At 42.7% G+C, this 144,179-nt stretch overlaps 1 protein-coding gene across 1 annotated transcript; it reads left to right on the top strand.

Annotated features, from left to right (window-relative positions):
• Positions 1-23,969: 23,969 nt before the first annotated feature.
• On the top strand, positions 23,970-142,124 carry LOC126263173 (general transcription factor 3C polypeptide 5). The gene is made up of 8 exons (XM_049960220.1): positions 23,970-24,253; positions 37,559-37,814; positions 37,960-38,132; positions 69,026-69,226; positions 140,837-141,047; positions 141,128-141,345; positions 141,464-141,635; positions 141,720-142,124. Exons 1-8 carry the CDS (start codon positions 24,110-24,112, stop codon positions 141,872-141,874), a joined length of 1,530 nt encoding a protein of 509 aa, XP_049816177.1. The 5' UTR covers positions 23,970-24,109; the 3' UTR covers positions 141,875-142,124.
• The last annotated feature ends 2,055 nt before the right edge of the window (positions 142,125-144,179 follow it).

The raw sequence follows: 144,179 nt of genomic DNA, 5'->3' as shown, positions 1-144,179 counted from the left end.
ATGAGTGCCACCAATTACTCAAATCAGTTGTTAGACTAGTGTAATTTTCAATGAAGACTAGTATGTGACTTAATGTCCTTCACCTTCTGACCTAATTACCAGAAATTACTGCAATATCCGTTTGTCCTGTCTATCCTCATGATCATGGAGCACTATATTTGGTTTTTGCACTAATTCTACGTTGGTGTACTTTACAAGAACGTGGTGTTGACACGACATGCTGTCCACCACCTTGAGCGATGGAGATGTTATTATGGTCCCACTGTTTGGTGTACCTAGTGTACTACCAAAATGATAGCATGGAATATTATTACGATATTTCATTGTCTTGGCTACACTGATTAATACTTCAAGGAAAAGAACTTCAGATTGTCTCACTTGGTGTTGTGCTTCTACAGAAAGATATAGACTTTCAGTGCAGCTGCGTGCAACCTAAAGTGCTACAACCATGACGCAATCCTTCCCATTCCTTTCCTAGTTCTTGTAAAATGGTAAACACTTATACAATGCGTTTAAATTCTTGTAAAATGATAAAGACATATACAGTGAGTGTGCACTTCATTTCATTTGTTAACAAGATCAGTTGTCCTACAAATGCTAAAGACTTATACAGTGTGTGTGCACTTTATTTCATTCCATGAAATGTTATGTAAGAATGCTAAAGACTTATACAGTGCGTGTGCACTTTATTTCACTCCTTGATATGTTTGTTTGTTGTAAAATCATGCCATTGGTTAATATGTTTTGTACTCGTTGTGTATACATTTTGTCATTGCCTGATATGTTCTGTACTCAGTGCATGTGCACTATATTTTATTTCATGTTCTGCACCTGTATGTATGTATATATTCTGTGATTGTAAAGTTAGTTCATTAAGAAAAATTTGTTGCTCATGGCTAGTCCAATTGACTCACCATCGCTGCCAAATTTTTGACCCCCCAGTGGAGGGTTATGTAAGACGTATGCTTTGCCAGCGATGGGCGACTCATGACAGAATCTCTGACCAGAGAGTAGTTTATCGTTAGTTGTTGCTTGTCGCTAGTCTGCGCTTGTCTGCGCGAGTCGACAGTAGTAGTCTGGTGTAGTCTGGTGGAGTCGGCATGTGTCGACTGTGTGCTCTGCTCGCGACTCTGGTCAGGATTTTGGAGGATGAGTATTCTTGTAGAAAGCAAAGAAGCAGCATTGCGCATATTTAATAATGTATGTTAATTGAAATTTAATTTGTTCCAAAAAAAATGCCCCAATAATAATTTTTACAATATAAAGTAACTCTTTTAAAGAAAAGCATTCATTTCAATTTAAAGAATATTTCCAATGCATTATCATTCCTTCCAATAATAAAAAAATATACGCTAGCATTGCACGAAGCTGTGTCAAAAAATATCTATTTAAGAGCAGATATAATTGCAGTTTTTATTGAGGTAAGAATTTTTAATTTTTTTATTCAGAATACAGGGCCGAAGGGCAACGCTGCTGTTCTCATAAAATTTATCAGGTTACTAAACTTTTTTTATTATTTTGGTGTTTAGGAATTTTTCTGTTACGAACTTGGCATTAAATGAGAAAAGAATTTTGTGGGAACATTAAATGTGAATGCATTTCTGCACACAGACCATAAATGGGACCCAATTTTGTTCCGAGGTTACAATATTCAAAATTAATTTAATTATAATTCTGTCTGGAGGTTACACTTGGCTCATTTTCATTTTTTTATTTTTTTGTGGGGAGGTTACAAACTACAGTTTTAAGTGTGGCCTGGATGTAATAGGAGCAGCAACAGCTCACACTCGTGTGAGGTTTGTGGATGTTTTGTAGCGCTATGACCAGCCCTGAGTCAATATGGCTGTCAACTGTGTTAACAGAGAGCTCGGGGGGGGGTTACTGTTAGCGGAAAATAAATCTCATATCTGTGCTGTGCCTGTTGATGCAATTGGGAGGTGGGGTTACACTAGTCATGGCCTGCACCTGAATAGGAGGGGGAAGGATAGATTAGTTGAGCTCCTTGCAGAAAATGTAAGGGGGGCCACATGCACACAAGACAAAATACCTGTGATTTCTGGAGTCAGAGGGAAACATTTTTTAGGTTAAAGTCAGCTTACAGACAGAAAATGTTGAAAAAGATTAAAACGGAAATGAAATTTGTGTGTTTCATCAGAACATTAGAGGATCGAAACATAAGATAGATGAGTGAGCATCTTGTGCACCTAGAACATGGAGTAAATTCTGAAGGTATAGATGTTTTGTGTCTCCATGTAACCACAGGGATGGAGTAGTTAAATTTAAGGGATTACAGATTAGCATCTTATTCATGTAGGAAAAGCAGCAGTTGCTACTTATATAAAAACGTGACAAAGTCAAAAATATCGGAACAAATAGCTTTTGTGTGGATCAGATCCTTGAAACATGTGCTTGTGAGTTGCTACTGCAATATACTTCCATAGTAATTGTAACAATCTACAGATCTCCTCAAGGTAACTTGAGCTATTCATGTAAAATCTAGAGGCGTTATTGAGCTACCTGTCAGACAAAAAGAAGCAGTTAGTGATTTGTGGTAATTTTAATGTAGATTTCTTAATAGATACAGATAGGAAAAATGAGGTAGAATCTTTATTTGGTTGTTTCAATCTAGTATCTGTTGCAAATTTTCAAACTAGTGTGCAGCAGGATAGTAGGTCACTTATCGATAACATTTTCATAGACAGTGCTCAGGCAGAAACAATTAATGTGTACCCCATTGTTAATGGGCTATCTGATCATGATGCACAGTTAATGGAAATAACACATATAGCACCTTAGAGGATTCAGGCGGGTTCATACAAGGCAGGGAGGCTTATTGATGTGAACAGGGTACAGAGTTTTAATAGCAGCATAGAAGAGGTCGAATGGGATGAAGTATATGCAGAAAATGATGGTCATGACAAATTCAGTTTATTCCACCCTCAATTTGTCTCAATATTTGAGAGTTGCTTTCCTGAAACATTATTAAAAAAAGCCATTACAAAGTCAAGTAAGCCATGGATTATTAAGGGAATTAAGATATTGTGTAAGAGGAAGAGAGAAATATATGGACAGGCCAGAATAAGTCAGGATCCGACGTCACTTGCTTACTACAAAAGATACTGTAATATTTTAAGGAAAGTAATTAAGAAGTCTAGAAGCTTATTTGTTCTGACAGAAATTAATAATGTGGATAATAAGATTAAAAGTATATGGAATATTGTCAAACTCGAGACAGGGCAGCCTGATATTGCACAGCATACCATAGCAATAAGGCTAGATGATGATGTTGTGAGTGATAACTCGCAAGTTGCAAGAATTTTTAACAATCACTTTCTGAAAATAGGGTTAAAGGGTTCCGATGAAAAAGCAAAAAATATGTTAAAAATGTCATTCCCCAGGACTTTATGCCTTTAGAAATAGCACCAACAGCCCCTGCTGAAATTAAGGGAATTATAAATATACTGAAAAACAAGAACTCATGTGATGTTGCTGGAGTCTCTAACAGAATTTTGAACTGTTGCTCTAATTTAATAAGTCGAGTCCTTAGTGATATATGTAATGCTTCACTGGTACAGGGAATTTTTCCAGACAGATTGAAATATCCAACTGTCAAACCTCTTCGTAAGAAAGGGGACAAGATTGATTTAAATAATTATAGACCAGTCTCATTGCTGACTTCATTTTCTAAAATATTCGAAAGAGTTATGTTTTCAAGAGCAGTCTCACATTTAAGTGAAAGTAATTTACTCGGCATGTCACAGTCCAGATTCCGGAAGGGTTACTCGACTGAGAATGCTGTCTACACATTTACCCATCAAATAGTAAAAGCCCTAAATAACAAATTGTCGCCAGTTGGTATTTTTGTGATCTTTCCAAGGCATTTGACTGTGTGGATCATGTCACACTGTTAGAAAAATTCAGGTTTTATGGAATTGAAGACGATACACACAGCTGGTTTGAATTATACTTAATGAACAGAAAGAAAAAAGTTGTGCTGAATAACACAAGTAATGTTGGGAGGGTGGGAAATTCTATTGAATGGGGAGTTATCACAAAGGGAGTTCCACAGGGTTCAATTTTGGTTCCTCTCCTGTTCCTTATTCATGTGAATGGCCTATCACTTAACGTTCAGCAAGCAGAACTGGTACTTTTTGCAGATGTCATGAGTGTTATAATAAATCCTATTCCAGAAAAAGCAGCTGATGATATTGTTAGGGAGATATTGTTAAGGAAAATTATTACGTGGTTCTCAGAAAATTGACTCTCCCTTAATTTTGAAGAAACTCACTATATCCAGTTCTGTACACTTAACAGAGTCATACCGAAAATTGCTGTACATATGAACAGGGTTCAGTTAACAGGGTAGATTTCTCCAAATTTTTGGGTCTTCACATTGATAATAACTTGAACTGGAAGAAGCATATTACTGAGCTTCTCAAACAATTAAGTTCAGCATCTTTCGCTCTTCATATAATTGCTAGTCTTGGTAATAAACAGATCAGCCTCCTAACGTACTTTGATTATATCCACTTAATAATGTCTTATGGAATAGTTTTCTGAGGTAAGTCACGACTTGGACATAAAGTGCTGATTGCACAAAAGAGAGCAGTGAGAATAATTAGTGGTGTTCACCCAAGGACGTCCTGTAGGCACCTATTCAAGGAGTTAGGTATTTTAACTGCACCAATAGAGTAGATATATTCACTAATGAAATTCGTTGTAACTAATCAATCTCAATTCGTGAAGAACAGTGATGTTCATACGTGCAACACCTGAGCAAAAAAAATTGCCTTACCTATCTGTTATTGAAGCTGTCAGTTGCTCAAAAAGGAGTACATTATTCAGCAACAAAAATCTTTGATCCTTTGCTCAACAACATAAAGTGTCTGGCAGGTAGCGGAACAAGTTTTAAATCTAGCTTAAAATCATTTCTTTTGGACAACTCCTTCTATTCCATGGACGAGTTTCTGTTTCACAACTGGTAAAAAATTGTCCCTTTAAATGTAGTTGTATGTGTAGAACTAAAAATTTCAGTAATATCAATATTAGCACTATTCATGTGTGTATATACATCTTGTAATCTGACTTGTTCCACGTCATATTGCTAAAATAATCATAAGAATGCTCTACAGAACCTGACATAATTGAACGAAACTGAAACTAAACCATACTGGCACAGCTCTATGACACCATAATCCAGCTGAGACCGGCTCAGCTGTTTATAACAGTGTGGAATACTGGCATACTGGCCCAGACTTGAGATACTGGCGTGACTGTACTACAAGGACATAATCCAACATGGGGTGACCTGGAATACAAAATGCAGATTGAACATGGTGACCAGGCCTTACTGGGACATGCTCTATGACCAAACAGCACATAGTAATAGGAATACTTCAGTCTTTATTTAAACAAATACCTTTTCAGGGAGAGCTCTCTTTCCACAGTTAAGAAGTCCACCACTGTGAACCACTGATGCTTTCAGAAGATTGGGCACAGCTGTTAACCACAAGGTCCACTGTGTCTCCTAAGACATAAGAGTGCAGCAGCCAGTAGTCAGCCCAACATCTGTCAGTGACAGACTCAGGCAGAGAGGGGCACGACATGTATGCGATAACAGTGGGCACTTGTGTGGTGGCTCTAGAGAGGAAGAACAAAAATTATAAAAACGCGAAGGTGCTTTCCTCGTCAAATTCAGTAGAAAAGTTAATTGTGTGTGGCATGAATAACTGCTATTTACCGACAATAGCGTAACCAACATCACAGAGCCATTTTTTTTTCTTTATTGTATTTCAATTCCCCATCGGGACGGGCTGGCAGCAGCATGCGCGCTGCTCTTCAGCCAAAAGACATAGAACAAACAATAGAAGACATTGAAAAATAACAAAGGAGAGAATACGGTGAACATAGATATAAAAAAGGGTGGAACATCATGGAAGGCAATAGACAAAAAAAGGGGCGACTGTAAAATGGAGATAAAAAACTGTTTAAAAGTAGTGCACACAAAAGGCCACACACTACGACAATTAAAAGAACACAAGGCACAGTAGGAGTGGAGCATAAAATGTATCGACAGATGGCGTAGCACATATCAAACACTGACGGCGAACCTCAAGGCAGTACACAATTAAAATCACATCTCTTGACGCATAGGAGAAACAGCACTAAACACAACTCTGACGTGGCACACTGACAATGATCAAAACGGAGGATCTGCCAGGCGTAAGGAGATGAGGGAGACTGGAAGAAGGGAGGGAGGGAGGGAGGGGAAGATCCACATATATGCTTCAGCGAGTAGCGCAGGAGGTCTGTCGCTGGCCACCAGCGTCGCTTCTATACGCAGGCTGAAGGAATTTTCTGTCATGTCATAGTACTTTTACATCTAAGGGACTGTTATTCAGTTCTCGATTGATGCACGTTTGGTGATACGTATTTACAAGGTGAACTCTAACTGTGAACACATTCTGCACCCCATTACCTCCTTCTCCATAACAACCGCCCCCTTACCAACAACCTCAGTAAGTCCAACCACTTCGCTTCCCACCTTTCTGAGGTCTTCTCCATCCCTGATGATCCCCACTTTGATTATTGGAATGCGCCGATACCTTGGTCGCTCCATTCGTTCCCAGTCTCCAGTACTTGGGGCAGTCACCCCTCTCTGACATAAACACTCCAATCACAGCACAAGACATTAAACCTATCCTCCGGTCACGACTGTGTCACCTGCCGCCTCCTCACAAAATACTTCTCCTTCCTGACTGTCCTTGCCGATTTATATAACGTCATCCTCTCCACTGGCCTCTACCCCGACCTGTGGAATACTTCCTGTGTCCTCTTATTCCTCAAACTCAACAAACACCCTTCCATCACCTCGTCCTATCGTCCCCTCTGCGTCATCTCTGTTTTCAGTAAGGTCTTTGAATCCATCCTCTCCCGTCGTATCCATCATCGCCTTAATCGGCACCACCTCCTCCCTCTTACCCAGTGTGGCTTCTGACCGTCATTCTCCGCTGAAGACAAACTCCTTAACCTCATCCATCTTCTCTCCCTTCCCCTTAACTCCTGTCGCTCCACCAATTTTGTTTCCCTTCACCTCAAAAATCCTTACAACCATGTATGGAATCCCGGTCTCCTCTGTACAATCCAAACCTACCCCCTACCTATCAATTTTGTCTGTCTAGTCGCTTCCTTACTCTCACACCGTCCTTCCTTAGTCACCCTGCAGGATACCAACTCCCGTATCTTTTATCCCACTGCTGGCGTGCCCCAAGGCTCCTGTACACTGCCGATGTGCCGAAGCCACCCCTACCTGTACACCTCCTCCAATATCCATGAGACTGCCTTCCTGGCTCTCTGTCCTACCCTTCAATGGTCCCAACTCACCCTCCAAACCTACCTTGATCAGATCACCACTTGGTGCAACCAGTGGTTCCTTTGTATCAAACCCTCCAGGACCCAGGCCATCATCATAGGCCACACCACCTGCTCCTTCCGTCTCCACGATTTCTACATAACCATTTATCGTCGTCCCATCCAACTCACCCCCACTCTGAAGTACCTTGGCCTCACCTTCGACTATCACCTCACCTGGAGCCCTTATCTCCTGACCATCCAGCAGAAAGCCCATCCCACCTCTGCCTTCTGAAACTCCTGTCCGGACAGACATGGGAATTGCATCCTTCCACCATCCACAACACCTACAAATTCCTCATCCGTCCTGTCCTCTGCTATGCCATCGTTACCTGGATCTCCACTCCCACTCCCGCTTTTATAAGGCCCACCAAATACTAGAATGCCATGCGCTCCGCCTTGCCTTCCATATCCACCTTCTGTCCCCCACACAGCTCGTGTATGACCTCATCCCCTTCCCCCACCTCCTTCTTTTCCTCCAACATATCCGCATCCTTTACACTGTCTGCAGGCTTGATCCCACCAACCCCCTGGTGTCCTCCTTCCTTTCTACTCCCCTGCCTGTTGCCACGCCTCTATTGCTGTATGCTGTATGCCTCCCTTTCTCCACCTCCACATCCTCCATCTCCTTTATCAGGGAAATTTCCAGCACCTTCCCCTCCCAGATGATGAACTTTGCCATGACATCTACCCTTCCTATCAACTGTAGCCTGGCCTTGTCCCCCCTCCCCAGGGTTCCCCTCTTCCTCTCCTGTCCTTCCCCAAGATTGGATTTTCCTTCTCCCCCCCCCACCTGAGTCTCTGCACCCTCTCCTCAGCTTTTCCCTCTCCCATCCTTCCCTCCCTGGCCCACTTCGGCGCGCCCCCCGCTCGTCTCCCCCTCTCCCCCCTCTAGCACCGCCTGTCCACCCCTTTCTTCCCTTCTCCCTCGTCTCTGTACCCCTGGTAGATCCCCTAAGTTTGTTCCTCATCTTGGTGTGCTACATCAGTGTTGTGTTCAGCGCTGCTCCACAGTGACATGAAGTACTATGATTTTAATTGTGTGCTGGAGTTGCACATAGTGTTGCTGTCCGTGACTGTTAAGTTCTACACCACCCATAGCAACTTTTATGCTCCGACCATACTTCACCTTGTGTTCTTTTAATCATGATAGTGCGTGGTATTTTGTGTACCCATTTTTAGATTTTTATATCCATGTTTACAATCACCTCCTTTTGTATGCTATCTTCCATTATGTTTCACCTTTTTTATAGCTCTGTTTCGCCATATTTCCTCCTTTATGTTGTTTTAAATGTCTCCCTTTTATATACTGTCTCTCTGATGAAGAGGGCACCTATGCTGCTGCCAGCCCACCCCAGATGGGGAATTGAAATTCAATAAAGAAAGAAAAAACACTGTCAACATTTAGAGGGTTGAATCCTTCCTTCCACACAGAAGATTTTGTCGACTGAGCTACTCTCACCACCTATTCTCTGGTTGGAAGCCCCTCTGCTGCCGCAGCTGTAGCCCGCCACTTCGGAGTCTGTTGCTGACTGCCAGCCACAGCTGCTCGTCGCTGCTGGCATCACCATCTCTGTTGCCTCGCTGTGCTGCCTCCTCGTCTTCATTATCATCTTTGCCCGCTCTGTGTCATCTCCCCACTCCTTTTCGTTTCCTAACTCGCGACGCCCATCGCCAGTAGGCTCATCCCCATTTAAACACAGACACTCCAACCACCACCATCATCTACACCTCCCCTTTCCCTATCCCCCATCACTTCATGGAGTACCTACTCAGCCCCCCCTCCTCATGCCCATCCTCCCCTCATTACTGTTTCCTCCTCCTCCATCTCCTCCCTCATATTGTATCCTCACATTTATCAGTCCACCCCTGCTCCTGGTCCTACTCTGACTCCCGCTCTCGCTCCCACCTCTGCTACCCCTCCTCATGAGTTCCCCCCACCTCCCCCATCGCCCCACAAACCCTGCACTGCCTTCACCCACCGTGGTTCTAGCCCGCTGGCCACAGTTCCACCCCAGACGATTCACTGAAATCACCTCTTGTAGTCACTTTCACACTCCAAGCAGGGCTGGCCTCCTGTCACCTCTCACTCCAACCTATCCCTCACCCTTCTTCCCACACTGCCCTCACTAAAGAACCTCCTCTAATGTCGACCCTGCTCCTGTCTCCTCCACCAAAAAACCACAGCCCACCCCTTCTGATCCTCACATGGATACCACTTCTATTCCCACATCCTCCTAACCATGTATACTTCGTCCTCTCTGCTCTGACCCCAAATTCCTTAACGCCTGTGCCCTCACCTTAGAAATCCGTAAATACTTCCTCAATGCCCCATTTCTCAATTCATTTTCTGCAAGGACTCCATCCTTATCAAATCCCCCAATCCCTTCCTCCATGCGGACTTCCTCAAAAGGATCTTCTGTGTCATCTTTGGCCCCCATGTCAACCTTACACTCTGTCTTACCCCTTCCCCTCCGTGCGAGCCCCAACTCCCTCTCTGTCCTCTAAGCCTCACTGCCGTGATCATGAAGCTCAGCCTTGCGTGGAGGTGTTGGTGGAACTGAATGCCCACCCTGCCCTCGAAATCCATTCTGCCCTGCCTTAGACGTTTCACCACCGAATCCCCCTCCTCCATCGACCACTTACTCACCCATGGAGCCTTTATTTACAACTGTCACCATCCTGTTGACCCTTCCTGCTCCCCTCTCCAGTCTTACCAGCGCTAAAAGTGCCTGGTCTATAACGATCACCTTACCTCTGCCTGTAAAAGTCCTCCCACCTTCCCCCACTGCAGAGCCTCTCATTTCACCAAACAGTGTTCCAACCTCGCCTCCTCTCCTTCGTGCAATACATGTAATGAAGCCCACCCCCACCTATTCCTCTAAATGTAAGGGAAAACCCTTCCTTAAACCAGAGATCACCACACCATCCCTGTTCGCCTCACTGATCAACCCCTCCACCCCAACAACTCTCTCCACCCCTCTGCCCAGGTGAAGCCATCATCTGGTTCCTTACCACACTCCCTCCAGCAGATCTCCCTCTCCGGCTGTCCCGTTTTCCACCTTAACAACTACATCACCTACTTCCACTTTGTCTTTACCCTACTAGAAACAATTGTCTGAACCTCTCTCACTCCTCCTCCTTCCTCCTCCTCTCTCTCCATCCTGGTGGGACGACAGTATCACCTCCTTTATCAAAACATCGACTGCTTCCCTGCCAACAAGCCCCTGTTCATGCATACCCTTTAACAGTGGTAGGTTGAAGCATTCATACTAAGTGAAACCATCCCTCAATCTCACCACGTTGCCTGCACCTCTTCCTATGTCCTTCACTGAACTGAAAATCCCCGATCCTTACCGCGAGGTGGGGTCACTATTGGCTACCTTAAGCATATTCCCATCCAGCCACATCCCCTACTCAATGATCCTGTCCTTATCCTCAGCGTCTTTTTCATTATTCTCACCATCATCTGTACCATCATGTACATCAGTCCTGGTGTTCCCATTCCATATGACTTCCTTTCCCATATTGACTGCACCTTCTCCACCTACATGACTGCTGCAGACCTTAACATTTATAGACATGATCCTGCCACCCTCCAGAGGTGGTATTAGTTCCTTTCCACCCTCCAAGACGACCTTGTCCCCCTCCCTCAGCATACCTGTCCCAAAAGTAACACCACCTGTGATGTCATCCTCACTTCCCCCCAATCCCCTTGGACGTACCAACTCAGAAGTCCTAGATCCTATTGCAGTGACTATCTTCCAGTACTTCTCACCAACTCCTTTGCCTCTCGCCCTCCCCTGGCTCCCCACTCTGTCGCCCCAACCCAAGGTCGTTCACGACTACCACTGTGCCGACTGGAATGCCTATTGGGAATCGATCAATATCCAGGTCAGAAAGCACACCCTCCACTTTCACCATCCTGATGACATCGCTCACGCCTTGTCCTTCCTCGAGAAGACTTTACTTTGACACCGTGAATCTACCAGTCCTTCCTCTGTAATTGCAAAGCCACTTGCAACCTTCTTACAGCAAAGAAACACCGGAACTGGCGCCATACATGCAAATGAAACAACACCACCCCTGCCCCCACCCCGTCAAAACTTGTGCAAGTGCTGGTCCGCATCCATTGCCTTACTAGTAGCCATCCCGCCCTCTATTACCCACTCCTCCATGACAACTGCCTCCTCCCTGACAACCTCGGTAAAGCTAACCATTTTGCTTCCAAAATCTCCAAAGTATTCTCCATATCTAATGATCCTCACTTTGATTACTCCCTCTTCCCCAATATCCTTCACCATATCAATACCACCGTCCTGCCACTTGCTCCCACCTTCTAGTGCTTGGACCAGTTACTGCTCTCAGAATTGAATATTCCTATCACAGCACAAGACATTAAACTCGTCCTTTGCTCCAAACACAACACTGCCCCTGGTCACAATTACTCTCTCCTTCCTCACTCCACTTACCACCCTGTACAACACCATCCTCTCTATTGGCTTTTACCCTGAGCTCCGGAAGACCTCTCACATCCTGTTGTTCCTTAAACCCAACAAATCCCCTTCCGTACCTCCTCCTATCACAGCACATGCCTCACCTTCGTGTTCAGTAAGGTCTTTGAGTCGATCCTCTACTGCCGTATCCATACCACCTAACTCAACGCCACACTTCCTCCCTCCTACCCAGTATGGTTTCTGGCCATCCTTCTTCCGCCGCCGACAGGTTTCTTTACCTTACCCATCTCCTTTCCATCCAACTTATTTCCTGTCACTCTGCTATTTTGTTTCCCTCAACCTCCTATTATGGTGTATGGCATTCCAGTTTATTGAGTTTATTGAGAAAAAGATGGCAAGTGAATTTAAAAATCAGATTCTAGAATTGATCATATTAGCGTCTTCTATACTATTTTCCTTATAGTACACAGCAGCGCCTCATCTCACGTCAGCTACCTAGAGATCAAGACAGTTTCTGAGGTGGGTGTGGAGGCTACCTTTTTGTGAGATGTTATTAAGAATGATTAGATATTAAATTAAGGTAGTAGACAGATGGACAGAAGTAACGGTGCCTCACATTTGTCATGATTACATATTGACCAATAACATCGACGCAGGAAGTAAGAACACAGCGCAACACAAACCTCCTTGTCTCATCCAGCACACATTCAAACCGAATCACCCAAGTTTGTGGTTAAACCGTTGAAAATTTTACCAAATGAAGCTAATTTCGCGTCATACCTTTTCGAGCTTCATACCTATGCCCTTTCTATCAACTTCATCCATCCCATTGCCTCCTTCCTCTCCCACCGTCCTTTCTATGTCACTATTCATAATAGCAATTCTTGTACTTTCTACCCTACTGCAGATGTGCCCCAGGGCTCTGTCCTTTCTCCTCTCCTGTATCTCCTGTGCACGGCTGATATGCCCAAACCACCCACACCAGTCCACCTTCTTCAATACACTGAAGACACCACCCTCCTTACCCTCTATCCTACCCTTCAATGGCCCCAGCACTCCCTCTAAACCCACCTAACCCAGTTTACGGCTTGGTTCATCTAGTGGCTCCTTCATGTCAATCTTTCCAAAAGCAATTATTACAGCTCTATGATTTCTACCTCACTATCTATGGCTGTCCTATGAAACTTACTTCCACCTTGAAATACCTTGGCTTCACCCTGGACCACCACCTCACCATCCAATGCAAAGCCCACAACAGACTCCTACTGCTGAAGCTCCTGTCTGGCCAGACATGGGGATTGTCTTCTTCCACCAACCTTGATACCCATAAATTATTGATCCGTCCCATCCTCTGTTACTCTAGTGTCACCTGGATCTCTGTCGCTCCTAAATTCTCTCCTCCCCCAAAGAAACTTCCAACATCTCCCCGTCCCATGTGATGTGCTTCACTGCAGTATTTACTCTTCCTTTGAAATCTGTCCCTCCACTTCCCCTTGCCTCCTCCCTAGGGCTCCCTCTCCTTCCCCTCCGCCTCTACTGTTTCCTCCCTCCTATCCCCCTTTCCTTTTCTCTTCTTCTTTCCCGGATCTTGCGCTCCTCCCTGGGCTATCTCGCTCCCCATCCTACTCATCTCCTGCCCCTTGGTGTGCCACTGGCTCCCCCGTTCCTGCCCCCTCCTCTGTCAACCCTCTGTTTATCTTTCCTCTCTTCCTCCTCTCTGCCCACCCCTCCCTTGGCAGGTCCTTCCACTTTGTCGTGTTTTGGTGCTAGCCATGTATGTAACGTAAGTGCTGTGTGTGTTCAGTGTTGCCGTCCCACACTGTGAACACCGCTTTCTGTTATGTTACTCATGCCGCCAGTATTTATGTGCTACATCTTCGTTGAGTGTCATTTTAATTATACATGGATTTTATGTACATGTGCCTCGTCAGACTATCCCTTTTTTCGTATATTTTAACTACAGTCGTTTCCCCTTCACATTTGTAAACTTCCTCTTTTATCCCCATATTTTAAATATATACTGTTCTCCTGTCATATTTTGTGTCGTCTCTTGGTTGAAGAGCGGCAAATTGTGCCGGTACCAGCCCATCCCTGCCCACATGTGGCGGCATATGAAATAACAATAAAGACAAAAAAGGAACTGTCAAGACGAAAAACTACCGCGCGTATCACACCCTAGACCAGAGTGCATCCTACTGACATGATCCAAAGAGACTAGGCAAATAGAACCACTGTCTGTCTTTGTAACAGCTGTACTGAGCGTACTGAGGCTATGAATCATGTAGAATGGCATGGAGCACACCAGGCTGCCATCTGTGGCCTATACAGTTGCAGCCAGTCACTGTTCTGAAAATGTGCTCTTGTGCTCATAAGTGTTTGACATAGAGTGGTACTTCTATTATCAATTTGGGATATATACACAATACTGATAATACCGACGTCTTCTAGATATTCCCTTTACAGTACACAGCAGCGCCCCCACCTCACATCAGTTAGGAAGACATTGCAAAATTTCTACAACTGAATCATCACATTAAGATGTAACTGTGGAATGGAAAAAGATTTGTGGATAGGTGTGTCCGGTGCTCTGTTTGGAATTACGATGCATGTGTTGGAGAAGAAATTCCCCAAGATTATGTTTATGGCGACTCAGTTCAGAGGCCTGTGGACGTTTATTCCTTGAAACATTAATGTTAAACTTAACAGAGTTTATTGAGAAAAAGATGGCAAGTGAATTTAAAAATCAGATTCTAGAATTGATCATATTAGCGTCTTCTATACTATTTTCCTTATAGTACACAGCAGCGCCTCATCTCACGTCAGCTACCTAGAGATCAAGACAGTTTCTGAGGTGGGTGTGGAGGCTACCTTTTTGTGAGATGTTATTAAGAATGATTAGATATTAAATTAAGGTAGTAGACAGATGGACAGAAGTAACGGTGCCTCACATTTGTCATGATTACATATTGACCAATAACATCGACGCAGGAAGTAAGAACACAGCGCAACACAAACCTCCTTGTCTCATCCAGCACACATTCAAACCGAATCACCCAAGTTTGTGGTTAAACCGTTGAAAATTTTACCAAATGAAGCTAATTTCGCGTCATACCGCTACAATTTCGTCTGCAATATACATAAATGTTATGATCCTAACAGGATGTCTGTGATTTTATTCGATATCTGTTTGTCGTACAGTCTAAAAGTAATCATACATCACACTCCAGCTCAGACCTGTTGGGCTGTTTATGAGAGTGTAGACCCCTTGGAGGTGTGTGGTAACTGCATCTGCTTCTTCTAACTTTAAGTTTGGATATCTCCACTGAATCTTAAACACCAGGGAGGAAAGGCCCCTGTGGCCAATGCCAGTTCGCTTGCCTCTCCCCAAATTTAGTTTTGGTAATCTCCAACGAGCCCCCACACCCCCGCAGACATTTATTCCTCCACACGAGCTACTATAAGTTCAAATGGTAATAAAATACACTTTCCCCCCACGTTTAAAACAATGGGAAGTCTGCTGGCTGTTAAACCACTGAGCACTCGTCCCAGATTTAAAACTGAATAGCCCACTAATGAAGTCTGCATAGTTGTCAAATACTCGTCATTTTTGTACATAGTTAGGCTCAATAATGCTAGCTTTATATTCCACCAAATACTTGACAACATAATCGAAGAGTATTTAAGATATGCCCACTATAGATTGGCTCTTTACCATACAAGTAGCCCCACAATTGAACGCTGAAGGTTACTGGACAGAGACACATATTCGTTCTCCAGATGCTCCATATGCAGGTGAAATAGCAAACGGGGTTGACTGGCAATGGTATAAGATATTCTCCATAATGTGTTGTTTGCAGGTGAGCAGGGTATACATAGTAATCTTTCTAAGGTCCGACGCTTAGCAGAAGTGGCATCAAAGCCTTTAACATCATATGCAACGCACATTTCTCATTTCTGATGGACTATAAGGGTATTTGTACAGGAAAAGGTGCTAATAACTCATACAGATGTGTGGGTCTCTTTGGCTTAGTTGGTATAGTATCATTAGAGTCTAAGAGTCTGTTATCATACTAGCATGTGTAGTAGCAGGAGTGGCAAGCTACCTGTGCTTTCATTTCAGCAAGATAATGGCTGCACACATATAGCAAGAGTTTCTATTGGTTGTCTTCATACTTGCCAAACGCTGCCTTGGCCAGCAAGATCGCTGGATCTCGCCCTAATTCACCTTTGGGCATTATGGGCAGGGCCCTCTAAACGAGCTCAGTATTTTGACGATCTAAACGCCAATTGTACAGAATCCATCATGATATCCCTCAGAAGAATATCCAGCAACACTATCAACCAATGCTAAGCTGAGTAATGGCTTGCATAAGGGCCAGGAGTGGGCCAACGCATTATTGACTTGATCTATTTACGAAACTCTTTCTCTTGAATAAATCATCCAACTTTTCTGAAATTGTAAGCATTTATTTGTTTGTGCATGCATATTGTGGTGTCACCGCCAGACACCACACTTGCTAGGTGGTAGCCTTTAAATCGGCCGCGGTCCGGTAGTATACGTCGGACCCGCGTGTCGCCACTATCAGTGATTGCAGACCGAGCGCCGCCACACGGCAGGTCTAGAGAGACTTCCTAGCACTCGCCCCAGTTGTACAACTGACTTTGCTAGCGATGGTTCACTGACAAAATACGCTCTCATTTGCCGAGACGATAGTTTAGCATAGCCTTCAGCTACGTCATTTGCTACGACCTAGCAAGGCGCCATATTCAGTTACTATTGATATTGTGAATCATGTACCGTCAAGAGCGACGTTCATCATTAATGGATTAAAGTTAAGTATTTCACCAGCTACGTCCGTTTTTCTAAATTCTAATTTCCTTGTCCTGTTCCAGACCTCACGCCAGCCTGCGTGAGCTAAAACGCGTGCCTTTCGGCCTCCTCTAGTAAAACGGTGTTGGCTCTCCTACCAACCACAACATTGGCGACGAGGCAAAACCGCGTTCTTATCGATATTGCCCTGATTTACTTGTGTAATGGCTTCGCCATAATCTCCAGATGTACTGTCCAAATTTGATCGCTTACAGAATCAGCAGACGCAGGCCTTACTGGATGCTCTTTGGACAGCTCGTCCAGGGTCAACGTCCGATGCAAAACGATGCGGCAGCAGCCGCTCCACCGCTAACGCAGCCACAACACGCTGTTGCACCAACTTTTCGACCTTTTGATGCTGCACTGGAAAGCTGGACGGAGTGGTCACGCCAATTTGGATTCCATCTCGCCGCCTACAGAATTCAAGGTAACGAGCGGCAGCCTTTGTTGTTATCATCAGTCGGGGTGAACACGTACCGTGTGATAGTCAAATTATTTCCCCAACGCGACGTAGCAACTCTGTCCTACGAAGAAATTTTGTCTGCATTAGATGCATATTTCAAAGAATCAGTCAATGTAGTTGCGAAACGGTACACCTTCTTTCGTACAAAACGTACAGCAGGTCAGACTAATTGGGAGTGGGTTGCAACCTTGAAAGGCCTTACTAGGGATTGTGCTTTTGAGTGTCAATGTGGACTCCCTTATTCAGATACTATGGTACGTGATGCAATTGCACAGAACGTTTCTGATGTTCGTATAAGGGAACAGATTTTGAAACTAGTCTATCCCTCCCTTCAACAAGTGATGGACATATTGGATCGGCAGGACACACTTGACTTTGCTCAGGAATCATTTGAAACTTCACCAGCCGTGTGTCACGTTAACCGGCCCGCCAGGCGAGTTGCACGGAACAGTAAACAGTCCTCGCGCCCAGCCGCGCCACTGCCACCAGGCTCTCAGCCATGTGTGCCGCGCCAGCAAGCAAATGCAGTGCTCAAATCCTGCCCGCGGTGCGCTACTAGTCATTCACGTGAGAATTGCCCGTCACGCCAAGCTATTTGCTTTTATTGCAATAAAAAAGGACATGTTCAGAGTGTTTGCCAGAAAAAGCTCAGATCGGAAACTCAAAACCATTCCAGGCCCTTTGCTTCACGACGGAATCGGAAACGAACCAAGGATACTCAGGCTCGCGAAACTTCGCCCATGTAAATTCATGTAGTTCATTCCACTCCGCCCAGTGCCACTCTCTCTAACAGTGACTGTGTTCGTCCCACAAATAGTGTGCGTTGACATCGCCGGAACTCCCGTCAAGTCGCAAGCGATTTTGTACCAGAGTCAGTTCACATTGCACGAGACAGTCGCTCTTGTCGTCAGCAGGAGAATAAACTTTTTGTAGACTTTGACATTAACGGCACAGTGATACCATTCCAGCTCGATACTGGGGCTGCAATTTCACTGATCAATCAGGACGCTTACAAACTGCTGGGCACACCTCCATTGCATGCCGCAAATGTTAAGTTAACTAGCTATTCAGGTCAAGAGATCCCTGTGTTAGGACAGTGCAGCCTTCTTGCAACATACAAAGGACAAACAAAACTTGTGTCATTTTACGTCCTTCGTTCGTCTTCTGAAGTGAACTTGTTTGGTTTAGATTTATTTCAGTTGTTTAACTTGTCTATGGTAAATCAGGTCCTCTCAGTGAACCAGACTGTGCCTTCAGACAGTGTTTCTCGTCTATGTGAAGAATTTGCAGACATTTTTGCACCGGGTCTCAGTTGCGCTAAGAACTATAAAGCACAATTGGAACTGAAAGTAAACGTGCAACCGAAATTTTTCAGAGCGCGCAATGTTCCCCACGCATTGCGTGATGAGGTCGCAAAAACATTACACGATTTGGAATCACAAGGTGTAATTGAACGTGTGTAGGCTTCTCTCTGGACATCACCCTTAGTAATTTTGCCAAAACCTTCCGGAAAATTGAGACTTTGTGTGGACTTCAAGGCAACAGTGAATCCTCAACTAGTGATTGCAACTTTTCCTTTGCCCCACCCGCAAGATCTTTTTGACAAACTGTGCTCGGGTAAATATTTTTCGAAGTTGGACCTAGCAGATGCGAACTTGCAAATACTGGTGGACGTAAAATCCCAGCGCGTTTTGATGGTTAACACGCACCTTGGTTTGTATCGATTCAAACGACTGCCATTCGGGTGTGCATCCGCCCCTGCATTGTTTCAGCAATATCTACAAACTGTTTGTGTGTCGATCCCTACTGCAGCAAATTATCTGGACGATATTATGGTCTCCGGAAAGACGGAAGAAGAACATTTGGCCAATCTCAGAACATTATTTCAGGTCTTGTGACAAAATGGTCTCCGCTTGCGGAAGGACAAATGTGTGTTTTTTGCTCATGACTTGCCATACCTGGGACATGTACTCAATGCCCAAGGCGTACATCCCAGTCCGGAGCACCTCCGTGCCATACAAGACTTACCTTTGCCGCAGAATTTGAAGCAGCTACAGAGTGTGCTGGGAAAAATCTACTATTATCACCGATATGTTCCACACGCCTCTTCCATTTCAGCTCCGCCGAAAGGTGTTCCGTTCGTCTGGACGACGGAATGCGAACGCGCCTTTCGCCAGTTGAAATCGGCGTTGCTTTCCAATACTTGCCTTACGCCATTCGATCCCCAGCAGCCCCTTTTGTTGATGGTGGATGCATCGGATTTCGGGATCGGTGCTGTGCTTGCGCACAAAGATGGATCGCACGATCGCCCTATTGCCTTTGCGTCCAAATTGCTTTCGTCTGCGCAAAGAAATTATTCACAGATCGAGAAAGAAGCATTGGCTCTCGTATTTGGTGTTAACAAAGTTTCATGATTACTTGTATGGTCGTCACTTTACCATCATCACAGACCACAAACCTTTGACATCGCTTTTTCATCCGAACAAGCCTGTACCTCCACGTACAGCGCAGAAATTCATTCGCTGGTCTATTTTCCTCTCGTAGTACCGCTACGATATCTCGTATCGGTCCACTCCTAAGCATGGAAACGCCGATGCGTTGTCCCGTTTGCCTGTTGCTGAGGATAGAGCATTCGATTCCTCCAAACTTGCTTGCATGTTCATTGATTCGGAAACCGATGACGTGGTCGAATCGTTTCCGATTGATTTTCGTCGTGTAGCTACTGCCACAGCTGCCGACCATGTCCTTGCTACCGTTCTGCATTTTGTTGCTACGCAATGGCCCTTGTCAAAGTCACGGATCAGGGATCCGTTGGTTCGCCGATTTTTTGCTCACAAGGAGAGACTTTTTGTACGACGTGGTGTTTTGCTGTTGCATTCTGATAATGATCAGTCCAGGGTCGTGGTACCACGTTCGTTACAGTCCTCTGTCTTACAGCTTCTCCACCAAGGACATTGGGGTATAGTGAGACCGAAACAACTTGGTCGTCGGCACTGTACTTGGTTCGGAATGGATGCCGCGATCACGAATATGTGCTCTTCTTGCATGGTGTGTGCCGAACAACAATCAGCACCACCGCGGAAATTCTTTGCATGGCCAAAAGCTACTTCCCCTTGGCAACGCTTACACATCGATTTTGCTGGTCCATTCTGAAATGCTCGATGGTTGGTTGTGGTAGATTCATTCAGTAATTTTCCTTTTGTTGTCCGGATGTCTTCCACATCGTCATCTGCCACCATCCAAGCGTTATCTGCTATCTTTTGCATTGAAGGTCTTCCACAGACAATTGTTTCCGACAATGGCCCACAATTCATGTCCGCAGAATTTCAGTCATTCTGCAAGGCCAATGATATTCAACATCTGACGTCCGCACCGTTTTCGCCACAGTCAAACGGTGCCGCTGAACGATTGGTCAGGACTTTCAAGTCACAGATGTTGAAGTTAAAAGAGTAGCATTCTTGGGAGGACGCGTTATTGCTCTTTTTGTCCTCGTATCGCTCTCAGCCCCGAGATGGTCGCTCGCCGGTTGAGTTGCTCCACGGTCGCCCTCATTGAACCTTGATGTCTTTGCTACATCCGCCGCATCAGGTTCCTGTGCAGCGGCAGACACCTGCTTTTGCCCCAGGCGACGTTGTCTACTACCGCCACTTCCGAGGTTCACAGCGTTGGCTCGAAGGGCGCATTCTTCGCTGCCTCGGACGTGCTATGTATCTGGTTTTGGGGGCCTCTGGTGAGGTGCGCCGGCATCTCAACCAGCTGCGCCTCTGTCATCGCACGGGATCTGCCGCTCCCCGCCTGCTTTCAACGATGGTGCCGTCCGGTCAGCGCCCAGGGGACCCATCTACTGGCTCGCCTCATCCCCAGGTGTTACCGACGCTGCCTTCCATTTTGACCCATGGCGACGCGCCGCCGCCTGTTCTCCCGCCGGCGACGCCCGCAGTGGACGCGTCGCTGCAGCCGCCGGGCGCCTCACTGGGTCACGCACCGCCGATTGCTTCCCGCGACCAGATGTCCTCCGCCATGGAACTCTTGCCCGCTCCGGACCATATGTCGTCTTCACCCGTCGGGTGCTCCGCATGTTGGCGTGCACCCTGGACTAGGTTTTCAGGCGTTTCCTAGCTCCCCTCGGACCGAATGGTAGGGTGCGGGTGGCACAGCCTCGCCTGTTGTTAGGCTCCCCACCTTGTCACATACGTCAACATGGGGTCCTCCCCACGCCGGGCGGAAGCCTTATACCACAACCGTACGCCGGTTTGCGGGGGAGGAATGTGGTGTCACCGCCAGACACCACACTTGCTAGGTGGTAGCCTTTAAATCCGCCGCGGTCCGGTAGTATACGTCAGCCCCGCGTGTCGCCACTATCAGTGATTGCAGACCGAGCGCCGCCACACGGCAGGCCTAGAGAGACTTTCTAGCACTCGCCCCAGTGGTACAACTGACTTTGCTAGCGATGGTTCACTGACAAATTACGCTCTCCTTTGCCGAGACAATAGTTTAGCATAGCCTTCAGCTACGTCATTTGCTGCGACCTAGCAAGGCGCCATATTCAGTTACTATTGATATTGTGAATCATGTATCGTCAAGAGCGACGTTCATCATTAATGGATTAAAGATAAGTATTCCACCAACGACGTCCGTTTTTCTAAATTCTAATTTCCTTGTCCTGTTCCAGACCTCACGCCAGCCTGTGTGAGCTGAAACGTGTGCCTTTCTCTCCTGCCAACCACAACACATATCACATCTATCGATTTCTGCCCCATTCTATAATTCCTTAGTGGTGCCTCATTTTTCTGTAAAAGTGTCCAATAAACACTGCCAGCCTGACTTCCAATCACTTTTAAATAGGCACTGTAGTTGTGCAAAGCAATCGGATGATCCATCTATGCCTGATTGCCAGTGGCATTTGAGTAGGTGCAAGGCATGGTACATTTGTGAGCTTCATCCCCAAATCCAAGATGATAACAATAACTGAAATGTTGACCTAATCCATAAGTCGAAGACGTTGCAGAAGAGCGGCTTCTTGATCTCTTGCGGTAGCAGTTTCTTTCGCTGTTACGATCATGCTGAAATAACAGTTTCACTGATCTGTTTGGTGAACACATGAAGCTTGCCTGCAAGATTGTCATAATCCACGTGTCTTAACATTGTTGGCAATATGCTGCTGCATGATGCTGCCACTGCACTTATCAGGGTAGGCGTCATTCCCTCCATTAGTGTGCCAACCAAACTGGCCACTGCATACATGGGTACCTCTGTTTGTAACGCCATAATTGCCTTTACCTGCGGTGGTAGGCGACTACTCCGTAATGAGCATAATAAGTTGTCAAGTACAGTGGTGTTGTCCTTGCTCCTCAAGTATCTTAGATACTGTGATGGCTTCCAGTCGCCGATATCTTCCTGAGTCAAAACTTGCTTGATGCACTCTTGTGATGCTGAGACATACGAATCAATTGTGTCTTGTTTTTCATAGGAGTTTGTTGTTGGTGGCATGGTTATCACGTCTTCAATATCTGTGGTGTACGAGTGGTCTAGTTGACTCATCACTATTGCAAACTTCATAGAATCTGTTGTGATTCCTTTAAAATGAAACTGGTCTTCACTTGCGCAAACTATGACGCAGGGTTGTGTGGCCAGAAAGGCGGAAATCGCTCAGCAAGTCTGCGATTTGGCATCTCAGTCATAGTGGAAAGCTTGAGTTCCCTAAGTCACTTTGGGGTCACCATTTGGCATGATAGCTGCTTTATCCTTTGTCCAACCTTCTAACCTGCATGTGTCGAATTATCAACACTCGTACAGGGAATGAACAAGCTTAACTGCGTGGCACAGAGACGGAAGCTTATTAAGAGTCGTCCGCTTTGGAGAAGTTTTACGAAATTGTAGAATCTTCTCTTGAGATACCAAAATAACTCTAATATAGCGTTGAAAACCAATAGATAATAGGTCTAGGAGTCTAGGAATAAGTGCATTCCCAATACAAATAAATCAGCGCCTCTGGCAACTAACGGGAGAAATGTTTTGACAGCTGTGATGTAAATAAAAACACACACCCACACACACACACACACACACACAACGCGAGCTCGACACAACGCGATACTGCACAGGAAGGGCTGTAACCTCGGTCGCTAAGTGCTGTTACTCTCAGTCTCAGTGACCCACGAAAATATGATATTTATTCGTAGATTACATACACAAAATGTTTCTAGTTTAGAGTTTCAGTTTTCTTGCATTATAAGAATCCGTATTTCCTCTTGCTCTGCACACGCCATTATTTCCATTCACAAGCAACACGTCCTTCATGTGACGTGCAGTACTTCATAAACTCATTCCGTACTTATTTTGTTTCTAAAGTTGACCTCCATTGCCTATGTTGCAAATTCTCCATCCCAATACCACTTTGTGTTGCGGACCTCCATGATCCACGAATAACATTTCTATTGCTTGTGTCTGCGTCAAATGTTCCTTGAGGCTACTACAGTGGCTCTGAAGTGGAGTTTCCTCTCTCAAGAAGTTTGAAGTTAATGGCCTGTTGTGGTAACAATTTCTGCATTTTCTTAAAAACAGTAGTTTTCTAAATACACGAAATGCTGATGTCAACGATCCAAACGTGATCTCCACTTCTCTGTGTGCGTTTGCGGGTCTGTAGTCTAGTAGTAGCAGTTCGATAGTTCGGCATCAGTGGCCTGGCACGAATTCGGAATTACGTAATCGATTATGTTTCTATGCTTTTTATCTTTGTGATTATTTTATCACAATTGGCATCACTGTGACAACTAGTATCTTTGTGGAATGTGGAGTTAAATGTAAACATGCATAGGGGCGGCATGTTTGTTTCTCTAATGTAGAAGTTCTAATGTAAAAGCTCGTAAGTGTGGTTGCGGTTAGTTCAGATAATTCACGTATGAAATCATGGTTACAGAAAACCGTACAGGAGTTGACGTAGTGAAAGAAGTTAACTTTGAGAAGACGTTTATATCCGTCGAATACCCTGGCGTTGTCCAAAATGTTGATAATATGCTGAAAACTTTGGGCGGAATACAAAATATTTCTAGCGTAAGTGTATCATTTAGACGAAGTTCCTTGTTTGCATTATTCATTCTTTGTTTGAGGAATGCAGTACATTATTTTATCTATTATTTGTATTGGATATATGCATTGGATCTGTAATCTAACGTTGCAGAAAAATGTGAATAGTGGTAATTCAAGATCGTTATCGTCCAAGTGAACTGGTAATGACTACCAGCCAAAGACTTTGCTCCACCGTTAAGTATGTCACAACAGTCAGATTTTTTAATATTAAATATAGCTGGCAAATATTACAATCAGAATGGCGTTATTAGATCTTGCAGACAAATGAATAAAAAAACAGTTAAAATCTGTCATTGGAAGTAAAGAAATGAATTTCTGTCCGACACTGAGAGTTTGGCATCCATTGTATGTTTGATTTTACTCTAGCAATTTGATGTACTAGAATTTTAGAAACATTGTGCAAATTTTATATTCTATATGTAGTTTTGAGCTGGTGCCTTTCAGTAATTATATAAAACATTGCTTCTGTAATGTGATACTCATTTTATTAGTTGAGAAGGTCTTTGGTAGCACTAACTGTGATGGTGTTGTGGTAAGGAATTGAACAGCTCTAAAGGTGCCTTTATAGGTCAACTTGTGGTCAAACCTATTGTAGAATAAGATCCAGCTTAGGAAGTCATTAGCCCAATCAAACAAAGTGACAGTTACAGTTGTAGTTTATTCAGATTTTGTCGGCATTCATTTCAACATCTTTGCTGTTTTCTTCATATGTGTTGGACAGGCTTAATCAGAGAATACCTGGACACTTTTGCAGTTTGATCTATAAATTTGGCACAATCTCATTTTGTCAGCAGTTACAATGTTGTATGGTTACATTTACCTGCAGAATTAATGTATCGAGAATAAGGCATAAAATCCATGTCATCTGTACCGTTTCTAGATGTTGTTTCTACAATTATCAAATCTAGTCCCGTAGAGACTCTTATGTAAAATCCTGGTTTCAGTCTCAAAAGAACAGACACTGTTTTCTTTGACAGCATTTGTTGTTGGACTTTTACCTTCAATAGAAGTTCTTTCCCATCTAAATTACTTCTCCGTTTGTAACAATTAACAAATGGATAATTGAATTTTCACATTGTTGTCATTTTCCTAAATATTCTTCACTTCAAGGACGCTCCAGAACTCTACCGAGGGGGAGAAACTTTGAGAAAGTGCGCAATAAGGCATTGGGTCATCAGTTGCTAAACATGTATGTTAAGGTAACTATTAAAAAGATTGTGTAAAATGTTGGTACACATGTTGAATGGTGACCAGAAACGAACATGAAAACAAATTTCTTAACAATGTTTGAACCATTTTACAAGTAATCCAACTAACTTAAGATACTCATTTGTTATGTGGCTGAAATGAAGCAGTTGTCAAAGTAGTCGGTGCAAGCTGACAGTCTTGCACTGAGGAGTCAAAGTGTATTTCATCACATGGAAGAGTTATGGCCAGTATTTTTAGAATTCCAAAAGGGATTCTTCTGTTAATGTAACTAGGAAGTTGCTGAAGTTCAAATTGCAAGTTCAAGTTGCTGAATCAAATTCACTTTGTAATCATAAAAATTCTTCACATGAAAATAGATCTATTTTTATTTTAACAATGGAAAATCCGGGATGGATTGTTATTTTTATCTTGTTGGTGACTGCCTCTGGGGGCAGGTGATTCATCAGTAGTACATGTTTTTCAGTGCTTAAGTGATCCACTCATCGGGAATATCATTATAAGCAGTATAATGAAATTAGAATGGCCACAAACAAAACTGTGGAAAATGAGAACATTTATCATACATTTTCCATTCAGTCATCATCATCATCATTTAAGACTGATTATGCCTTTCAGTGTTCAGTCTGGAGCATAGCCCCCTTATAAAATTCCTCCATGATCCCCTATTCAGTGCTAACATTGGTGCCTATTCTGATGTTAAACCTATTACTTCAAAATCATTCTTAACCGAATCCAGGTACCTTCTCCTTGGTCTGCCCCGACTCCTCCTACCCTCTACTGCTGAACCCATGAGTCTCTTGGGTAACCTTGCTTCTGCCATGCGTGTAACATGACCCCACCATCTAAGCCTGTTCGCCCTGACTGCTACATCTATGGAGTTCATTCCCAGTTTTTCTTTGATTTCCTCTGTGGACACCCTCCTGCCATTGTTCCCATCTACTACTACCTGCAATCATCCTAGCTACTTTCATATCCGTAACCTCAACCTTGTTGATAAGGTAACCTGAATCCACCCAGCTTTCGTTCCCATACAACAAAATTGGTCGGAAGATTGAACGGTGCACAGGTAACTTAGTCTTGGTACTGACTTCCTTCTTGCAGAAGAGAGTAGATCGTAGCTGAGCGCTCACTGCATTAGCTTTGCTACACCTCGCTTCCAGTTCTTTCACTATGTTGCCATCCTGTGAGGCTATGCATCCTAAGTACTTGAAACCGTCCACCTGTTCTAACTTTGTTCCTCCTATTTGGCACTCAATCCGTTTATATTTCTTTCCCACTGACATTACTTTCGTTTTGGAGATGCTAATCTTCATACCATAGTCCTTACATTTCTGATCTAGCTCTGAAATATTACTTTGTAAACTTTCAATCGAATCTGCCATCACAACTAAGTCATCCGCATATGCAAGACTGCTTATTTTGTGTTCACATATGTTGATCTCACCCAGCCAGTCTATTGTTTTCGACATATGATCCATAAATAATATGAACAACAGTGGAGACAGGTTGCAGCCTTGTCTTACCCCTGAAACTACTCTGAACCATGAACTCAATTTACCGTCAACTCTAACTGCTGCCTGACTATCCATGTAAAGACCTTTAATTGCTTGCAAAAGTTTGCCTCCTATTCCATAATCTCGTAGAACAGACAATAACTTCCTCCTAGGAACCAGGTCATACGCCTTTTCTAGATCTATAGAGCATAGATACAATTCCCTGTTCCACTCATAACACTTCTCCATTATTTGCCGTAAGATAAAGATCTCGTCCTGACAACCTCTAAGAGGCCTAAACCCACACTGATTTTCATCCAATTTGTCCTCAACTAATACTCGCACTTTCCTTTCAACAATACCTGAGAAGATTTTACCCACAATGCTGATTAAAGAGATACCTCTGTAGTTGTTACAATCTTTTGTGTTTCCATGTTTAAAGATAGGTGTGATTACTGCTTTTGTCCAGTCTGATGGAACCTGTCCCGACTCCCAGGCCAATTCAGTTATCCTGTGTATCATTTAAGACCGGACATTCCACTGTATTTGATGAGTTCCAACTTAATTTCATCCACCCCAGCTGCTTTATTGCACTGCAATCTATTAACGATTTTCTCCGCCTCCTCAAATGTGATCCTATTTCCATCATCATTCCTATCCCGTTCTACCTCGAAATCTGAAACATTGCTGATCGTATTTTCACCTACATTGAGCAACTCTTCAAAATAAGAGGGCCGTTCAGAAAGTAACCTCCAGTTGATTTAAAAAAATACACCAAGTTAAATAAAAATATTTTAATATATACATCTTACAACTACATCTTTGCACTATTTTTCTACATAGTCTCCATAGCGATTGAGGCACTTATCGTATCTCTTCACAAGCTTTGAAATTCCTTCTGCATAAAAATCACCCGCTTGTGCCTGGAGCCAGCCTGTGATCGCATCTTTGAGCTCTTCGTCGTCATCAAACAGCTGTGACCTGAGCCATTTCTTCAAATGCGTGAAGAGGTGATAATCACTTGGCGCCAAGTCTGGGCTGTAAGGTGGATGGTTGATAATGTCCCACTTGAAGGACTGAAGAAGGGCCGTTGTTCCGCGAGCAGAGTGAGGACGGGCGTTATCGTGCAAAAAAACGATACCGGAAGTCAGCATACCACGGCGTTTGTTCTGTATAGCCCGTCGTAACTTTTTTATTGTTTCACAGTACACGTCTTGATTAATGGTCGTACCACGTTCCATGAATTCAACCAACAACACCCCTTTGGCATCCCAAAACACCGTTGCCATCAGTTTTCTGGCAGAAAAATCTTGCGAGGCTTTTCTTGGTTTGGTAGGCGAATTTGAATGTGCCCACATCTTTGATTGTTCTTTTGTCTCAGGGTTCACGTACTTAATCCAGGTTTCGTCACTGGTCACGATTCTGTTTAACAATGGTTCTCCTTCGTCCTCATAACGTGACAGAAAGTCTAATGCAGAGGCCATTCTTTGAGTTTTGTGGTGGTCGGTAAGAATTTTGGGCACCCATCGTGCACAGAACTTACGGTAACCCAATCTTGCTGTCACTATCTCGTACAAGAGAGTCGTAGAAATCTGTGGAAAACCAGTAGACAACTCCGACATTGAGAAACGTCGATTTTCACGAACTTTTGCATCAACTGTCTGAACGAGTTCGTCAGTCACCAATGATGGTCTACCACTCCTCTCTTCATCATGAACGTTTTCTCGTCCACTTTTAAATAAACGTACCCATTCACAGACAATTCCTTCACTCATAGCTCTTGGTCCGTACACGGCACAAAGCTCACGATGAATAGCTGCTGCAGAATATCCTTTGGCTGTAAAAAACCTTATGACAGCACGCACTTCACATTTGGCGGGGTTTTCTATTGCAGCACACATTTCAAATTGCCACAAAAACTAAACTAGCGCAGGTACGACGTTCACTCGACCACGGCTTGATGCCGACTGACCCGTTGAGTGCGTGAACGCACAGATGGCGTCGCTACTCCCCCCACAACCCGCACTGTGACCAATCGGAGGTTACTTTCTGAACTGCCCTCGTATTCCCTCCATCTGACCAAGGCATCCACAGGATTCACCAGCAGTTTTCCTGACCTGTCCAAAATACTTGTCATTTCCTTCTTACCTCCCTTTCGAAGACTGCTAATTACACTCCAGAATGGTTTTCCAGCAGCTTGACCCATAGTCTCCAACCTGTTTCCAAAGTCTTCCCAAGATTTCTTCTTGGATGCTGCAATTATCTGTTTGGCTTTGTTTCTTTCTTCAACATAACTTTGTCTACCTGAGTTCTAGTATGTAGCGCTTTTTGATACGCCTTCTTTTTCCTTTTACAGGCTGCCTTGACTGTCATTCCACCAAGCTGTTTTCTTCATCCTACTTTTACACGCTACCGTTCCAAGACATTCTTTAGCTACTTCTAGTACTGTGTCCCTGTACCTTGTCCATTCCTTTTCCAATGACTGCAATCGACTACATTCAACTAACTGGTACCTTTCTGAGATCGCTGTTATGTACTTGTGCCAGATTTCCTTATCCTGAAGTTTCTCCACTCTTATCCTCCTACATATGGACCTGACCTCCTGCACTTTCGGCCTCACAATCCCAATTTTACTGCAGATTAAATAATGATCAGTGTCATCAAAGAATCCCCTGAATACACGTGTATCCCTCACAACCTTTCTGAATTCCTTATCTGTTGTTATATAGTCAATGACAGATCTGGTTCCCCTGCCTTCCCAGGTATACCGGTGAATGTTCTTATGTTTAAAAAAGGAGTTTGTGATTACTAAGCCCATACTGGCACAGAAATCCAAGAGTTGTTTCCCGTTCCTGTTGGCCTCCATATCCTCTCCAAATTTACCCATAAGCTTTTCATGCCCTTCTGTTCGATTTCCCTCCTGGCATTAAAATCACCCATGAGCAGAACACTGTCCTTGTCCTTTACTCTAACAACTACATCACTGAGTGCCTCGTAAAAACTATCCATCTTATCTTGATCTGTCCCTTCACAATGCGAATATACTGACACAATCCTAATTTTCTTGCTAGACACTGTCAAATTTATCCACATCAGTCGTTCGTTTACATACCTTACTGCAACTATGCTGGGTTCCATTTCTTTCCTGATGTAAAGCCCTACACCCCATTGTGCTATTCCTGTTCTGACTCCTGACAGGTGGACCTTGTATTCTCCCACTTCCTCTTCTTTATAACCCTTACCCGAATGTTACTAACAGCTAAAACGTCCAGCCCCATCTTACTTGCAGCCTCTGCCAGCTCTACCTTCTTCCCAGAGTAGCCCCCATTGATATTAATGGCTCCCCATCTCATTACCATTTGTTTGCCAAGTCCTATCTTAGGAGTCCCTGGTTTGTCAGTTAGAGGTGGGACTCCGTCACCTCCATAGGTCCGAGGCATTTTGCTCTCATTGTTGCCAGCATCATATTTAAAGTACCAGGGAAGCAGGTTGCTAGCCTTGCTTGCCCCGAGTCCCATTGAGTTTTACCCCTAACGTTTGAGGGACTAACCGGTGGATTTGGTAGTCTTTGCCGTATGAGCACAAAGGTGACCATGACTCAGAATATGTCCGAGATGCCCAGCCTTATTCCAAAGTAGCTGGTATCCCGACTGTCGGGACCACTTACTTGGCCACTCATATGTTGCCCGTGGTTCATGAACTAGGACATGACTACAGGAACCCACACCAATCAGTTTGGGGAAAAAATATAATTTTACTTTTTCCTGTAAAACAGTAGCTAAATCTGTGTAACAGTAACAAACTTGCAAAAACTGAACAAATTCAAAGGTAAAATAGAAAATCCTAAGAACTTTATTTCTTATGTCAAATTAATAAGTGGATCAGAGTCAGTCGTCAATGCATTGTGACTACTGGTATGATATTGGAAGTTGACAGAGAGAAGGCTGAGATGCTAAAAGCCTTTTTCCAAAACTGTGTCACTGAGGAGGGTTGTTCCGCTGTTATCCCTTTGAATCACTACATAAGCATCAAAATGACAGATATAAAAAAAAGTGACCAAGCGATAGAAAACTATCTGAGATCACTTCACACAGAAAAGTACACTGTACCTGATGGGATACTGATATTATCCTACGTAGAGAATGTGATAGAACTTACTCCTCTTCTAGCAGCAGACTATCACAGGTCGCTGCTGGAACGAAGTGTACCTAGTGACTGGATAAAAGTACAGGTCATTCCCATTTTCAAGAAGGTTTGTTGAACAGATGCACAAAACTGTAAACCTGTATCGCTGATGCCTGTCTGTTGTAGAAATTTGGAACTTGTGTTGTGCTTGAATATTATGACATTACTGGCAACTGAAAATCTCCTCCGTGGAAAACAAAGTTCTGCAAGCAATGATCACATGAAACCCAGTTTGCTTTGTTTGCCCATGAGACCCTTAAAACAGTAGATACTTGCTCCTATGCTGATACAATGTTCCTTGGTTTCCAGGAAGCATTAGATATGGTCCCGCACTACCATCTAATGAAAAAAATACTAGCGTGCTGAATATCAGACCAACTGTGTGACTGGATTGAAGAGTTCTTAGCAAATTGATCTTAGCATTGCATTTTAAATAAAAAGAAATCTTGAGACATAAAATAATATCGGGCTTATACCAAGGTGATGCTATGCATCTATTATTTGTCACATTATACATAAATGACTTAGTGGATAACATTGGAAGCTCCATGAGGATTTTTGTAGGTAAAATAAATAAAATGTTGTGTGACTAGGTACTCTCGCCGGGTAGCCTGTTTGCTGGGTGCGAGTCTTTCAATTTGATGCCACTTCGGCGACTTGCACGCCAATGGGGATGAAATGATGATACAAAAAGTTGCAGTGCTAGAAACTGTAATGAAATGTAGGAAGAACGCAGAAGATCAAAGCCTGGTGCTTGGATTAGCTGCCGACCTTCAATGTCAGCAAATGAAAATAGTGCACACAAACAGGAAGAAAGATCTGTTATTGTATGATTGCAGAAAAATAACTGGAAACAGTCAGAATCATTAAACGTCTATGATTATTCATACAGAATGTTTCAAAGTGGATTGACAATGTTGTTGTTGTGGTCTTCAGTCCTGAGACTGATTTGATGCAGCTCTCCATGCTACTCTATCCTGTGCAAGTTCCTTCATCTCCCAGTACTTACTGCACCCTAAATCCTTCTGAATCTGCTTAGTGTATTCACCTCTTGGTCTCCCTCTACGATTTTTACCCTCCAATGCTAAATTTGTGATCCCTTGATGCCTCAGAACATGTCCTACCAACCGGTCACTTCTTCTAGTCAAGTTGTGCCACAAACTCCTCTTCTCCCCAGTTCTCTTCAATACCTACTCATTAGTTATGTGATCTACCCATCTAATCTTGAGCATTCTTCTGTAGCACCACAATTTGAAAACTTCTATTCTCTTCTTGTCTAAACTATTCATCATCCACATTTCACTTCCATACATGGCTACACTCCATACAAATACTTTCAGAAACGACTTCCTGACACTTAAATTTATACTCGATATCAACAAATTTCTCTTCTTCAGAAACGATTTCCTTGCCATTGCCAGTCTACATTTTATATCCTCTCTACTTCGACCATCATCAGTTATTTTACTCCCTCAATAGCAAAACTCCTTTACTACTTTAAGTGTCTCATTTCCTAATCTAATACCCTCAGCATCACCTGACTTAATTTGACTACGTTCCATTATCCTCGTTTTGCTTTTGTTGATGTTCATCTTGTATCCTCCTTTCAAGACACTGTCCATTCCGTTCAACTGCTCTTCCAAGTCCTTTGCTGTCTCTGACACAATTACAATGTCATTGGCGAACCTCAAAGTTTTTATTTCTTCTCCATGAATTTTGATACCTACTCTAAATTTTTCTTTTGTTTCCTTTACTGCTTGCTCAATATATAGATTGAATGACATTGGGGAGAGGCTACAACCCTGTCTCACTCCCTTCCCAACCACTGCTTCCCTTTCATGCCCTCGACTCTTATAACTGCCATCTGGTTTCTGTACAAGTTGTAAATAGACTTTCACTCCCTGTATTTTACCCCTGCCACCTTCAGAATTTGAAAGAGAGTATTCCAGTTAACATTGTCAAAAGCTTTCTCTAAGTCTACAAATGCTAGAAACATAGGTTTGCCTTTCCTTAATCTATTTTCTAAGATAAGTCGTAGGGTCAGTATTGCCTCACGTGTTCCAACATTTCTACGGAATCCAAACTGATACTCCCCGAGATCGGCTTCTACCAGTTTTTCCATTTGTCTGTGAAGAATTCGTGTTAGTATTTTGCAGCTGTGACTTATTAAACTGATTGTTCGGTAATTTTCACATCTGCTTCCTTTGGGATTGGAATTATTAATTCTTCTTGAAGTCTGAGGTTATTTCACCTGTCTCATACCTCTTGCTCACCATGTGGTAGAGTTTTGTCAGGACTGGCTCTCCCAAGGCTGTCAGTAGTTCCAATGGAATCTTGTCTACTCCTGGGGCCTTGTTTCAACTCGGGTCTTTCAGTGCTCTGTCAAACTCTTCAGGCAGTATCATCTCCCGTTTCATCTTCATTTACATCCTCTTCCATTTCCATAATATTGCCCTCAAGTACATCGCCCTTGTATAGACACTCTGTGAGGGACGGGAAAAACCCACCGTGGTACAACAACAAAATTAGGAAACTACTGCGAAAGCAAAGAGAGCTTCACTCCAAGTTTAAACGCAGCCAAAACCTCTCGGACAAACAGAAGCTAAACGATGTCAAAGTTAGCGTAAGGAGGGCTATGCATGAAGCGTTCAGTGAATTCGAAAGTAAAATTCTATGTACCGACTTGACAGAAAATCCTAGGAAGTTCTGGTCTTACGTTAAATCAGTAAGTGGCTCGAAACAGCATATCCAGACACTCCGGGATGATGATGATGGCATTGAAACAGAGGATGACACGCGTAAAGCTGAAATACTAAACACCTTTTTCCAAAGCTGTTTCACAGAGGAGGACCGCACTGCAGTTCCTTCTCTAAATCCTCGCACAAACGAAAAAATGGCTGACATCGAAATAAGTGTCCAAGGAATAGAAAAGCAACTGGAATCACTCAACAGAGGAAAGTCCACTGGACCTGATGGGATACCAATTCGATTCTACACAGAGTACGTGAAAGAACTTGCCCACCTTCTAACAGCCATGTACCGCAAGTCTCTAGAGGAACGGAAAGTTCCAAATGATTGGAAAAGAGCACAGGTAGTCCCAGTCTTCAAGAAGGGTCGTCGAGCAGATGCGCAAAACTATAGACCTATATCTCTGACTTCGATCTGTTGTAGAATTTTAGAACATGTTTTTTGCTTGAGTATCATGTCGTTTTTGGAAACCCAGAATCTACTATGTAGGAATCAACATGGATTCTGGAAACAGCGATCGTGTGAGACCCAACTCGCTTTATTTGTTCATGAGACCCAGAAAATATTAGATACAGGCTCCCAGGTAGATGCTATTTTTCTTGACTTCCGGAAGGCGTTCGATACAGTTCCGCACTGTCGCCTGATAAACAAAGTAAGAGCCTACGGAATATCAGACCAGCTGTGTGGCTGGATTGAAGAGTTTTTAGCAAACAGAACACAGCATGTTGTCATCAATGGAAAGACGTCTACAGACGTTAAAGTAACCTCTGGCATGCCACAGGGGAGTGTTATGGGACCATTGCTTTTCACAATATATATAAATGACCTAGTAGATAGTGTCGGAAGTTCCATGGGGCTTTTCGCGGATGATGCTGTAGTATACAGAGAAGTTGCAGCATTAGAAAATTGTAGCGAAATGCAGGAAGATCTGCAGCGGATAGGCACTTGGTGCAGGGAGTGGCAACTGTCCCTTAACATAGACAAATGTAATGTATTGTGAATACATAGAAAGAAGGATCCTTTATTGTATGATTATATGATAGCGGAACAAACACTGGTAGCAGTTACTTCTGTAAAATATCTGGGAGTATGCGTGCGGAACGATTTGAAGTGGAATGATCATATAAAATTAATTGTTGGTAAGGCGGGTACCAGGTTGAGATTCATTGGGAGAGTGCTTAGAAAATGTAGTCCATCAACAAAGGAGGTGGCTTACAAAACACTCGTTCGACCTATACTTGAGTATTGCTCATCAGTGTGGGATCCGTACCAGATCGGGTTGACGGAGGAGATAGAGAAGATCCAAAGAAGAGCGGCGCGTTTTGTCACAGGGTTATTTGGTAACCGTGATAGCGTTACGGAGATGTTTAATAAACTCAAGTGGCAGACTCTGCAAGAGAGGCGCTCTGCATCGCGGTGTAGCTTGCTCGCCAGGTTTCGAGAGGGTGCGTTTCTGGATGAGGTATCGAATATATTGCTTCCCCCTACTTATACCTCCCGAGGAGATCACGAATGTAAAATTAGAGAGATTCGAGCGTGCACGGAGGGTTTCAGACAGTCGTTCTTCCCGCGAACCGTATGCGACTGGAACAGGAAAGGGAGGAAATGACAGTGGCACGTAAAGTGCCCTCCGCCACACACCGTCGGGTGGCTTGCGGAGTACAAATGTAGATATATACTTCTTCCACCTTTCTGCTTTCCCTTCTTTGCTTAGAACTCCCTTGTTTTTTTACCTACTTGATCCTCTGCTGCCTTCACTACTTCATCCCTCAGAGCTACCCATTCTTCTTCTACTGTATTTCTTTCCCGCATTCCTGTGAATTGTTCCCTTATGCTCTCCCTGAAACTCTGTACAACTTCTGGTTTAGTCAATCTATCCAGGTCCCATCTCCTTAAATTCTCACCTTTTTGCAGTTTCTTCAGTTTTAATCTACAGTTCCTAAGCAATAGATTGTGGTCAGAGTCCACATCTGCCCCTGGAAATGTCTTACAATTTAAAACCTGGTTCCTAAATCTCTGTCTTACCATTATATAATCTATCTGATACCTTCTAGTGTCTCCAGGATTCTTCCATGTATACAACCTTCTTTTATGGTTCTTGAACCAAGTGTTTTCTATGATTAAGTTATGCTCTGTGCAAAATTCTACCAGACGGCTTCAGTCAACTCCAGTGACAGGCTACAAGATAGGTACTCTGCATTGCTACATGACTTGCTGTTAAAATTTCAAGAGTGTGCGTTCCTTGAAGAGTCAACTAATATATTACTTCTTCTTACACCCATCTCGCGAAAAAGATAATGAAGGTAAAATCAGAGGTATTCCACCTCACATGGAGGCTTAGCTACAATCATTCTTCCAGCAGTCCAGTTGCAACATGAACAGAAATTTGGGGGAGGGGGGAGTGTAAAAATATAGAATGTGGTTGCCCACCATTAGAACAGTAGAATCTACAAAATTTCCAGCAATCTGTGTGCCAAATTTTAAGTCGGTCAATCAGGTAGGGCTATAACTACTAAACTGACTGGGCACTAAAGGAGCTGGAGATGGAGAAAGAAAGATTCCATCTTTGCTGAACATGGTCTGAAAGACTGTCACTCATATGGTGTGAAAGGTAATGTTCTGCGTAAAGCAACTAACGGGAGAAAACTAACATAACTTGAAATTCTGGCCATTAATAAACACCAATCAAGGAATCCTGATCTGGTCCTTAATGACCAAACACAGTTCCATTACTCATCCTTATTGAAGTAGCAGCCAATTATTATTCTTTATTTGGTCTGTTCGTCACATTCACCGGTTTGTCCATATGACATAGTAGCCTGTGCCGTTACTCACTTGTAGATCATTTCTGTTTTATGCACTCAAATATTTTTGATATTTGAATATATATTATAATATAAGATTTATTTGTTCAGTGTCTCTTGAGGTATTACATCATGCTTATGTTTTGTATTGACATAGTCATAAAATGTCACACATCCTTGTAAATCTGTGAATTCTCTGACAATGGCTATGAATTATCTGACAATGGCTTGGTAGCCAAAGTCAGGTTTATAACAAACTAATAAATATTATTGTGGAACATTAATATGTTGTATTAAAGTAATTAATATAAATTTAAATGTAAGTACTTGTCAAAATCATAAAAAAATTTAACAATTTGAAAAAAAAAATTAATTTGTGGATGTTAGTAATGTCATTTAAAGGCAGGTGCCATATGGGGCAGGGTTTATGCAAATGAGAGGTAAGTGGAAAAGGAAGGAAAAAACTAATCAGCATATGGACAAAAATTTAAATTGATATTTTGTGGTAGCCATATTGCCTTTTCTTGGCAGCATAAGAGAATGAAAAGAAAGAGGTATGTAAAATGGCACATTGCAATGACTGACTTAAAAATCATAATTTTATGAACTGCTGTCATACACTTCAGAGGCCTTCAGTGTACTATGTTTAGGATATGATATATTCCAGACCAATATCTGGTGATAGAAACATGCATCTGTGCTCTTCCTCGCAGTGACATCACATTGTAGTCTTTTACTTGGGCTGTTCACTTATATACATTGTAGATGTACTGGTTATAGCTTAATAATTCTTATCTAATTTCTGATTATAACTCATATTATCTGTTTAGGCATATTCACAGAAGAACAGAAGGCTCGAACTGAGATTTAGACCTGATGATATGTACTGCAAACCTGCATGTGGTGACAGACATAAATCATCATCATTATTACTGAAGTTTGTGGTAAAGAGAAAGAAAAAGAGGAAGACCTGTCCTGACAATGAATTGAATAGTGACAAAGATGTCAAGCCAGATGATCAAGATTCTGTAGTTGTGTCTCATGTTTCTGTTCTGGGGCGAATCAGGACAACTTTTAGATTTGCAAGTATGTTGTTTTCCATCACCAAAAATAAATGTTTTAAGAGCTTTTGTTGTTTAATTGTTGTTCATCGTGCAATAAGTTAAAATAGACCAGTATTCAGTTTTTTCCGTGATACGTTCTATTACTCATATACTTAATGCTGTGACAGATTTGTGTGATTTTCAATATCTACCAATGGACCGAGTATCAGGAAGTGATGGGCCAATGGAAGATATATATGAAAAACTAGTTCCTAAAGGACTTCCTTCAGTTTCTTGGCTTTATGGTGATAGTCCATATTTTTTACCACCAGCTGTTTTTTCAAGGATGGACAGTGTGCAGGTAAGGAAAATTTGAAATAATGAATGGATTGGAACGTTGTCATTAGGTTTGTTTCCTGTTATGATTTGTGGCTTCAGTTTCTTGGCTTTATGGTGATAGTCCCTCCCCCCCATGAACCATGGACCTTGCCGTTGGTGGGGAGGCTTGCGTGCCTCAGCGATACAGATAGCCGTACCGTAGGTACAACCACAACGGAGGGGTATCTGTTGGGAGGCCAGACAAACGTGTGGTTCCTGAAGAGGGGCAGCAGCCTTTTCAGTAGTTGCAAGGGCAACAGTCTGGATGATTGGCTGATCTGGCCTTGTAACAATAACCAAAATGGCCTTGCTGTGCTGGTACTGTGAACGGCTGAAAGCAAGGGGAAACTACAGCCGTAATTTTTCCCGAGGGCATGCAGCTTTACTGTATGATTAAATGATGATGGCGTCCTCTTGGGTAAAATATTCCGGAGGTAAAATAGTCCCCCATTCGGATCTCCGGGCGGGGACTACTCAAGAGGATGTCGTTATCAGGAGAAAGAAAACTGGTGTTCTACGGATCGGAGCGTGGAATGTCAGGTCCCTTAATCGGGCAGGTAGGTTAGAAAATTTGAAAAGGGAAATGGATAGGTTAAAGTTAGATATAGTGGGAATTAGTGAAGTTCGGTGGCAGGAGGAACAAGACTTCTGGTCAGGTGACTACAGGGTTATAAACACAAAATCAATTAGGGGTAATGCAGGAGTAGGTTTAATAATGAATAGGAAAATAGGAATGCGGGTAAGCTACTACAAACAGCATAGTGAACGCATTATTGTGGCCAAGATAGATACGAAGCCCACACCTACTACAGTAGTACAAGTTTATATGCCAAATAGATCTGCAGATGATGAAGAAATTGAAGAAATGTATGATGAAATAAAAGAAATTATTCAGATAGTGGAGGGAGACGAAAATTTAATAGTCATGGGTGATTGGAATTCGAGTGTAGGAAAAGGGAGAGAAGGAAACGTAGTAGGTGAATATGGATTGGGGCTAAGAAATGAAAGAGGAAGCCACCTGGTAGAATTTTGCACAGAGCACAACTTAATCATAGCTAACACTTGGTTTAAGAATCATGATAGAAGGTTGTATACATGGAAGAACCCTGGAGATACTAAAAGGTATCAGATAGATTATATAATGGTAAGACAGAGATTTAGGAACCAGGTTTTAAATTGTAAGACATTTCCAGGGGCAGATGTGGACTCTGACCACAATCTATTGGTTATGACCTGTAGATTAAAACTGAAGAAACTGCAAAAAGGTGGGAATTTAAGGAGATGGGACCTGGATAAACTGAAAGAACCAGAGGTTGTAGAGAGTTTCAGGGAGAGCATAAGGGAACAATTGACAGGAATGGGGGAAAGAAATACAGTAGAAGAAGAATTGGTAGCTTTGAGGGATGAAGTAGTGAAGGCAGCAGAGGATCAAGTAGGTAAAAAGACGAGGGCTAGTAGAAATCCTTGGGTAACAGAAGAAATATTGAATTTAATTGATGAAAGGAGAAAATATAAAAATGCAGTAAATGAAGCAGGCAAAAAGGAATACAAACGTCTCAAAAATGAGATCGACAGGAAGTGCAAAATGGCTAAGCAGGGATGGCTAGAGGACAAATGTAAGGATGTAGAGGCTTATCTCACTAGGGGTAAGATAGATACTGCCTACAGGAAAATTAAAGAGACCTTTGGAGAGAAGAGAACCACTTGTATGAACATCAAGAGCTCAGATGGAAACCCAGTTCTAAGCAAAGAAGGGAAAGCAGAAAGGTGGAAGGAGTATATAGAGGGTGTATACAAGGGTGATGTACTTGAGGACAATATTATGGAAATGGAAGAGGATGTAGATGAAGTTGAAATGGGAGATACGATACTGCGTGAAGAGTTTGACAGAGCACTGAAAGACCTGAGTCGAAACAAGGCCCCCGGAGTAGACAACATTCCATTAGAACTACTGACGGCCTTGGAAGAGCCAGTCATGACAAAACTCTACCATCTGGTGAGCAAGATGTATGAGACAGGCGAAATACCCTCAGACTTCAAGAAGAATATAATTATTCCGATCCCAAAGAAAGCAGGTGTTGACAGATGTGAAAATTACCGAACTATCAGTTTAATAAGTCACAGCTGCAAAATACGAACACGAATTCTTTACAGACGAATGGAAAAACTAGTAGAAGCTGACCTCGGGGAAGATCAGTTTGGATTCCGTAGGAATACTGGGACACGTGAGGCAATACTGACCTTACGACTTATCTTAGAAGAAAGATTAAGGAAAGGCAAACCTATGTTTCTAGCATTTGTAGACTTAGAGAAAGCTTTTGACAATGTTAACTGGAATACTCTCTTTCAAATTCTAAAGGTGGCAGGGGCAAAATACAGGGAGCAAAAGGCTATTTACAATTTGTACAGAAACCAGATGGCGTTATAAGATTCGAGGGACATGAAAGGGAAACAGTGGTTGGGAAGGGAGTAAGACAGGGTTGTAGCCTCTCCCCGATGTTATTCAATCTGTAAATTGAGCAAGCAGTAAAGGAAACAAAAGAAAAATTCAGAGTAGGTATTAAAATCCATGGAGAAGAAATAAAAACTTTGAGGTTCGCCGATGACATTGTAATTCTGTCAGAGACAGCAAAGGACTTGGAAGAGCAGTTGAACGGAATGGATGGTGTCTTGAAGGGAGGATATAAGATGAACATCAACAAAAGCAAAACAAGGATAATGGAATGTAGTCGAATTAAGTCGGGTGATGTTGAGGGTATTAGATTAGGAAATGAGACACTTAAAGTAGTAAAGGAGTTTTGCTATTTAGGGAGCAAAATAACTGATGATGGTCGAAGTAGAGAAGATATAAAATGTAGACTGGCAATGGCAAGGAAATCGTTTCTGAAGAAGAGAAATTTGTTGACATCGAGTATAGATTTAAGTGTCAGGAAGTCGTTTCTGAAAGTATTTGTATGGAGTGTAGCCATGTATGGAAGTGAAATGTGGATGATGAATAGTTTAGACAAGAAGAGAATAGAAGCTTTCGAAATGTGGTGCTACAGAAGAATGCTGAAGATTAGATGGGTAGATCACATAACTAATGAGGAGGTACTGAATAGGATTGGGGAGAAGAGGAGTTTGTGGCACAACTTGACCAGAAGAAGGGATCGGTTGGTAGGACATGTTCTGAGGCATCAAGGGATCACCAATTTAGTATTGGAGGGCAGCGTGGAGGGTAAAAATCATTGGGGGAGACCAAGAGATGAATACACTAAGCAGATTCAGAAGGATGTAGGGAGGATACTGGGAGATGAAGAAGCTTGCACAGGATAGAGTAGCATGGAGAGCTGCATCAAACCAGTCTCAGGACCACAACAACAACATGGTGATAGTCCATATTTTTTACAACCAGCTGTTTTTTCAAGGATGGACAGTGTGCAAGTAAGGAAAATTTGAAATAATGAATGGATTGGAACATTATCATTAGGTTTGTTTCCTATTATGATTTGTGGCAATATATGTGAAATGTTTTTCACACAACTTTCTCTCATTTTCCAAGATTTGTCATTATTTACATAAGAAAAGTCTTTGACATAGTCACGAATATTAAATTGTTTTGAGTACTGCACATCAACATTTGCAAGCCTCACATGCCTCCTGCATTATGTCATATGGTGAGAGTCTTGTGGAATTTGGTCTGCCTAGGCTAGGTAAATCTTTGGTTGAATCTGGGAGCCTTGTAGAGGGGGACCTGTAAGAGCTCATTGTAAGCTCTGGATGTGCTTCAGCAACCATTCCCCATCATGGCAGTGGAGTGTTGTTTGTGATAGATATGGGATTTTAGCTTAATCTGTCATGCTGCAAGTATTATATAAACCTTTGTAAAGAAAACCTCAATTTCAAAATGTGCCACATGTTATTTCGGTGGATCACTATTCAGGAAAAGCAGTCGCTAGCAGACTCGGTGTGATGACGATGACATGTCTGCTGAAGCTTTAGACTTGGAAGTCTGTCTGAGGGAACTAAGAGAGTAATGGTCACCTTTAAATGGCATTTGATAATTCTGCATGCCCCCTCAATTTTACCATATGATTAGCGTAGTCAGTGAGCTGTTTCTCGGGCATGATGTTCCTGAAGTGAGGACCAGTGAGTGCCATCAATACCCTATAACTGTATGTTCTGAAAATGCTTCAGTGACCACCATGCAACACCATGTTGGAACATAGTATTGTAAGTGTGACAGGATGGATAGCTGTTGAAGTGAAACAGTCATAACTGGACAAGCTCTGAGTCACCTGCTTGCATGGGCTTGTGGTACTCTTCTCGGGTCAAAATGTGTACACTAGAATGTTGTGAAACCCTTTCTAAAGTCTGCTGGGAACACTGACAGTGTCGAATCCTAGAGACAGACGAAATAGTCCTGTGGAAATGAAGTTATAAAATTGCAGTGATGGTAACAAGCCCAATAATGCCAGAACACTTGTATTTTACAAAGAGGGAAGTGAGATCATGTCCCCATACTATATCCACAGACCTTTGAAAATATTGTAGATAATATTAAAATCATCAAACTGTTGTGAAACAACACGAATAAAAAATGCTGCAGCACACCTAGGGACCACAGTACTGTAGATAAAGAATCTAAGCCAATATGTAATAGTAGTGGAGAAGCAAAGCACTCACCTTCAGCAGAGGTGTAAGCTGTGGGCCCATGATGATAGCGAACAAGTAAATTGCAAAGTGAATGGAAAGTGGAAGCTTTCACAGAAATGGTGTGTGTAATGAAGAATGGTGAACTGCAGAAAACTGCTGCTTTCATTTTAATGTTCACTTCACTACTACTTCTGGAACACATACAAACTAAGACCCTATATACCAACCCCATCTTTTGTTACAGAAGTCAGAGAGATATGATCGCATGATCACTACTTATAATGAAGAGGCAGCTTCTGGAAGAGGCAGAAAGGTGTCCATGAAGCAGACACTTCATGTTTATTCTCTGAAGTATTTGTAAATATGCTGCCTGTTTTGAGTTGGTACAATTTGGTATACGTGAAAGAAAAAAAATCAGGAAACAAGTGATGAAACAAATTCTACATTCTGGGGACAACGATGAGGATTATTATTATTATTACTTAATGAATCCTCACTTCTACATAAATAAACTGACAAGTCCATCCTACTTCACCACCACTACCCCAGTCCAAACTATTTCTCCAAAGAGGAGCACTAGGAGGAAGAAATATTGTTTGACAGATAGCTTCCATATTGCAATAGAACATAAAGATATGTGGAATGTGCCATGAAGTCCCTTTGTGGAATGATGAGTGCCACTTGGAGTACAGGACTAGATGGGCCTCTTGGCAGATTCCAGCAATTCTCTTGCAGTCTTCGGACTCCATAAACCCTATCGACAGTCTCACATAGATTGCAGAAATGTGAGCCATTGAGGAGAATTAATGATAAAAGAAGAAAATTCCAGCAGTAGTTTTAATGCATAATGGTGTTCTCGAAGATTACAATTACCCAGAACTTCCACAGAATAATATCAGCTGTGAGCCTGGAACCAACACACCTTCACCAGCAAAAGTCATCTGAGAGGCACTGTCTCAGTTGTAATCCAGAAAATACAGAGGAGTGCAACTGCCTTATTGCTATGTGAGTCAGAACAGGTCTTATCAGAGGTTCATGGTACGTTGCCAGGATCAGATATTGTTACAGAAAATGCTAAGGAACTTCTGGGTTACCTTCATCTAAAGAACAGCTTCTCATACTCTTCTACTTTATTTGGCCTGAAAGAGAGCACTCAACTGGTGGAGGAGACAATCATCGTCTCTCATATCAAACCAAAGAATGATTGCACAAACCCAAGTAGCTAATGAAATGTGGAAGCATCGGTGAGACATTGGAGTGCATGACGAGACTATTGCTTACTGTGGGTCTTGGATTCTAGGAATCTAATCACCTACTTCCAGTGTGGGTTCAGAAGAAATCACACATTTGTCAATAATCTGACCCTACTTCAGGTATGTGGAGGTCTTTGTGTACAAGAGGAGGATAATAGGCATGTTTTCTGGCATTAAAAATCCCGCAAAATGACCTTCGATATAACATCCTGAGACAAATACATGGTTGGAGGTTTCATGGTAGCCGCCTCATAAAATTGCAATCCTTTCGGGGAAGCAATATTTCAGATATTGAATGGTTGATGTACTCTTGGACCAAAACAAACAAGAGGATGTTGTTTGTTTGGGAAATTTGCTAGTGTCACACTATTTGTGGAAGCAATAAACACTACTGAGCTCACTTGTTTGGGGATGATTACAATTTTTGATTCTGGATCTAGTTTCTCAATGATACCCCTGCCTGTCAACAACAAATTACTCTAAGAAAGCTGTAGGGCTGGGCAGAAATTACAGATTTTTAAGTTCTCTCCTGAGGGTTACCAATATTTGAGTCTGATGGATTTACAACTATTATAAATTCTGAGGAAACAGTAAAATTCAGGACATTATATGTGGTGAGAAACTTTGCTTTTTCTCGCAGTTACACAAAATTCAGAGCTGTCGACTTGGACAGGAGATTCATTGTCCACTTACGTGTGGAAGTGGGTAGCGGAGGTGGGTATGATTAGGTGGTAAGCCATCAGCAGCTTGAATAAACAAGTTCAAAGATTAGTTCTTTTATTTTAACCCATGGAACTACAATTGCAGCATCACTGCTTGGTTACCACTCCTCTCTCACTGTGGGTAGGTTGGTCCATGGTGAGTGGTTGCTGTTTTTAGCTTTCTCTCAGCTGTGTTGATGCACGCAGGGTTGTTGACTCCAGTGTTAACAGACACAGCACATGTGACCTATTTTCTGCTTTACTGCTGTCTGCATAAGGAGCCAGCAGTGCAGATGGAAGGAGACAGGAACTCTTACAGCAGTTGCCAGCCTCCAATGCAGGAACTTGCTCCTGCAAGTGGTGGGTTGTGGTGCATAGATACCATCAGTGTCAAATTACATTGGGCAGCTTTACCACCTGTGGCCTGAACTGCAGCCCTCCAGGGCAGGCGTCTGGCAGCTGATGCATGATGCTGGAGGTCTACTGATTACTAATAATTTTAAGAATAATAATTATGATGGAAATTTGCTGGTGCCGCATAAGAGGTGCACAGTAGAAAGTTTGCTTGGGAGCATGTGTTTGAGCTAATTTACGCACAGTGACACACGCTCCAGACAGTCAACGTATAATATTGGATTAGTAGATGATAGTTCTTGAGACTTGAAGTTATTTACCTTCTTTGAAGATAATGTCACAGCATCCAGCTTGCTCTGTCCGTATTTCATGCTTCTCCAAAGTATTACAGATACTGGTGACGCAGATAGATATATCAGATGAAATAAGAAAATATTAAGTGAAGTTGACTTTGTACCATAAGAATTAATATATTTCAAATTATTAGTGAACTAAACTGAAATCCACGTGCTCTTTCTATCCCCCTGCGATTCCGGGGGTTAGAATAGGCCCGAGTTATTCCTGCCTGTCATGAGAGGCTACTAAAAGGAGTCTCACATATTTCGGCCTTTATGTGATGGCCCCCTGTAGGGTTTGACCTCCATTTTTCAAAATTTTCCCAAAGAGTGAGCCAATTGGGGAAGGGCGCCTTACATGGTGCATCGTGTCCATCACGCCCTGAGACCTGTCGCATCCTTCTTTGACGTGGCTCTACACTTCTGCTCATTCTCCAACTATTGGGTGAGGTCACCCTCCTGGGTGAATATTTTTCCATCAACTGTGAAGTATCGTTTACTGTTGTTGTTGTGGTCTTCAGTCCTGAGACTGGTTTGATGCAGCTCTCCATGCTACTCTATCCTGTGCAAGCTGCTTCATCTCCCAGTACCTACTGCAACCTACATCCTTCCGAATCTGTTTAGTGTATTCATCTCTTGGTCTCCCTCTACGATTTTTACCCTCCACGCTGCCCTCCAATGCTAAATTTGTGATCCCTTGATGCCTCAAAACATGTCCTACCAACCGATCCCTTCTTCTAGTCAAGATGTGCCACAAACTTCTCTTCTTCCCAATCCTATTCAATACCTCCTCATTAGTTACGTGATCTACCCACCTTATCTTCGGCATTCTTCTGTAGCACCACATTTCGAAAGCTTCTATTCTCTTCTTGTCCAAACTAGTTATCGTCCATGTTTCGCTTCCATACATGGCTACACTCCATACAAATACTTTCAGAAACTACTTCCTGACACTTAAATCTATACTCGATGTTAACAAATTTCTCTTCTTCAGAAACTATTTTCTTGCCATTGCCAGTCTACATTTTATATCCTCTCTACTTCGACCATCATCAGTTATTTTACTCCCTAAATAGCAAAACTCCTTTACTACTTTAAGTGTCTCATTTCCTAATCTAATCCCCTCAGCATCACCCGATTTAATTTGGCTACATTCCATTATCCTCGTTTTGCTTTTGTTGATGTTCATCTTATATCCTCCTTTCAAGACACTGTCCATTCCGTTCAACTGCTCTTCCAAGTCCTTTGCTGTCTCTGACAGAATTACAATGTCATCGGCGAACCTCGAAATTTTTACTTCTTCTCCATGAATTTTAATACCTACTCCGAATTTTTCTTTTGTTTCCTTTACTGCTTGCTCAATATACGGATTGAATAACATCGGGGAGAGGCTGCAACCCTGTCTCACTCCTTTCCCAACCACTGCTTCCCTTTCATGCCCCTCGACTCTTATAACTGCCATCTGGTTTCTGTACAAATTGTAAATAGCCTTTCGCTCCCTGTATTTTGCCCCTGCCACCTTCAGAATTTGAAATAGAGTAGTCCAGTTAACATTGTCAAAAGCTTTCTCTAAGTCTACAAATGCTAGAAACGTTGGTTTGCCTTTTCTTAATCTTTCTTCTAAGATAAGTGTAAGGTTAGCATTGCCTCATGTGTACCAACATTTCTACGGAATCCAAACTGATCTTCCCCGAGGTCCGCTTCTACCAGTTTTTCCATTCGTCTATGAAGAATTCGCGTTAGTATTTTGCAGCTGTGACTTATTAAACTGATAGTTCGGTAATTTTCACATCTGTCAACACCTGCTTTCTTTGGGATTGGAATAATTATATTCTTCTTGAAGTCTGAGGGTATTTCGCCTGTCTCATACATCTTGCTCACCAGATGGTAGAGTTTTGTCATGACTGGCTCTCCCAAGGCCATCAGTAGTTCTAATGGAATATTGTCTGCTCCCGGGGCCTTGTTTCAACTCAGGTCTTTCAGTGCTCTGTCAAACTCTTCACGCAGTATCATATCTCCCATTTCATCTTCATCTACATCCTCTTCCATTTCCATAATATTGTCCTCAAGTACATCGCCCTTGTATAAACCCTCTATATACTCCTTCCACCTTTCTGCCTTCCCTTCTTTGCTTGGATCTGGGTTTCCATCTGAGCTCTTGATGTTCATACAAGTGGTTCTCTTCTCTCCAAAGGTCTCTTTAATTTTCCTGTAGGCAGTATCTATCTTCCCCCTAGTGAGACAAGCCTCTACATCCTTACATTTGTCCTCTAGCCATCCCTGCTTAACCATTTTGCACTTCCTGTCGATCTCATTTTTGAGACATTTGTATTCCTTTTTGCCTGCTTCATTTACTGCATTTTTATATTTTCTCCTTTCATCAATTAAATTCAATATTTCTTCTGTTACCCAAGGATTTCTATTAGCCCTCGTCTTTTTACCTACTTGATCCTCTGCTGCCTTCACTACTTCATCCCTCAGAGCTGAGTTTATCCAGGTCCTATCTCCTTAAATTCCCACCTTTTTGCAGTTTCTTCAGTTTCAATCTGCAGTTCATAACCAATAGATTGTGGTCAGAATCCACATCTGCCCCTGGAAATGTCTTACAATTTAAAACCTGGTTCCTAAATCTCTGTCTTACCATTATATAATCTATCTGATACCTCTTAGTATCTCCAGGATTCTTCCAGGTATACAACCTTCTTTTAGGATTCTTGAACCAAGTGTTAGCTATGATTAAGTTATGCTCTGTGCAAAATTCTACAAGGCAGCTTCCTCTTTCATTTCTTCCCCCCAATCCATATTCACCTACTATGTTTCCTTCTCTCCCTTTTCCTACTGACGAATTCCAGTCACCCATGACTATTAAATTTTCGTCTCCCTTCACTACCTGAATAATTTCTTTATCTCGTCATACATTTCATCAATTTCTTCATCATCTGCAGAGCTAGTTGGCATATAAACTTGTACTACTGTAGTAGGCATGGGCTTTGTGTCTACCTTGGCCACAGTAATGCATTCACTATGCTGTTTGTAGTAGCTAACCCGCACTCCTATTTTTTATTCATTATTAAACCTACTCCTGCATTACCCCTATTTGATTTTGTATTTACAACCCTGTAGTCACCTGACCAGAAGTCTTGTTCCTCCTGCCACCGAACTTCACTAATTCCCACTATATCTAACTTTAACCTATCCATTTCCCTTTTTAAATTTTCTAACCTACCTGCCCGATTAAGGGATCTGACATTCCACGCTCCGATCCGTAGAACGCCAGTTTTCTTTCTCCTGATAATGATGTCCTCATGAGTAGTCCCCGCCCGGAGATCTGAATGGGGGACTATTTTACCTCCGGAATATTTTACCCAAGAGGACACCTTCATCATTTAATCATACAGTTAAGCTGCATGTCCTCGGGAAAAATTACGGCTGTAGTTTCCCCTTGCTTTCAGCCGTTCGCAGTACCAGCACAGCAAGGCCGTTTTGGTTAATGTTACAATGCCAGATCAGTCAATCATCCAGACTGTTGCCCCTGCAACTACTGAAAAGGCTGCTGCCCCTCTTCAGGAACCACATGTTTGTCTGGCCTCTCAACAGATACCCCTCCGTTGTGGTTGCACCTACGGTACGGCCATCTGTATCGCTGAGGCACGCAAGCCTCCTCACCAACGGCAAGGTCCATGGTTCATGGGGGGGATCGTTTACTACGCTGACAATAATGGACTTGTTTGCTTGGCTGCATCCGATATCCAGCATGGTAGCCAGTCCATTGTGGTGGAGCTGCCATGTACCCTGTTGGTTGTAGTCCCCTGACCACACAGGAATCGCTCTGCTGATGCCTGCACCGTTAACTCCCCACGTATCGCCAGGAGTAGATGCCCGTGACCCTGGGGCATTGGGACTCTTGGCAATGGCAATCCTGCCATGTGGCCTTTGCTGCAGCTGGGTGGCAACCGTGGGGAGGGCCCCTGGTTGGAGTGGGTGGCATCAGGGCGGATGACACACGATGAAGTGTAGTACATCATCTCTTTCTGGTGGTCAAACACCAGCAGCCTCTAAGTGTTCACGGGCTCAATTCAACACACAGAATCACGACCCCAAATCGTTCCCCTCCCTGGCCACACTATGGGAGGAACATCAGGCTAAGCTCTTATTCACCCCGGTGCCTTATATGTTTGAGAGCTAATGGGGGATCTTTCTTGACAATGAAGCCTCAGTTTTTTGTTGAGCATTTAGAGGACAAGTTTGGTGAGGTAGAGGGATTGTCCAAAATGAGATCTGGGTCAGTCTTGTGCAAAACGACATCATCTGCCCAGTCACTGGTGTTACTCGCTTGTGACTAGCTGGAGGATGTTTCTGTAACCATCATGCCCCATAAGAGCTTAAATATGGTCCAGGGTATCATATTTCACAGGGACCTTCCTTTTGCCGTCTGACGATGAGCTGCGTGCCAATTTAGAGCAGTGAGGGGTACATTTCGTTCGGCGTGTCCACCGGGGTCCGAGTGATAATCAGGTTGCCACCAGTGCCTTCGTTTTGGCCTTCGAGGGTGATACATTACCCGAGAAGATCGAGGTGATGGTGTACTGCTGTGATGTAAACCCCTGTATCCCTCCCCCAATTCGGTGCTTTAAGTGCTGTAAGTTCAGCTGTATGTCTTCCTGCTGTACTTACAGCATCACGTGTCGAGATTGCAGATGCCCATCACATCACAATATTCCAAGTGCCCCACCTCCCATTTGTGTCAGCTGCAGAGAGCACCATTCGCATTGCTCGCCTGACTGCAGGATTCCCCACAAAGAAGGGAAAATCATTGAGTACAAGACCCTGAACCGGCTGACCTACACTGAGGCTAAGAGTAAATTTGAATGCCTACATCATGTACGTGTGACATCATCTTATGCCGCCACTACAACAGTTCTAACCCCATCAGCTCCGCCAACCCCAGTCACCTCTCAGGGCCGGAAGACTGCACCTGCCCCCTTGATGATGGGGAGGGGGGGGGCACTTCCCTCACTGTTGTTCCTGCACCACCTACTTCGGGAGCAACCCCCCCCCCCTCCCCTCCCCTCCCCCCATCATCGGGGATATCATTTCCCATTTTTGCGCCAGAGAAGCGTAAGCCTTCTTTGGCTCCTCTAGCTAGGAATGGGTCCCCTGGGTCACTCCCTTCCCAGGTTTCTGCTAGTTGAAAAGATGACACCCACCAGTGGCTGAAGAGCCAAAAAGCAGCTGGTCATAGGGCTTCACGCTCATCCTCAGTCCTGGAGACTGAATCAGTGAAGTCCTCCCAGCTGGGGAAACCCAAGGAGCAGTGAGAGAAATCCAAAAAGAAGATCCCCAAGACCAAGGGAATTGCAGTGGCACCCACACCACCGCTACCTACAAGCTCTGCGTCTGCGGATGAGATGGAGGTTCTGGCATCCGCTGAGGACCTAGATCTCGCCAGACCCTCAGACGCAATGGATATAGTCTGCTCGGGCAATAAGTCGGAGGCAGCAGGTGACCCTGAGGCGTAAACTGCCTCATTGAATGTTCCATCCCTTCACGATGCCAGTCTCACGATGAGGTCATCCTCCAGTGGAATTGCGGCGGTTTTTTCCACCGCCTGGCTGAACTACAGCAACTGTTAAGCTTTACACCTGCTTTCTGCATTGCTGTCCAGGAAACATGGTTCCCGGCAATGTGGATCTCTGCCCTCTGTGGCCATAAGGGATATTACAGGAAGCGTAGCGTCTATAATCGAGTGTCAGGTGGAGTTCGGGTTTATGTCCTAAACTTAGTCTGTAATGAAACTGGGCCCCTTCAAATCCCTCTTCAAGCTGTGGCTGTCAGAATAAGGACAAATCAGGAAATAAGTGTCTGCAATGTATATCTTCCTCCAGATGGTGCAGTACCCCTAAATGTATTAGCTGTACTGATTGATCAACTCCCTAAATCTTTCCTACTTTTGGCAGATTTTAATGCCTGTAACACCTTGTGGGGTGGCACCATGCTTACTTGCCGAGGCAGAGATGTTGAAACTTTACTGTCTCAGTTCGAGCTCTGCCTCTTAAATACTGGGGCCGCCACACATTTCAGTGTGGCTCATAGTATTTGCTCGGCCATTGATTTATCAATTTGCAGCCAGAACTTCTCCCATCTATCCACTGGAGAGCACATGACGACCTGTGTGGTAGTGACTACTTCCCCACCTTCCTGTAATTGCCCTGGCGTCAGGCCCACAGATGCCTGCCCAGATGGACTTTAAACAAGGCTGACTGGGATGCTTTCACCTCTGTTGTCATGGTTGAATCTCCTCCACACGGAAACATCGATGTGATGGTTGTGATGGTTGAGCAGGTGACTACAGCAATCCTTTCTGTGGCAGAAAACGCGATCCCTCGCTCTTTAGTGTGCCCCTGGCAAAAGCTAGCTCTACAGCAGCATAAGTGGCACCCTTCCCTGGAGCTCCTCATAGCCTTTAAATGGCTCAGTGCCCACATTCGCCAGCTTATCAAACGGCAGAAACAGGAGTGTTGGGAGAGATACATCTTGACTGTTGGGTGCCATATGTCACCTTCCCAAGTCTGGGCCAGGACCAAATGTTTTTTCAGGTACCAGCCCCCGGTGTTCTCGGTGTTAACATAAGTGGCGTGTTATCTACCGACGCAATCGCGATTGCCAAGCACTTTGCTGAGCACTATGCTCGAGTCTCTGCATCGGAGAATTACCGCCCAGCCTTTTACACTCTCAGACGACAGCTGGAAGGAAAAGTCCTCTCGTTCACTATATGCTTCAGTAAATCCTATAACGCCCGATTTACAGAATGGGAGCTCCTCAGTGCCATTGCGTATTGCCCCAACACTGCTTCTGGGCCAGATCAGATCCACTGTCAGAGGATTAAACATCTCTTGTCGGACTAAAAGCGACATCTCCTTGTTATCTCCAACCGAATCTGGTGCGATGGCATCTTTCCATCCCAATGGCAGGAGAGCACCATCATTCCGGTCCTTAAACCTGGTAAAAATCCACTTGATGTGGATAGCTATCGGCCCATAAGCCTCACCAATGTTCTTTCTAAGCTGCTGGAATGTATGGTGTGTCGGCGGTTGGGTCGGGTCCTGGAGTCACATGGCCTACTGGCTCCATGTCAGGGCCGCTTCCGCCAGGGTCACTCTACCACTGACAATCTTGTGTCCCTTGAGCCTGCATCCGAACAGCCTTTTCCAGATGCCAACACCTGATTGCCGTCTTTTTTTATTTACGAAAAGCGTATGACACGACCTGGAAACATCATATCCTTGCCACATTATATGAGTGGGGTCTCCGAGGCCTGCTCCTGATTTTTATCCAAAATTTCCTGTCACTTTGTACTTTCCGTGTCCAAGTTGGTGCCTCCCATAGCTCCCCCCGTATCCAGGAGAATGGGGCCCTGCAGGGCTCTATATTGAGTGTATCTCTATTTTTAGTGGCCGTTAATGGTCTAGCAGCAGCTGTAGGGCCATGTATCTCACCTTCTCTGTATGCAGACGACTTCTGCATTTCGTACTGCTCCACCAGTACTGGTGTTGCTGAGCAGTGCCGTCCACAAAGCGCAGTCATGTGCTCTAGCACACAGTTTCCATTTTTTGGCCGCAAAGTCGTGTGTTATGCACTTCTGTCAGCATCATACCATCCATCTGGAACCAGAACTTCACCTTAATGACAATCCACTCACTGCAGTGGAGACATATCAATTTTTAGGACTGGTTTCTGATGCCCAGTTGCCTTGGCTTCCTCACCTTCGTTAGCTTGAGTGGAAGTGCTGGCAACACCTCAGTGCCCTCCGCTGCCTGAGCAACATCAGTTGGGATGCAGATCACTCTATGCTGTTGCAGCTCCTCAGAGCCCTTGTTCAATCCCACTGTGACTATGGGAGTGTGGTTTATGGTTTGGTGGCGTCCTCAGTGCTGCATTTACTTGACCCAGTGCACCACTGTTATGTTCGCCTAGTGAAAGGAGCTTTTAGAATGAGTCCGGTGACCAGCGTCCTGGTGGAGGCTGGAGTCCCTCCATTGCAGGTTAGGTGTGCATAATTGCTGACCAGTTACGTTGCACATGTTCATAATTCTTTTGCACATCTCCTTTTCCCACCCACGGCGGTTCATCTCCCGCATTGGCGGCCCAGGTCAGGGCTTCCAATTGCAGTTCATGTCCGATACCTTCTTTCCGAATGGAGTCCTTGCCTGTATCAACTATACTTGAGGTCCATTCACGTACACCTCCATGGTGTACACCTAAGCTGCAGCTTTGCCTGGACACATGGCCTTAAGGACTCAGTTAACCCTGCAGCTCTCCGCTGCCATTTCCTCACGATTCTTGATATGTACCAAGGCCATGATGTGGTTTACACCAGTGGCTTGATGGCTGATGATGATGTCGGCTTCATGTATGTCCATGGAGGACAGATTGAACAGCATTCCTTGCCTGATGGTTGCAATTTTTTCACTGCTGAACTGGTGGCTATATCTTGTGCTCTTGAGCATGTCCGTTCATGCCCTGGGGAGTCATTTCTTCTGTGTACTGACTCCTTTAGCAGCCTAAAAGCTATAGATCAGTGCTACCCTCATCATCCTTTGGTAATGACCATCCAGGAGTCCATCTATGCCCTGGAACATTCCAGTCGTTGATTGATGTTCGTCTGGACCCCAGGTCATGTTGGAATCCCAGGCAACGAACTTGCCGACATGCTGGCCAGACAGGCTACGCAAAAACCGCTTATGGAGATCGGCTTCTTTGCAACTGACCTGCATTCAGTACTGCGCCACAAAGTTTTGTGTCTTTGGGAGACAGAATGGCATAACCTCAGCATGCACAACAAACTGCGTGCCATTACGGCAACTACAAATGTGTGGAAGACCTCCACATGGGCCACTTACAGGGACTTTGTGGTTGTCTGTCGGCTCCACATTGGCCACACTTGCCTGACACATGGCTACCTCCTGCGCCATGATGACCCACCTCAGTGTTGGTGCGGTGCCCGGCTGACAGTGGCCCATATCTTGGTGAGCTGTCCTTCTTCGGCTGCCCTACGATGGACTCTTTAGTTACCGGACTTGTTGCCATTAATTTTAGCTGACAACGCCTCATCGGCTAATTTAGTTTTATGTTTTATACCCGACGGTGGGTTTTATCATTCTATTATAAGTTTTTGCATGTGTCCTTTGTCCCTTTGTGTTCTCCACTCTAATGCTTTTAGGCTGGATGTTTTAATGTGTCGCAGAGTGGCTGGCTTTTCTTTTTTATTCTCGTGGTTGGCCAGCCACGGTCATCTGCTCTCTTGTTTTTATCCTTTCTGCCTGTTTCTTGCTTCTCTCTGTGGTTTTCTTTTCCTGTTTTGTCCATAGTAGTGTTGGTTGTCCTCCTGTCGTTCTTCCATTCTCCTGTTATTGTGCTGTACATCTCCTTTCTTTTCTTCTTTCCCTTGTGTAATTGTTTTACCGGGAAAAAGGGACCAGTGACCTCGCAGTTTGGTCTCCCCTCCCCCCACCCCACCCTCCTTTAAACCAACCATCTAACCTCCCTTTCTATCGTGGACGGGAGAAGTTGGACAGCACAAGATCAGTGAAACATCTGATAGGGGTTTTTACAAACATAAGAAATTTAATGTTCATTTTTTCTCACTAGCTCCACGTGCTTGATTGCTATGGGCATACTGGATTTTAATATTTGCCGTGAACTACTTAGGTGAATGAATGGAAAAAAAAATAGACAGAAAAAAATAAAACATATGCCCATATAGATAAACCTGCATACGTTCAAAAAAGACAATGAATTCTCCTTGCTGCCTTTACCAGGCATGTCCTTGCATCATTACCTGAACAGAAACTTAATAATAACTTATAGACTAAGAATGTAGTCACTCCATTGATAACTAATGTATCATTTTTCTCCTCACACATGCATCATTCTTACTTTATGTACATGGATATGTAAATTCATCAACTTCTTTTTAATTCTCAAAACCAATTCTCCTTTTATAAGAGCACAACTATTCAGAACAGGTCCATTGTTTTGACTTACCTTTTTGAAGTCTTTCCATATTTATACTACAATTACACATGCAATTAATAAGTGTTACTGTAGACCAAGCACAACCTCATTATCTTCAGTAGTTTGTTCAGAATGTGACCATACTCCTACAATTATTCTTTCTTTCATTCGAGATAGATACTTTCCGTATAGTGTTTTGTTCGTTGTTGGTATAGCTACCGTGTAAATTTGTAATACTGTGAATAATAGTGTAGTTTGTAGGTAGGTTTCTGTAATCAGTCATTCTTTCTTCCTCTGTAAATCTTCTTTTATATTAAACCTCCTTGCTGTATTAGTTTTATCCTTGTAGTGAAGACAGCTTCATTTCAGTAGTAATTAACAAACATTAAAACCTCCAGAATATAGCTTATTTGGCGGTTAGATGCCAAGTTTGCATTGCATCTGGTGTGCAGTGTGGTGTATTGGACTGAACTGTTTCTGCGCAATCAGTGTGGTTGTTGTCTTATGTGTTAGCTGCAACTATGGTTGCGTGTCCTTTCCCTCTTGTAATACAACTTCACATGTTTACATCTTAAGTGAATTATCACGTTGTATTTGGGAAATGTATGTATTGTGGAATGAATTGGCACAAATGTGGTCACATTTGATTTTCAGGCTTCATATATAGCATTGTGACATTAAACAGGATCTTAAATTACTAGAACTTACTGTGCTTCCATTTAAAAACATATAAATAAATAAAATGATAATTTTCTCTTAAAATTAAGTGAACAATTGTCACATACATGTTATATTGAAATATTTCATTTGTTCATGTACATTACTTCAAGTGAGGTTTGACCTTTGTCCAATTCTTTTAGCGTACAAATTCTGTTCATCCTTTTGCCTCAGATTCTAAAGGTTCTGTGGGCACTGTAGGATGCAGTTCAGTCAACTTGGACTTGTATGAGTGCTTTGTCCTTTGGCAAGTAATTCAGTTTCGTATTACTTAGAGCACTGTTCTCCACAAGTTGGAAAACTAGCAGTATATACGAGGGTTGGAACTTAAATAGTGGCAACTACTTATTCACAACCGATACAAAAGAGTTACATGTTTGCATCTGTAACTGTCCTTCAAAGTAGTCACCAGCGTTGTGTAGAAACCGTTGCCAGCGATGTGGATGGCATAGTATACCTTTAGCAGAGCCTGTTCTGTTGATGGTGCGAATGGAGCTGTCTAAACTTATGGTGATTCTCGTGTACAACTGTGATGGTGTTATACTAATGCATTACGTTACTCCATGGTATTCCGCCAGTGCACAGTATTACTGTTCATTTTTGGAGCATCACCTGCGACCATCTTTGCGAAATAAGTGGCAACACTTGCTGCGCAATCCACCCATCATTTTGCACAACAATGCATGGGTGCATACTGTGCCATCCACCATACTCCCCAGGCTTAAGTCCTTGTGACTTTGATTTGATTCCGAAGATGAAGGAACTACATTGTGGCATTCGCTTCAGAACTGTTCCAGAGATTCGACAGGTAGTAGACCGCTCCATTCGCACCATCAACAGAACAGGCTCTGCTAACGGTAAACTACGCCGTCCACATCGCTGACAATGGGTTCTACACAACGCTGGTGACCACTTTGAAGGACAGTAACAGGTGTTAACATGTAGCTCTTTTGTATCGGTTGTGAGTTCCAACCCTCGTATTTATCTTGTTGGTGCATTTGGAAACCCCATAGTGGCTCCCTACATTGTGAGTGTGCAAAATGAAATCATCTTTGTAACTTTCTGGTAAACACACATGGCACTGTTCTTGATACGGTGTACAGTGATGAAAGAGGACTCCCTTGTGTATAGTATAAAACTTCTTCAAATTTTTGTTGTTATTTTCAGACAGTTTTGACCTTACCTTTCTCCATTGTAGGTTCCATCTGCAAGATGGAACCTACAATGGAGAAAGGTAAGGTCAAAACTGTCTGAAAATAACAACGAAAATTTGAAGAAGTTTTATACTATACACAACTCCAACTCCAAACTCTTACACGTCATTAGATAATATATCTGTTGTGTCTTGTCCTGCATAAGCAGAACCCTAATTTCAGAATTCTGTTGTGTGAATTTCAAGAATTCATCAAGCCCTTGAGGTAACCTTGACAATGGGTCTGTGATTATGTTTTGTTTACCCTTGATGTATATGATTCCAAAACTGAACTGCAAGTACATGCACCTCCTGGCTAACCTGTGGTGTAATAGTTTATGTGTCAACAGAAAAGAAAGTGCTTGATGCTCACAGTAGACTTTGATGTGCTTGCCCCGTAAGTAGTACTCAAATTTCTTAAATACCTATATAACCCCGAGAGCCTTAAGCTCTGTAATGGAATATGACTGTGTGGATTCAGAAAGTGTTCTACTAGCAAAACTGATTATCTTAGGTGCTGGTTCCCCATCATCTTCGGTGATCTGAGATAAGCATGATGCTGATCCCTGTGAAGACGCATGTGTACCCAAGCAAAAATCCTGTGACATTTCGAGGTGGTGTAGTATGTTTGCATGTAGTGAGGCTTCCTGTATTTTGTTGAAGTCTGCTTGACATTGATCAGTCCATATCCATTGATTGTTTTTCCTCAAAAGATTCAGCAATGCGTCACTGTTCAATAACTGATCTGGAAAGAATTTCCTAAAAAATGAAATCAAACCCTTATATGCCTTGAGTTGTTTATTATTCTGTGGTATTGGAAAATGTTTGGTTGTATCAAGTTTTCCTGGATCAGGTAAATACCATGTGGCGAAACAATTTGACACAAGAGTTTGACCTTTTCTTTACCAAACTCAGACTTCATTAAATTAGCTGTGACCCCATGTTCTGCAAATTGGTATAATACCTGTGCCAAAAGCAACATACATTCTTCCCATGTGGGAGCAGCTGTTAACAGGTCATCAACATAGAGAGTGACTCAAGAGAAGAGCTCTGGTCCCAAAATTTTGTCCTATGTGGAAATGAAAATACCTACTCTCAAGTTAAAAATTCATAACTCCTACCCCAACACACAACTAAAATAGGGCTACAATACAGGGAATATGAGAGTTTTAATGTATCATCCTTTCAATTTCTTTCCTCATAGCTTCTCGTTTTGCCCAAGGAATTGGATATGAAGGAAAGCAGAATTTCTCGTGTGGGTAAAATTCCATTTTATACTTGTAACCCTTTATTACCCTGGTGCACCTTCTAAATACTTGCACATGCCGAAGTATTTCTTCCTGTAGGTCCCTCCTTCTGGTCCTGTGACAAACAAGCAGATTCACTTACTTTAGTTCGGACAGTCTCTGGATTCATGTCTTCTTCAGACAGCTGCTCGTCCTTTTGTGTATCAAGGAACAGTACGTTTGAATATGACAATTGTACTCTGATATCAGTACTCATTTGAGTGTATTTTCGGTTGTACTGGTTTTGGTTAAATTGACTGATAATCTGTCCTCATTGATTTTAAAGAAACATTTTCCTTCCCCTATGTCAATCTGTATTTTGAACTGTCTAAAGGTATCCATTCCAGTAAGACAGTTTACTACAAGTTTTTCCACTACCATAAAAATACACTTTAGGAAAAAATTGCTGATAGTAATTGGTATTAATGCCTGAAGTTTAACTCCTTTTGACTGGTTCCCACTGTAGTCAGAATACAACTACTCTGCACCGAAAAAGTTGGTATATAATGCCATCTTAGTAGCTCATTAAACAGACCTTGTGACATTACATTTGTTGATCCAATGTTGTCAAGTACCTCAGGTACATCTAGATCACATATCTGGGCATTAATTACAGCTTGCACTGACTCCTCATTATCCTTGTGTAAATTGTTTACATCTTCCTGACACTGTTCTTCTTTCATATCTACCCCTTGGTCTTATCTGAGAAAGTAATTATGAATAAATTGCATGCCCTCACCCTTTTATTGTGCTTATTGTGACCTGTTTGAGTTTTTGTGATTGGCTGGAGGCTTAGCCCCATCATTCAACTACCTGCAAGTTGTGGCATTGACCTTGTCAGTTCGTATCCTGTATTGCCCTAGATTTAAATTCTCCTTGACCTGGACCTCCACTGGATATATAATTGTTGTTGCATTGACTGTAATTGTCAGGTGGAGGACTGTCGGATGGCCTATTTGCGGTCAGTTCCTGCCAGTTACTGTATTGGTTATCCCCACTGGCTGCGGGTGCATTGTGAACTTGTTGGCCACCACCCCTCTGTTCGGTATAAGCTGGTCTATTGTAATTCTGTTCGTGATTTCCCCTGTTACCATAAATATTTCTTGTATTATTACTGTTGCACGGGACATAAGGGTGCCAACTGTGTTGGTTATTGTTACCATTGCCATTCTGCTGTTGACTATTTTGCGGAGGCACACACTGCATATTAATGTTCTGTATTTGCAATGGCCCTTCTTCACACCTTAGGTTGAGTCAAGTATGGATAAGAAATACTCTATATCATTTTTAGGTGTTGTGATCAGCTTTTCCCTGATATGGGTGGGCTGGTAACTTTTCAGTATTTCTACACGGGAAGCTAGGTTTGTCCAATATCTGGTTTTGTTTAAGTATTTTTCAAAATACTTCCTCAGTCCCCCATGCTTACTACTGAATGATGATGGGCTGAAAACCTCTCAACGTAGCCTCTCTTGGACTGCTGTGGGCCAATATTTGTCCAAGAAAGCCTGTACAAATTGCTCATAGGTATGGCACCTCTCACCCATATCTGTTGGCCGCAATAAAACATTGCCCGTGTGTACTCCACAATGAACTGGATCTTCTGTGCTTCTGTCAAGTTGTGGGGTAACATGTTGTGAAAAGCTCTGGTATTGTGTTTGTTCTCTTACCATCTGTTTAAAAAATCGAAAATTGCCTATGATGAAGCAGACCCTCATCTGCTAATACAGTAGACAAACATGCAGTATTGTCTGTTGCCAGTGTGGGACTGTTCAGACACAAATGATTACACTCTGGTTATGTTTGCGCAGCTGATATTGACATTGGCAGTTCATGTTGCATTTTGTGATTTTTTCCTTCTTCGTCTGGAGGGCTGATAGCAAATGGTTGATAAGTATCACCACTGTATATCCTGCCCGACTTCACCTGATTCCTTGTTGCTACCATCTCTCTTGTGACATCCGCAACATTAATTAGACTGCTCTCCACCTACTCTTCCCTTGTCTTTAAGCCTAGCTCAGTCCTAGTAATCAATCTGTTTTTCCTTTTCTTTACTACCTCTTCAACTGCTTTGCATAGGTCTTATGCTCTTGTACGACCTTCTATGCAAGGGTTGTACCCTTATCTAGCATTCCCACTTTAGCTCTATCCTTTAAATTCTTTACCTCCTTTTCAATTTTTTCTTGGGATTTCTTTATGAATTTAGTGCCTAGATCTAAATTACTCAGTTTTACTGACAGCTCCTGTACTTCTTCCAGCAAATCTTTACATAAAGATTGCAACTCATTAACAGTACCTATCATTGTTTCTAAATTTTTTCAAAATTTCTGACTGAGTCTCTTGCATCTGAGTCTGCACATCATTCATGACCTTTAGCTTACCTTTCATCTCCTCTTGTGCCTCATCTATAGATGATACTTTTTGATCTGGTTGGCTATCTCCTGAGACACATCAGTGAATAATTCCATTTTTAATTTGTTCCCTCTATCTGCAAATTTGCTTGTTAAGTTATTAGAAAGGGCAGTATATAGATTTTGATTTAGATTATCGAATTTCTGTGATAGGTCATTCTTACAAACCATCAAATCTTTGCTTTTGTTCGTTTTTCAAATCACGAAATTTTTCATCAAGTTTCTTGGTTTGCTGTGTAGAAAAACTATGAAATAAAATCTTCATTAGGACATGAGGCCTTTATATATGCCCTGCATTGATGATGCTTTAATATCTTGTATACATACCGTTTTTTGTTCGGTCAGATTTGAAACAAGTTCTCATGACGTGGAGAAACTGAAATTTACTGATTCTACACTAGCACATCTTTCACTGGCTTCATGCGAGAAAATGCTACTTAGTGAGATTTGAGAGCTAGTCTTGTCTACCGTAAGCATGGTAGCATCATGAGGTAAGACATTATTGTCATCAGCATAAACTGAATTTGTGTAATATAAAGCCGCCAGTTCTACTGATTAAGTAATAATTTTAAGAATAATGATTACAATGGAAATTTTCTGGTGCCTCAAAGGAAGTGAAACAATAGTGAGTTCACTCAGAAATGAGTGTTTCAGCTAATTTATGTACAACAACGCACACTCCAGACAGTCAGACTTTAACATATAATATTGGATTATGTTGTTAGAGCCTTGACATTATTTACCTTCTCTTCTTCTTTGAAGACAATGTTATGGCGTCCGGCTTGCTCTGCTTAAACTTCTTGCTTCTCAGAAGTATTACAGATACTGGTAACACAGATAGGTAGGATAGGTCAGGTGAAATAAGGAACTGTTAAGTGAAGTTGACTTCATGCTGTAAGAATTAATATATTTCACATTATTAGTGAACTAAACTGAAACCCATGCTCTCTGTCGTAGACAGAAAAAGACAGACGATACAAGATCAGTGAAACATCCGACTGAAGTTTTTACAGACAAGAAAATTAGTGTTTTTTGTCATTTCTTGCTAGCTTCACTGGTTTGATTGCTGTGGGCATACTGCATTTTAATCTTTGTCATAAACTACTTAGACAAATGAATAGATAAAAATAGACAGAAAAAAATAAAACATGAATCCATATAGGTAAACCAGCATAAGTTCCAATACAGAGGCCCACCAGAGGTGAGCACTAAATCCAGGAAGGTGGACTTAGTAATCATAGATGGTCTGGTGGTGGCTGGTACTTGTAGTGGTTGCGTACTGTTCTGTGTTGACTCGGCACCTGGGATAGCCCTCACTTTCTGGTGGGTACTGCCCGACTGATCCTGTTCTTGCTGTATGGGAGGGCATTTGTACTCAATTGTAACTCACTTGCCGAGGTGCAGCTTACCATCACATACTCAAAACACGTCAGTGGTCCATGAGTGTGGTAAGAGGTTACTATTGCAGAGGCTGGATCATAGTTTTAACTGATTTGTCAGTATCACAAGCATACTCCTCACCTTGATGTAGAAAGTGTCTGGCTGTCGGATGTTGCAGTGATGTTACAACTTCCTGTGCTCCTGCTGCCATTTTATGTCCACTATGGTTGTGTTGCTATTTTCCCTGGCAGTGCCAAAAATTTTTTTGAGGTGCTACATTAGAAAAGCATTAAATGTTTGGTAGCACCTTTGTGGGAACGCTTGGCATGAAGACAGAATTATACTGTTTCACAAAGTCTTTGTGTGATTCCACTTGTGCTCTGGCAGCACAATCTATGCATTAGAATAAACTTCGTATCAAAAAATGTGTGATAGCACCTATACAAAGAGCTCTAGGTTGACATCTAAAGGCTTTAGAACAATCACGTTACCTTGCATAAACACAGAAGCTTGTGAACTACCTCTGTGCACTCAGTGGAACTCCCTGCTGATGTGATATACTTATATTGTGAAGAAATTGCTACAGTCTCAAACTATAATGTCATTGATCATACACTAGTTGAACATTTGTTAGTCAGCTGTACAACAGCGATTAGACTATAAGGGACTTGAACAAGGGAGCGCTGTACATTTCGAGATACAGTGGTCATGCATATTTTAACCAAGACTTGGGATGAATATCCTCCTTGGTTTTAGGGAGCTTTAAAAAGTCTTGAAGCTTGACAGAGTGTAAGAAATTTTGTACTTCAGGTTATATTATTACAGTGTATTTTATCAGTTACAGGCCAACACCACCATTTTAAATCCATTTATATCAGTAGGTCTAAGTAATGACAGTCAGTCAGTCAGCTGTTTAGCTGTTCGCTGGCAATGCCACCTTCTAGATGAATTAACAGTGTTCAATGCAGTACTGACTCTGATTTTAAGTATGTAGGAGTGAGTGAGATGTGAACAAGACAAAAAATTTCTCATCTGCAGGATACCAGGGAACATGGAAATCAATGGGATTGTGGACCCTAGTAAGCAGCCAGACTTTGTAAAGGAATCTTTGTGATGCAGTGCACCACCCATTGCATACTATTACTTCACAGAACAGGAAAATGACCGTTGGTCAATGGAAGTGTGTGCCACTAGAGATACAGAAGTAGTAGTTTGGCCCAATAGAAGGGATCTGAAAAGTTACTGTGAATGTCATTACAGTCACGTTGATGGATAGAGACCACACAATATGCCTAAGAATAGGCCCCTACCATACACTGCAGTTACTAAAGTCAACAGGTAGTGATATGCACATATACTGTTGGTGGTAGTTCACAAGGAACAAAAGGGCAGTGCATTGGTGGAGCAGTCATTTTTACTTGGTTTATTCATGTGAATAGGTTTCCAACGTGACTATGACCACACGACAGGAATTAACAGACTTTAAACATGGGATGGCAATTGGAGCTACACGCATGGGACATTTCTTTTAGGAAATCATTAGGAAATTCAATATTCTCAGACCCACAGTGTGGAGTGTGCTGAGGTTACCAAATTTCAGGCATTACCTATCATCGTGGACAATGCAATGGATGACAGCCTACACTTAATGACTGACAGCAGGGGCATTTGCATAGAGCTATCAGTGCTAACACACAAGCAACACTGCATGAAATAACCAGAGAAATCAATGTGGGATATATTATGAATGTAGCCATTAGGACAATGTGGCGAAAGTTGGCAGCACGCTGTGGCAGCAGATGGCCGATGCAAGTGCCTTTGCTAACAGCATGACATCACCTGCAGTGTGTTTCCTGGGCTTGTGGCTATATCAGTTTGATACCAGATAGGTGGAAAGCCATTGTCTGGTCAAATGAGTCTTGATTTCAGTTGGTAGGAGCTGATGATAGGGTTTGAGTGTGACGCAGACCCCACGAAGCCATGTACGCGAGTTGTCAACAAGGCATTGTGTAAGCTGGTGGTGGCTACATGATGGTGTGGGCTGTGATTACATGGAATGAACTGGAACCTCTGGTCCAACTGAATAGATCATTGACTGGAAATAGGTATGTTCGGCTACTTGGAGACCATTTGCAGCCATTCATGGACTTCAGTTTTCTCAGACAGTGATGAAATTGTCACCTGGTCACAGTTGTTTGCAATTGGTTTGAAGAACATTCTGGACAGTTCAAGTGAATCATTTGGCCACACAGATCACCTGACATGAATCCAATCGAACATTTAGGAGACATAATCAAGAAGTCAGTTTGTACACAAAGTCCTGCACTTGCAACACCTTCACAGTTATAGTCGGCTATAGAGCCAGTATGGCTCAGTATTTCTGCTGGGGACTTCTAATGACTTGTTGAGCCCATGCCACATTAAGTTGCTGCACTACACTGGGCAAAAGGAGGTACGTCACAACATTAGGAGGTATCCCATGACTTTTCTCGCATCAGTATATAGTAAGTATCCTTTTTTCCCATCTGGAGATGGCTTATAATACAACTTAGAGAGGTAATATCCTTGAACAGCTCCATATTTAGCATTTCGAGGGACATCTTCCCATCTTAATATGGTCTTACTTCCACCCGTGTTATGTTAAATATAAAGTTTCGTAATTAGCGGGTATCAGACAACTGTGTTCTCCATTGGTGTATTGAATGAAAAACACTGTCTTTATCACAAAATATTTTTTGTTAATGATAACCAATTCTAATCTGACTAGCGATCATCTTCAAGGCTAAAGTGGAAAGAGGAATTGAGGGGTGACAAAATAAAAAATTATCAAAGTGTAATCTGTAAATAACATCTTGAATGAGACTATAAATAATATTAAAACATTTTGAACCTATTTGTGCCTGATGCTGCAAGGTGTAGTTTGATGTTAGTGGTGAAAATGACATGAAATTAATGCACTGGCCATTGACTTGTGCCCAAGTCACATGGCTGACTAGGCATTTTCCCCATTGCATCATCTATATTTTTTCGCCAGTTTTACATCATTCTTGCCACTATTGACTAAATTGCAACTTGCAGCAGCAGGTATGAATAAGTTCATAATGTTTTAACATAATTAGCAGTACCACTAATGGCACTATTTACAATATTAACCTTACCTAATTTTTTGTTATTACTACTCTTTTTTCATTTTTCAAGCATTGATCTAAAGGTGCTCTGCCAAAAAGAGGGACACAAGTCATCATTAATAAAAAATAATAATATAGTTGGCATTTGTCATTCATTAAATATTAAATTGATGATGTCCCATCAGATCATTTAATCTAAGAGAATAATGCCCCTCAGTGTTGTGTTTTAAGCATGACCCTGCTTAATAATTATTATACACTAATGACCAAAACTTAAGCATAAGCTTGAAAACAAGAACACGAAAATGAAAATATGAGCAGTCACTAAACATCACCATAAATTGTGGATTGTTCATTAATTCTTCCGACATTCTGATAAGGCAATATGTCCTCTTTTCATGATTGTGCTTAACTTTTGGACACTAGTGTAGCTTAACAATCACAGTAAGAGAGCCTGAGGAGGGCTCCTTATTTGTGGGTGATTTCTCAGTTTGTTGTTTTTCTTATAGCTTGCAGCATTAATGCTCCTATTGCACTGTAAAATAACTTTACCCAATATCTTTTATAGCATATGTAATCTTTCACGGTTTATGGGGTGCCTTCATAATATCTTTTATGAAAGTTAGTGTGTTATCCTAGTTTTTAAAAAATATTTGTCAAAACAACAATAGTCAAACATTTTTTTACTGAAAAAGTATTTGTGTTCATTTTAATGATTTATGTCACGTTTTGAACCCTCCTGAAATTGAATAAGGGACACCATTTTAAATTTTCATGTTTCTGATCCCCATTTATTTATATATTTATTTTTGAAATAAATTTATCTAGTTGTCACATCTGAGGGATCTGAAAGCACAGATCTCACTACATTAAAAATTTTAAAGTGCATCAGTTACAAGACATGATGTGCAGACAGAAATCATCTACTGTATGCTTGTATTGGAAATATTTTTTGGCTGAGAGCATCAGTGAACACATTAGTTTTCACTTTTAAGTGTGCTTCAGTCAATGCTCACAAAATTATTTAGCAATTATACCAGTTTTGACTGTCTAGTCATTATCAGTACCTAGACAATATTTACAGACTTTTGATATTGACTGGATAGTCGAAAATGGTATAACCAATAATAAGTTTTGGATCAGTGACTTAAATAAACTTTATAGTCATTCGCTCCGGTTGACAATGCATGCCTGGTGTATGCATTTGTTAGGCCATTTTATCTTGAGGGGCCAGAATAGTGTTCTTTATGACCAGGGACCTGCCGCATTCCTAACATTTGTGCAGAATCTGGTGAATTGCCTCTGGCAGCAGCTCCTGTAACATGTAGCTGTAAACCCAGTTAGTGTCATACGTAACTGTTCACACCTATGTACTCACACAATCATGCTCATACAGTTCCAATAAACTATTAATTGCGTATTAATTTGTGTGATTTCATAGCAGTGTCAGGTGTTTGGAGAAAAACTGAGTAAGTGAACAAGGTATGAACTGCAAACAATTATACTAATGTGTATCATACAAGTTCTATCTCTGAAAACGTTCAAGATAGACTATGCCATCAGAACTTCTTTGCTTCAAATGAACATTTTTGCTGCTTTCCAGAATACCAACATCTACTCCTTATTAAAATGTCACCTGTAATAGTGAGAGGAGGGAAGCACTTTAATTGCCACTGACGCTACTGACACTGGGCAAGAAAAATATATGGTATCTCAAGTTCTGTCTGTAGTTGGAAAGTGGTAATAGTGAATTCTCAATCATACCATCAGAGCAACTTAATAATTTGAGCCTTCGCCATTCACAAGTACGAAGACAAGTGAAACTAGAAAATTTCAGTCACAGTTAATGAAAGTTCACATAGCAATTTAGCTGTTCAATATAATGAGATACTCAATTTTGATATCCTTGGGGGTTGTTGCTTCAGAAAATCATAAATCCTTGCAGCACTGTAGTAGTAATTTTGAAATAAAACACAAAGTCTAATATTTTTATTGTCATGTATTGTGACTGATAACCAAGTACATAGGTGGAATATACATTGGCCATCTGACAGTCTCTGAAAGACTCTCACATAAACCACTTCCAAAAGACAAAAATGCAGGCAGGCAGACCCCATGGCTCATGTGTTGCTTCATTTTATATAAAACAAAACAGCTGAATATGTTATCGAATTTGAGATTTACAAAATAACAATTAAAAGTCATGACATAATTTGGTTACATGTCTCAAAAAAACAGGCCACAGATTGCCTACCCTACATGTTCTAATATTCAATTTGGAAATGTTTACTTTATTTCACATATAATTTCAATGAATTTTCTGCACAACAATTTAAATTATATTTTAGTTAATTATAAATAAATTACTTTGAATGAATATTACTAACAGTAGGCTACTTTGGTTTGCTCTCAAGTAGAGCTATCATTTTAGATGATAATAATGAATAAACATTGTAGCTTTTCAGAAACAGGGGAGAGGTAAGTTTTCACGAATATGGGGTGCAACATGATTGGACAGTTCACATCAAGAAATTTCAAAGTTGAATAAATATTAAACAGATTATCCACTTTAGTTGCTAATATAAATCGGGCAGTCTATTAATGTGAAATTTAACCTGAGTTAATAAATTCATTTGTACTAATTTATTGAAGGGTAATTTGTTGCTGGAATTGGGTATAGACGTAACAGTATTAAGTCCAGAAAGTTGCAAATTCAAGCCAAAATGACCTCTTCAGAGGATGTTGACATGAGGAAGGAATTTCAGATAGGGATGGGAAAGTAGTCCCATTTCATTTACACTCATAATAATAAAATCTGATGGCTGAGGAAAAGTCAAGTTGCATGCTTATGTTTGTTTTGAGGAGAGTAACTGAGGAACAGTCCAAATGCTACGACCTTCAGCTGAAAAATGACAAATGAAAAGTTTGAAGGAAAATGGTTGTAGTTATGACACTTAACAATGATGTACTAGGTGCTCTTCTGATCACTGGTAAATCACAGGTATTGTTCAGCCTAAGATTTGTGGGACCATCTGCTTATATTAGTGGAACTAGTGCAAGTTTAAAGATTCACAGGAACATTCTGTAAGTAATCAGTCATTTAAATACTCATTAGATATAGGAGGAATAATTCCTTTGGTGTTTTGTTTGAAAGTCTTTTTTAAGTGTGTGTTCACATATTTAATGTTCCACTCCCTCTGTTGAATAAGTTCTCTGTTGCTTGAATTTTAAATGACTGACCCTAAGACTGAAAAACTATTTGCTATGCAGAAATGGAATATTTTGTAAACTTTACAATGATCATTTTGTCATGAATTAAATCAGTTAGTGGAAAATCTTATGGCATGCCTGTACTTGGATTACTGTATATGAAGTTGATTTGATTACAGTGGTCATTATTTTTTATCTAATGGGTAGCAAAATGTACTTTTACTAATTTTTTATGTTGAAATGTGATTCACTTTTTTTTCCAGTCATACCTGTACCGGAAGGAGACTAGTGATGATGCAAACGTACCTCATAATATAATAGGAAGAACAAGACGCAGAAGGTCAGGTCATGCCATTTTTGTTACATATGACATCACTAAGGTACCAAAGAGACCTCGTGAAGTTGCTGTGAAATGCTTACAACTCAAATTCTTAACTGGAGAACATTACAGAAAAATGAAAGAGGTACATTTATACTTGCAATACAGTCCTTATCTTTTTTTCCTTTCAGCTTCTGTGAAAATATCTGGAAGATGAACACCACAGTCAGCTACTCAGCAAGCGGCAGTGTGTGTATACTTACAGTGTGGGATTGGAATCAGGCATAAATTACACATACATTACAAAGGTGAAGAAGATCTGAAGTTTAAACTCTTAAACTCAATTCTTGGAAATTAGTTTGAACTAAGTTTGTGGACACTTGTATTATGTATTTAGAGAGCACCGAGGTGTTGATCGGTCAGTATGCCAGCTGCTATAAGGCATTGCGTGCTGAGATATTTGGTAATATATTGGAGAGGTATAGGGTCAGAGATAGCTCAGGTGTAAAAGTTTGAAATTTAAGATTTTCAATATCATTATTTTTCCCAGATTCTATATACTTACTCTCCAATTTATTAAATGTCTGATGATACGAGAACATGTAGAAGTTTTCTGGATTGCAACTCTGGAATGGTTCTGTGCCAGTTGCTCTAAGAAGATGCTTTGTATCACTGCTCCATTTGTGAATATACCAAGACTCTGTCAGTCCAGAATCCTTCCTTCCATCTCTCTCTCTCTCTCTCTCTCTCTCTCTCTCTCTCTCTATTTTTTTTTTTTTTTAAAGCTGTGAATTGGCCATCTGAGAACCACATTCCAATTCCATTTCTTCATTCTCTGTTATTTCCTTCCAGTATACTTTCATCTGTTCTCTGTGTTTCTTCTTTCTGTTTTCAGACCTTTTTGAACCAGTCTTTTTAGCTATCCTGCCTTTTCCCTAAAGGCTTCTCTGTTGTTTATATCTTCGTTTTTATTTATTTCTTCATATGGTTCACACACAGTTCAAAATTGCAGGTATATAGCATTAGTAACACTATGTACAACAGGAATATGAAAATACAAAACTTCATACAAAACTAACTAAATGTCAATATATAGGTTCCTAATCCAGATAAGAACCATATCATCAGCTTTCATGAGGTCGCTCCAACTCCCCTGTTAGGAACGCAAGGGAAATTCGTCTTTAACATGCTTGATTGTCTGTTTCGGAGTCTCACAGTCACAAAATGGAGACTTTGTAGCACGCCATTTGTAAAGAGAGTCTGCGCGTCACCCATGCCCAGTGTGAGCTCTGTTCATTATGACCCAGTTTCCTGTCGAGTTCTGTGCCAGCAGTAACACAATTATATTTTCAGAATTGCTTACGCTCTTCAGGATTTTCAGTAAGTAGACAGCTTTGGTTCCACAGGTCTCTCACACCAGTATTACTTGCATCCAGCTCTTCTGCTTGCCGTAATGGTGGTTTTCTTGAATGGAGTTTATTTTGTCATAAGCTTGGTATGTCTTCCTGTATGGGTAATTACAGGTTCTCCTACAGCTTGTGGTATTCTGTAAGCAAGGCCTCACTTCTGCGGATTGCGGGTGGATAGATGTTGCTCAGCAGAGGAAGCCAATAAATTGGTGTTGGTCAGATTGCCCCAGTTATTAACCGCATAGTGTGGTTCAACTGGAGATTGATCAAGTTGTTGTCGCAGCTGTTTAGCCACACTGGGACACAATACTGAGAAGACCAGTGCAATGGGTGAAGTGTGCAAGGAATCTGCTGAAGCTCCCCATGCATTCCATACAATTTTTCAATAATATTGTTACGAGTTTTTATCTTGGCAACAGTATTTTCAATATGCTTTCTATATGAAAGGGTACAGTCAAGGGTGACACAAAGGCACTTAGGGTACTTGTTACGGCCAAGAGTGTTTCTGTTAAGTTTCACTCTGAGATCCGCATTAGCTTGTTTGTTTCTCAAATGGAATGTATATACTTCTATTTTACTTGTAACAGGTGTAAGTCGCTGCTTTCTAAAATGGCAGTCGTAACGGCTAGATCTTCTGTGAGAACTGTCTCCACTCGTCCAGGATCCTCGGTTCTACAAGCAAGAGCAACATCGTCTGCGTAGCAGAATATTGTCGACCTGGTATTGAGGAGAGTGCAGATATACAAGTTGAATAATATGGGGCTAAGAGGGAGCCCTGTGGTAGACAATTACTTAATTTCCTCTCCTTGCTCACATTTTCTCCCAAGTAAGCATCGAAACATCTATTTTTTATCATGGTGTTGATGACAGTTACAGTTTTTCGACGTCGGATTGGTTTTAGTAATTTGTGTATCATCCCTTCTCTCTGGATTGTGTCATACGGGGCACGTAGCTCCACGAACGTGACAAGATGTCTTCACATTTTCTTGAAAACCAGCCTCTATGAAAGTTGTTAAGGCCTGTACCTGGTCGCTGCAACTTCTCTGAGTCCTGAAACCCGCTTGCCCAGCTGAGATAAGTTCCAGTATGAAGCTGCTAATTATGTTACAGATAAGCCTCTCCAAGAGTTTATAAGTACAGCTCAAAAGGGAAATTGGCCTGAAACTCTGTGGGTGGTCAGCTGGTTTACCTGGTTTCAAAATTGCCACTATTTTTATTCTCTTTAGCTCACTGGGCAGTGATCCACTATCTAGGATGTTGGAGAAGAAGCGGATCAGCCATTTTTTTTCCACCCTTACCCGTGTTTATAAGAAATTCTGGCTGCATATTATCCAGACCATGTGCTTTACCATGTTTAGTTTGTTTCAAAGCCTCATCCAATACAGTCAGTGAAAATGATGAAGAGAAATTGGATACTGAGCTTTTAGAGGGGTGCGTTCTTGTTTTATTTTAGAAGTATGTTGTTTGTCATGGGCTGATCTAGATGTTTCAACTATATGGTTAGCGATTTGATTACCTGAAATACCAGGTTTCTGCCCAGGTTTGTTGGAGGCTCTTCCGAGCTTACGCAGAAGGCTCCATGCCTTTTTACTTGAATGTGTGAAGTTTGCATTTTCTACCATCTCACACCATCATACTCTTCTAGCAGCATCAAGATTCCTGTTTCTATATTCTCTCTTTCTAAACCTTTTCTTAACCCATTGAAGGAGCCTGTTAGCTTGTTATGGACTTCTTACTCTACAAATATTTGGAAGTCATTTTAGTTAGTCTACTGCCTTGCATCCAAAATAAATGTCCAAAAAACATGGGTCTTCTTTTTCTCATTACATTTGAAATATATTCTATATTTTGGCATATTTCAGCATTACTTTGTAATTTCCAACCTTCTGCTGTGTTTCATGGCCCTCATATTTTTTCGTGTAATTCGCCTTTCTGGTGCTTCTAATTTATCCAAGTTATTGTTTAGTGCCAGGCATTCACATATGTATAGTCATTCCGTCTTCACTGCTGTGTTGTAATGCCCTATTTTTGCATCCTGTATTATTAATTTTTACTGGTCATGTCTTTTGTTATGAAACATGGTTCTAGGGAACGTTTCTTTTAAGAAAAGGAATTCACTCAAAAATCGTCCACAATTATATGGATGATGGCAGTGGTATGGCTGTTAAGTATATTCGACCATACTTTGAAAAATTGATAACAGAGAACTGTGTTGTATTCATTTATTATTACTACTGGTTTTGGTGATAAACCATCGTCCTGGTATCTGTAGCAACACAAAAAAAGAAAGCAACTACAGAAACAACAAAAGACACACATTGTCGTATTATAAATAACAGAACATCAGTAATACTTATGAAAGAGTAAACAATAGTATGCCCATGTCACACTAATTGAGATATGGAAACACATTTACAGATATAGTCATTACAACTGTGCACACGTAGCAAAGCAAAAATTCATAAATATGAAACTGAGACCCCATTCAGTAGTGACAGAGTAACTGAATGTTTGTAGTCAAGACATAAATATCTTGGATACTGGAGATGAGTGACCAGAGCACTCACAGCCACAAAGAGGAAGCTAAATAGGTGACATTAATGATATGAGCAGTGGCATATAAATTAATACAGTTTTTTTATATAATTGCAAACAGAAGTGTGAAACTAGCACAGCTGGTCAAATAAGAGAAATCAAATACAACAGAAATAATAACTGCTATCATTAAACATTTTTTTTAGTATTTGGTATGGAAAAGCTACTATCAGGGTCACACAACAAACTAACAATGTTCTCAGAATCATGATAATATCATTTAACATGTAAAAAATCAGCATCTTATCTTTTGCCAAAAAGAGACAAAAGTAGCAGATAACTTCCAGACAAACAAGTAAATAACTTCATGCAAATATTTAATTACCATTACAAAGAAACTCAATATCTACAAGTATTATATACTAGCAACTCACATGCGACTCGGACTGTAGAGGGGAGTCTTGTTCTGCCATGTCAGCTGTGGTGGCTGAGCAAGCAGTACACATGCTGCAAGCATGCTCCAGTAAAACTGGTTCTTGCCCTGCCATTCTGAATAAATAACTTGTTTTCCCGTTGTCATTCTGAGTTGGACAGTGACACATTGAATGTTCCTAGTCGTAGTTCCTTTTCAAAGGTTGTGTGTGCTTCCCTCAGTGGCAAGCATATGGGTCAGTGTCACATTTCCTCATGCTCTCAGTGTTTCTAGTAGCATTTGCTCTTGCGATGTCCACACTGGTCGGCTATCTGTTTTGCCTGTGGTGTTCATGGCCACATTGCTTCTGTGTGCCATGTTGTGCATGCGCAGCAGTGTAGTGATGTCCTGGCTTTGCTCATGGGGTAATCTTTTCTGGCTTATTCCATTCACACCATTGACAATGTGCTTCACCCAGCATCTGGGAAACCCACCCTTCTATCCTTCTCACCCTGCGTGTGATGGTTCAGACGGTACCTTTCCAGGTGGATACTGGCACCTCTTCTCCTCTCAGTAATAGTTCTACTTACGTGATGCCAAGCTCTCCTTCACTTACTTATTTAAGAGGAACGTTGTGGCCCATGGGGTCATGAAATTCTGGTGTGGAGCATACTTTTGATGGAGCTCTTTTATAAAAATAAGTCCTGCACACTTTCATTTTTGATGTTTTATTCCAGCACAGTGGAAAACGTTTTAAGAGTATATGCTTTCAAGCAATTTTGGTTTTCCATTTCTGAGAATGTGCACTTGTTCTTCCTGGATATTCCATTTTAAGACATTCAAGGTTTGACAACCTCCTTTTAGTAATTGTTTGCTCCCGATTTGGGCTGGGAGGCATCCGTCGAGGTACACTTTAAATTGTAGGCAGGTTTGGCCTTGTGATTTCTCACATTCTCTGGGATTTGGTGAAGGTAATACTGGACAGTTTATGGCCGCTCTCAGTGTCATCACCCCAGTTTCTTGAATGTCACTGTGTTTCACCACTCGTCATTTTCAAAAAACTGAATGGCTCTCTCAAGCTGTGTGGCGATTTTAAGGCTATGAATGACCAGTTGATTGTAGATCCATTTTCAATGCCACCACCAGAGTACCTGTTCTCCAGGATTCAAAAAGGAGACTGTTATATGAAGGTTGTGACCGTCCCCACCCTCTTGTTGCCCTGTGTTGAACTTAATGATGTTTGGAGTAAGTTAGCAATTTGGATGGCTAGTCCCATTTTCACAGTGCTTGGCACATTGAAATAATGACACACTGCAGTGTGTTGATGGCTCATTGTTCTCTTCCTTTCTGTGGTTCATCTTTCTATAATTGTATAGAGGATGATCAGGTTACTACTGCAATAACAGTGTGAAATCTGGTGGACTTTCTGCAGAACTACACATATATTTCCAATCATTTCACTTCACCGTTCAAACCAATAAAACACACACAACTTGTTCTCCATCCTCGCACTTCAGACTCGTACAACCAGCTGTACAAAAGAACAAAGATTTTCCTCTACAACATGTAGCAAAGAAATTACTATCATATATCACTCTATTTATGCAAAATAATCTTTGGGACATACATTTCATAAATAAAATACAATTAATTGTCTATCATTTTTGAACGTCCATAATTATCATTGTAATTACATTAAGTATCCATAAACGTTGACATTTGGACATTTTCACATAGCTTTGTAGTAGTGGATTTTTGGCATTTACGTCTTCTCCGCAGTATCGTTCTCTTCATATGATCCAAGATCGGGTAGTACATTTATCTCACTAACCAGTTTTTAACCAGTTTTATTGCAGTAGCCTGCCCCCGCCCCCCCCCCCCGCCCCCCCCAAAAAAAAAAAAAAAAAAAAAAAAAAAAGTTGAAAGCATGAAATATGAGAGAAATTTTGATACAAAATAATAAAAGTGGTTATCCCAACACTTTTTGGGGTATACAAATTAATATTCAGTGGTGCTTCATTATATGATATACAACTTTTTGACTCCCTTAGCATCACCACTTCATTCAGATGAGGTCAAAAACAAAGTTCCGTTTTACTGATTTCATTTCTTGCAAACTTTTCAAAAAGAAATGCAAAGTCTAACTTTTTACCTATTGATTGCTCTCAAATTATTACCAAATATTATGTAACATATATGGGAGGAGCAAAATATGGTACATATAACAGTAATTGTATTGTATTTAGCATGACAGTAGAACTTGAATTTCAAGAGAATGTCTGTATACCAATATATATAAATCTGTCTTTAAAAGGTGAAATATCATTGATCGGTAATGTCCTGGGATCAAAAGAAAACACATTATTTGAAGTTTTTACGAAGAAAATGTAGCAAAGTACTTTAGATCACAGGAGAGAATTAATGTATTTAGTTAGGAACTTATCCTATTTCTCATAACACCAATGAAGTGTCTTCGCAACAACTTTTTATACTGTCTTACTTCTAAATTTATCTTTCATAGAGAACACGGAACTCTCGGCATATAAAAATACGCTATAACAAACATTATTTCTTGCTCTGTTTTGCAAGACCTTTAAAAGAAAAATTTAAGAGCACAGGGGGAACAGAACCCAGATAGATAGAATAGAGAGCACCAGAAATTAAGAACGGATACACCAGCTAGGGAAGGCACCACTCACCATGTGGTGTGCCTATCAAAGTCAGCAGACCCCCTACCTATTCCATGTGCAAAATTATCAGTTTTATCACTCATTTAGTCCTTTAGTCTTTGATTGTTACAAACATTTCACATTTATTAATTTTCATGTCACATAATTGATTATACATTAACATGTGAAAAATTACTTTTCAACTCTTGAATTATGTCGCAGGATGAGATAACTAGCTCATTCTTACCATGTTTTCTTGAAAACTGAATTATTTTCTTATTTATCTAAAAAATATTCCCTATAAATTATGCCAAAAAATGTCAACAACACTGAAATCTGCTTTGAAGTGCTGTTCGTTAACTATTTGTCACTATTAAATTTAAAATTCTTCTTACACATCTACATAAAGTACACTGATTCAATGCGACAACATGAAAATTCGAGACATATACAAAATAATATCAAACAAACAAAAAAAAAATCTATCATAGTAAACACAAGTAAATTATATACAGAACAAGAAATGATTTGATGCCTTCCACACACATTCCCAAAACTAGCACACAAAAAATGTCAGAGTTTCATTGGATAACAAATAATTCTGTACAACAAAAGGAGATGCTCTAATGGTCATTTTTCAGCTTCCAGAGTCTTTTTTACCCTAATAACATGACTAAAAAAAAAAAAAAAAAATAGAAATGACACAAGTACTAATTCGTTATAAACCACAAAGAAAGTTATATTAAGAACTGAATAAATGTTCAGGAATTAATTGAGTCTTTCACTTAAAGCTCACTCTAAACATTGACAAATAACACTGTAAAAAAGTAAACTTGTGGTGTCACTGCTAGACACCACACTTGCTAGGTGGTAGCTTAAATCGGCCGCGGTCCATTAGTACATGTCGGACCCGCGTGTTGCCACTGTGTGATCGCAGACCGAGCGACACCACACGGCAGGTCTTGAGAGACGTACGAGAACTCGCCCCAGTTGTACGACGACGTTGCTAGCGACTATACTGACGAAGCCTTTGCTCTCATTTGCCGAGAGACAGAATAGCCTTCAGCTAAGTCCATGTCTACGACCTAGCAAGGCGCCATTAGCCTTAGATAGCTTGTATCTAAAGAGTCTCACTTGTATCACCACAATCTTCAAATGTCTCATCAAGAACGATGTATACAAAGGAAGGATTAAAAGTTAAGTAGTCCAGAAGCTACGTACTTTTCTTTATGGCATTCATTAAGTCTCCTGTTTCAGACCTCACTCCATCCTTCGTGAGTTAGCGCGTGCATCTTGGCTGCCTCTTTCAATTAGTGTACGTAGTGTTGGCAAGTCTGCCGACACTACAAAACTAATTACTTCTCATGAAAGATCGTAATAAAAAATACGAATCATGACTTATTTACAGTATGCAGAAGAGTAACACAACACAAGCAAAAATAGTAAGTTACCACATTTCAATTGTTTGCACAAAAAGTTTGAAAAAATGTAGCTACAGTTCTTTGCTTATGATAGAAAACATTTTGTTTCTACGACGTTCCAGTAAGAATTTTTTTCATTAGTTATCTTTACCTTTTTGTGTGTATGGTTTCAATGAGGCAACATTTTTAGCTCAAGAAGCTTTTTTGATTTAAGATAAATCAATCGTTAGGCATTGGGGTGTGGGTTCTCAGTGACCTCAAATGGACCAATATAGATATCAGAAAAAGTTTTTTAACTGAAATGTTAACATTTTAGATTTCTCATGTGATTCAACAAGAATGTAGTCTCCAATGTTAAACTTATTAATTTTGATCTTATTATTTTGTCTTTTCTTTTGTATCTCTCCCCACTTTTTCATAGTTCTCTCACAACTCCCTCCCCTTCTTGAGCAGACATGACAGCACATGGTGGATAATCTATTAATTCAGAGAACATTTGCTGGTTTATTGTGATACATACTTCAAAATGTGAAAATCCTGTAGAACTGTGTAGCAAACTATTTGGTACATCTTCAAAACCACTGATTTATTCATACCGTGTAGGGTGTTTGTGGCTACAACGTAAATGATTAATTTCATGCTTATATCTCTCTGCTGGATTGGATAAAGGATTATAAACTGAAATAAAAATGTGTCTAACACCAGATTTTTCTATGACAGACTTCCAACACTTTGGTAGAAACTGTGATCCATTGTCTGACAGGATTAATTTAGGTTTTTGTATACTTTTGACGTAACCTTTTTCAAATTTGGCAGTAACCTCCTTACTTGTAGCTTTTCTGACAGGATATAATTTTATAAATTTGGAGAAAACATCAACCATAGCAAAAATATAACGATAACCACTTTTAGTTTTTGGTAAACTCCCATAAAAATCCACAGCAGCTAAATCCATAGGTTCCACAGGTGTTATATTTTGTATTTCCTCTTGACAGGTGCTGTTATTTACCTTGACTCTCTGACAACTGTCAATTGTGTGCTTGTGTGCTTGTGTCTGTGTATGTGCGGATGGGTGTGTGTGTGCGCGTGCAAGTGTATACCTGTCCTTTGTTCCCCTAAGGTAAGTCTTTCCACTCCCGGGATTGGAATGACTCCTTACCCTCTCCCTTAAAACCCACATCCTTTCGTCTTTCCCACTCCTTCCCTCTTTCCTGATGAAGCAACCGTTTGTTGCGAAAGCTTGAATTTTGTGTGTATGTTTGTGTGTCTTATCGACCTGCCAGCACTTTTGTTCGGTAAGTCACATCATCTTCGTTTTTATATATATATATATATATATATATATATATATATATATATATATATATATATATATATATATATATATATATATATATATATATATATATATATATATATATATAACAGAGGGAAACATTCCACGTGGAAAAAATTATCTAAAAAGAAAGATGATGAGACTTACCAAACAAAAGCGCTGGCAGGTCGATAGAAACACAAACAAACACAAATATACACACAAAATTCAAGCTTTCGCAACAAACTGTTGCCTCATCAGGAAAGAGGGAAGGAGAGGGAAAGACGAAAGGATGTAGGTTTTAAGCGAGAGGGTAAGGAGTCATTCCAATCCCGGGAGCGGAAAGACTTACCTTAGGGGGAAAAAGGGACAGGTATACACTCGCACACACACACATATCCATCCACACATACAGACACAAGCAGACATATTTAAAGACAAAGAGTTTGGGCAGAGATGTCAGTCGAGGTGGAAGAGTAGAGGCAAAGAAGTTGTTGAGAGAAGGGTGAGGTATGAGTGGCGGCAACTTGAAATTAGCGGAGATTGAGGCCTGGCGGATAACGAGAAGAGAGGATATACTGAAGGGCAAGTTCCCATCTCCGGAGTTCGGATAGGTTGGTGTTGGTGGGAAGTATCCAGATAACCCGGACGGTGTAACACTGTGCCAAGATGTGCTGGCTGTGCACCAAGGCATGTTTGGCCACAGGGTGATCCTCATTACCAACAAACACTGTCTGCCTGTGTCCATTCATGCGAATGGACAGTTTGTTGCTGGTCATTCCCACATAGAATGCATCACAGTGTAGGCAGGTCAGTTGGTAGATCACGTGGGTGCTTTCACACGTGGCTCTGCCTTTGATCGTGTACACCTTCCGGGTTACAGGACTGGAGTAGGTGGTGGTGGGAGGGTGCATGGGACAGGTTTTGCACCGGGGGCGGTTACAAGGATAGGAGCCCGAGGGTAGGGAAGGTGGTTTGGGGATTTCATAGGGATGAACTAACAGGTTACGAAGGTTAGGTGGACGGCGGAAAGACACTCTTGGCGGAGTGGGGAGGATTTCATGAAGGATGGATCTCATTTCAGGGCAGGATTTGAGGAAGTCGTATCCCTGCTGGAGAGCCACATTCAGAGTCTGGTCCAGTCCCGGAAAGTATCCTGTCACAAGTGGGGCACTTTTGTGGTTCTTCTGTGGGGGATTCTGGGTTTGAGGGGATGAGGAAGTGGCTCTGGTTATTTGCTTCTGTACCAGGCCGAGAGGGTAGTTGCGGGATGCGAAAGCTGTTGTCAGGTTGTTGGTGTAATGTTTCAGGGACATCAAACCCACCAACAAGCAACAGTACCTCCATTATGACAGCTGCCACCCATTCCACATCAAACGGTCCCTTCCCTACAGCCTAGGTCTTCGTGGCAAACGAATCTGCTCCAGTCCGGAATCCCTGAAACATTACACCAACAACCTGACAACAGCTTTCGCATCCCGCAACTACCCTCTCGGCCTGGTACAGAAGCAAATAACCAGAGCCACTTCCTCATCCCCTCAAACCCAGAATCCCCCACAGAAGAACCACAAAAGTGCCCCACTTGTGACAGGATACTTTCCGGGACTGGACCAGACTCTGAATGTGGCTCTCCAGCAGGGATACGACTTCCTCAAATCCTGCCCTGAAATGAGATCCATCCTTCATGAAATCCTCCCCACTCCGCCAAGAGTGTCTTTCCGCCGTCCACCTAACCTTCGTAACCTGTTAGTTCATCCCTATGAAATCCCCAAACCACCTTCCCTACCCTCGGGCTCCTATCCTTGTAACCGCCCCCGGTGCAAAACCTGTCCCATGCACCCTCCCACCACCACCTACTCCAGTCCTGTAACCCGGAAGGTGTACACGATCAAAGGCAGAGCCACGTGTGAAAGCACCCACGTGATCTACCAACTGACCTGCCTACACTGTGATGCATTCTATGTGGGAATGACCAGCAACAAACTGTCCATTCGCATGAATGGACACAGGCAGACAGTGTTTGTTGGTAATGAGGATCACCCTGTGGCCAAACATGCCTTGGTGCACAGCCAGCACATCTTGGCACAGTGTTACACCGTCCGGGTTATCTGGATACTTCCCACCAACACCAACCTATCCGAACTCCGGAGATGGGAACTTGCCCTTCAGTATATCCTCTCTTCTCGTTATCCGCCAGGCCTCAATCTCCGCTAATTTCAAGTTGCCGCCACTCATACCTCACCCTTCTCTCAACAACTTCTTTGCCTCTACTCTTCCACCTCGACTGACATCTCTGCCCAAACTCTTTGTCTTTAAATATGTCTGCTTGTGTCTGTATGTGTGGATGGATATGTGTGTGTGTGTGCGAGTGTATACCTGTCCCTTTTTCCCCCTAAGGTAAGTCTTTCCGCTCCCGGGATTGGAATGACTCCTTACCCTCTCCCTTAAAACCTACATCCTTTCGTCTTTCCCTCTCCTTCCCTCTTTCCTGATGAGGCAACAGTTTGTTGCGAAAGCTTGATTTTTGTGTGTATATTTGTGTTTGTTTGTGTTTCTATCGACCTGCCAGCGCTTTTGTTTGGTAAGTCTCATCATCTTTCTTTTTAGATAATTTTTTCCACGTGGAATGTTTCCCTCTGTTATATTCATATCATTAATTTGAACCCAACAATGACGTTTGTTATTGTCACTGTTACATTTCGAAGTCTTTTCTGTCGTCTTATTTCCTCCTTCTGTTTTTGCCAGTAGTTTCCCTTTGTATTCACCTTCTCCTCTTTACCGTAATCCACTATACAATTTTATCCCGCCGATATATACTCAACAATACGTAATAATACGTAACCCACTTCCAAACCACAACCAAAAAATTTTTTCTTCCGCTACTCCTATAAAGTCCACCGTTTCTAGTTCACAAACAGTTCCTTTCAGCTATCAAACAACCTTTTCGGCTAGTTTTAATAACTTTTGCTTTATTTCGATTTCCGTTTTTTCACATCACCGATCATTTTTAGCCGCTTCCCACAGGTTTTAACGTTATTATTTCTCCACCAGACAATTGTTAGCCTCATTTCCATAATCTGCCACCACCATACCACTACTTTTAATACATCCTCACGTAGTTTTTTCGAAATTTTCCCGAATTTCTCCACCCTTTAACGTGTTTTGGCGGCAACACAACCACCTAACCTTTATGCACATCGTTTTCTACCTACACTATTTCACCACAGGATCAACATAACCCAGCTCCAACCAACCCCTTTTCGCCTCTTTTCACACCAGATCTCCATTTGCTTTCTACTTCACCTTTATCTCTCCCCACATATATTTTTTTTATATATTCATTTTCATTTCAGCCTCACGTTACACTTTCGACCTTCTAGTACCATGTCACCCGCACAACACCCCCACAACGACCCCATTAAGTTTTATTTACATTCCCTCCGCAGACATGCCTTTGCCCTAGCCAGATTACGCTCCCATATTGTATTTTCTCAGGCTTGTCTGACGTTTGGCATTACCCCCAAAGGCCTCACACTTAAAGTTCCCATCTCTGGCTGCAACCCTTCCTTCCATCAGTCCCTATACCAGTTCCAAACTGAACAATCCATTGCCCTCACCCACCTAATCCTTCACCTACACATCAACTCAGCCAATGAACACACCCGTCAACTCCTATCCTTAATAAAAGTCCTTAATCTTTCCTCTCCCACATCCACACCGGCTGTTCAGAGCATCCTCCTACAGGCCAACCGTAAATTAGAACAGCATGCCACCCTCCACCTCAAAAAACTATCCAATCTCCTGGTTTCCCACCTCCGGAAAGGCAACTCACTCACCCTTCACAACCTTTCCAGCAAACCTCAACCACCTCTCATTGCACACAAACCCAGTCTCTCCCATCTACTCAATCTCCCACTTCCAGCTCCACTCCCTCCAAAACCTCAAAATTCCTTTCAACACAATCCGGAACCACAACACCCTAATTCAGTAGTTAACCTTTCCTCCAAACCTCTCTCCCAATCTGAAACCTCTGTCCTATCCAAAGGCCTTACCTTCAGCCCCACTCCCAGATTCAACCAAACAGCCCTCGTCAAAGATTTACTGTCCTACACCCGTACTCTCTGCTGGAAATATCACTTTGCCACGAAGAAAAATGATCCTAATCCTACTCCTAATGATCCAACTCCCCAAGACACCATCCAAATTGAACCCTGCCTGGAACAGTTCCGTCCTCCGTCACAGCGGGACCCACCTCCTCTTCCTCAAAATCACCCTCTCCAAACCTTCCAGGAATTTCTGACTTCCAGCCTTGCATCTCAATCCTTCTTAAAAAACCTTAATCCTACACCCAACATCACCACTGCTGAAGCCCAGGCTATCCGTGATCTGAAGGCTGACCGATCCATCGTCATTCTTCCGGCGGACAAGGGTTCCACGACCGTGGTACTTGATCGTCGGGAGTATGTGGCTAAGGGACTGCGTCAGCTTTCAGACAACACCACATACAAAGTTTGCCAAGGTAACCCCATTCCCGATGTCCAGGCGGAGCTTCAAGGAATCCTCAGAACCTTAGGCCCCCTGCAAAACCTTTCACCTGACTCCATCAACCTCCTGACCCCACCGACACCCCGCACCCCAACCTTCTACCTTCTTCCTAAAATCCACAAACCCAATCATCCCGGCCGCCCCATTGTAGCTGGTTACCAAGCCCCCACTGAACGTATCTCTGCCTACGTAGATCAACACCTTCAACCCATTACATGCAGTCTCCCATCCTTCATCAAAGACACCAACCACTTCCTTGAACGCCTGGAATCCTTACCCAATCTGTTACCCCCAGAAACCATCCTTGTAACCATTGATGCCACTTCCTTATACACAAATATTCCGCACGTCCAGGGCCTCGCTGTGATGGAGCATTTCCTTTCACGCCGATCACCTGCCACCCTACCTAAAACCTCTTTCCTCATTACCTTAGCCAGCTTCATCCTGACCCACAACTTCTTCACTTTTGAAGGCCAGACATACCAACAATTAAAGGGAACAGCCATGGGTACCAGGATGGCCCCCTCGTACGCCAACCTATTCATGGGTCGCTTAGAGGAAGCCTTCTTGGTTACCCAGGTCTGCCAACCCAAAGTTTGGTACAGATTTATTGATGACATCTTCATGATCTGGACTCACAGTGAAGAAGAACTCCAGAATTTCCTCTCCAACCTCAACTCCTTTGGCTCCATCAGATTCACCTGGTCCTACTCCAAATCCCATGCCACTTTCCTTGACGTTGACCTCCACCTGTCCAATGGCCAACTTCACACGTCCGTCCACATCAAACCCACCAACAAGCAACAGTACCTCCATTATGACAGCTGCCACCCATTCCACATCAAACGGTCCCTTCCCTACAGCCTAGGTCTTCGTGGCAAACGAATCTGCTCCAGTCCGGAATCCCTGAAACATTACACCAACAACCTGACAACAGCTTTCGCATCCCGCAACTACCCTCTCGGCCTGGTACAGAAGCAAATAACCAGAGCCACTTCCTCATCCCCTCAAACCCAGAATCCCCCACAGAAGAACCACAAAAGTGCCCCACTTGTGACAGGATACTTTCCGGGACTGGACCAGACTCTGAATGTGGCTCTCCAGCAGGGATACGACTTCCTCAAATCCAGCCCTGAAATGAGATCCATCCTTCATGAAATCCTCCCCACTCCGCCAAGAGTGTCTTTCCGCCGTCCACCTAACCTTCGTAACCTGTTAGTTCATCCCTATGAAATCCCCAAACCACCTTCCCCACCCTCTGGCTCCTATCCTTGTAACCGCCCCCGGTGTAAAACCTGTCCCATGCACCCTCCCACCACCACCTACTCCAGTCCTGTAACCCGGAAGATGTACACGATCAAAGGCAGAGCCACATGTGAAAGCACCCACGTGATTTACCAACTGACCTGCCTACACTGTGATGCATTCTATGTGGGAATGACCAGCAACAAACTGTCCATTCGCATGAATGGACACAGGCAGACAGTGTTTGTTGGTAATGAGGATCACCCTGTGGCTAAACATGCCTTGGTGCACGGCCAGCACATCTTGGCACAGTGTTACACCGTCCGGGTTATCTGGATACTTCCCACCAACACCAACCTATCCGAACTCCGGAGATGGGAACTTGCCCTTCAGTATATCCTCTCTTCTCGTTATCCGCCAGGCCTCAATCTCCGCTAATTTCAAGTTGCCGCCACTCATACCTCACCCTTCTCTCAACAACTTCTTTGCCTCTACTCTTCCACCTCGACTGACATCTCTGCCCAAACTCTTTGTCTTTAAATATGTCTGCTTGTGTCTGTATGTGTGGATGGATATGTGTGTGTGTGCGAGTGTATACCTGTCCCTTTTTCCCCCTAAGGTAAGTCTTTCCGCTCCCGGGATTGGAATGACTCCTTACCCTCTCCCTTAAAACCTACATCCTTTCGTCTTTCCCTCTCCTTCCCTCTTTCCTGATGAGGCAACAGTTTGTTGCGAAAGCTTGAATTTTGTGTGTATATTTGTGTTTGTTTGTGTTTCTATCGACCTGCCAGCGCTTTTGTTTGGTAAGTCTCATCATCTTTCTTTTTATATATATATATATATATATATATATATATATATATATATATATATATATATATATATATATATATATATATAAACAAAGATGATGTGACTTACCAAATGAAAGTGCTGGCAGGTCGACAGACACACAAACGAACACAAACATACACACAAAATTCAAGCTTTCGCAACAAACTGTTGCCTCATCAGGAAAGAGGGAAGGAGAGGGAAAGACGAAAGGATGTGGGTTTTAAGGGAGAAGGTAAGGAGTCATTCCAATCCCGGGAGCGGAAAGACTTACTTTATGGGGAAAAAAGGACGGGTATACACTCGCGCACACACACACATATCCATCCACACATACCCAGACACAAGCAGACATTTGTAAAGGCAAAGAGTTTGGGCAGAGATGTCGGTCGAGGCGGAAGTACAGAGGCAAAGATGTTGTTGAAAGACAGGTGAGGTATGAGCGGCGGCAACTTGAAGTTAGCGGAGGTGGAGGCCTGGCGGATAACGAGAAGAGAGGATGTACTGAAGGGCAAGTTCCCATCTCCGGAGTTCTGACAGGTTGGTGTTAGTGGGAAGTATCCAGATAACGCGGACGGTGTAACACTGTGCCAAGATGTGCTGCCCGAGCACCAAGGCATGTTTAGCCACAGGGTGATCCTCATTACCAACAAACACTGTCTGCCTGTGTCCATTCATGTGAATGGACAGTTTGTTGCTGGTCATTCCCACATAGAAAGCTTCACAGTGTAGGCAAGTCAGTTGGTAAATCACGTGGGTGCTTTCACACGTGGCTCTGCCTTTGATCGTGTACATCTTCCGGGTTACAGGACTGGAGTAGGTGGTGGTGGGAGTGTGCATGGGACAGGTTTTACGCCGGGGGTGGTTACAAGGATAGGAGCCAGAGGGTAAGGAATGTGGTTTGGGGATTTCATAGGGATGAACTAAGAGGTTACGAAGGTTAGGTGGACGGCGGGAAGACACTCTTGGTGGAGTGGGGAGGATTTCATGAAGGATGGATCTCATTTCAGGGCAGGATTTGAGGAAGTTGTATCCCTGCTGGAGAGCCACATTCGGAGTCTGATCCAGTCCCGGAAAGTATCCTGTCACAAGTGTGGCACTTTTGGGGTTCTTCTGTGGGAGGTTCTGGGTTTGAGGGGATGGTTATTTGCTTCTGTACCAGGTCAGGAGAGTCGTTGCGGGATGTGAAAGCTGTTTTCAGGTTGTTGGTGTAATGGTTCAGGGATTCCGGACTGGAGCAGATTCGTTTGCCACGAAGACCTAGGCTGTAGGGAAGGGACCGTTTGATGTGGGATGGGTGGCAGCTGTCATAATGGAGGTACTGTTGCTTGTTGGTGGGTTTGATGTGGACGGACGTGTGAAGCTGGCCATTGGACAGGTGGAGGTCAACGTCAAGGAAAGTGGCATGGGATTTGGAGTAGGACCAGGTGAATCTGATGGAACCAAAGGAGTTGAAGTTGGAGAGGAAATTCTGGAGTTCTTCTTCACTGTGAGTCCAGATCATGAAGATGTCATCAATAAATCTGTACCAAACTTTGGGTTGGCAGGCCTGGGTAACCAAGATGGCTTCCTCTAAGCGACCCATGAATAGGTTGTCGTACGAGGGGGCAATCCTGGTACCCATGGCTGTTCCCTTTAATTGTTGGTATGTCTGGCCTTCAAAAGTGAAGAAATTGTGGGTCAGGATGAAGCTGGCTAAGGTAATGAGGAAAGAGGTTTTAGGTAGGGTGGCAGGTGATCGGCGTGAAAGGAAGTGCTCCATCGCAGCGAGGCCCTGGACGTGCGGAATATTTGTGCATAAGGAAGTGGCATCAATGGTTACAAGGATGGTTTCCGGGGGTAACAGATTGGGTAAGGATTCCAGGCGTTCGAGAAAGTGGTTGGTGTCTTTGATGAAGGATGGGAGACTGCATCTAATGGGTTGAGATAAGTTCTGTGGGGGCTTCGTAACCAGCTACAATGGGGCGGCCGGGATGATTGGGTTTGTGAATTTTAGGAAGAAGGTAGAAGGTAGGGGTGCGGGGTGTCGGTGGGGTCAGGAGGTTGATGGAGTCAGGTGAAAGGTTTTGTAGGGGGCCTAAGGTTCTGTGGATTCCTTGAAGCTCCGCCTGGACATCAGGAATGGGATTACCTTGGCAAACTTTGTATGTGATGTTGTCTGAAAGCTGACGCAGTCCCTCAGCCACATACTCCCGACAATCAAGTAATCAAGGATAGCTTGGGCTTCAGCAGTGGTGATGTTGGGAGTAGGATTAAGATTTTTTAAGAAGGATTGAGAAGCAAGGCTGGAAGTCAGAAATTCCTGGAAGGTTTGGAGAGGGTGATTTTGAGGAAGAGGAGGTGGCTCCCGCTGTGACGGAGGACGGAACTGTGCCAGGCAGGGTTCCATTTGGATAGTGTCTTGGGGAGTTGGATTGTCAGGAGTAGGATTAGGATCATGTTTCTTTGTGGCAAATAGATATTTCCAGCAGAGAGTACGAGTGTAGGACAGCAATTCTTTGACGAGGGCTGTTTGGTTGAATCTGGGAGTGGGGCTGAAGGTGAGGCCTTTGGATAGGACAGAGGTTTCGGATTGGGAGAGAGGTTTGGAGGAAAGGTTAACTACTGAATTGGGGTGTTGTGGTTCCAGATTGTGTTGATTGGAATTTTGAGGTTTTGGAGGGAGTGGAGCTGGAAGTGGGAGATTGAGTAGATGGGAGAGACTGGGTTTGTGTGCAATGAGAGGAGGTTGAGGTTTGCTGGAAAGGTTGTGAAGGGTGATTGAGTTGCCTTTCCGGAAGTGGGAAACCAGGAGATTGGATAGTTTTTTGAGGTGGAGGGTGGCATGCTGTTCTAATTTGCGGTTGGCCTGTAGGAGGACGCTTTGAACAGCCGGTGTGGATGCGGGAGAGGAAAGATTGAGAACTTTTATTAAGGATAGGAGTTGATGGGTGTGTTCATTGGCTGAGTTGATGTGTAGGTGAGGGATTAGGTGGGTGAGGGCAATGGATTGTTCAGTTTGGAACTGGTATAGGGACTGATGGAAAGAAGGGTTGCAGCCAGAGTTGGGAACTTTAAGTGTGAGGCCTTTGGGGGTAATGCCAAATGTCAGACAAGCCTGAGAAAATAAAATATGGGAGCGTAATCTGGCTAGGGCGAAGTCATGTTTGCGGAGGGAATGTAAATAAAACTTAATGGGGTCGTTGTGGGGGTGTTTTGAGGGTGACATGGTATTAGAAGGTGGAAAGTGTAACATGAGGCTGAAATGAAAATATATATATATATATATATATATATATATATATATATATATATATATATATATATATATATATATATATATATATATATATATGGTGAAAGATAAAGGTGAACTAGAAAGCAACTGGAGATCTGGTGTGAAAAAAGCCGAAAAAGTGTTGGTTAAAGCTGGGCTGTGTTGATCCTGTGGTGAACTTGGGTTGGTAGACAACGATGTGCATAAAGGTTAGGTGGTTGTATTGCCTCCAAAACACATTAAAGGGTGGAGAAATTCGGGAAAATTTCAAAAACTACGTGTAAATGTATTAAAAGGAGTGGTTTTGTGGTGGCAGATTATGAGAATGAGGCTAACAATTGTCTGACGAAAAAATAATGACGTTAAAACTTGTGGGAAGCGGCTAAAAATGATCAATGATGTGGGAAAAACAGAAATGGAAATAAAGCGAAAGTTATTAGAACTAGCCGAAATGGTTGTTTAATAGGTGAAAGGAACGGTTTGTGAACTAGAAACAGTGGATTTTATAACAGCGGTAGTGTTGAAAGCGGAAAAAAAATTTTTTGGTTATGGTTTGGAAGTGGGTTACGTATTATTGAGTATATATAGGCGGGATAAAATTGTATAGTGGATTACAGTAAAAAGGAGAAGGTGAATACAAAGTGAACCTACTGGCAAAAACAGAAAGGGAAAATAAGCCGACAGATAAGATTTCGAAATGCAACAGTGACAATAACAAACGTAATTGTTGGGTTCAAATTAATGATATGAATATAATAGAGGGAAACATTCCACATGGGAAAAATATATCTAAAAACAAAGATGATGTGACTTACCATACGAAAGCGCTGGCAGGTCGATAGATACACAAACAAACACATACATACACACAAAATTCAAGCTTTTGCAACCAATGGTTGCTTCGTCAGGAAAGAGGGAAGGAGAGGGAAAGATGAAAGGATGTGGGTTTTAAGGGAGAGTGTAAGGAGTCGTTCCAATCCCGGGAGCGGAAAGACTTACCTTAGGGGGAAAAATGGACAGGTATACACTCGTACACACACACATATCCATCCGCACATACACAGACACTTGTAAAGGCAAAGAGTTTGGGCAGAGATGTCAGTCGAGGCGGAAGTACAGGGGCAAAGATGTTGTTGAAAGACAGGTGAGGTATAAGCGGCGGCAACTTGAAATTAGCGGAGGTTGAGGCCTGGCGGATAACGAGAAGAGAGGATATACTGAAGGGCAAGTTCCCATCTCCGGAGTTCGGATAGGTTGGTGTTAGTAGGAAGTATCCAGATAACCCGGACGGTGTAACAGGTTTGTCTGACATTTGCTGTTACCCCCAAAGGCCTCACACTTAAAGTTCCCATCTCTGGCTGCAACCCTTCTTTCCATCAGTCCCTATACCAGTTCCAAACTGAACAATCCATTGCCCTCACCCACCTAATCCTTCACCTACACATCAATTCAGCCAATGAACACACCCGTCAACTCCTATCCTTAATAAAAGTCCTCAATCTTTCCTCTCCCACATCCACACCGGCTGTTCAAAGCATCCTCCTACAGGCCAACCGCAAATTAGAACAGCATGCCACCCTCCACCTCAAAAAACTATCCAATCTCCTGGTTTCCCACTTCCGGAAAGGCAACTCACTCACCCTTCACAACCTTTCCAGCAAACCTCAACCTCCTCTCATTGCACACAAACCCAGTCTCTCCCATCTACTCAATCTCCCACTTCCAGCTCCACTCCCTCCAAAACCTCAAAATTCCAATCAACACAATCTGGAACCACAACACCCCAATTCAGTAGTTAACCTTTCCTCCAAACCTCTCTCCCAATCCGATACCTCTGTCCTATCCAAAGGCCTTACCTTCAGCCCCACTCCCAGATTCAACCAAACAGCCCTCATCAAAGATTTACTGTCCTACACTCGTACTCTCTGCTGGAAATATCACTTTGCCACGAAGAAAAATGATCCTAATCCTACTCCTGATAATCCAACTCCCCAAGACACTATCCAAATGGAACCCTGCCTGGCACAGTTCCGTCCTCGGTCACAGTGGGACCCACCTTTTCTTCCTCAAAATCACCCTCTCCAAACGTTCCAGGAATTTCTGACTTCCAGCCTTGCTTCTCAATCCTTCTTAAAAAATGTTAATCCTACTCCCAACATCACCACTGCTGAAGCCCAAGCTATCCGTGATCTGATCCATTGTCATTCTTCCGGCGGACAAGGGTTCCACGACTGTGGTACTTGATCGTCGGGAGTATGTGGCTGAGGGACTGCGTCAGCTTTCAGACAACATCACATACAATGTTTGCCAAGGTAATCCCATTCCTGATGTCCAGGCGGAGCTTCAAGGAATCCACAGAACCTTAGGCCCCCTACAAAACCTTTCACCTGACTCCATCAACCTCCTGACCCCACTGACACTCCGCACCCCTACCTTCTACCTTCTTCCTAAAATTCACAAACCCAATCATCCCGGCCGCCCCATTGTAGCTGGTTACGAAGCCCCCACAGAACTTATCTCTGCCTACGTAGATCAACACCTTCAACCCATTACATGCAGTCTCCCATCCTTCATCAAAGACACCAACCACTTTCTCGAACGCCTGGAATCCTTACCCAATCTGTTACCCCCGGAAACCATCCTTGTAGCCATTGATGCCACTTCCTTATACACAAATATTCTGCACGTCCAGGGCCTCGCTGCGATGGAGCACTTCCTTTCACGCCGATCACCTGCCACCCTACCTAAAACCTCTTTCCTCATTACCTTAGCCAGCTTCATCCTGACCCACAACTTCTTCACTTTTGAAGGCCAGATATACCAACAATTAAAGGGAACAGCCATGGGTACCAGGATTGCCCCCTCGTACGCCAACCTATTCATGGGTCGCTTAGAGGAAGCCTTCTTGGTTACCCAGGCCTGCCAACCCAAAGCTTGGTACAGATTTATTGATGACATCTTCATGATCTGGACTCACAGTGAAGAAGAACTCCAGAATTTCCTCTCCAAACTCAACTCCTTTGGTTCCATCAGATTCACCTGGTCCTACTCCAAATCCCACGCCACTTTCCTTGTCGTTGACCTCCATCTGTCCAATGGCCAGCTTCACACGTCCGTCCACATCAAACCCACCAACAAGCAACAGTACCTGCATTATGACAGCTACCATCCATTCCACATCAAACGATCCCTTCCCTACAGCCTAGGTCTTCGTGGCAAACGAATCTGCTCTAGTCTGGAATCCCTGAACCATTACACCAACAACCTGACAACAGCTTTTGTATCCCGCGACTACCCTCCCGACCTGGTACAGAAGCAAATAACCAGAGCCACTTCCTCATCCCCTCAAACCCAGAACCTCCCACAGAAGAACCACAAAAGTGCCCCACTTGTGACAGGATACTTTCCAGGACTGGACCAGACTCTGAATGTGGCTCTCCAGCAGGGATACGACTTCCTCAAATCCAGCCCTGAAATGAGATCCATCCTTCATGAAATCCTCCCCACTCCACCAAGAGTGTCTTTCCGCCGTCCACCTAACCTTCGTAACCTGTTAGTTCATCCCCATGAAATCCCCAAACCACCTTCCCTATCATCTGGCTCCTATCCTTGTAACCACCCCCGGTGTAAAACCTGTCCCATGCACCCTCCCACCACCACCTACTCCAATCCGGTAACCCGGAAGGTGTACATGATGAAACGCAGAGCCACATGTGAAAGCACCCACGTGATATACCAACTAACCTGCCTACACTGTGATGCATTCTACGTGGGAATGACCAGCAACAAACTGTTCATTCACATGAATGGACACCGGCAGACAGTGTTTGTTGGTAATGAGGATCGCCCTGTGGCTAAACATGCTTTGGTGCACAGCCAGCGCATCTTGGCACAGTGTTACACCGTCCGGGTTATCTGGATACTTCCCACCAACACCAACCTATCCAAACTCCGGAGATGGGAACTTGCTCTTCAATATATCCTCTCTTCCCGTTACCCACCAGGCCTCAATCTCCGCTAATTTCAAGTTGCCGCCACTCATACCTGTCATTCAACAACATCTTTGCTTCTGCACTTCCGCCTCGACTGACATCTCTGCCCAAACTCTTTGTCTTTAAATATGTCTGCTTGTGTCTGTATATGTGTGGATGGATATGAGTGTGTGTGCGAGTGTATACCCGTCCTTTTTTCCCCCTAAGGTAAGTCTTTCCGCTCCCGGGATTGGAATGACTCCTTACCCTCTCCCTTAAAACCCACATCCTTTCATCTTTCCCTCTCCTTCTCCTCTTTCCTGATGAGGCAACAGTTTGTTGCGAAAGCTTGAATTTTGTGTGTGTGTTTGTGTTTGTTTGTGTGTCTATCGACCTGCCAGCGCTTTCGTTCGGTAAGTCACATCATCTTTGTATATATATATATATATATATATATATATATATATATATATATATATATATATATGATGTGACTTACCGAATGAAAGTGCTGGCAGGTCGATAGACACACACACACACACACACACACACACAAAATTCAAGCTTTCGCAACAAACTGTAGCCTCATCAGGAAAGAGGGAAGGAGAGGGAAAGACGAAAGGATGTGGGTTTTAGGGGATCCGTGATCTGAAGGCTGACCGATCCATTGTCATTCTTCCGGCAGACAAGGGTTCCACGATCGTGGTACTTGATCGTCGGGGGTATGTGGCTGAGGGACTGTGTCAGCTTTCAGACAACACCACATGCAAAGTTTGCCAAGGTAACCCTATTCCCGATGTCCAGGCAGAGCTTCAAGGAATCCTCAGAACCTTAGGCCCCCTGCAAAACCTTTCACCTAACTCCATCAACCTCCTGACCCCACCGACACCCCGCATCCCTACCTTCTACCTTCTTCCTAAAATCCACAAACCCAATCATCCCGGCCCCCCATTGTAGCTGGTTACCAAGCCCCCACAGAACGTATCTCTGCCTTCGTAGATCAACACCTTCAACCCATTACATGCAGTCTCCCATCCTTCATCAAAGACACCAACCACTTTCTCGAACGCCTGGAATCCTACCCAATCTGTTACCCCCGGAAACCATCCTTGTAACAATTGATGCCACTTCCTTATACACAAATATTCCGCACGTCCAGGGCCTCGCTGCGATGGAGCATTTCCTTTCACGCCGATCACCTGTCACCCTACCTAAAACCTCTTTCCTCATCACCTTAGCCAGCTTCATCCTGACCCACAACTTCTTCACTTTTGAAGGCCAGATATACCAACAATTAAAGGGAACAGCCATGGGTACCAGGATTGCCCCCTCGTACGCCAACCTATTCATGGGTCGCTTAGAGGAAGCCTTCTTGGTTACCCAGGCCTGCCAACCCAAAGCTTGGTACAGATTTATTGATGACATCTTCATGATCTGGACTCACAGTGAAGAAGAACTCCAGAATTTCCTCTCCAAACTCAGCTCCTTTGGTTCCATCAGATTCACCTGGTCCTACTCCAAATCCCATGCCACTTTCCTTGACGTTGACCTCCACCTGTCCAATGGCCAGCTTCACACGTCTGTCCACATCAAACCCACCAACAAGCAACAGTACCTCCATTATGACAGCTGCCACCCATCCCACATCAAACGGTCCCTTCCCTACAGCCTAGGTCTTCGTGGCAAACGAATCTGCTCCAGTCCGGAATCCCTGAGCCATTACACCCACAACCTGACAACAGCTTTCGCATCTCGCAACTACCCTCCCGACCTGGTACAGAAGCAAATAACCAGAGCCACCTCCTCATCCCCTCGAACCCAGAATCCCCCACAGAAGAACCACAAAAGTTCCCCACTTGTGACAGGATACTTTCTGGGACTGGACCAGACTCTGAATGTGGCTCCCCAGCAGGGATACGACTTCCTCAAATCCTGCCCTGAAATGAGATCCATCCTTCATGAAATCCTCCCCACTCCATCAAGAGTGTCTTTCCACCGTCCACCTAACCTTCGTAACCTGTTAGTTCATCCCTATGAAATCCCCAAACCACCTTCCCTACCCTCTGGCTCCTATCTTTGTAACCACCCCCGGTGTAAAACCTGTCCCATGCACCCTCCCACCACCACTTACTCCAGTCCTGTAACCCGGAAGGTGGACACGATCAAAGGCAGAGCCACATGTGAAAGCACCCACGTGATTTACCAACTGACCTGCCTACACTGTGATGCATTCTATGTGGGAATGACCAGCAACAAACTGTCCATTCGCATGAATGGACACAGGCAGACAGTGTTTGTTGGTAATGAGGATCACCCTGTGGCTAAACATGCCTTGGTGCACGGCCAGCACATCTTGGCACAGTGTTACACCGTCCGGGTTATCTGGATACTTCCCACCAACACCAACCTATGCGAACTCCGGAGATGGGAACTTGCTCTTCAATATATCCTCTCTTCCCGTTACCCACCAGGCCTCAATCTCTGCTAATTTCAAGTTGCTGCCACTCATACCTGTCATTCAACAACATCTTTGCCTCTGCACTTCTGCCTCGACTGACATCTCTGCCCAAACTCTTTGTCTTTAAATATGTCTGCTTGTGTCTGTATATGTGTGGATGGATATGAGTGTGTGTGCGAGTGTATACCCGTCCTTTTTTCCCCCTAAGGTAAGTCTTTCCGCTCCCGGGATTGGAATGACTCCTTACCCTCTCCCCTAAAACCCACATCCTTTTGTCTTTCCCTCTCCTTCCCTCTTTCCTGATGAGGCAACATTTTGTTGCGAAAGCTTGAATTTTGTGTGTGTGTTTGTGTTTGTTTGTGTGTCTATCGACCTGCCAGCGCTTTTGTTTGGTAAGTCTCATCACTTTCTTTCTTTATATATATCTAAAAAGAAAGATGATGAGACTTACCAAACAAAAGCGCTGGCAGGTCGATAGACACACAAAAAAACACAAATATACACACAAAATTCTAGCTTTCGCAACCAACGGTTGCTTCGTCAGGAAAGAGGGAAGGAGAGGGAAAGATGAAAGGATGTGGGTTTTAAGGGAGAGGGTAAGGAGTCATTCCAATCCCGGGAGCGGAAAGACTTACCTTAGGGGGAAAAAAGGACAGGTATACACTCGCACACACACACATATCCATCCACACATACAGACACAAGCAGACATATTTGGTCTTTAAATATGTCTGCTTGTGTCTGTATGTGTGGATGGATATGTGTGTGTGTGCGAGTGTATACCTGTCCTTTTTTCCCCCTAAGGTAAGTCTTTCCGCTCCCGGGATTGGAATGACTCCTTACCCTCTCCCTTAAATTCCACATCCTTTCATCTTTCCCTCTCCTTCCCTCTTTCCTGACGAAGCAACCGTTGGTTGCGAAAGCTAGAATTTTGTGTGTATATTTGTGTTTTTTTGTGTGTCTATCGACCTGCCAGCGCTTTTGTTTGGTAAGTCTCATCATCTTTCTTTTTAGATATATTTTTTCCACGTGGAATGTTTCCCTCTGTTATATTCTTTCTTTATATATATATGTATAATCAACTTTCCAGTTTTTTCTCCTGGCCAACATAACCTCCAACCATAGAAAACCATAGAATCCACACCTGTTCTCCTGAAAATTGTTTCTTTGTATACTTTATAATACCTGCCCAATTTTTCATCACTCTTTCGCCTAAACAACTCTTTACTAACCTCCAGTTTGAACCATGGTTTTGGTTCCTTCTAATTTTGTTACACATTGCCCTAATAAGTTTCTCATAGTGTATACCCTTCATATATCTGATTTTAAACTCTTTTTCCTCATTTTGATCAAAATTTTCATTACTTTCACCCAAAGGCATTCTTGACAATGCATCTACAACAAACACAGTCTGTACCTTTAATATATTTAATGACATAATCAAATTGTTGCAAATATATTCCCCATCTGGTAAGTCTATTATGATATAATCTACACTCCTGCTAATAGCTTAGTCCTTTGGGGTCCGAATATACAATTACTTTGTGTCCCAACAGTTCAAACCAAAAGGTACATCACGGTACTGGTAATATCTACTACTGTAAAGAAATACAGAATATTTGCGTGATTCTGGAGCTAAGGGTATGTGAAAGAAATCCAGAAGTTAAATTCAAACTAGATATACTATGAATATTTTTTAAAATTTTTGTAAGAGTTCATTAATGTTTTCAGGGTGACCTGTTTATCTGTACAAATACTTGTTCAAATGCCTAGAATCACAGGCCAATCTCAGTCCTCCGTCTCTTTTGGAAACAATGACTAATGTGTTGTTATATGAGCTAACAATTCTCTCAATGATATCACACTCTTCCATCTTATGCAACCCTTTCTCAACTCCAACTCTCAGCTATAGGTACACAAAATGGCTTTATGAAAAATGGTCGATGTGGTTTTAGCTGTAAAATATACTGATATCCTCTTAGTTTAGCTGAAATATTACTAAACACATCACTATATTACCATAATGAAGATTCCAACGCCTGTTTATAGTTATTAGTTAACCCTTTTGCTTCTGAAATTGTAGTGTCTGCAAGTGCTTTAAATTCGGCTTCATCTGTATCTAATCCTGAAACATCTTTAACTACAAATCCACTGTCTTTTAAACATTGTATGCTCTGTATTTTATCCTCCTCACATGATGTTATTGACTTTATAAAATAAGTACAAATACAATCTCCATCAGGTGTATTAATAATAAACTTCTGCCCTCCCCAATCAAAACCTGCATTCACACTAATTATCCTCATCATGCTTAACATAAGATCTTCAAAGAGATCTTGAATTATTAAACATACATGCATAAAACTGAGTCCTTCAATTGTAAAAGACTGACTGTTAACCACTTTACTATGTTTTTCAGTTGCACCTTAAATCCGTACTCCAATTACAGGTAATTCTGCATAGTCCTCATTGTATTTTAATTGTTTACTTAAGGATTCAGACACTCCTGAAATTTGGCTTCCTCTGTCAACAAGACACCTGCCTTCCCATGAACCTATTTTAACCTTAGTGAATGGAAAACAAACTTGAGTAGATTTATTAGTGTTAACAACCTCATAGGACAGGTCATCATCTATCTAATCAAAACTAAAGCCACTAAAACTCATTGTTGTTCTTACCATTTTCATTGTCTTGACACACTTCCATTAAGTGATAATTTCATCAATCCATATGAACTTACTTGTTTCACATAGATTGTTACTATGGTACTTGTTGTTAAGTTGTTTCGCAGTAACATGTTTAATTTTATGCCACCAGTCTGGATATAAAGTTAAACACAGATTTTTTTTATCATGATTCTGAAGCTTTCATCGTTCTCAATAGCATTTAACCACATATTATATAAAAAAAGATTAATTCTCATTCCTAACATTAAGCAGCTTACTGTCATTGTCATAACTGTAACTGAATTAGTGTGATCCTCTCCCTTAATCCTTTAACAGTGTTCTTGGGTTTCTCTACAGCATCATAGCCGTAACTACTCATTTCCTTACTAATACCTGATGCCTCCAGTTCTTCTTTAAAGCAAACAAAATACTTTTCTTACGCATTACGATTCTCATCATCCTGCACCTTCAATTTATTATATTCAAAAAGACCATAAACATCATCAATATCATCACACAAACTACCATCATCATTCCCTACTTCATTAATGTTTAACTACCCAGTTTCACTTAAGTTGCTGTTCAGTAATACAGTATTCACTTTTTTTGTACCTGATTCCTCCAATAGTTTCTGAATTCCAAAATCATCACAAAAATCAGTCACTTCAGTATTTGACAAATAACAAGTCTCTACCCAGTTATAGAATGCTGATAAATTAATTTCTTCTGTGTCCTCTTTTTCAGTTTCTGTGAGCTTGCTTACTTTATGTGAATATTTTACCTTACAACATATTTCTTTCTCAACTGATATCATATTAACAGGGCAGTACACATCTTTAAGATAGCTACAGATCACTTCACTAGATGTCTTTCTTGTGTGTCAGTATTTGTGTAATTTCGGCCCATTTATGATTTGTTTCATGAACCCTTAACTTGCAAACTGACAGTGGGGACCAAGCTAGTTTTCCTGAATTGATACTCCCTGCTGCTTTCTTGTGTTTCTATTATCATCTCTGCTCCATTTTCTGTTCAAATTATTACTATGTTGCTCTCCAAAATGAAAATTATCATTTAATCTATTATGTTCCTTCTGATGATAATTGTTACCATTGTGATTACTATGTTCTCTCTTGTCATGATCATTACTGTGCCAGCTTTGATTACTGTCTCTTTCAAAATGTGTATGTCTATTGTAGTTGTATTTCCATTTTTTTTCCAAAACTCTACGTAACTTGTCTACATGTTTCAAAAACTGGTCTACTGTGACATCTGGCCCATAATGTGGGGCCCAGTGTTCCTCAACTGGTAACCTCCTTTTAAAGCATCAAATTGGGTGAGTTCATCAAAAGGTTTGCTCAATTGTGCTAATTTTTAAGCTGATTTTTGCAAAATTGTTTCATACTAATACATGCTTCCTTGTAATTTGGTCCATTTAGAAATTCACTTTTTATTCTAGCTTGTTCACTCTCTGACCAAAATTTATCTAAAAATCTGTTATAACCTTTAATCACTAATAAATTGTGTGGATATACAAACGTAGAAACAATAGCGGGTTACATGCTACCAACTCCGTATCTGTCATTCGACTGCCGTGCCGTGACATGCGGCCGGCGCCGTTCGTGGCTAGGTGGCGCTCCCGCGCTCAGCCGAGTTGCGGAGCACCTCTATTGCCGTTTGCGCGTACTGACGTGGCGGCACTGTTAAATGTCGTGGCACTGTCACAACACTTTTCCCCCCTTGAAAAAAAAAAAAAAAAAAAAAACACTCACTTCCTTGGAGACACGGACAGTGCGGAGACATCCATGGCCTCTTGGGAGGCCCCGAGAAGATCCCGCGGAGAAACACGAGAGTATAGTCGAAAATGTCCAAGACGAAAGCTTGTGTGTGGAACGTGCCTCGTGGACGAGATGATGGGTGAAAACTCCGGAGCAGCATCCATAAGTGTCGTGGACCTGGGGGTGTGCTCCAGCGAGATGGGTCCCGGAGAAGGCGGCGTCGCGACTGGGGCCGGTTCTGGCGTACTCGGAAGCGGTAGCGACGTCGGCTGCAGCAACACGCACGGGAGATCGGCAGCAGCGACAGGACTGGCTTCTCGGGCTGGTGGAGGCGAAAGAAGGGGCAGTGGCACCGGCGTGGCCACCACTCGTGGGCGCATCTGGTCGTAATGGCGAACAACCATGCCGTCATCCATACGTATTTCACAAAGCCGGCGGCCGCGAAGAGCCTTGACCACCCCTGGAATCCATTTAGGGCGAGATCCATACCCTCGTGCCCACACGTCGGCACCCACCGAGTATTTTCCCGCGCTAGGGGACACAGTACAAGGCCTGACCAGGTGAAGCAGGTGCAGTAGAGTGCGCGGTTGGCGGCCATGCAAGAGTTCAGCAGGGCCAGCGGCGTGAAGCGATAAGAACTCAGAAATTGCAACAGAGCGTCATCTGTGGAAAAATCACTAAGGAATTTTTTCATCTGGCTTTTGAAAGTGCGGACAAGGCGCTCGACCTCCCCATTCGATTGCGGATGGAAGGGCGGTGCTGTAACATGATGAATCCCGTGTCCAGTACAAAAATCACGGAAGGCCTGCGAAGAGAACTTAGGGCCATTGTCCGCGACGATTGTGGATGGAAGACCTTCTAGCACAAAGATTTTGGACAAAGCCAGCGTCGTCGCTTCAGTGGTCGACGACGGACATCGAACAACAAACGGAAACTTCGAGAAGGCGTCAATCAACAGTTGCCAATAAGTGCTGAGGAAGGGGCCGGCAAAGTCAGCGTGCACCTGTTCCCATGGCTGCGCCAGATCAGGCCACGGAGAGGGCATTGTACGGGGTGCAGCCAGTTGTTGAGCACACTGACCACACGCAGCGACCATGTGGGCAATGTCCGAATCAATATCGGGCCAATAAACGTGCCTGCGGGCCAGGGACTTAGTCCGAGAAATCCCCCAATGGCCTTCATGCAACAATTTGAGAATATCTTTGCGAAGAGAGGCTGGCACCACGACCCATGGAGATGCGCCATCCGTGGCCAGAAGAACAACACCCTCACGAACAGACGGACGAAGGCGCAAGGCATGGTAGTTGCGAAGGGGATCCGATGCCCGGCCCTTGGTCCTGTCCGGCCAACCTCGTTGAACAAAACCGATCACCTGACGCAGGACCGGGTCCCGCGCAGTAGCCGACGCGACCTGCGAACCTGTAAGTGGAAAACCCTCGACCGCACGACGTTCTTCCCATCAATGTGGAAACAGAGTAGTTCTTCTCGATCGAAAACCGGGTTGGGGCCCATCGGCTAACGCGACAACACGTCAGCGTTAGCGTGCTGGGCCGTGGGGCGATAGTGAATCTCATAGTGAAAACAAGACAAGTATAAGGCCCAATGTTGCAGGCGGTGAGCTGCCTTATCTGGAAGCGACACCGATGGGCTGAACAGAGAGACAAGCGGCTTGTGGTCGGTGATGAGGTGAAACTTAGAACCATACAAAAAAACGCTGAACTTTTTTAGAGCATAAATGATAGCGAGCGCCTCCTTTTCGATTTGAGAGTAACGCCGTTGGGCATCGTTGAGGGTCTTGGAAGCATAGGCGATGGGGTGTTCCGACCCATTCTCATACCGATGGGCGAGAACAGCCCCTAGGCCATACTGTGATGCGTCAGTCGCCAGAACCAAGTGCTGACTTGGACGGAATGTGGCAAGACAAGGCGCCGACTGCAAATGAGCTTTCAGGCGGACAAAAGCCTGCTCACACTCATCGGACCAACAGAAAGGAACGTTTTTGCGTAACAGCTGATGCAGAGGATGAGCTACCGCCGCCGCGGATGGAATGAATTTGTGATAATAAGCAATCTTGCGTAGAAACGCCTGAAGTTCTTTGACCGTAGATGGCCGGGGTAGAGCGGTAATGGCCACAACGTGCTGACGTAGAGGACGTATACCCTCATGGGACAAGTGGAAACCAAGATACACAATGTAGGGTTGGAAGAACTGTGACTTGTCCAGATTGCACTTCAACCCAGCCGAATGCAGAACCTGAAACAGTGAACGCAAATTGCGAAGGTGCTCCTCAGTGGAGGCCCCCGTGACAACAATGTCATCCAGGTAGTTGATGCAGCCAGGAACGGAAGCTGTGAGCTGTTCCAAAAACCGCTAAAAAATGGCCGGCGCGCTAGCGACGCCAAATGGTAACCGCTGGTACTGATACAACCCACAAGCAGTGTTGATAACGAGAAATTCCTTGGAAGACGCACCCAACGGCAACTGATGGTACGCCTCCGATAAGTCAAGTTTGGAAAAGAACTGGCCCCCAGTGAGCTTGGTAAATAACTCCTCAGGACGGGGAAGAGGATAAGTGTCAATGAGGCTCTGAGCATTGACAGTGGCTTTAAAATCACCACACAATCGCAGACTCCCGTTTGGTTTAGAAACCACCACGATTGGCAATGCCCATTCGCTGGAGGCAACAGGAAGGAGAATCCCTGAAGCTGTTAACCTGTCTATCTCAGCCTTGACAGGTGCATGCAACGCCATCGGAATAGGGCGTGCCCGGAAAAACTTACGGTGAGCTGTAGGTTTAAGAGTAATGTGGGCTTCAAAATCCTTGGCACGACCCAGACCAGCAGAGAACACGGACAAGAATTCAGAACACAATCCATCCAGCTGTTGATACGGAATATCCTCAGATATGAGGTGCTCATCATCATCATCAATGGAGAACCGGAACAACTGGAAAGCATCATAACCGAACAGGTTTTCAGTGCCCGCATGATCCACCACATAAAACGTGAGGGGCCTAACAACAGACTTGTAGGCAGTGGAAGCATCAAACTGGCCAACGATAGGAATTTTCTGCTTATTATAAGTTCTCAGATTTCGCGTAACTGGAGACAAGGGAGGGGAGCCCAACTCCAAATATGTGCGAGAATTAATGAGAGTTACTGCAGAGCCAGTGTCCACTTGCATGCGAATGTCTTTATCCAGAACACGAACAGTAATAAACAACTTATTTGTTTGAGAAAGAACACAGTTAACATCCATGTCCGATGCCTCGTCCTCGTCGACAGGAACTTTAGGGGACTGACACACAGAAGCAATGTGGCCTTTTTTCCTACATGAATTACACGTGGCCCAACGTTTTGGACTTGCGGCCCTGTCATGCTGTACGAAACAACGTGGACAAGAAGGAAGTGCGGAACGAACCTGCTTCTGTGGTTGCTGTTTTCGCTGCGAGCATGGCGGCCCAACGCGACGTTGTTGACGCGAGTGAACCGCCGCCACATCGTCATTCCCCTGTGAAACAGGCAAATTGTCCGTGTTGAAAGTTGTCTGTACAGCGCCTACATCACACCACGCGTCTATTTGTGCACCAGCAGCGTGAGACACTTCAAAAGATTGAGCGATGCTCAGAACTTCCGACAACGACGGGTTTGGCAGTTGTAAGGCACGTTGCCGAACTTCTTTATCAGGAGCAAGCCATAGAATAGCGTCCCTAACCATTGAATCAGTATAAGACTCATGATGAGTGTCCGTGACAAACTGACATTTCCTACTCAGACCGTGTAGCTCCGCCGCCCAAGCCCGGTAAGATTGATGGGGCTGTTTACGACACCGGTAGAACGCCACGCGGGCAGCAACGACATGGGTGTTTTTTCGGTAATAGTTAGACAATAAGTCACACATTTCTTGGAAGGACAGAGAGGCAGGTTCCCGCAGAGGGGCTAACTGAGATAGCAGCTGATAGATCCGTGGGGAAATCCAAGATAGAAATAACGACTTACACATAGGAGCGTCGACAACGCCGAAAGCCAAGAAGTGTTGCCACAAACGCTTCTCATAATCCTTCCAGTCTTCAGCGGCCTCGTCGTAAGGAGGGAATGGAGGCGGAGAAGAGGAAGACAGATGATGAGTAAGCGACGTCGACAACGCCTGAATAGCAGCCGTCAGCTGTGTTTGTTGTTCAATGAGTGCTTGCATAAGCTGTTCCATGTCTGCCCCGACACGAACACACAATTCCACAACGCAGGAAAAAAAAAAATATCCGACCTCGTCGCCAAAAAGTGTTATAACCTTTAATCACTAATAAATTGCGTGGATATACAAACGTAGAAACAATAGCGGGTTACATGCTACCAACTCCGTATATGTCATTCGACTGCCATGCCGTGACATGCGGCTGGCGCCGTTCGTGCCTAGGTGGCGCTCCCGCGCTCAGCCGAGTTGCGGAGCGCCTCTATTGCCGTTTGCACGTACTGACGTGGCGGCACTGTTAAATGTCATGGCACTGTCACAACAAAATCCTTTCTCAAAATCTACAAAGGTTGTTTTGTCATTAGTGTACTGGCTTGCCCAGCATAATGCTTCACCTTCCAGAAACTTCTTAACAAACTTCAGTATCATAATATCAGTCATATTAGACACAAAGTTGTATGCAATGCTGCAGAAAATCTACAGGATGTAAACTACACTCACCTGAAAAGTTTTTCACTGGAGTTTTCCAAAACATGGTACCAACATTGTTAACAAGATTTCTGTTAACTACATCATGAGACAGTTCTTCAATTTTTTACACAAAACTGAAACACTACTTTCTAGGGTGCTAGTTTAGTTGTTACTTAATTTTATGTTTTCTGTGAATTTGCTGTCTACTGTTTTCACTTTTTTGTAACAAAACTGCTTTCAACAAGTGCCGATTTGATGTCAACACTGTTTTCCAAAGTTGAAATTCGACTATTTACATTTTTTTCCTTGTTTCCTCATGCTCTCTTCAAAAGCAGTTCTTTTTTTTAACTTCAGTGATCTCATCGTTGACATTTTTAGCTTCATTATTAAATTTAAATTCAGTTTCTTTTGCTTTGGGCTCCACAGACTCTACTCGACCGTCTAACCTCTCAATTTTTTGATCGGTATCATTTAATTGAGCTGTGTTTTTATCGATACAATCAAACAACGCTCCTATTGAATGACTTCTGTGAACTGATTTTTATCATCATTTCTCATTTTTATTAACTGATCCTTATTATCATTGCTCATTTTTATTAATAATGACAGCCTGACACTTATGTCATTATCATCATCTCATTTTAATTCATCCATTAGTTTTTCCTGTTTTACAAGTTCGTCACTAACATTTTTCTGTTTTTGTTTCACTACACTCCTTAAGTCTCTCATGTCTGTATTACTTCTTATTGATCCAGATTCTTCAGTAACTGTCATTTTTAATACTTATACAATGAAACACTTCACCAAGAAAGAAAGAAAAATAAAGAAAATATTTCCAGTACTTAACTTTGTTGTTGGATGTGGACGTTGTTAATTGTTAACCTCGCTTTATTTTTTTCTGTCCTTTTCTTCATGTTTGCAAACTCCTTTTTTGCTGTTATTTTTGCTGTTTTGTAGCTGTGGTTCATATTTGGCCAATTTCTCATATCAAATTTTCACAATATCTTTTAAATCTGCAAGAAGGAAAATAGTCCAACACAGTATTCACATTTAATTATCAAAAAATCCCGGATGACGCCACCATATTCTGACCATCCTCATCCCCTCTTTGCCCATTGTTGAACGTGATGTTTGGAGTAAGTTAGTAATTTGGGTGTGTGGTTACATTTTCAAAGCACTTACCACACTGAGATGGTGATACACTGCAGTGAGTGATTGGGACATTCGACTGTTTTGACCAGTTCTGATAATAATAATAATAAAAGTGCTCAACTTTTTTGTTGCTCTTTGTTGTATGTTGATGGCTCATTGTTATCTTCCTTTGTGTGGTTCATCTTTCTATAATCGGGTTACTACTGTAATAACTACGTGAAATCTGGTGGAGTTTCTACAGAATTACACATATATTTCCAGTCATTTCACTTCACAATACAAATCAATAAAACACACACAACTCGTTCTGCAACCTTGCACTTCAGACTAATACAACCAAGTGCATAAAAGAACAAAGATTGTCCTCGAACAATATGTAGCAAAGAAATTACTATCATATATCAATCTAATTATGCAAAATAATCTTTGGGACATACATTTCATAAATAAAATACAATTAATTGTCTATCAACGGAAAATACCAACTTTCCTTTCCATAAAATTAATTGTCTTCCTTTTTGAGAAGTCCATAATCATCATTGTAATGTCCAAAATCATCGTTGTAATATCATAAACTATTTATAAACATTGGCATTTAAACATTTTCACATAGATTTATAGTAGTGAATTTTTGGTTTTTATGTCTTCACCACAGTATCGTTCACTTCATATGATCCAAGATTGGATAGTACATTTGTTTCACTATAACCAGTTTTATTGCAAGGTTGGTCTGTCAGAGTTGCTGTAACATTCAGATTCCTGCAGCCTGCTGGTGCTTAACACACACTTTGTCTTATACTGGTATAAAGGGCTTCCATTTTGAATCGCTAATGTCCCAGCTGTCTCTTGGCACTTCTTGAAATAGCTGATTCAGGATGTTTCCTTGTGTGGTATTTATTTAGACGACATCATTGTGATGAGGGCATCTACAGCCGATCACCTCCAGAATATGCAACTTCTTGTTTTCTCGTTATTGGCTAAGAGCCTGAAATGTAACCTCAGTAAGTTTGTTTTTCCAGCCCTCGGTGGAGTACCTTGGTTTTCTCCTCTGTAAACAAGGCATCCATCAGGCCAGAGATCATGTGCAGGCATTGATGACATGTCCCACTCCCAAACTCTGAAAGAACTGAGGTCCTTTTTGGGGAAGATTAGATATTATAGTTATTTTATCCTCCAGGCTGCCAAACTTACCACCTCCCTCAATGCCCTGAATAAGAGGGGTACTCACTTCATGTTGTCACTTGTGTGAGGTGACATTTCTCACACTAAAGAGAGGTCAGCAGTTGGCACTAGGTCTTGTCCCATACTTGCCGGGAAATCCCCTTATCCTCACCAGCACAGAGTTGGGACTGTGATCTTATACCGGGACCCCGATGGCTCTGAACACGCAGTTGCTTTCATTTCCGAAACTCTCACCCAGGCTCATTACAACTACTCGTAGATAGAGAAAGAGACGTTGGCTATTGTCTGTGCACTGAAGAAGTCCCAAACTATCTGTCTTGTGTGAAGTTTCAGGTGATCACAGACCACAAGCCATCACTCGCATTGTTTGATCCTCAGTCCTGTCCTGGACAAAACGGGACAAAGGATTCTGCATGGGGCATTCTTTCTGTCCGCATATACGTACGACATCATCTGCAAACTTTCTGGTTGCCACGCAAATGCCGACACTCTGTCTTGTCTGCCGGCTGGCTCAGATCCCGATTTGACACTCAGGAAGTCATCTTTTTCAACTAGACTCTTGTCTCAGCATTGGCTCTTCAGGAGTTCCCCATTGATGCGTTAGTGGTCGCAGCTCAGACATGGGTGGACCCCATGCTCCATTCTGTTATCCAGTAAATTTGCCCACAGACGTGCTCACTAACCTGAAGACGTATTTCACCGTCTGGACCCGAGTCTCCTTCTGTGACAAAAGATGGTGCAGACTTTCAAGGAGAAGATATCAGCACACATTGCTTCCACTGATGATGCATTCATGCTGTTTTTGGCCACCTTTTGGGCCACCCCCATTGCTGGGAAGAGTCCTGCTGAGTTACTACATGCGCAGCCTCCACAGACTCTTCTTATGTTGCTGTCTCCACCAGCACCTAGCCCCCCCCCCCCCCCCTCACCCCTGCATCTGGCCCAGAGCTGGTTCAAGCTTGACAACATGATGTGGATGCAATTGTTCAGTTGCTGTGCTTTCCAGGTTTCTGCTACAGTCCACAGCTCTCACGGTTGCCAGATGTATGTGGTTTCCTCTGGGGGCCATCTTTGGTGTGCCTCCAGAACCAACGCAGATGGCCACAGCCAGTACCCCAAGCCCTGGGTGCCTTGCTCTCTCACCTTCTCTTGTCTCTCCATCAGGCTGCTCTGCTTCATTCCAACTAGGTCCTCGGTCTCCGGTGGTCATGGAGTGGACCCTAGCACCCTCATTTGTGTCATCCCAGTTCCATTGAGGTGGCCCCATCTCCAGTGATCGTTCCTTGTACAGCTGTGTCTGCTCTGGACGGTCCTGGAATTGTCGACTTAGAGATGCAACTTGTTCTGGAGTTGGTTCTGCTGGCAGCCCTCCTAGCCCCCACACCGACTGCTGCCCAGCCAACCCCTCGTCACAATTGGCATCATAGGGGTGCTTTCACCCCTATGTGCCATCTTTGCGGGGAGGTATTAAGTAACCGACTCTGACAACGAGTTGGTGTTACCCCAACTGTCTGAAATTGATCCATATTTGCCGCCCACACTGCTGAAGGCACTGCGAGCTGCTTGTGGCCACCACAAGACAAATGCCGGAAAGGAGGCACACCTTCGAAATGATTGCTGCATCACCTGTCAGAATCCTGTGCTCAACCTGCCTAATATAAATGGGCACTCCACCTGGAGTAGCAATTCTTGTTGATGCTCCGAATCATACACATGTTCTGCTGGCTGCCTTGTGATAAAAAGTACCGTCTTGGACCTGGGCTACTCTTTTATTATGTGACTTAGTAATTTGTGTTCACCATTTGTGTATGCAGTGACCACGGAATAAAGAGTGTTAGTAGGTGTAAACTTCAACAATTTGAAAATTCAATACTTCACAAAATAATGAGGATAGAAAGGTAAAAATTGACACATGAGGTTTTATTGAAACCAAAAAAGGTACACAAAATGATCAACAAATGGTGCTTCATATGACAGGAAGCAATAATTAGAATAATATTTAATTTTTAGCAAAAGACGATGTTCTTTATAACAAGTGCTCAACATTTCGGCTGTCATTCACCAATAATACCTGTAGTCAAGGGACAATGTTGTGACCAACACTGCACAGCGTATCAGTTGGTATGTTGACAAATCGCTGTCAGATGTTGTCTTTAGCACCGCCAATGAAGTCAGGCAATCGTGGTATATTTGTGACTTCTTGTAATCCCACAACTTATATTCACATGGATTGATGTCTGTGGAACAACCTATAATCACATAGATTGATGTCTGGATATCTGGTAGGCCAAGCATGACAGTATTAGTGACTCAGCATGCAATCGTCACTAAATGATGTGGGCAAGAGATCTTGCACATGTGTAGCAATATGGGGTGGAGTGCCATCCTGCATGAAAGTCATACCTGCCATTAGGTGTTTATCATCCAGGCTACGGATGATGTGATTCTGTAACATACCAGCATATCTTGCATCTGTGACACTGACTGTTTGAGAAGCAGCACCCTGCTTTTCCTTGAAGAAAAAGGGTGTAATAATGATTGATGTGGTAAATCCACACCACACCGTGATGTTATTGTCAGGTAGTGGGATTTCCACAACAGTTCTAGGATTTTCAGTAGCCCAAATTCTGCAGTTGCATATGTTAAAAGACCCTTGGAGTGTGAAATGGGCTTCGTCAGTCCACAGCACTATAGATAGGCAACCATGATCTTATCCAATTTTTTGAAATGCCCGTACCATAAATGCTCTTCGCATTACAAAATCAGTGGCTAACATTTCATGATGACACTGGATTTTGTTCGGATAGTATTGGAGGGTACATCTTTGTGCTCTCAAAACAGTAGTTCACGGAATGCCAGTGCAACGTGTGACATCATGAGCACAGCACTTGTGTCTGGTCACCCACTATGGGGTGATAGACCAAACAAACTTGACTTCGAACTTTGTGATCATTTTCCTCACAGCAACACTTGTCACAGGACCTTTACCCATTCAAATACCCGTATATGGCAATGGGATCATAAAGCTGTAGTTGTGAATTCTCCATTATAATAGTAAAGCTTGAAAAATAGTGCCTTTTTTGGTAAAGTCAACATACTGTGATTGTTGGTGCATCTGGCTCCCTCTGTACAGTTCATTTTATACACGATTCTGATGCGACATCAGAGACGTGTTGGTGTCCAACGCCATCTATTCGCCAGTTTTTTTGCACTCGTTTTTGATTTCAGTAAAACCCCATGTAATTTCAGGCATGTGTGTCAAGTTTTACCTCTCTACCTACATTATTCCATGAATGAGTGTATTTTCAAATGTTAATCCATTTTTGCATTACCTTGTAGATGCAGATGTTGACAAGTTTCAGGATTGTTCCTCAGTGGTTGAACTCGATACTGCACTGTGCATCCTTGGTGTTCTCTGTGGAGTTTTTTGTGTTGTGGCCAGAACAAATATCAACACCCCAGTATGTATAAATATCCATGATGACCTTCCAGTGTCTGTCTGAAATTAATATATGGTTGATTTGGTTTACTGTCTCTCCATCTGCTGAATACCATGGCTCTTTGTGTGAAAAGGCTGTACTTCTAACATTCATGCTTTCTAATACAGTAAATGAGATCATTCTCAGCCCATTTTCAACAGTTTCGTCATGGAGGCTTAACACACAGGAATACAAACTCACTTAAAACTTAGTATCCAAAGTTTGGACAACATTACTGAAGAATAGACCAGTGTTTCTTTTAAAAAAGTCACCATTCAGATAGTTGAAAGAAAGACATAATTGATATGAAAGGCAGTGTAAGAGGTGTGTAATCTTAACAGTTCAAATTACTAGACTCTGCTTAAAAATCTAATCAAGTAGCTAAACTTGTTGAAAGCTCTAGGGGTGGTGGTGGTGTGGTGGTGGTGGTGGTGGTGGTGGTGGTGGTGGGGGGGGGGGGGGGGCAAACCTAAGTAGCATAGTAAAGGTGTAGAGTGAAGAGATGTTGGGGAAAAAAAGAAAAGTGTAACAATACTAATTTTAGAACAACAAAGGTATGGAATCACAAGACTTGCTCATAAAAACAAAAATATATAACCACAGCACGGTACAACATTGAACAGTGTGCATGTAAATGTGGGTGTCAATTACAACATTTTAATAAACTCAGTGAAATTATTTAAGTATTTTTTCTTTTTAAACCAAGTTGCTCATTCAGTTTTTTATCTGGGTGTGTAAAGATGTTAGAAAAGATTTGTAACATTGTTCTTAACCTTTCCTTGAAAATCCTCAACCTCACAGAAGTTTCAGTCCTGTCCAAATCCATTTATCCGTACACTCAAATTTAACCATGTTAGACTTGTCAAAGACCTATCCTCCTTCCCCCAATCCCTGCAGTGGAAACATTTCTTTGCCACCAACCCTTCCAAACAAAGCCAACCTAATTCCAACACTGATCCCTGCCTGTCCCAGTTCATATCACCATCCAACTGTGATCCTCTCCCCTCCCACCTGATCAACCTCTGGTCACCTTCCACGAATTCATTACATCTAACTTGGTCTCACCATTGTTCCCCAGGTCCTTTCCTAAGAACACCAACCATTCAGCAGAGGAAAGGCAGCCATATGCATTCTCAAAACATGTCCTAACTTAATCTTCCTCTCTGCAGACAAATGCTCCACTACTGTTAATGATGAATTGCAGTGACTACCTGGCAGAAGGCCTCTGCCAGTTGTCTGGCCAGCCTATCTATAAACACTGTCAAAGCAGTCGCATCCCAGAAGTCCAACATGACCTCCAATCCCTGCTTAAAGCCTTAGGCCCTTCCCAGAACCTCTCCTCTTAATCCACCCCCCCCCCAACTCCCATGGCACCCCCTTCCCTCCCCCCCAGACACACACATACTCCCCAAAAATTCACAAACCCAGCTATCCTGGACGGCCCATTGTAGCTGGTTATTGTGGCCTCACTGAAAGGATTTAGGCCCTCATTGATCAACACCTCCAACCAACTGCCCATAATGTAGCCCCCCACATGAAAGATACCAACCACTTCCTTCTCTGATTCTCCACCATCATCCCCCCCCCCCTCCCCCCCTTTTACCTTCTTGTTCCCTACTGGTTATCGTTGATGCCACTTCCCTACACAACAACATCCCTCATGCCCACAGTCTTGCTGCAAATGAACACTACTTTTCCCAGTGTCTTTCTGACTCCAGGTCCACTACCTCATTCCTTATACACCTAACTTACTTTATCCTAAAACATGACTGCCTCTCCTCTGAAGGGAAGATAAGCAAACAAATCTGTGGTGCTGACATGATCAACTGCTTGGCACCCTTCGATGCCAACATGTTTATGGGTCATCTAGAGGAAACCTTCCAAGACTCCCAAAACCCCATCCTTGGTCTGGTTCAGGTTTATTAATTATATCTTCATGATGTGGACTCAAGGCCACTAACAACAGCCACCTGCATTTTGACAGCTGCCATCCCACCTCCAAACTGTGGCCAAGAGCGAAGTTGACCACTCTGTTGCACCATATGAAGCTGAATGTAACAGGCTCTATTTCAGTGTCAGCTTCACAGGTTGGGCCATCTGGATCTTCTCACCCACCACTAGCTTTACGGGACTGCATAGACAGGAGTTATTCTTACAACACATTCTCCATTCTCGATATTATCTTGTCCTCAACCCATGGTAACCTTCGATTACCTATTCTCACCACTCCCTCCACCCAACCTTTTCTGCCCTCACTGTCCTATCACCTCCTCCCTTTTCATGTCCCACCATCATCACTGTGTGCCACCCTCTGCCAATGAACCAACCCAACCTTTTCCCTTCTCCACTCCTCTCCTCTTCTGCTCCCTATCCCCCCCCCTCCCCCAGCTCACCCCCCACATTCACACCCCTCCTCCTGAGACTGCACCTCCAGTCTCATTAGGCCACCATTTAGTCCCTGCATGCCCTGCCAGACAGCGCTCTTCTGTCTCCCCACTCGTACTTTGCTATCCCTCCCCCTTCTCCAGCCCATTCCAGATTGTTATTCACATGTCAGCCACATTTCAGCGAGAACTCTCGGTCATATGTGCATGAGGTGTGCTTGCTTGTGTGTGTGTGTGTGTGTGTGTGTGTGTGTGTGTGTGTGTGTGTTCTTTGCTAAAGAAAGCTTTGGAAAAAGCTATAATGTGTAACAGTCATTGTGCCTGTCTGCAACTCAGTGGCTCATCTTTACATTGAGTAGCAATTTTCCTTTTTCTTATATTGTTCACATTCATGGGATTTAGCCAAGAGAAAAACTGAGGTATATAAGTGAGAAGTGGGATGTACTAAAAGAAGCAGTAGTGGTAGTAGTGAGGAATTTGTTAGGAGGCAGAAACAAATATGAAAACAAAAAAAGAACCCTGTGGAGAGATTTTATTCTAAAGCTCCATGTCAAACAAAAATACATGCAGTAAAGTAGACATGTGAGAGTAGAAAGATGATAAGCAAAGGAACAGTTTCAATTGCAGAATGAGAACATAGTTAATAGCTAACAAACAGAATTAATACAAACAAAAATAATTTTTAAATAAAAATGAATTTTTACTAAACCACGTAGTTAAATTGGACTAAAAATTATAAAATAATTATAATACTTGTAAGATTTAAAAGGAAAATGTAGGGCACACATGATAGATAATAGTAAGAAAGTGAACCATTCGTGCATAAGTTATGTATTAGAGCATCCTATATTTCCGGAGGTAAAATAGTCCCCCATTCGGATCTCCAGGCGGGGACTACTCAGGAGGATGTAGTTATCAGGAGAAAGAAAACTGGCGTTCTATGGATTGGAGCGTGGAATGTCAGATCCCTTAATCGGGCAGGTAGATTAGAAAATTTAAAAAGGGAAATAGATAGGTTAAAGTTGGATATAGTGGGAATTAGTGAAGTTCGGTGGCAAGAGGAACAAGACTTTTGGTCAGGTGAGTACAGGGTTATAAATGCAAAATCAAATAAGGGTAATGCAGGAGTAGGTTTAATAATGAATAAAAAAAATAGGAGTGCGCATAAGCTACTACAAACAGCATAGTGAACGCATAATTGTGGCCAAGATAGACACAAAGCCCATGCATACTTCAGTAGTACAAGTTTATATGCCAACTAGCTCTGCAGATGATGATGAAATTGATGAAATGTATGACGAGATAAAAGAAATTATTCAGGTAGTGAAGGGAGATGAAAATTTAATAGTCATGGGTGACTGGAATTCGAGAGTAGGAAAAGGGAGAGAAGGAAACAAATTAGGTGAATATGGATTGGGGGTAAGAAATGAAAGAGGAAGCAGTCTGGTAGAATTTTGCACAGAGCATAAATTAATCATAGCTAACACTTGGTTCAAGAATCATGAAAGAAGGTTGTATACATGGAAGTACCCTGGAGATACTAAAAGGTATCAGATAGATTATATAATGGTAAGACAGAGATTTAGGAACCAGGTTTTAAATTGTAAGACATTTCCAGGGGCAGATGTGGACTCTGACCACAATCTATTGGTTATGAACTGTAGATTAAAACTGAAGAAACTGCAAAAAGGTGGGAATTTAAGGAGATGGTACCTGGATAAACTGACTAAACCAGAGGTGTAGAGAGTTTCAGGGAGAGCATAAGGGAACAATTGACAGGAATGGGGGAAAGAAATACAGTAGAAGAAGAATGCGTAGCTTTGAGAGATGAAGTAGTGAAGGCAGCGGACGATCAAGTAGGTAAAAAGATGAGGGCTGGTAGAAATCCTTGGGTAACAGAAGAAATATTGAATTTAATTGATGAAAGTAGAAAATATAAAAATGCAGTAAATGAAGCAGCAAAAAGAATACAAACGTCTCAAAAATGAGATCGACAGGAAGTGCCAAATGGCTAAGCAGGGATGGCTAGAGGACAAATGTAAGGATGTAGAGGCTTATCTCACTAGGGGTAAGATAGCTACTGCCTACAGGAAAATTAAAGAGACCTTTGGAGAAAAGAGAACCACTTGTATGAATATCAAGAGCTCAGATGGAAACCCAGTTATAAGCAAAGAAGGGAAAGCAGAAAGATGGAAGGAGTATATAGAGGGTCTATGCAAGGGCGATGTACTTGAGGACAATATTATGGAAATGGAAGAGGATGTAGATGAAGATGAAATGGGAGATATGATACTGCGTGAAGAGTTTGACAGAGCACTGAAAGACCTGAGTCGAAACAAGGCCCCGGGAGTAGACAACATTCCATTAGAACTACTGACAGCCTTGGGAGAGCCAGTCTTCACAAAACTCTACCATCTGGTGAGCGAGATGTACGAGACAGGCGAAATACCCTCAGACTTCAAGAAGAATATAATAATTCCAATCCCAAAGAAAGCAGGTGTTGACAGATGTGAAAATTACGGAACTATCAGTTTACTAAGTCACAGCTGCAAAATACTAACACGAATTCTTTACAGACGAATGGAAAAACTGGTAGAAGCCGACCTCGGGGAAGATCAGTTTGGATTCCATAGAAATGTTGGAACACGTGAGGCAATACTGACCTTACGACTTATCTTAGAAGAAAGATTAAGGAAAGGCAAACCTACATTTCTAGCATTTGCCGACTTAGAGAAAGCTTTTGACAATGTTGACTGGAATACTCTCTTTCAAATTCTAAAGGTGGCAGGGGTAAAATACAGGGAGCGAAAGGCTATTTACAATTTGTACAGAAACCAGATGGCATTTATAAGAGTCGAGGGGCATGAAAGGGAAGCAGTGGTTGGGAAGGGAGTGAGACAGGGTTGTAGTCTCTCCCCGATGTTATTCAATCTGTATATTGAGCAAGAAGTAAAGGAAACAAAAGAAAAATTCAGAGTAGGTATTAAAATCCATGGAGAAGAAATAAAAACTTTGAGGTTTGCCGATGACATTGTAATTCTGTCAGAGACAGCAAAGGACTTGCAAGAGTAGTTGAACGGAATGGACAGTGTCTTGAAAGGAGGATATAAGATGAACATCAACGAAAGCAAAATGAGGATAATGGAATGTAGTCGAATTAAGTCAGGTGATGCTGAGGGAATTAGATTAGGAAATGAGACACTTAAAGTAGTAAAGGAGTTTTGCTATTTGGGGAGCAAAATAACTGATGATGGTCGAAGTAGAGAGGATATAAAATGTAGACTGGCAATGGCAAGGAAAGCGTTTCTGAAGAAGAGGAATTTGTTAACATCAAGTATAGATTTAAGTGTCAGGAAGTCGTTACTGAAAGTGTTTGTATGGAGTGTAGCCATGTATGGAAGTGAAACATGGACGATAAATAGTTTGGACAAGAAGAGAATAGAAGCTTTCGAAATGTGGTGCTACAGAAGAATGCTGAAGATTAGATGGGTAGATCACGTAACCAATGAGAAGGTATTGAATAGAATAGGGGAGAAGAGGAGTTTGTGGCACAAATTGACTAGAAGAAGGGACCGGTTGTTAGGGCATGTTCTGAGACATCGAGGGATCACAAATTTAGTATTGGAGGGCAGCGTGGAGGGTAAAAATCATTGGGGGAGACCAAGAGATGAATACACTAAGCAGATTCAGAAGGATGTGGTTGCAGTAAGTACTGGGAGATGAAGAAGCTTGCACAGGATAGAGTAGCATGGAGAGCTGCATCAAACCAGTCTCAGGACTGAAGACCACAACAACAACAACATATTTTTCTCACCTTCAACTTTTATAGTCCTGTCATTCTTAGTCGTGTGTAATGTTACGATATGTTGATAATTTTTAATTTTGGACCCTCTAATTACAACTGAATGAAACACAGTTTATATGCCATATACATTTCACCTTTGTCGTTTGCTGGCCATTCCCAGTGACTAAATTTTGTGTTTTTGTTCCATTGTTACTGCTGTTCTTTTTCTTATAATTGCCATTTGAAATTTTGTTTTTCAGACTTCCCAGCATTAAGACTTAACACTTGTTTTGATATTATGTTATGTTGTTTTGATGCGAAACGCATTTGACACAAAAACTGCATTTCGTTCAGTTGTAAGTAGATGATCCAAAAGTAAAAATTATCAACATAACATATCCCACGTGTCTCATTTTAAAGCTTGTAAGTATTTTCATAGTGATAAAAAATTCACAATCTCGAGTTTTCAGGACTGTCCGTATGCAATTAGGAATCGGCATGCGATTAGTAATCTTTATGGGATTATGAGAAGTTATTTTATACTACTTTCTAGTCCAGTTTCAAAACATGCTATATGTTGTTGTTGTGTTCTTTAGTCCTGAGACTGGTTTGATGCAGCTCTCCATGCTACTCTATCCTGTGCAAGCTTCTTCATCTCCCAGTACCTACTGCAACTGACATCCTTCTGAATCTGGTTAGTGTATTCATCTCTTGGTCTTCCTCTACGATTTTTACCCTCCATGCTGCCCTCCAATACTAAATTAGTGATCCCTTGATGCCTCAAAACATGTCCTACCAACCGATCCATTCTTCTAGTCAAGTCGTGCCACAGACTCCTCTTCTCCCCAATCCTATTCAGTACCTCCTCATCAGTTATGTGATCTACCCATCTAATCTTCAGCATTCTTCTGTAACACCATATTTCAAAAGCTTCTATTTTCTTATTGTCCAAACTATTTATTGTCCATGTTTCACTTCTATACATGGCTACTACATCCATACAAATACTTTCAGAAACGACTTCCTGACACTTAAATCTATACTCGATGTTAACAAATTTCTCTTCTTCAGAAACACCTTCCTTGCCATTGCCAGTGTACATTTTATATCCTCTCTACTTCGACCATCATCAGTTATTTTGCTCCCCAAATAGAAAACTGCTTTATTACTTTAAGTGTCTCATTTCCTAACCTAATTCCCTCACCATCACCCTACTTAATTCGACTACATTACATTATCAATGTTTTGCTTTTGGTGTTGTTCATCTTATATCCTCCTTTCAAGATGCTGTCCATTCCGTTCAACTGCTCTTCCAAGTCTTTTGCTGTCTCTGACAGTATTACAATGTCATCGGCGAACCGCAAAGTTTTTATATCTTCTCCATGGATTTCAATACCTACTCCAAATTTTTCTTTTGTTTCCTATACTGCTTGCTAAATATACAGATTGAATAACATCGGGGAGAGGCTACGACCCTGTCTCACTCCCTTCCCAACCACTGCTTCCCTTTCATGTCCCTCGACTCTTATAACTGTCATCTGGTTTCTGTACAAATTGTAAATAGCCTTTCACTCCCTTTATTTTACGTGTACCACCTTCAGAATTTAAAAGATATTTCATTTTTATTTAAGTTAATATTTTCTGCATTTCAGTTTTGCATGTGGTAAATTATCAATCAGTTTCAAACATTGATGAGATTACAATGGAGAGGACATGAATTTCATGTTTATTTCAGTTTCTCTTCGCCTGACTTGAACAATATATTGTTTCTTCACCAGGGTTGCCACAAGTTCTGGAAATCGGGGCATTTCAAACGTGTCATGGAAATGTTTGGAAAATTAAAACTGGAAAATCTCGTTTTTGGCTCAACATACGAAATGATTTGTTAATGGAAACTCCAAGTGTTTCACTGATTGGGCTCAGCTGCTGGGTGTCATGCGCCCTCTCCCTACACCATCCTTTGTATTGCTTCTCTCCTCCCAACTGCTCCCCTCAGCTTGCAGTCAATGTGGCCATTGCTGCTTACTGCTCAACGCTAGCTGAGCACCTATTGACGAGAGCAGCAGGGAAACATTGAGGAGTAGTTCGTTCAAATTTCATAGTATTCGCACAAGTTAAGAGAGGCATGTACTAATCACCACAGTCTCGATTCATTGACACGCTGTCGGTGGCTCATGACAAGGGGCATGAATAGCTGGCCATGAACGAGCAGATTTCTGCAATGCGCCAGAACCACTCACCAGTATTGCAGGTATCTCTGACAGATCTAGGCCATCAGTCTGAGGCCCATTATTTCCCACTAACTTGCAGACCCTGCCCATTAGATCTAGTCTCTATGCTCTGCCTGTGGGCCAGGTCCATTCGTGTGTGGTGTAAATTGGCAGATTTTGTGATTTGACCACTGACCCAGGACTGTGGTGTATGCTCCCGGGGCAACAGATTTCAGGAGTTGTGACTGTGTCTCACTGCAAGTACATTGTACAGTGCAGTGTTTTATAGGCATTTTATTGATTGTAGAGAATTTTCACACTTTGAAACAGGTTTATATATTCGAGGAAAAGTATGGACAGTGCTGGGAAGAAACTTGTGGCAGTTACTGCCTGTTTGACTCTGTGTACTCATATATGTCTTGAAGAAAAAATTGCACAATACCTGTAAAATAATGGACATAACACAGTGGGTAACAGTGTACAATAATGAACTAAGTACAAGCAACATTTTGTTGGCATCCACTATAGTGTTGGTTTCTGCAACTCATTCACTCTTTTACCCTTCTTTTGAAAGACCTACATCTTTCTGAGCTTATTTCTAAAATTATTGAAGGTATTTTAAATCTGTCTTTGCAACTAAAAGAAAGTACATACTTTTGTCATCAAATGCATTTCATTTTATTGAAATAAAGTATCATCAGTGGTGTGTAATGAAACATATTTACACTCTGGCTTGCTTTCTACGTATAAAAGCAATTTTTTACAAAAATGTTACAAAAGATGTTGATGTTACTTACAATATGTTATGTCCGATTTTCACTTACATGAGGACTGCTTGCAGTTTTTTTTTATTATTATTATTATTATTATTATTTTTATTTTAGGCATTTCCTGTGGAATTCCGTGTAGAAGCTGTAAGAGTACTGGCTCATGCAAAGCATCAAAAAAGTAATTTCACTGTGGGTGCGAGGAACACCATAAAATGCCTGAATGAGGATGATAGTCTTAAAATTGTCCCCACTAACAACAGAAATGTGAAGGTTGTTTTGATTGTTGCCAACTATCAAAATAAGATTAACAACTTATTAGATCCACAGATATAGGCAATAAGGTCATGCAAACAAAGAATTTTTTCTGAAACTTCATTTCAAATTTTATAGCTTAGTTTTTATAGTATTGGGGTTCACAGTTCTCATCCAGCTCTTTGTATGCCCTATTTTTTACGTTCTTGTTTGTGTAATGTTCACTTGTCAATTTTCACAAATGAAGTATTTCACAGGCAAATGTATAAATTTTTCGATGTGGTCATTGGTGTACCCCTTCATTATATTTGTCACCTGAAAAACACTGATTTATCAGTGGTAAATTTTGAGTAACACCGACATTTCTCTTGTTGGCATGTTAAAATTTGCTTCTTTTGGCAAAACAAAGCAGACTTTGCACAATGTCACCTTGCTAAACACCCTAAAGCAGTTGCAGTTACGACAGAATCCTGAAACTAAATGAGGAACTGAAGACAATTCAGGTCAAAAGCTTATGAAAAATTATATTCTCAATATAAAAATAAACGTGTATTTTCTTCACTTATCTTGTTGCGAAGCCACACTAATTTTCATTTAACCAGCTGTTGATGACTCTTACAAAATTACATTGTTCCATTGTGAATGTCTGCAGTTACTCATATATCATGGTAGACAAGGAAGTTCCATGTGTTTATAATTAGCAAAATACTCTCCTCTTTCCATGCTGTCACTTACCACAATCTCATTTCGATACCTCGAACCGTTTGAGACATGAGGGTTTTCGTGAATATTTCATTCTCATATGAGGGGATCTGAACACACTATGTGCAGTCTGTTTTCTTGAGATTTGAATTAGATACTGATGTCCTCTCAAGTTTAAAGAAAAAATGTGTGTATTAGCTAAATTTCATACGCAGCTGTATACGGTATCAATTGCGCCAAATGCAAATTCAAAGTGACCCATATTTTTCATTGCAACGAATTCGAATTTCACTCCTTGTGTTAACTGTGTGTGAAATATTATAATAACTATGACCATTAATGAAATGATTGGCACTTTATCATGAAACTGACATATAAAGCTATAACTAATATAACCAACTTTTTAACGAATAATTTCCTTAAAATTGTGCGAAGGATTGCAGTGTAGCCAACATGGACGCAGTGCTGTGAGAGCAATGGAAACCAGTGTACAGGCAGTGGCTGGCTTCCTGACTGAGTGTGGCCTGTCACAAGGTCTGCAAGTGTGTGAAACTGGCTGGCAGGCCAGATTGCCAGTGCAGAGAAGTGCAGGTACAGTTTCAAGGTCAGGCATCGACAAACGCACAGATCAGGAGTGCAAGTTTCCAGGAATCTGCTGGAAATATCCATGGCCCATCAGAAAAATCCACTCGTGTGGGCTGCTAATGTGGAGGTAGATTTTAAATTCAATTAAAGCCCTTGCACCTTGCGAGGCTTTCCGCAACTCTGGTGTGTTCCCCTTTGATGTGATCACTATTTGTCCACTAGCTCAAGTTTGACTTACAGCATTCGAAGGCGCACTAATGTTTGCTTGCTGCAGGAGCATTGTCAACAAACAAATTTCTGTCCACAGTCCTGTGGCAGGCCTGGCAGTGTTCAGGTTGTAGATCAGAACCAGGCAAGGTGAAATCCATTGCTGAGTGGCTGGAGGTTTGAGGGCATTGAGGTCCACAAGATGTCAGAGTTTCAGGCTCGTTGCACTCTATGCAGCAAGTCTTTCACTCTGCACAACATGGGAAAGATGGCCCTCATCATCCTTGTGGAAGGAGCTTAACACTCCAAAATAGTCTAGGTGGTCAGGAAGTAAGCGAACGTTTGTCTTTTTCATGAGCCTTTGGTAAGAGAAGTGCCACCATCGTTAAGAGACACACAGACCCATATAGGCTGCCCGTATAATATGACACCTAGGGTCAGTGAGTGTGAAAAAATTATAAGGAAAGAAAAAACTCCACTCTGGAGCTGGTATTTGATTCCAGGACTGACATTTGGGAACATGTTTTGAGTAAGGTTATCACCTCACACTGTTGTATATTTGTATAGCTCCTTACAATTGTAGGGTTTCTTAAACCAGCTCTAGAGTGTGCTTTTATACTTTCTCAGTGCTCTATATACCCTCACTAACCCTAATGAGATTTTATTTTCAATGATTACATCGTTTTTACCCTGCCATTTTGGTGATGCATTAGGCTGTTAAAAGGGTATTCCAATAATGAGTTAAAATGTAAGTAGAACAGGAATATTGGATGAGCTGGGAACCTTTGCCAAGAGACCTCTAGACTTTGGCATTCTTCTCCGAGCCTTGTGCTGCTCGATGCAACCTACCCTTTCTTTTTCTAATGTTTGGTTTTGGTGTTCATCATGGAAACTTTCCATTGATTATGCAGTGAATAGGAGGGATCAACAAGGTTCACCCCACTACCCCAACATTTTTGTTGTTCTTACTTTCTCTTTAGACGAGGCATTTGGTTTCATTAATCCCTTCTTCAGCATACCCACGTACTGAAGCTGGAAATACCCAGCTGTTGATGTCCACTGTTACTCTCCAATATCAGATTGGTGATGTCATTGTTGTATTAGATAATTTGATTGTCTTCAGAACATTGGTACTTACAGGTCACACTCCCTGTTGTCTGGCAAGATAACTGGGCATGATGAAGAGGATTCTTTGATTCTCAATGGACTGGCTGCAACTAGTGAATCGTGGATCTTGCAATTGATGGCTGGTTTGTGATCCATCCAGCAACAGCAGTCCCCCCTGCGGGTTCGGGGGTTAGAATAGGCCCGCGGTATTCCTGCCTGTCGTAAGAGGCGACTAAAAGGAGTCTCAAATGTTTCGGCCTTATGTGATGGTCCCCTCTCGGGTTTGACCTCCATCTTTCTAAATTATTCCGAAGAGCGAGCCAATTGGGGAAGGGCGCCTTACATGGTGCACTGTATCCGTCATGCATTGAGACCTTTAGCCGGCTTTTTCGTCGTTGCAATGGTGTCCCGCTCGTTTTCCACCTCTTGGGCGAGGATACGTCCCTGGGTGCGATTACCACGCTGCACTCTGCAGTGTTGCTTTTAAGTGCGACAACGACCTAGGACATTTTTGCACCTAAGATCCAGCACGGTAGCCAGTCCGTTGTGGTGGGGCCGCCATGTACCCTGTTGGTTGTAGCCCCCTGACAACACAGGGATCGCTCTACTGATGCCTGCGCCGTTAACTCCCCACGTATGCCAAGGAGTAGATGCCCATCTCCCTGGGGCATCGGGACTACCGGCAATGGCCATCCTGCCAGGTGGCCTTTGCTGTGGCTGGGTGGCGCCCGTGGGGAGGGCCCTTGGTCGGAGTAGGTGGCATCAGGGTGGATGACACGCAATGAAGTGTGGCACATCTTCTCTTGCTGGTGGCCAGCCACCAGCAGTCTCTAAGCGTTCGAGGGCCCATTCTAAAGGTAATGTTTATGACCCCAAATCGTTCCCCTCCCTCGCCACACCATGGGAGGAACGAAAGGCATTGAATGAAAGTGAGAGACTTATTCGCCCAGGTATCTTGTCTGCACCAGAGCTGATGGGGAATCCTTTATATCCATGAAGCCTCAGTTCTTTGTAGAGCATTTAGAGGACAAGTTTGGGGAGGTGGAGGGCTTGTCCAAGATGCGGTCCGGATCGGTGTTGATAAAAACGGCATCCTCCGCCCAGTCGCGGGCCTTGCTCGCTTGTAATAAGCTGGGGGATGTCTCCGTAACTATCACGCCCCATAAAAGTCTGAATATGGTCCAGGGCATTATCTTCCACAGGGATCTCCTTTTACAGTCCGATGACGAGCTGCGCGCCAACTTGGAGCGACGAGGTGTCCATTTCGTCCGGCGCGTCCACCGGGGTCCGAGGGATCATCAAGTTGCCACCGGTGCCTTCATCTTGGCCTTCGAGGGTGACACGTTACCTGAGAAGGTCAAGGTGATGGTGTACCGTTGTGATGTCAAGCCGTATATCCCTCCCCCGATGCGGTGCTTCAAGTGTTGGAAGTTCGGCCATATGTCTTCACGCTGTGCTTCCGACCTCGTATGTCGCGATTGCGGTCGATCATCCCATCCTGATCATCCCTGTGCCCCGCCTCCAATCTGTGTGAACTGTGGTGAGCACCATCCGCCTTGCTCGCCGGACTGTCCAATTCTGCAGAAGGAGCGGAAAATCATGGAAATCCAGTGCGTATGACATCTTCTTATGCCGCAACTGTCACTCGCTGTCCCATCAGCTCCAGTCAGCTCTCAGAGTCGGAGGCCCACACCTGCACCCTTGATGGTGGGGGGCACTAAACTCCCTGTTGCTCCTGCTCCATCTACTTCGGGAGCAACACTCCCCAAACCATCGGGGACATCAGTTCCCCCTTCCCAGCTGGAGAAGCGTAAGTCTTCTTCGGCTCCTCTCGCCAGGAAGGGTTCCCTCGGGGACCTCCCTTCGCAAGTTCCGACCGGTACAAAAGCAGACAGCCGCAAGTGGCTCAAACAACCACCGGTCCCTGGTCGTAGGGCCTCACGGTCATCGTCTGTCCCTGAGACTGACTCAGTGAAGCCCTCCCAGCCTGAACCACCGAAGGCACAGCGAGAGAAACAGAGGAAGAAGAAAGTCCCCAAGGCTAATGACATTGCGGTGGCACCCATCCCACCGCTTCCTACAAGCTCTGCGTCTGAGGACGAGGTGGAGATTCTGGCGTCCGCTGAGGACCTCGGTCTCGCCAGTTTCTCGGACGCAATGGATAGCATTTGCACGCGTGCTCCATCAGAGGCAGCAGGTGACCCAGCAGCGTAATCTGCCTTCCCAGTCCCGTCACGCCTTTCCCAGCCATGGACAACACCATCCTCCAGTGGAACTGCAGCGGTTTCTTCCACCATCTAGCTGAGCTCTGCCAACTTATCAGCCTTCACCCTTTCTTCTGCATTGCTCTCCAGGAAACTTGGTTTCCAGCAATGCGAACCCCCGCCCTCCGTGGCTATCAGGGTTATTATAAGAACCGGGCAGCATATGAAAGGGTGTCTGGTGGCGTCTGCCTCTATGTCCTTCACACTCTGCACAGCGAGTCTGTCCCTCTCCAAACACCTTTAGAGGCTGTCGCTGTTCGGGTGTGGACGCCACAGGCTGTTACCGTCTGCAGTCTACCTTCCACCGGATGGTGATGTCTCGCAGCATGTCCTGGCTGCACTGGTAGCCCAATTGCCGCCACCTTTCTTGCTATTGGGCGACTTCAACGCCCATAACCCTCTGTGGGGTGGGTCAGTGGCAACAGGTCGAGGCGCCATCGTTCAGCATTTATTGTCGCAGCTCGATCTCTCGCTGTTAAATGATGGTGCCTTCACACACTTCAGTGTGGCGCATGGTACATACTCCGCCATAGACCTTTCAATCTGTAGCCCTAGCCTCTTACCGTCTGTCCAATGGAGTGTGCATGACGACCTGTGTGGTAGTGGCCACTTTCCGATCTTTCTGTCACTCTTCTGGGCGCCCTAGCAGATGGGCTATGAATAAGGCTGACTGGGACTTGTTCTCCTCCACAGCCGCTATTGAGCCTCTCTCTACTGATGACATTGATGCGGTGGTTAAATCGGTCACCACCGGCATCGTTACTGCCGCCGAATCTGCCATTCCCCGTTCTTCTGGGTCCCCTCGGTGGAGGGCTGTGCCTTGGTGGTCGCCTGAGATCGCTGAAGCGATTAAAGATCGCCGGCGGGCGCTCCAGCGTCACAAGCGACATCCCTCCATAGACCACCTTCTCGCCTTCAAACGGCTGCGTGCGCGGGCCCGCCTCCTTATCCGCCAAGGCAAGAAGGAGTGCTGGGAGCGGTATGTGTCCACCATTGGCCTCCATGTCACTCCATCGCTGGTCTGGGCCAAGATTCGAAGCGTCTACGGCTATCGGACCCCTGTCAGCGTCCCTGCGCTCTCACTGAATGGCGCAGTTTGTACTGACTCCGACGTCATTGCAAACCGCTTGGCAGAGTATTTTGCTGTGAGTTCCGCTTCTGCGAATTACCCCCAGGCCTTCCGCTCCATTAAAGAGCGGATGGAACGTCGGAGCCTTTCGTTTCGCACCCACCACCCAGATTCTTAAATGCTCCATTCAGTGAGTGGGAATTTCGCAGTGCCCTAGCCGCTTGCCCTGATACCGCTCCTGGGCCAGATGGCATCCACTGTCAGATGCTGAAACACCTTTCAGTGGACTGCCAGCGACGCCTCCTCGATCTTTGCAACCGTCTTTGGGTCGAGGGGGAGTTTCCGTCGCAATGGTGGGACAGCATTGCATCCCCATTTTGAAACCTGGAAAGAACCCTCTGGAGCTGGACAGCTACCGCCCCATTAGCCTCACCAACGTTCTTTGCAAGTTGCTTGAACGGATGGTGAGCCGGCGCTTAAATTGGGTATTGGAGTCTCGGGGCCTTCTGGCTCCATCTCAGGGTGGGTTCCGTAAAGGCCGCTCCGCCACCGACAATCTGGTGAGCCTGGAGTCGGCCATCCGTACTGCCTTTGCCCGCCGTCAGCACCTGGTCGCTGTCTTTTTCGACGTGCGGAAGGCGTACGATACGACATGGCGTCATCACATCCTGTCTACGCTTCATGGATGGGGTCTTCGGGGTCCTCTGCCGATTTTTATCCGCAATTTTCTGTCGTATCGTACCTTCCCCGTGCAAGTCGCGGCCTCATATAGTTCCTCCCACGTCCAGGAGACCGGTGTGCCACAGGGTTCTGTTTTAAGTGTCTGCCTGTTTTTAATAGCCATTAACGGGCTCGTTGCGGCCGTGGGTAATTCTGTCTCCGCTTCCCTGTATGCTGACGACTTCTGCCTTTACTACAGCTCTACTGGCATTGCAGCTGTTGAACGTAAGTTACAGGGTACTATCCACAAGGTGCAGTCTTGGGCTGTAGCTCATGGGTTCCAGTTTTCGGCAGCCAAGACCTGCGTTATCCATTTCTGCCGGCGACGTACTGTCCACCCGGAGCTGCAGCTTTCTCTTAACGGCGAACTTCTTTCAGTGGTGGAATCACACAGGTTTTTGGGGATGGTTTTCGATGCCCGGTTGACTTGGCTGCCTCATATCCGGCAGCTCAAACAGGCGTGTTGGCGACATCTCAATGCTCTGCGATGTTTGAGCCACACCCGCTGGGGCGCCGACCGATCTACCCTGTTCCGGCTCTACCAGACGTTAATCCAGTCTCGTCTGGATTATGGGAGCCTGGCTTATGGCTCAGCTTCCCCATCTGCGTTGCGGGTGCTGGACCGAATCCTCCATAGCGGGATACGCCTTGCCACTGTTGCTTTCCGCACCAGCCCTGTGGACAGCATACTAGTGGAGGCAGGTGTCCCTCCACTGTGGTTACGACACCAACAATTACTGGCTGCTTATGCTGCCCATGTTTTTAGCTTGCCCGGGCATCCAAATTACCGTGTCCTGTTCCCACAGTCTGTCGTCCATCTCCCAGACCGTCGGCCCAGGTCGGGTTGTCCGATCGCCGTACGTGTCAAAGAGCTTCTCTCCGGGCTTGGGTTTTTCCCCGTTCCACCTCCTTTCCAGGCACCTCTGCGTACACCCCCGTGGTGTGTTCCTCGCCCTTGCCTTCGGTTCGACTTGGCACGGGGCTCGAAGGACTCAGTCCCTCCAGAGGCCTTCCGCCGCCACTTTTATTCCATCCTGGCCACGTATCAGGGCTCTGGAATTGTTTACACTGACGGTTCGATGGTTGCTGGTCGTGTCGGGTATGCGCTAACTCTAGGGGACCATTCCGAACAACGTTCCTTGCCGGATGGCTGCAGCGTTTACACTGCTGAGCTGGTCGCCATCTTTCATGCCCTAGAGTATATCCGCTCCTGCTCAGGTGAGTCCTTCGTTATCTGTAGCGATTCCCTGAGCGGTTTACGAGCTCTCGACCAGTGTTTTCCTCATTCTCGTCTGGTGATGGCTATCCATGAGTCCCTGCATACTCTTGCGCATTGCGGCCGCTCTGTGGTCTTCGTGTGGACCCCAGGCCATGTTGGGATACCTGGCAATGAGAATGTTGACCGCCTGGCGAAAGAGGCCACTAGTAAATCGTCTCTGGGGATTGGACTCCCGGAGACTGATTTGCGGGCAGTCTTACGCCGCGAAGTTCTTTCGGTCTGGGACGCTGAATGGCGCAATCTGCCCATGCCCAACAAACTCCGTCCAATCAAGGCGACGACGACTGTGTGGCGGTCGTCCGTGCGGGTCTCCCGCCAGGAGTCTGTGGTCCTCTGCCGGCTGTGCATTGGGCATACTCGGCTTAGGCACGGCCACTTGTTGCGCCGTGAGGACGCACCTCTATGTCGCTGTGGCTCCGTTTTATCTGTGGTTCATATTTTATTGGAGTGTCCACTTTTAGCTGTGCTCAGTCAGTCGTTCGCACTGCCTGACACGCTCCCTGCCCTTTTAACAGATGACTCTGCTACGGCTGACTTAGTTTTACGTTTTATTCGGGCAGGGGGTTTTTATCATTTAATCTAAGAGTTTCTGTTTTATCTTATTGTTTTGTGTGGATTCTGGCCTTTGGCCTCCAGTTTTAAACTGATTTTTTAATGTGTTTTAAGTGGTTGGCTTTTCCTTTTTTATTTCTGTGGTCGGCCAACCACCGTCACACTCTGTGTGATTTTAGTTCGTTTTGTCTGGTCTTTGTCTCAGTTTCTCTTGTTCTGTGTCGTCTGTGCTCTATTCTGTTGATCGTTTTTATTCTCTGTGGGTGTTTTTAGTGCTTGGAATAAGGGACCGATGACCGTAGCAGTCTGGTCCCTTTAATCCCACAAACCAACCAAGCAACAGCAGTGTTGCCTTCACCACTGCCAATAATGCCGTGTCGGCTAACAGTCATATTTCAAAGTACCTGATCTATTATGATATTACAAGTGTAGAAGTATTAAGGACTGTGCGGGCCCTTGAAAACTATATGTCCTTTTTACTAAAGGCAAGTAAATTGATTTGATTCTGGTTATGTTTCCTAATAATAATGGAGCTATAATCCGTTCATCATAAGAATTAACCTGATGTAAACTAACACTAAAACAATGATTGGTCAGAAGCCGTAGCATATGTACACTGATGTTTTGCTCTTGGAAGTAGGTTCTACTTATGTATTAGATATCTTATGTCTAAGATATGTTAAATGAAACGTTAAGATATTCAAATGTATTAACAGCCATCAATGTTTTTCTTAATCATGCTGTAGTTATGTAATTTTTATTATTTTTATTTCAATAATCGTGTACAGTCACAGCCTCTGCAGCATTGTGCTCTGATTGTCGCACTGTTAATGCGCAGTATGAAAATGGCTGAGGCTGCTTTCAGTTCCATAGTGATGTGACAATCATAATAGTTAAATTTGATGTACAGGGTGTACATAAAGCCCGGGAACACTTTCAAATATTTATTGCACAAGAACCAAATATTGTACATATATCATACATATGTCATTTTGAAAAGGAACCCTGAAAGAATTTTTTTTTTCATGTATACCGCCACAGCGTAGTTTGGTAATTTGGTGATAGTCAGCGCTAGTCGCGAACATGGCGAGTTCAGGTCCGGAATGAGCTTTCTTTCTGTTGGAATTCGACAAAAACAAGTGTGCTACAGCTGTTCAGCGGATGTTTAGAATCAAGTACGGTAAGAAACCACCAACAAGGCAGGCCATTTACTACTGGCACAACAAATTCATTATGATGGGTTGTTTGTGCTCGGCAAAGGGAAGCGGACCTCTCAGAGTGAGTGAAGTGGATGTGGTTTGCGTACGAGAGACATTCATTAGGAGTCCAAAGAAATTGGTGCATCGTGCATCCTGTTGGACATGTTGCAGCAATGGCTGATGCCTCAAATGTAATTGGACTCTCCGTTCATCTTTCAGCAGGATGAGGATCCACACCATTTTCGTCTTGAAGTTAAGGGGTACCTGAACACGGAGCTGCCACATCGATGGATCGTCCGTGCTACAGAAGGGTACAGCTGTTTCATGAAATGGCCTCCTCGATCACCAGATCTCACTCTGTGTGACTTTTTTCTGTGGGGACACATTAAAGATTTACCATGTGATGTAGTAGAGCTCCAGGAGAGAATACAGGAAGCGACTGCTACAGTCGACGATGCCATGCTGGGAGGGGTATGGCAAGAATTCGATTACTATATTGACGTCCGCTGGGTCACTCATGGTTTGCATATCGAATTTTTGTAAAAAAAAAAAAAAAAAAAAAAAAAAAAAATCAGAGTTTTTCAAAATTCAATATGTATGACATTTGTACAACGTTTAGTTCTCGTGTAATAAATAATTGAAAGTGTTCCCGGACTTTATGTACACCCTGTTTTATCTGCCTCAAAGACGAGAATCGATCACTTTTGGAGAGACTTATTGGATGGTGATACTGTCTGTCAGCACTTGTATAGCTTCCTTCAAAAGGTTCTCATTCTAAACCATGGTCAGGCCTCCCTAGAGCAAGATTTTTCCATTAATGAAGAGTGTATGGTAGTCACCCAAGAAACTGGTAGTCATATGTCAAGTATATGATGGCTGAAATAGCTGGTGGTGTATTCAAGATTGACGTTAACAAGGGATTGATTGTGGACTATTGCAGTGCTAGAGATCAGTACGTTGAGGTCTTAAAGGAGAAGGAATGTGAAGAAAACAAGACAGTCAGGTGGATGAGGTCCATTGTCCACAAACTTAATGAATAGAATGCCATAAAGTCACGGGATACGGACTGAGAGGGCCACTGAAGTCAGTGGAATTGACAAAACAATTGCTTCTCTCACAAAGGGGTTTTGACTGGTTTTTTATTGATTGCTTTTAATTGTTTGTTTGACTTCTTATTGTTTGGCAAAACAATGAGTGTTATTTGGCAGAAGAAATGTCACTATACATACCCCAGTGTTACCTATTGTACCAAGAAACTTAAAGAAGCTTGTATACAACCACACCCAGGTTACTGGATGAAGAAACTCATGGCCATGACATCTTTACTGACAAAAATGTGTGTCAGCTCTATTTTATTTAATCTCGTCATGCATATTTCAACAGAGTTTTTATATTGCATTAACTGATAGCACAATCTGATTTTCTGCTCAACAAAATCCTTTCCCGTACGCCAGTAGTTCTAATAGATGCTTTTAATGTTTTATTTTGCTGCCTTGAAAACAACCTTTATTTCTGAACTGGTGTCAAATAATGCTGTAGTAGTATTATTAGTATACAGGAACTTGAGTTCGTCTGATCAAGGAAATGTAAAAATTACAGTAATTTTAGTAAATATTTACATTAACATTTAATTACTGTGTACAGCTAACCGAAGTGTTTATTTCACAAGCACACAAAGTAGAACCACAGGAGAGCTGAAAATTATGTAAAGTGAGAGTTGAAAATTATGTGATGAAGCATTTCATCTTCTGTAATCTCTAACTTTCCAAACCAGTGTGTTGCTGTTATAACTTAAGCCATAAGTGCTAGAGTTTTGTGCTCACTGTCCTCCTTCATATGTGCTACAATAACTGCTGATGTCTTCTACTGTCGTATTCCTTTCCCATACATCACTAGTTCTGGTAGTTGCTTTTCATGCTTGATTTTGCTGCCTTAAAAACAACCTTTATTTCTCAACTGGTATCAAATAATGCTGTAGTCGTATTAATAGTATACAGGAACTTGAGTTTCGGTGACCAAGGAGATGTAAAGATTGCAGTATTTAGTAAATATTTATATTAAAATTTGATTACAGTAAAATAAGTTAATAAATTTGCTTAAGAAGCAAGAGTTGAGAAATTGAAGAGAAATGGTTGCAGAGATTGATATGAAAGGTAGCTTACTTATATTAACAGGGGTATGCAGAGGCTGAGGTTAATGATGAACTCCTTTACGGTGTTATCTATTTTGTGTCTGCTCAATTACAGTTTTTTGTGTTTATCATCTTATCTTCAATATCAGTTCACTGTTGAATTCCAAGCTTTATTTTTATTGAAAGTTAAACTTACGGCAAATAATGGAGAAGTGTTACGAGTGGAACAGGAATTTGTGTCTATGCTTTATAGATCTAGAAAAGGCATATGACCGGGTTCCTAGGAGGAAGTTATTGTCTGTTCTACGAGATTATGGAATAGGAGGCAAACTTTTGCAAGCAGTTAAAGGTCTTTACATAGATAGTCAGGCAGCAGTTAGAGTTGATGGTAAATTGAGTTCATGGTTCAGAGTAGTTTCAAGGGTAAGACAAGGCTGCAACCTGTCTCCACTGTTGTTCATGGATCATATGTTGAAATCAATAGACTGGCTGGGTGAGATTAAGATATGTGAACACAAAATAAGCAGTCTCGCATATGCGGATGACTTACCGTATTTGCTCGAATCTAAGCCGCACTCGAATCTAAGCCGCACCTGATAAATGAGACTCGAAATCAAGGAAAAAAAAAATTCCCGAATCTAAGCCGCACCTGAAATTTGAGACTCGAAATTCAAAGGGAGAAAAGTTTTAGGCCGCACCTCCAAATCGAAACAAAGTTGGACCATTGTAATATGACACACAATTTAGGTCAAATGAATGACGATACAGCTACAGTAGTTTGATTCGAGTTCTAAGCTTAGCAGTTAAGCGTACCAGGCGTCAGGCGCTCCGTCCGTATTTATACGGGTACCCTTCCTTTTTCACGTGCTTTGTCTGGTTTGAATTGACTGTTTATTTTTCTTTGATCTGATAAGTGCCATTCTCTTTGTTATAGGTGTTTACGTCACTGTCAGCTGAAAATACTTTATTGTACTGTGTCCTGTGATAATGAGTGTTTACGGCCTGTCGCCGCTCATGCCATGGCTTGCTTTTGAGCGCACTACCACCGCTTACAATTAAAAAGAGAGAGAGAGGGGGGGGGGAAATCGTCTCATTAGCGAAACAATGGCAAGAGACTTATTTGTTGTTACTTATACTGCTGCTTTCTTTGATAATGATCAACAAGAACCAAATAATAGACTGCGTTTGATAGAAGATGTTCTGAACGAGAGTTTAGCGAAAAATTTTCTCTGTTTGAAAACCTTTGCAGGCGCCTCTTTAGTACATTGCATTCTGCGCAGAAATTAGTCATCTTAGATTTAAAAATCTAGTCAATTGCCGTGCTTCATTTCTGACTGTATCACTATCAGGCATAAGAATAACATGAATATAAACATCCCATGATATGTATATTCTTCCGCGTTTGCTGTTGTCTCACTCTAGTTTCGTAGTTTATTAGGCAGACAGGATTTAAATGAGAATACATGGCAAAATGTTTATATTCCTATTATTCTTATGGTGAACAGAATACTGCATGTGATTCACAATTCATAAAAGTTCCTATTAGCAACCATATCTTCTCACAGGTAGGATAAAATTCAGAACGTAGAGTTGGCCATATTGACAAAAATCCCAAACAGTCTTGCCAGTCGGATTTTTATAGTACATTGAAATGCTGCTACATTCGAAGATGAACTATACGGAATTTGTATTTACTTCGTTGGATAATGTATGAAAATGCAGTGGTCGAAACTCGGGTCGGAGAAAAAAAGCTCGTCTTCCACCTTTTTTTTTAAATTTATTTACTGAAGCAAAAGTTTTGGCACCAGTATTTATCTTTGTACCTGCAAAGCATGCCTGGGTAGCGCTACATATATTCGACGCTAGAAGTTAGTTGTGGCGGCACCTACCAACATTTTTCAGAACTTACTCTTACTTTACACTCGATTCTAAGCCGCAGTCGGTTTTTTGGATTACAAAACCAGAAAAAAAAATGTGGCTTAGATTCAAGGAAATATGGTAGTTGTGATGGCAGATTCGATTGAAAGTTTGCAAAGTAATATTTCAGAGCTAGATCAGAAATGTAAGGACTATGGTAAGAAGATTAGCATCTCCAAAACGAAAGTAATGTCAGTGGGAAAGAAATATAAACGGATTGAGTGCCAAATAGGAGGAACAGAGTTAGAACAGGTGGACGGTTTCAAGTACTTAGGATGCATATTCTCACAGGATGACAACATAGTGAAAGAACTGGAAGCGAGGTGTAGCAAAGCTAATGCAGTGAGCGCTCAGCTACGATCTACTCTCTTCTGCAAGAAGGAAGTCAGTACCAAGACTAAGTTATCTGTGCACCGTTCAATCTTCCGACCAACTTTGTTGTATGGGAGCGAAAGCTGGGTGGATTCAGGTTACCTTATCAACAAGGTTGAGGTTACGGATATGAAAGTAGCTAGGATGATTGCAGGTACTAGTAGATGGGAACAATGGCAGGAGGGTGTCCACAATGAGGAAATCAAAGAAAAACTGGGAATGAACTCTATAGATGTAGCAGTCAGGGCGAACAGGCTTAGATGGTGGGGTCATGTTACACGCATGGGAGAAGCAAGGTTACCCAAGAGACTAATGGGTTCAGCAGTAGAGGGTAGGAGGAGTCGGGGCAGACCAAGGAGAAGGTACCTGGATTCGGTTAAGAATGATTTTGAAGTAATAGGTTTAACATCAGAATAGGCACCAATGTTAGCACTGAATAGGGGATCATGGAGGAATTTTATAAGGGGGACTCCAGACTGATCGCTCAAAGGCATAATCAGTCTTAAATGATGATGATGATGATGATGATGATAAACTTTTTTTCTAGTGCTCTGTACAGAATAGTAGAAGCTTTCTTTCTTTGTAGCAATCAGCTGTGACTTTCTCAGCAAATCTTGAATAATTGAGGATCAGTCTTATTTAAGATGGCAATACATACTGTGCATAATTTAAGATAATTGCCTTTTCAGCCTGCATGATACAACTATTTCCCATGCTGAACATTATAGGGCAGGACATTCTTGCCACAGAGTGCTGTTGTGCCTTGAGCACACTCGAGCCTGAGTTGGAAACTGTTGTCTTTATTTATTAATTCATCATGTAATTAAATATCTACAGATTCTTTTAAAATGGAGTCTCAGAATCGTTTGTCGTGTTTTAACAAATTGGTACCACGAAGCTCGGAAGATGGTCTTTGTGACATCTGTCTTTGTTGGTTGTTCTTTATCTGTGTGATTGCAGTGCTCGATGCATCTTCCCTCTGTGGTTTAGCTCATTTGGCTTATGTACATTTTTCCACATTGGTACAGTGAAGGATGCAGTAGACTCCTGATTTTTTGGGATCCTGGGTCGTGAATTGTACAGAGAAAACAGTTGACAATGCAACTTGATCTTGACCTGGGACAGGACTAAATGTTGTGCTAATGCTGACGACATCACCAGTAGCCAATTTTATCAGTACTGTGGAACAAGTTGGTCTTTTATTCAGTGGGATGCAGCAGAGCGAATATGTCATGAAGCATGCGTTACAAATATGAGGGCCATTTCACCATAGAAAAACCTCTGCAGAAGGAGAGGAAAGTGCCTATATGTCTCCAAGAAGTTGCTGAGACAGTCATCCTTCCAGTAGATAGTCCTCCTCCTGCTTGAAGTGTATAAGTAGATGATGTGCAACCTGCAATAGGATGATGCCAGGAGGATATTAGATGATGATGCAACCAGCTGTGAGAAGAGAAAGATCACCAGACCTATCCGGATAACTGCTGCACTTCTAGAATTTATGGATTACCCAAGTCCATAAAGAGGGACTGCCCCTCTTTCCCATCATAAGCAACATCGTTGCTCCAATGTAAGAGCAGGCAGAATGCCTATCAGCGAAGCTAAACCCCTCCATTGGCAAATGTGAGCACCACACTAAACATTCAGCCCATTTATTCAGTAGCTTCAGAACTTCTAATTAAACCAAGAAAACCTCTTGGTGAACATTGGCATGATTTCTCTCTTTACTAAGGTACCTTTTAAGAGATGCTCTTAACCTTACAGGGAAGATGTGTAGGTTGTCACTAAGGAAACTCTTTTGAATTGATTCTAGTATCTACTACTTGCTGTTTGATGGTAATTACTACGAACATATCAGCGGAGTGGTGATGAGTTGTCCATTATAACCAGTGGTAGCTGATACGTTTATGAAGGCATCTGAAGCAGACTACTGACTGTGTGGTCTGCAGATTTTTGTATATGCTTCGGATATTTGGATGGCATCTCTCTTATCTGGCCATGTGGAAGATAGCATCTACAAGATGTTTATCATCTGAATTCTCTGCACAAAAACATCAAGTTTATGATGGAGATAGAAGAAAAGCACCAACTCCGTTCCTGGACTTGCTAGACATGTGAAGACCAGGCGGCACACTAGGATGCAACATTTACCATAAATTAATGAGTACAGATTTTTATACTGGCATATCTCACAGTGAGAAGTTACAGGTGGTCCTTAGTACACCAGTGCACAGAGCTTACGAAATTTCTTACCAAGGTAGTTTAGCAGTGGAGTTGCAGCACCTACAGATAGTTTTCTGGAAGAATGGTTACAACCACCACCAGATCAAGTGTGGCATAAAACTGAAGCGGCCTCTATTCCGATGACATTTATACTGTACATCAGTAACACATCAGCGAAACCTGGGAGAATACTCTGGAAATGTGTGTAGTGTATATTTCACTCGCCACCAAGGACAAAAGTTGTCTTTAGGCTTGTAAATAACAAGTTATGGCCCTGAAAACCAGGAATGAACCACGTCCGATGCTGTGCCAATGTGGGAAAAGGTACATAGACCAATCTGTTGGACTGTGGAGGAAAGGTGCACAGAGTATTTGTGTCACATGGATAAAGAAGAACCGACAAAATCAGCTTTCACAGAACACTGTATCTCCAAATATCTGAATTGCGGTGGGACCAAGTGGTTAAAACAGGCCAGAAGATTCTGGGACTGTTTTTTAAAAAATTGTTGAGATCTGATTACTTGAGGAACTAATTAATGAAGACAGCAGTTTCCAAGTAATTAAGGCCTGGAATCCAGCCTTGAGTGTGCTCAAAGTACAACTGCAGTCTGTGGGGAGACCGCCGGCCGCGGTGGTCTAGCGGTTCTGGCGCTGCAGTCCGGAGCCGCGGGACTGCTATGGTCGCGGGTTCGAATCCCGCCTCGGGCATGGGTGTGTGTGATGTCCTTAGGTTAGTTAGGTTTAAGTAGTTCTAAGTTCTAGGGGACTTATGACCTAAGATGTTGAGTCCCATAGTTCTCAGAGCCATTTCTGTGGGGAGACCCATTCATGCCACACCAACTAAAGAGCTGGAACTGCACCAGCTGGAAGCACCTTCACTCCAGCAGTGACATGAATTTGGCAGCGACAGTGCACAGACTGAGGACAGTGGCTCAGGTCCTACCAGTGCAATTAACCCACCACCTGGTCACCAGAGCTGCAACTGGGCACTGGTGTGTCCATGATCTGCTGTTGTTGTTGTGGTCTTCAGTCCTGAGACTGGTTTGATGCAGCTCTCCATGCTACTCTATCCTGTGCAAGCTTCTTCATCTCCCATGATCTACACCAGGAGAAATGGGAGGGGGGCTACATAATACAACACCCAGTGGAAGACAATCGGTTATTTGGACCACCTCCACCTGAAGATGGCAGCAAATCGATTTGCTGAAGTACCGCACCGTTTGAATGACACCACCCAGCTGAAAACCCAAGAACATTTCAAAATAAAACATAATGAAATGAATCTATTGGTTCATTTCATGTAACTTGATTTATTTTTGTCACTTTGTGTCATGTTTGTTGTGCCTCTGAGCCTGCCATGCTAGTTGTCATCCTAGCAAGAATGTTAAACTGCTGGAAAAATGATGGACCAAGCTATTTGTTTTATTATTTTACTTTCTCCAGTGGCTATTTTCCCTTTATCCTGTAGTCAATGAGAGAGTGATTGCTGTTGGATGATGGTGTGGGTATTTGAAAAAGAAAATGTGGGAGATAGGGAAGGAAATGGGCCCTAACCAGCACAGAGGAGCTAGGCAAGGGCAAGAGACTTGGTTGGGCATTTTAAACTCAACAAATCTCTCCCACTGCTTTTTTAACTAGGAGAGGACATTTCTCTAGTTCGTGTTGTTTTAGACATGACATGAGAAGGGACAAGCCCTGACAAAGATGGTAGCCATTTCACTAGCAGGGGTGCTTTAGACACTTCTTAGCTGGCTCAGTAAGTGGGCAGGCATGTTTTTTTGAGCAGTTCTGTCTGGTCTTGGGAGGAAGGTATCAGAATGCATTGATTTTGTGATATGTTGTTTTCAGTTCATTTTACTTTAGTCTAATTATGCTAGGGAAGTGCTCGGTATTATTTACTCTGTTTTTTATGGTATTTTGGCGTGCTTAGAAGATGTAGTGAGGTGAACTTTTATAGTTCGTTATAAGTGGGTAACTTTCTTGCAGTTGATAATTGTCTAAGATCCCTCATTGCAACTACAGTTCAAATTACCACTCTTGCTTGCAAAAAGGCCTAGGCTGGTTTCCTTTTGGTGGGTTTTCTGTTGTTCGTGTAATGAGTTCGTTTGTTGGCATCAGTAACTGCTGTCTTTTAGTAATTCTTATGCTACTAGATTATCATCATGATATGGTGCAAGGATCTCGAAATGTCAAACAGAATGAGTACCTATATGATGGGAGTATTTTGGTACGAGGCTCACTCCAAAAGAAATGCAACCTATTTTTGTAAAAATACAGTTTTCATTCTGCATGTGTGAAAGTTTTACAGTGTGTAGATAGATCCTTCTAGCTTGTTTTCAAAGTTAGTTCAACCTGTTCCCGTGAGTGGCCCCGTCACAGCATGTCTTCAAGATGGCTGCTACACTTGACGTTTGTCAGAAGCAACATGCTGTCATAGAATTCCTGTGCTGTGAAAACGAGACAGTGGGAAACATCCACAAGAGGTTGAAAAGGGTGTATGGAGATGCTGCAATCAATTGCATTACAGTTAGTCGGTGGGCAAGCAGGTTACATGATGAAAATGGGCACGGCAATATTGAGGATTGTCCTCGCAGCGGAAGGCCTCGTACAGCACACACTCCAATGTGCAGAGAGTTAACGAACTGGTGACTGCTGACAGACGCATCACAGTGAACGAATTGTCACGCTACATTGGGATAGGGGAAAGTGTTTGCAGAATACTGAAAGTGTCGGCATTAAAAATAGTTTGTGCCAGGTGGGTTCCCAGGATATTGACAGTGGCTCACAAAGAAACTAGAAAAACGGTATGCAGCGAACTTTTGGAACAGTACGAGAATGGTGGAGATGAATTTCTTGGAAGAATTGTGGCAGGTGATGAAACATGGCTCCATCATTTTTCACCAGAGATGAAGAGGCAATCAATGGAGTGGCATCATGTAAATTCACCCAAGAAAAAAAAAAAATTCAAAACCACACCTTCTGCTGGAAAAGTTATGGCTATGGTGTTTTTCGATTCTGAAGGACTCTTGCTTGTGGACATCATGCCAAGTGGAACCACCATAAATTCTGATGCATATGTGATGACACTGAAGAAACTTCAAGCTCGACTGAGTCGTGTTCATCCACATTGGCAAAAGCAGGGTGTTTTGCTGTTGCACGACAATGCACAGCCACATGTCAGTCAAAAAACCATGGAAACAATCGCAAAACTCGGGTGGTCAACACTAAAACACCTGCCGTACAGTCCTGACCTGGCTCCATGTGACTATCATCTCTTTGGGAAACTGAAATACTCTCTTCGTGGAACAAGGTTTGAAGAAGATGACTCCCTTGTGCACGCTGCCAAACAGTGGCTCCAACAGGTAGGTCCAGAATTTTACAGTGCGGGTATACAGGCGCAGGTTCCAAGATAGCGTAAGGCAGTTGAGAGGGATGGAAATTATGTGGAGAAATGAAAATATTGTTCCTAAAGGATGTATATACACACTGTAAAACTTTCAAACGTGTAGAATAAAAGATGTATTAAAAAAAAAAAAATAGTGTGCATTTCTTTTGGAGTGAACCTTGTATAACAGCAATTTTCAGAATTTTTAAGAGTTTCGTGGAATCCAGTTTTGCCTCCTAGGGAGTGCCCTTTCCCCATTCTGTCACCATTTTATTACCATAGAGAACAGTAAATAATAGTACACCATGCAGGGGCATTCCATGTGTATATTAAACGAATGCGAGAGAAGAGGACTTACTCTTTCAGTGATTAGCACATTTCCCAATGTTTTAAATTACTGTCTCACTAAGCCTAAACCATTGTGAGTTAGGAGACGTCTTGATGCTTTTTGTGAGCATTCTGATTTTTAATGTAAAGATGTGTTGAACTGTTTGTTCTTATTCTGAGAAAGCAAAATAAAAAGCTGTCGTTGAAAGTTATAGAGGCATTTCACTGTTTCTGTGAAAATATGCTGAATATTCCTGAGTTCGTTCTCATACCAAGTTCTCTAATAAGGAAGAATAAGAGTGTCTCCATAGTGATGTCCTTTTGATATCAAACCACATCAAAGTTGAATTGAGTAGAATGGATACAAATGTTGTATGCGCTCTGCCAAGTTGCTTTCCACCATCAGTGCGCGAAATTGGATTAACAGTTGTTTGGGCTATCTTTAGTTGTTGTTTCATCCTAAATGTTAATGAAACAAGCAAGGAAGGTGACATGAGGAAGCAAAGCAAAGATAGTTGAGCAATAGAAGGGTAATCTTTCAATAAGAGAAATGTTTTTGAAACACGTTTCTTCGATAACAGGTAACTCTAAAGTGTAAATGCATTAGAAGTGTGTGTGTGCACGCACATGTACATGTGCATGTGCTTATATACTTGTGCGTGTGCATGTGTCTATTCTTGGCTGAGACTGCTTGAGAAAATCTCGACGGTGCTGCTGTCTCTGATTATAAGTGTGAAACAACTACATGATGAAGAATCTTACTGAATGACAAATTGTACTTCGACAATTTTTTTGCGTTTTTATTTTTTAGATCTCCGTTGCTGAGAAATATGTATCTATTATGAATTATTCACATTTGTGGCTTGTAAATTTTCAAATGCTGTGTTATGCTTTATGTGAGATCTTCACTTGACAACAGTACATCTTTATTTATGCATTTCAGTGTTTCATTAACCAATACAACAAGCAACCTTTAAGAGGCAATGGTTTTTCACATTTTGTAGCTTCTTATTGCAAAATCTACAACTTTTGTCTTCATTATGTTATATAGGTGGTGTACCCAGATATTTAATTTATGCTTTGTAGCAAATGAATGTATCTGAATGCAAATAACTACTGTCGCTTTTGAATAGACCATTAAAGTTCAAGAGCACAAATTTTCGTGTTCACTGCATATCCATTTTAACTGCAAAAGCTGCCCAGTCTGCAACAGTTCCTCATGTGACTGTAACATTGACAACTACCAGTATTTAGCATGAACACTGTCGTTGCTGCTCTTGAGCTCCACCGAGAATCTGATGCTTTGCTGTGAAAATCATTATGTATTTCTGACTTTCAGTTATTCAACGAGCGACCAGTGTGGTCAAAAAATGCTCTTATATACATCACAAAGTTTACAGTTGATCAGATGAAGTACTTACTACCAGCTGTTGCATACTATTTTGTTATGGGTCCATGGAGAGTAATGTGGGTTAGATTCGGATATGATCCAAGACAGGACCCAGGATCTCGCAAATACCAGACACTGGACTATAGATTGAGAGCCTTTGGTAAAAATAAAATCTGCACGTTTTTATATAATGAAATCTTATTTATTTGCTTTCCTACATTCACTTTTTATTTTATTTAGGTGGGCTAAAAACCAAAGTGAAGGCCAAAAGAAGTTATTGCAACTACCTGTTGCCATACAAGTCCACTCCTGCTAGTCGACCAAGAGTAGCAACAATTACAAAAGATGCTGGTCCTTCCAGAGAAACCACTAGTAGATCTAACTTCGCGGCATCAAATGAAAACGTCTATATTTTCAGACCTGGTATGCTTCCTCCATCACGACAAATGTTCTATCAGGTACTGTGCCCTCTAATGGCACTTTGCTTTTTTTTACATCTACGTGGATACTCTGCAAATCACATTCAAGTGCCTGGCAGATTATTCCTTAGCTTTTATAGAATTCTTTTTCTTTTAGTACTGTGATCTCCATGTACCACAAATTCAGGCAATGCTTGAAAAGTTGCCTGAGCCACCAGCTGATGCCAAATGTCATGAGAGAACGGGTTGGATGCCGAAAGGAATTGATGCCCAGTGTCGTGAAATCATTAATAATCTTGTGACTCAGGTCCTAAGAAACGAAATTTTGCGTAAGTGAAACTGTTGTCTTGTTTTTATTCTTTCTTTTCTTGTTGAGTCGTTTTAATGATGAAATACATTTTTTTGTTTTGTAGCGAATAGTGTCAAGCTGATGGATAATAATTCTGGAACATCAAATGATGAATCTGAGGAACTAGATGATGATGAGGACGATGTTGATGATGAGGATGACGTTGATGACAATGACAATGACGATGAGGATGATGGTGATGATGATGACGAAACATGAATTGAAACTAATGAATTCAGCTTTGCCTACCTCCTTACACCGTTCATTACCAAAATATTTATAGAGATAAGGTTTTTTAATGTGGTCTGTTTGTGCGTTGTTACTACATTGCTCATGAACAAGGATTAAAACTTTTTTTATCTGTTAAGAATTGTTTTGTATTTAGTGCTAAGATTTTTCTAATATTTATGAAATCTTTTATTAATTATGAGCTGATGTTAGTTTGTCAGACAAGTTGTGCAAAACACTTATGAGCTCTTTGAACTGTGATGTATTATTGCTAGTAAAAAGTTATGTAATGTCTTTGTTGTTATTTTAGCTATCTTTTGCCAAACTCATCTCTGTTCACAATGTTCTCTCCCTTTAGTAACAATTTTCAAACAAATTAGATAATTTTCCATATAATCTCATTCTTGCTGATTCTGGAGGTTTTCTTGTTTCCAGGGATTCTTCTACCATAGTATCGATGAATCTGTCTCCTTGTGATCTCACTGCATGACCAGTCTACTTAACCTGAACTGTGACATGAAACCATATACAGGGTGTTACAAAAAGGTACGGCCAAACTTTCAGGAAACATTCCTCACACACAAATAAAGAAAAGATGTTATGTGGACAGGTGTGCGGAAACGCTTAATTTCCATGTTAGAGCTCATTTTAGTTTCGTCAGTATGTACTGTACTTCCTCGATTCACCGCCAGTTTGCCCAATTGAAGGAAGGTAATGTTGACTTCGGTGCTTGTGTTAACATGCGACTCATTGCTCTGCATTACTAGCATCAAGCACATCAGTACGTAGCATCAACAGGTTAGTGTTCATCACGAACGTGGTTTTGCAGTCAGTGCAATGTTTACAAATGCGGAGTTGGCAGTTGACCATTTGATGTATGGTTTAGCACGGGGCAATAGCCGTGGCGCGGTACGTTTGTATCGAGACAGATTTCCAGAACGAAGGTGTCCCAACAGGAAGACGTTCGAAGCAATTGATCGGCATCTTAGGGAGCACGGAACATTCCAGCTTATGACTCGCGGCTGGGGAAGACCTAGAACGACGAGGACACCTGCAATGGACTAGGCAATTCTTCATGCAGTTGACGATAACCCTAATGTCAGCGCCAGAGAAGTTGCTGCTGTACAAGGTAACGTTGACCACATCACTGTATGGAGAGTGCTACGGGAGAACCAGTTGTTTCCGTACCATGTACAGCGTGTGCTGGCACTATCAGCAGCTGATTGGCCTCCACGGGTACACTTCTGCGAATGGTTCATCCAACAAGGTGTCAATCCTCATTTCAGTGCAAGTGTTCTCTTTACGGATGAGGCTTCATTGCAACGTGATCAAATTGTAAATTTTCACAATCAACATGTGTGGGCTGACGAGAATCCACACGCAATTGTGCAATCACGTCATCTACACAGATTTTCTGTGAACTTTTGGGCAGGCATTGTTGGTGATGTCTTGATTGGGCCCCATGTTCTTCCACCTCAATGGAGCACGTTGTTATGATTTCATATGGGGTGCCCTACCTGTGCTGCTAGAACATGTGCCTTTACAAGTACGACACAACATGTGGTTCATGCACGATAGAGCTCCTGCACATTTCAGTCGAAGTGTTCGTACGCTTCTCAACAACAGATTCGGGGACCGATGTATTGGTAGAGGCGGACCAATTCCATGGCCTCCACGCTCTCCTGACCTCAACCCTCTTGACTTTCATTTGAAAGCTCTTGTCTACGCAACCCCGGTACCAAATGTAGAGACTCTTCGTGCTCGTATTGTGCATCAGCGCATCAGGGATTCCATGCGATGAAGGGTGGATGCATGTATCCTCGCTAACGGAGGACATTTTGAACATTTCCTGTAACAAAGTGTTTGAAGTCACGCTGGTATGTTCTGTTGCTGTGTGTTTCCATTCCATGATTAATGTGATTTGAAGAGACATAATAAAATGAGCTCTAACATGGAAAGTAAGTGTTTCCGGACACATGTCCACATAACATATTTTCTTTCTTTGTGTGTGAGGAATGTTTCCTGATAGTTTGGCCGTACCTTTTTGTAACACCCTGTATTTTATGCGTGCATTTTGTGCTATATAGCACTTTGCAAATTATCCCAGAGCCTGTTCAGAAAATGATTCAGAAGGTGTGGCAGCTGAAAACATGACTGTATTTCTCAAGCTTGAAAGAGAGCAATTCATCTACATCAACATCTACATGCAAACTCTGCAAATCACACTTAAGTGCCTGGCAGAGGGTTCACTGAACCACCTTCACAATAATTGTCTGTAGTTCCACACTCAAACAGT

Source organism: Schistocerca nitens, chromosome 6, assembly GCF_023898315.1.
Source record: "Schistocerca nitens isolate TAMUIC-IGC-003100 chromosome 6, iqSchNite1.1, whole genome shotgun sequence".
In the NCBI taxonomy this organism is placed as follows: Eukaryota; Metazoa; Arthropoda; class Insecta; order Orthoptera; family Acrididae; genus Schistocerca; species Schistocerca nitens.
The sequence above is the reverse complement of the archived record's forward strand: the minus strand, read 5'-3'. Positions and strand labels throughout refer to the sequence as shown.

Excerpts from the sequence above, each read along its gene's own strand:
- LOC126263173 (XM_049960220.1), top strand. The coding sequence starts at position 24,110 with ATGGTTACAGAAAACCGTACAGGAGTTGACGTAGTGAAAGAAGTTAAC. Across the intron at positions 141,048-141,127 it reads CTATAGATTGAGAGCCTTTG|GTGGGCTAAAAACCAAAGTG; the intron begins GTAAAAATAAAA and ends TATTTTATTTAG. Across the intron at positions 141,636-141,719 it reads CCTAAGAAACGAAATTTTGC|CGAATAGTGTCAAGCTGATG; the intron begins GTAAGTGAAACT and ends TTTGTTTTGTAG.